At 43.1% G+C, this 123,888-nt stretch overlaps 5 protein-coding genes across 19 annotated transcripts; 3 read left to right on the top strand and 2 right to left on the bottom strand.

Moving 5' to 3' along the window:
* Nucleotides 1–3,415: 3,415 nt before the first annotated feature.
* C6H1orf116 (chromosome 6 C1orf116 homolog) lies at nucleotides 3,416–15,450 on the bottom strand. The gene is made up of 4 exons (XM_072831548.1): nucleotides 15,260–15,450; nucleotides 10,210–10,392; nucleotides 7,627–7,804; nucleotides 3,416–6,067 (listed from the first exon to the last, which is right to left on the bottom strand). Exons 2-4 carry the CDS (start codon nucleotides 10,312–10,314, stop codon nucleotides 4,668–4,670), a joined length of 1,683 nt encoding a protein of 560 aa, XP_072687649.1. The 5' UTR covers nucleotides 10,315–10,392; nucleotides 15,260–15,450; the 3' UTR covers nucleotides 3,416–4,667.
* A 12,989-nt stretch (nucleotides 15,451–28,439) lies between these two features.
* On the bottom strand, nucleotides 28,440–36,700 carry YOD1 (YOD1 deubiquitinase). Of its 2 annotated transcripts, XM_072831262.1 has the most exons (3): nucleotides 36,595–36,700; nucleotides 35,662–35,821; nucleotides 28,440–34,244 (listed from the first exon to the last, which is right to left on the bottom strand). In XM_072831262.1, the coding sequence occupies exons 1-3, from the start codon at nucleotides 36,601–36,603 to the stop codon at nucleotides 33,541–33,543; spliced, it is 873 nt and encodes a 290-aa protein (XP_072687363.1). In that variant the 5' UTR covers nucleotides 36,604–36,700; the 3' UTR covers nucleotides 28,440–33,540. The 2 variants fall into 2 exon arrangements, with proteins under 2 accessions (XP_072687363.1, XP_072687362.1); XM_072831261.1 differs by having other exon boundaries at nucleotides 35,662–36,668.
* Nucleotides 36,069–62,684, top strand: PFKFB2 (6-phosphofructo-2-kinase/fructose-2,6-biphosphatase 2). Of its 13 annotated transcripts, none has more exons than XM_072831256.1 (18): nucleotides 36,069–36,660; nucleotides 36,774–36,937; nucleotides 39,320–39,455; nucleotides 40,055–40,162; nucleotides 45,596–45,721; nucleotides 46,227–46,323; nucleotides 46,757–46,823; nucleotides 46,953–47,027; nucleotides 47,389–47,445; nucleotides 48,331–48,455; nucleotides 50,230–50,437; nucleotides 50,883–51,029; nucleotides 51,670–51,774; nucleotides 52,484–52,613; nucleotides 53,351–53,413; nucleotides 53,878–53,942; nucleotides 54,592–54,771; nucleotides 60,659–62,684. In XM_072831256.1, the coding sequence occupies exons 4-18, from the start codon at nucleotides 40,075–40,077 to the stop codon at nucleotides 60,689–60,691; spliced, it is 1,566 nt and encodes a 521-aa protein (XP_072687357.1). In that variant the 5' UTR covers nucleotides 36,069–36,660; nucleotides 36,774–36,937; nucleotides 39,320–39,455; nucleotides 40,055–40,074; the 3' UTR covers nucleotides 60,692–62,684. The 13 variants fall into 13 exon arrangements, 12 of the variants coding, with proteins under 12 accessions (XP_072687357.1, XP_072687352.1, XP_072687351.1 ...); XM_072831251.1 differs by having other exon boundaries at nucleotides 36,070–36,367; nucleotides 40,055–40,165; XM_072831250.1 differs by having other exon boundaries at nucleotides 36,070–36,523; nucleotides 40,055–40,165.
* Nucleotides 62,685–67,499: 4,815 nt separating this feature from the next.
* C4BPB (complement component 4 binding protein beta) lies at nucleotides 67,500–79,793 on the top strand. The gene is made up of 6 exons (XM_072831247.1): nucleotides 67,500–68,037; nucleotides 68,584–68,754; nucleotides 70,285–70,461; nucleotides 77,826–77,919; nucleotides 78,905–79,031; nucleotides 79,583–79,793. The coding sequence occupies exons 1-6, from the start codon at nucleotides 67,980–67,982 to the stop codon at nucleotides 79,721–79,723; spliced, it is 768 nt and encodes a 255-aa protein (XP_072687348.1). The 5' UTR covers nucleotides 67,500–67,979; the 3' UTR covers nucleotides 79,724–79,793.
* A 2,118-nt stretch (nucleotides 79,794–81,911) lies between these two features.
* On the top strand, nucleotides 81,912–111,693 carry C4BPA (complement component 4 binding protein alpha). Of its 2 annotated transcripts, none has more exons than XM_072831246.1 (12): nucleotides 81,912–82,026; nucleotides 92,694–92,857; nucleotides 93,850–94,035; nucleotides 94,872–94,971; nucleotides 98,349–98,434; nucleotides 98,827–99,021; nucleotides 100,661–100,843; nucleotides 101,514–101,714; nucleotides 106,561–106,746; nucleotides 110,221–110,394; nucleotides 110,584–110,759; nucleotides 111,286–111,693. In XM_072831246.1, exons 2-12 carry the CDS (start codon nucleotides 92,698–92,700, stop codon nucleotides 111,457–111,459), a joined length of 1,821 nt encoding a protein of 606 aa, XP_072687347.1. In that variant the 5' UTR covers nucleotides 81,912–82,026; nucleotides 92,694–92,697; the 3' UTR covers nucleotides 111,460–111,693. The 2 variants fall into 2 exon arrangements, with proteins under 2 accessions (XP_072687347.1, XP_072687346.1); XM_072831245.1 differs by lacking the exon at nucleotides 81,912–82,026 and adding an exon at nucleotides 83,920–84,078.
* Nucleotides 111,694–123,888: the final 12,195 nt, after the last annotated feature.

Raw genomic sequence — 123,888 nt, 5'->3', positions numbered from 1 at the left:
GATCTAGGAGATAGTCCAGTCCAAGCTCCCCATTTTACGAGTGAGACTAAGTGACTCACTAAAGTCCATCTTGCCCAGAGCTTTGCCAGGGTTCCACTCTGCTTCAGATTATTTTGAACCCTGAATACATGGCAAGTGCTGAATAAGGACAAAGATCCATATAGGCAATGAGCAAGAGGGAATGGCAGCCTGGAATTAGAATGTCACGTGTTTTTACCTCACTTATATGTCAAGGGTCATTGATGACAATGATGATGGTGATGGTGGCAATGGTGATGATGGCAAGGTCTCCTGCAACTCACCAGGCCCTCATGACAGAAGGGATGTGGGGAGTCACCCAATACACCTTCTTGCTTCCTGCCAACTAATACCTGATTCATTCCTGAAAGATGCCTACCTTATTTAGAAAATGCCCCAGAAAGCTTGAAACCTTTCCTAGTTTCTATCTCTTCCTGATTTGAACCATCATTCATTCCTGCTATGTGTATTTTTTCTTCATTTTAAAAATGAATAACTATAGAACAGCATTATAGTTCACTGAACCACACAGCAAAAGGAAGTTGAAGAAAGGGGGAAAAAAAAGTAATCTACAATGGTCACAGGCCACAAGACCTTGATGATAAATCAAAAGCTGGGTTTGGAAATAGAGAAGTTGGCTTCACTGAGACATAAACACTACATTCACACTGATCCCTTTCTTTTCCAATTCCAGGAATCCTGGCGTGGGTGAAGTTGAGTCACCTGGAGGGTGTGCCAAAGCCTCGTTGGTACTTTGTACTTTTTCTTGCAATAAGATCTCTCCCATTTCCTCTCAGAACTGAAATTGGGTGAGCTCTTGGCTTCCAACCCTGTCTCCGTTTGGTCCCTTTGAGAAGGAAGAAATAAGGTGCAGAGGACAATACTGTCATTTATTGAATATCTACACCATGTCAAGCACTGAGCTTTACACATGTCACTTGTTTACCTCAATGATATTGAAAGGATGGTATGATCATCCCCACTTCACAGATAAAAACTCCAAAGTCCAGAAAGTTAGAGTCTCAACCCCAGGGTTCCCATATTGGTAAGTGATGGAGGTCAAATTTAGTCCAGATCTTCTTTTTTTTTTTTTCATTTTTAAATTTTATTTTATTTTTAAAAATATTTTTAAATTTTTTTTAATTGGAGTTCAATTTGCCAACATATAGCATAACACCCAGTGCTCATCCCATCAAGTGCCCCCCTCAGTGCCCGTCACCCAGTCATCCCCACCCCCGCCCACCTCCCCTTCCACTGCTCTTTGTTTGTTTCCCAGAGTTAGGGGTCTCTCATGTTTTGTCTCCCTTTCTGATATTTCCCACTCATTTTTTCTCCTTTCCCCTTTATTCCCTTTCACTATTTTCTATATTCCCCAAAAGAATGAGACCATATAATATTTGTCCTTCTCCGACTGACTTATTTCACTCAGCATAATCCCCTCCAGTCCCATCCACGTCGAAGCAAATGGTGGGTATTTGTCATTTCTAATGATTAAGCCCAGATCTACATGCTCTCTAGTCACTCACATGAGGAAAAGAGCATGGGAGCATTAGAGCCCCATTCCTCCTTAGATTCTGAAATGACCATGGTTTTTCCTGCCCATCCCACTGGTCTCCAACTCCTCTAGTCTATGACCTTCTTGTTCTGACAGTATGGCCTTCCTCTTCCTGTACATCCATGTATATCATGGATCAGGGATGGAGAGGGTCACTTGCACACTTACACAAATTGTAAAGTCTTAACTCTTCACCTCCAGCTTTCACTCATAACATCAAGTAGGGCCTGCTCTCCACTCCTTCACCTGCCCTTTCTTCCACGGAATTAACACCTATTTTTCCACACCTGTGCAAAGCCAGGTTGCAGGGCCGCCTCTGCCAGACTATGCCTCTCACTCTGGAGGGAGGCACCTGGAGGTGTCTGGGCCCATCTCCTGACTTCTGTGTAGGAGAGCGCTTGTCCTGGTCACACCAAGTTGGAGTACAGGACTCCCAGGGTAGCACATGAGTAGTGATTCAGAGAAGCAGCTGTCAACACACGTAAGGGAGCAGAGCCCACTGTGCCAGGCTGAGGAGAAGCCAGCTTCAGTGTTTGGCAGATACTTTGTTCCCAGCAGCAGCAAGGCTGTAGCTGAGTTACAAGGCCAAGTGGAAGTAGAGTCGTCACGTGGATTTTTAACATCAAATGACCTTTACAAACTTCCATCCAAAATCTTTCAAAAGGGATAAAACAACAGTGACTCCACTCTTACCTCCACCCAGACAGTTCAGGCTGAGTGAAGAGCAATCCTATACGGATAAAAGAGGAGAGAGAAAACTCTGCGGGTGGGTGTAGCCTCACCTTGGGGATGGCAGGTGTCCCTAGGTGGATGCCCTTGCTCTTCTTCAAAATGAGGACAGCTGGGTTCAGGTTTATTATCCTATTCTTGAATCCCAAAGACCTTCTGAAGAGCAAGACGTGCCCTCTGAAGGACGAGGACATGGGGAAGCCAGAAGGGAGTCGCCAGGGTAATGGGCATGTCACCAGATGAGGATGCAGAGCGGGAAGGCAAACTGTATGTAACTCTGTTTTCTTGGGGAGATATTACCTTTACCTGGGAGTGAGGGTTTAAGAGGCTAATTGCGAAAAAAAAAAAAAAAGAGGCTAATTGTGCTGATTAGCCTTGTACTGATGCTCCCAAGCCTGACAGTCTAGGGGGCACCGAGTTTCCCTGTTAATCAGGGCAATTGAAGAAAATAAAGTGATCAATCCTAGGTTCTCTTGAAATGCACACATGAAGCAGTTCAAACAAACACAGCATGTGTCAAACCAGTCCTCCAGGAGGGCGCCTTCTCTCTTTGGGGGAGTCTGTAATAAGGAATGGCTTGGCCAGTTGTGGGAGTCCCTATCAGCTCTGACAGACCAGGCCCTTACCCAGGGCCAGGAAGGCACCAGGATTTTGGGTGTGTGTGTTTGAGACTGCGTACAGAAACTGTCACACCCACACCCCACATACCATGACTGGGTGGGGCCATTTGTAGTCTGTACCTTAATCTTTTCATCATTTTCAGAATCACTATGCTTTGACAGTGCTGGGTCCCGAAGGACACAGCCCAGAATTGCTCAGCAGACCTAAGGGCCCCTTTCCAACCACAGTCCCCTTTTGTCCGCCCCTCACATCTGGGGCTTCTGGGCTCCAACCACAGCCAAGAAGGATATTTCTTTCCTTAGGGGAAGCAGGGGTCATGTCTAGCTGTGTCTGATTTCCGAACTTGTGCCCACAAGCCTGTACCACCTACTCGTGTTACCCTCCTTTGGCATTTTGTCAAGTTGCACAATGTGGTCGGGGAATTGGAGTTCCTGGTGAGTTATTATATCGCTGCTTTCCAAAGACGTGGTAGGAAAAAAACAACACTCGACATGGTCTTGAACGACATTTAATCTCTGACGTTCCAGGAGACACTCGAGGATCGTGAAGGGCCTGAGAGTCGAGCCATTGACGGTGACTGCTGAGCCTGAGGGTGCGTGTGGATGCACAGAGGCACCGCAGGAGGAGGCATCGTGCGGCGTGGCCTGAGAAGCCAGAGTCCCTGTTCTGCTCCTGAATGGCAGAGTGACCACAGGGGAGTCCCTTCCCCTCCCTAGCAGTATGGGACAGGGTTGTCTCGTCTCTAGGACTCCCCCCACCCAGCTCTGATATTCGGGGAATAACTAGCAGAGAATGTACCGTGTTGCCTTCCCATAGAAATGGGCACGTCTACATGCAGAAGCCACGGGTTCCCTTTCCCCGCGGCCTAGGCAGAGGCGCCCCGAGTTCTTCAGTATTTATAGAGCCTCAGGGCTTAGACTCCCATCTCAGCGTGCGGGGGCCTGGGATCCCTCACGTCACGTGCAGGCTGAGATAGGGAGCAGGAGAGTCAGGGACCGCGGCACAGTTCACTCTTCGAGATCTGTCAGGCCCACGGACAAGGATCCTCCCCACTGGACGGGTGCTGGGTGGTCACCTCTCCTGCCTTCGCAGGCCAACCGGACCTTGCCTGCTTCCAATCAGCTGACAGTTTTCATCACAGGGATGTGTCCCACCCTTGGGCCTGGTGGGGAGAAGGCAGTGGGGCAGCAGATGAGAGACCCACCCCTGCTGGCACCCCCGCCAGAAGACCAGAGCGGAGAGAGGGATCCCCCAAGGTATGAGCCGACCTCCTGCCGTGCGGGCGTTCGGGGAGACCCGCATTTCACATGACCCTGACACACCCATCGTGTCGTGGGGCTTTTTATTCCTCGGGCTTAGCCGCCCATGTCTTCTCAGCTCTGGCTGGGCTGAACTCCATCCCGCGTGAGCAAGTCTCCAAGACGAGCACAACTGTGAGCGACGACTCGCCGTGTCCTATAAATAGCTTCAGTGATACACGCAGCCCGGAATACACACACGCGCACACGCACACGCATACACACGCATGCACACGCAGGCTGTCTCGTGGAAATCATCTTCGGGATGATTCGGGCAGGCACTCGACGACACGGCCGCGCTGAGTATGAACGTCTGCGTATGCTCGGAGTCCCGTCTCCCCCCTTCGCCTCAGCGAGGGGAGCCCCCAGGAGAGAAGCCTGCTCGCCCGAGCTCTGAGCTGGAGGCCGGGGAGACCCGAGCCTCCTCTTCCTCGTGTGGCCGGCGACTACTCCTTCAACAGGCCCAGCTTCTTCAGGGCTTCCCTTCTGTGCTCGTCAGGGACGCCTTTGGGGGAGATCTTGACGCTGACGCAGGGGGGGCGAGGCAGCCTGTCGCGGCCCTGCCCTTGGAAGGACAGGCGCTTGGAGGCGCTGGGCTGCTGCAGCTCGGCCAGCTCGGCCACCCGGACCCCTGCGAAGTCCTTCCCGGTGCCCAAGGACGCCGGGCGGGGCCGTGTGTTTCGCAGGACGTTGGGAGACACCTTGCCCAAGAAGGAGTCTCTGCCCAGGGACGAGCTGGTTTGGGGGCTGGGGTCCTTCTCCGCCGGGAGGCAGCTGCCCAGGCCCACGCCCGAGCGCTCCAGGGTGTTGGACTTGAAGCTCATCTGTCTCAGGCCGGGGATGCTGCTCTCCTGGAGCGTCAGCGCCGGGTCGGGCCTCCGCTGGGTCAGGGGGCCGCCGGCCGCCGGGGCCTTAGGGATGGGGATGGGCCCGGATTTGGTGGCCGGCAGCGGCGGGGAGGCCTGGGCCTGGGTCGGGGTCGGGGTCGGGGTCGGGGCCGGGGTTGGGGCCGAGGTCAGAGCCGAGGTCGGGGCCGGGGTCGGGGTCGGGGCCGGGGCCGAGGTAGGGGCCGAAGTCCAGGCCAGGGTCGGGGCCGAGGTCAGGGTCGGGGCCCGCGTGGAGGCAGGGCCCGGAGCCGCACCAGCAGGTGCAGCGGCCTGGGGGCCGGGCCTGGGCCGGGGGCCGGGGCAGCCGGTGCGGCCACTGAAGTGGGGTCCGGGCTGGTCCTGGTCCTGGGGTAACCCCAGCTTCTCCAGCGCCTCCCGGCGCGCCCTCCTCTGCTCCTGCAGCGAGGTGGCGGCAGGGCCCGAGTCTCCGGGGCCGCCGTCAGGGTGGCGGGACAGCCAGTTCTGGGGCTCACCATGGAGCCCGCTCCGACTGCTCTTCAGGACAATATTGGGGGGCAGCTTCCGGGGCTTGGGGGCCAGGAGTGGGGCCAGCCGGGCACCGGGGTCCGCGCCCGCGGGGCTGGCAGCATCATGGGCTCTCGCAGCCTGGGACCCCAGGGTGGGGGGAGGCGCGGGGCCGCCCTCCTGGGGCTCCTGCCACATGGCCTTTGTCGCCGGGGGGCTGAGGGCCCGTGGCCCCGGGTGGCCGTCACGGGAGGCCCCGCCTGCCTGAGTCTCAGCGCCTGGGCCCGCCGGCCGGTGCTCAGGCTCCCCGGGGCCGCTGGTGGGCCGGCTGCTCCTCCCGAGGTCCTGGCCACTGCCGATGCGGATATTTCTGGGGAGGCTATAGGAGCCAGACCTGGGGCCCAGGCCCTGGGGCTCAGGCAGGCGGGGCGGCCCGGCCGGGGGCCCTCTCCTGGGCTCTGGGCCGCGGGGCGCGCTCCTCTCCGCTGGGTGTCCTGCGAGGGTCGGGAGAACAAGCACAGAAGAGTGGGTGCAGTGAGAACCCCCTGCCCAGGGCAGACACATCCTTCCTGAGCTCCCACCTCGCCTTAGCCGCGGGGTGTGCGCTTTGCGGAGCCTCTGCTCTCTAAGGGGCCCCCTGTTGCCTGGATATCACTTACACGGGCAGATGGACACTAGCCGACTCCCTACAACCAAGGATTAATTTTTCATGGCGGTTGGGGAAGGAGCAGCTGCACAGAACTCCGTCCTGGCCTCGGGCTCCTCCCAGCCCTCTACAGAAACACGGGGCGGGGGTGGGGGGGGCGGGGACTCAGCACAGCCCGCTAGCTATCCTGGGGCGCCCCAGGTCACTGAGTCCCGGGGAAACTGAACGCGAATAGCACCAACAGCTGACATGCTCTTGCTGTGACCAGACTTGCCTTCCTCCGCCTTCACTTTCTTTTCTTTTTTTTTTTTTTTAAGATTTTATTTATTTATTTTTCATGAGAGACACACAGAGAGAGAGAGAGAGGCAGAGACACAGGCAGAGGGAGAAGCAGGCTCCGTGCAGGGAGCCCGATACGGGACTCGATCCCGGATCCCAGGATGACAGCCTGAGCCAAAGGCAGATGCTCAACCACTGAGCCACCCGGGTGTCCCCCCACCTTCACTTTCTATGAGCACCTGAATGGCTCTGTGATGGCCACAGCTGTCCCCACACTGGAGAGTGACTTGGGCTCTTTTTTTCCAGCAAGCGAGGCAGGTGCCTCGGGCCCCCTGGGCCAGGGAATCAGTCTCAGGAAGCAGTGGCGTCCTCGTCCCCACTTACTGGCCTATGTCCACGGAGGGCCTAACACACTGTCGGGACGCCTGGACTGTCTCCTTCTGCCTGTGTCCCTGTCTCTCTCTCTCTCAGTCTGTGTCTCTCATGAATAAATAAATAAATCTTTAAAAAAAAAAAAAGACACACACATTGTCAATCAATGTTTGCTAAATGAATGAATAAATGGTCGTAGTCGCTGTACCAGCAGGCTGTCCTCAGGAGTCAAGTGCCCGCCTCACTCTGGGACATATGATCCCACAGTCACAGCCACACGTGTGTACCATCCTGTCCCCTTCTCCTGAGCCTCAGTACCACGGGCTCTGCACACTCCCTCACAAGAGCCGCGAGGTACCACCCACTGAGGCTAAGGGAGCCCTTCCCTCCTATCTCTTGCAACCTCCTTCTTCTGGATCATCCAGATTAGCTCTCCAGAATCACTCAGTGTCCCCAGAGCAACACCCACCCCTCCCTGCCTCCCTCCCCCACCTCTGTGGTCAAGTCTCTTCAGAATGTCTCTGGGAGAGAGTGGGAGCTGGTCAAACCCTCCCAGGCCTCTGACAATTCACAGGAAGCCAGAGAAGCTGGCCTGTGAGCAGTCCCTCGTCCTCCTCCCCAGGACAAGGCCTCATCCCAGCCGGGAGGGAGCGGGAGAGGAGGCCCTTGCTCCCTCTCAGCCCACGGCCCTGAGAGCAGAGGCTGCCCGGGCCTCCGGGTTTGCTAGAGGCGCTCCCCCAGCCGGGCCTCTCTTACCCTGGGGGGCAGGCTGGGCTGCGGGCGGCGCTCGGGGGGCTCGGGGAGCTGCGTCTTGCTCAGACTCGTCCGTGGACAGCCCGCTGTCAGCCTCAGCGTCCAGTGAGCCGATGGTCTCCTCCAGGAAGAGCAGACACTCTTTCTCTTCAGCGGACAGGAAGTCGTAGCTGCTGTCGCTCTGGAATGAGGCGTGGAGGACCGAGAGGATGAGGGACTGTGAGAGGGAGCTCCCCTGAAACTGGTGGGGCCCAGAACCACCCTGCGTCCTGAAGGAATGCTGAAGAGCTGGAAACCTTTCCAGGAGGCTTCTCCGCAGACTGTGCAAACTGTGCGGGAGTTGCCTCCTGAAACCGCAGGCCCGGACGGGCGCAGGGATGCGGGGCCGAGGGCCCACGGGCACCCATCGTGGGGCAGCCAGGTGGCAGTTGACCTTTCTTGGCTCAGTCCTGGGTGGAAGGCTTGGGGGAACAGATCAGAAGCGGTCCCAGGTTCTAATTCCAATTCCTCTGTGTGAGGAATTGCCAAGCATTTCACGTTGTGTGTCTCCGATTTAGCTCTAAATTACACGGACAACAGAATGATTTGACCTTAAACTTGAACGGTATTGTTTTTAACTTTCAAAGTACTTTTGCATACGCGACTGGTATGTCAAGGACGGTATGAGGGACAAACAAGAAACTGTGGCCAACCACCGGCCGGCAGGCCAATGGGAACTGTGGTATGAGTAGCCACAGATAAATTTACTAAATAATGTACACTTGACTTTGCAATGCATTCCATGCAGGATTTTTTCCTTTGTGTATTTGCTCTCTTGATGGCATTCGGTGCTGGCTAACATTCAAATAAGTGTGCATTTCTTAAGCAAATATTAACTTGAGGAGGGGAGGGTAGAGAAACTGGACGGGTGTGGGAGGAGGAGAGGGCAACATGGTGTGAAATATCAAGTAGATTTTAAAGTAGATAATTGTCATGATGAAAAAACACAGAGGGATGTTTGGGAAAGAGTGTTATGGCCACTTCCAATGGTTACTGCTTGTGTCCTATGAGGCCAGCAAGATCCACAGAAGAGTCCCTCTCTAAAGTTGAAAGTTGAAGGGAAAACCAAAAAGGCAAATGGAAATGTAAGAGATTTGGCCTGAGTCCCTTCTTGGCATGTATCTCCACCCTCTTCCTAATATTTGAGATACTTCAGAGTTACATATTCTCCAGACCCACTCAGATGGCCTGGGAAGATTTTGAGATGGCCCTAAATATATCCTAGGAGATGGTTGTTGGAATAACCCTACCAGCTCCCCTGGCTCCTTAAGGAGCCACCTGTCTGTTGACAAGAGTGAAAATTCCATGTTTAAGGAAGCCTCAGACATACCCTTGGGAACCCTGAAGTCGATTCCAAGGGTTCCCTGAACAAAATCTTCTTTACTGCCCTTTTCTTCCTCAAGTAGCCAAGGATAAGCCAACCCTGACTTTCTCCTTTCTGGATGATGTACTTGGGAAACCTTTAATCCCCGTCACATTCTGTGTCCAGTAGTATGTAACTGCTCATATTGTTCTCAGCCTAATAGAAACAGAAAATTGCGTCTGTGGTCCCACCGTCTCAGGTCAAAAAGAAATTATACCCAGGTTGCGTGCACTTTGGATTGTGTATGTGTGTGTGTGTGTGTGTGTGGCTGGCCTGCTTTCTCTGCTCGATTTTTACATATCGTTGGCATTTGGTAGAGATTCTTATAATTCTTAAATTTCCAAGCACCTCCATAAGATATAAAGCAATAAAGTATAAATTGTCAAGGCTTATTATGTATGTGACCAACACCAAGAACAAAGCAACACTTACATCCAGATATAGGGCAGACCTACTCTTTCACACCAGCCTCACAGCAACTGAGACTTAAATTCGTTCCCAGAAAAATTACAATTGACTTCACGCCACTCACAAACAGTTACACACGGTGACTTTGGAAGATTCTGAATCTCTGCTCGTAGACACAGGCTATTTCTTTTCTCTACAGAGGCATGTGCTAAGTGTTTGTCATTCATTCCCCCCAGAACCCCATGAATTCAGTGTTTGCATTATCCCCACCTTAAAATTGAGGAGACGGAAGCTTACAGAAATTAAGTAATTTGCCCAAGGCCATCGGGCTTGTAGGTAGAGAAATTCAGACCTGCTTGGCTCCAGAACCCAGGCTCCTAATTACTCTGTCCCTTTGACAGAGTTTCCTTTGATCTCTGCGAAAGGAATGTGGCCTGCTGCAGGAGACTTCAGGACTACAGGGCTCCAGGGATCTGCGATCCATGATCCATCCGGTGCCACCAGGCCCCCAGATCGCTGGCCCTCACCCCCACCTCAGTGTTGTCCCCAGTGAATGAAAACTGGGAGCAAGTCTCATCAGTCCTACTGCTCTCGGGGGCCATCCCACCCTCTTCTCTAGAAAACCAGGGTGACTCAGAGGCAGAAATACCAAGGGGTGTGATTCACTCTCTGATGAGGAAGATGAAAGCGGAGGAGCAGTGAGGCCGGGAGGGCAGGGCAGGGCAGGGCAGGGCAGGAGCAGCGAGCAGGCCAGGCTGCGGACAGAGGGTACGTACTGATCCTGAGCCGGTGGCCGTGGCGCTCATGATGCTGTCGCAGCTGCCGACGCGGGTCCCGGGTTCCGAGCCAGGCCCCGCTGGCCACAGCTGGCTCTGGGGCATCGCCCGAAGCAAGTGCAGGGGCGGTGAAAGGGGCTCCCAGGGGGGAAGCGAAGGCAGTGGACAAGGTCCCAAGCCGGCCTGAAAAGAGAAGAATCAAAGCCTGTGTGAGCCGGGCTGAGGCTCTCCGGCAAGGCGGCAGGGACACCAAGCAAGCAGGGGGCTGGCGGCAAGGGGCCGGGAGCTCCAGCACCCTAGGCCTGGCCCGGGGAAGGGCACAGAAGCGGGCTCACCCACATGCGGGGCGGGGGGGGCGGCGAAGTTTAGGCAGGAAGGAAGGAGATTCCATCACTTCCCTAGTGGCTGTCGCTCTCGGAACCGGGGGCCTCCCCTACATGTCCTCAACTGCAAGCCATCAGGAGAGAGGGGCTAGGAGCTTGGGTCCCGGAGGTAGTCAGATCTGGATTCAAATCCCACTTCTGCCATCTACAGTTATGTGACCTGAGGCAAATTACGCCTGGACTCCCTTTTTTCTCATTAAAACAGGTTAACGTAGGATTGAAGGAGAACAGTTAGCACAGCTTAGTTGGTAGTAAACACTCACTTGATGAATAAGAGAAGAGCTGCTACTGTTCTCGTAATAAGAAAAAGGCAAGATCTATCTAGGATCCACGTAAATCGAGGTAAGGCAACGAGAGTTTAGAAAAGGAGGGTTGGGGTTAAATGGGAGAGAAGGAACTCAGGGCCGTCAATAATAGCAGCTGCATAGGGTCGTCATGAGCATTGACTGAAATAGTGCACACAAAACACGTCGTGTGGTAACTGCTGGCTGCCGTCAGAGCCACACCGTCCCCCTCCCACCCCCACCACAACTGCCACCAATCGGCTCCCTGAGCTGGGGGGCAGGCACAGGACCCCAGAGGCTGCCACAAACAGCAGTCTCCCTCCTGTGCACCGCCCCCTATGACGCTGAGCTTATTTCCAGTGAGGTTCCCTAACCCTCGCCAAATGAACAAGAGAAATGTGCTGTGTAACTTCCTCCCGGACTCCAACTCGTAGGGGAAAACGGTTTCAACTTCGCTGTATCAATAGTGATAACAAAGGAAGGCAGTGCCATCTTCCTTCTGAAGATCTCAAGCTCTGGAAAGGCCAGAGGTGACTCTCCCACGTTAAAATTAAATCCCGGAACAGTTACGTTCAAAAGACGGTTGCAAGGTCCAGTTGAGAGTTTGGGGAGAGCTAGGATCAGAATCCAGTTTGTCTGATTCTGAATCCTACTCTTTCCTGTGACACCATGCTGGATTTTTGACTACCTTTTGACTACCCGATACTAGGTAAAATGTCCTAGGAAAAATGTGTTCTACTGGAGATCTTGGGACCTGGGGTTTGGATCCCAGGGAGGTTGTCCTTTTGGCCTCTGCCAATAACTGCTTCCAGGGCCAAGTCAGGTTTGGGCTGGGTGAGTCAGCCTGCCAACCCTGTAGAGCTGATAAGCACAGGCCTCATGGGGCTCCTCTCCTGCTTTCAGGGAGGCCTGCAAGTGGGGCAGGTAGGGAGGAGCAGGACAATGGGGGGAAAAAGAGGAAAAAAATCCCAGTGAGCCAGACACATGGAGTTCATAAGGGTCCATAGAGACAGGACCAGAGGGGACAGAGATGCCAAAGAAGCCCAGCGAGAAATCAACTTCAGGCAAGACGGCTCATAAGGTTTCTTCCTAAGGCTACTTTCCCAATCTCCAGAACCCCAAAGAAACAGGAACATGAGAAGTCATGTGGATGGGGTTCAGTCACCTTAGCTATCCACCCCATTCATGACCATCTAGATTCAGAAGGTACTAACTCATCCTTGACATTCTGCAGGGCTGAGGCCATTACAACCAGAGACCCATTTCTCACAAGCCTAGGCACGCAGAAGGCACTCGAAAAATGCTAGACAAATAGCCCTGTCATCTGTTCTAGTAACTATTGAGTTAAGCTGTTGGAAGATCTCTATTTTTTTTTTTTTTTTGGCTTCTACTCTATTACTATAAACTCTTAAGTATTTTACTGCCCTGAGAACAGGTGGCTCAGTGGCATTGGGGCCACGCTTCAATTAAACTAACATTTCTGAGCCCCTGAGAGGCATGGGGCAAGCAACACTTGTGAGGCAAAGGCACTGTTTCCAAGCAGTCAGTGTAAATCCAAGGGTCTACTTTTTTATCTGTAAAATTATAGATAACTAATGGCAATAATTATGAATACCGTATTAATCATTGGGGCTAATATAATATTCTCTGTGAATGGGTGACCAGATGTTGCCTCTTTCTTTTCAAAGACAATTACTACCCTTGATCTTCCAAGGATGCTTCAGACTGTCTGGTGGCTTGCTAGCCTCTCCTTCCTCCCAGGGCCACCTATCACATGCACATTTTGGAACTAAGGACAGCCTAAAGTAGCCAGGAGAGAGACGCAGCGTGAATAGCACTGCTTCAAAAACACACAGCAAGGTGAAGCCCCCAAAATGCCTTCAGATATGCTAATGAGATCTTCAGAATAGCCTGATAACAGGCAAGATGGGATACTTTCTTCTTTGACAGATGAGAAATCAGGGGCTCTTTCCCCTTCTCCTTCCCAAAGGGAAACGGGATGACATATAACAGCATAGACAGGGCTGCCTGTGGATCCCGGCCCCTCCGGAGATGCAAGAGGGTCATGAACCTAAGGAAAGATCATTGGTCCCCTTGACTAAACACTAAGAGCAATAAGGTCACCCTTCTACTTCACGCCTTAAACCCTCTAAATTACCTGATTCCACGTAATGCTTCCAGGTCAGCTTTTTGCCCCCACAAAAGGTATTTGCAGAGTAAACAAATGACACCAAATGCCACTGAAGACCCTGTCACCCACCAGACACTACATAATCAACGCAGAAGTGAACCTGAACCTGAAACCAAGGCCGAATGAGCCCTGGGGCACTTACTTGTCTCCATGCCACAGTTTCTGATCCAAAGAGTCAGAACCCCAAGAGTCTCTTCTCTTCATCCCACCCTTGCACCCTTGCACCCTCCCTCCCCGCTCCAGCCTGACCTGGATGTTACATTTCCTTCCACCAACTTTACAACCTTGAAACTTGGGGGCTATTTCAGGGCAGCCATTGAGACCTGAGGTATTCCTACCTGATAAGAAGCCAGAGAAACAAGCAAAACACTCAAGGTGAGAGTTTGCTATCTTTTCACCCTTGACCTCTTGGAGGGGTTGGAGGGGAGGAGGAAGTGGGTTGTAGAATACACGCAGCCTATGGTCTGGGCCACCCGTGCAAAAGCACGTTAAATATTAACTACTCCACCGAAACCAGCCAAGTCTTGGAGGAGAGTAAATAAAGAGCATGTGGAGTTCTGGCATGGGGGTGGGGGGCGGGGGCTGCGCAGGCCTCCAGCCCCATTCCTGTTTGGCTTCTGTGTACCTTCCAACCCGGCCCAAGGCCCCCTTGTCGCCGTCCCCCCGTGAACCCACCCCCGTATCTCCAACAGCTCAGCCCCTTTCCCCACCAGTCGAGGAGATTTCCTATTTCCCTCAGACCAAGTGTCTCTCCTCGCTGACTGTCCAGGCCTCGGGCTGGGGAGCATCCCAAGGAAGATGGCAGGGGGACTAACAGTTGCATGGTGACTATATGCTTCTCCACGAGCACAGGGTCAGGTTTCTGAGTGTGTTTAGTCAACGTTATCATCTCCTATTTCACAGGTGGGTTGGAGGCAAGGGCAGGTGGAAACGTCTTCTGCACTGAAGAGCTTTGTTCCATACACAGTTCTCTCATCACCACGAGCTCGCCATCTACGGCGGACTCTGTCCGTGAGTCTGCCGGGCCGGTTCTGTGGTGTGGGCTTAGCTGAAACCAAGAGTTGGCCAGGACTGGCAACCCAACACATTTGCTCAGGGCTTGCGGGTGCCAGGCCCTTGGAGCCGGGCACCGCGCTGTCCCCACTTTGCTCCTTCCTGCAGCAGGAGGACAAGAGGTGAAGTGAGGGGCCAGAATGTGACCCCCTGGACGCCACCCCCAGCCCAAGGTGGCTAATGGAGAACTGACCAGCTACTCTGAACTGACTTGGACATCTAGCTTCCCCGTGCAGGGAAACCTGCCACGCATACTGTCCGCTGGGACACCTGGAGGAAAACAAAGCAAGGCCACCACAGTGGTCTGCTCCTGCTCTCCAGGGACGGCCACACGGCTTTGCCCCGAGCCCGCCGAGAACTCCAACCACTCAGGTATTACTGGGAAAGATGAAGGTGGGTGAGGTCCCACCACAGCGTAGCGAGCGGCTGCTTGCCAGTCTCTGTGACTAGTAGTTGGAACCTTAACTGGGTCGAATCCAAATAAACTCAACTTTGCAACTGGATTATCCATGGGTTTTCCAAAGATGAACTGGTAGTCTGAGTTGGGAGTCTTCCCAGCTTCACATGCCCTTACAAACAACCTAGCACAGCTCATCCTTTACACGCTTGTCCACACACAGCTCCATTATCACGGTACCATTATTGAACACACACACAACACTGCACACTTTATTTAAATAAAGACACACATTGAGTTGATAAACCATGAGACAATTTCCTGTGAGAAATGCAATGGAGAAACTAAGGCCCTCTCCTCCCCTGATCTCCCATTTTGAATCCCTGTACCCCCAACTCTTCCTTTCCAAAATCACAACTTCAATTGCTCAGAGAAGGAAATTTCCAAAACAAGCCAATTTTATTTTTCTGGTTGTCTGCAAAATAACGCTGATCCAACCGAAAGAGGCAGATGGGGGAAAAAAATGCATCCCAGCCCTGGTCTCCACAAAAACATTCCAATCTCAAGAAGCTACCAGGCTACTCTGATCCCAGACTGGACTCAGAGAGTTGAGGAGCAGAGAGGAAAGCCCCCTGGCTGGGGTTGGGGTGTACAGGGCTCCCCACAGCCCTGTGGCTGACTTCCCACGAAGCACCCCCTTCTTGCTGCAGAATAAGCAGTAGTTGGTTAGTGATTAACTCACCTTCACTGGATGAGGGGCTGAAGAGAGGAAAGAAATGTCCTTTTATTTCAATGGGCAGATACGGAGACAGAGACTGCTTCCCCTCCCTTCCACTGTTTTCTTCTTTTGACCTCCTCCAGACTTACCTGGACAGGTAAATGCTTCATCTGCGCTGCCCCACCCTACCCTGCCACTGACTCACAGCCAATCCCAGCCTTCCCTCCCTACTTCTCATTCCAGCTGTTTCTGGCACGGAGGGTGTGGGAAGGGAAATGGGCAGGGCCGGGCTGCTCTCACGTAGCCAATCATCTCTTGCCGCCGCTCCCCCCTTTTTAGAGTGAATAAAGAGCCCTTAAAGGAAAAAAAGAAAGAAAGAAAGAAATAGGAAGGCTGGAAGGAGAAGAGATACTTTTGGGCTCAGACTGGAAGAGGAGAGTTGGCAGGAAGGGAATAGGTAAAAGATATTATTTTAAAATTTTAATATAAAGAAACACAGTATGCTTTCCTTCGTGTCTGCTTGAAACTTGGTTTTCTATCTGGAATTGCCTTCCTTTCCTCAGAGATAAGTATTGCCCTGAATTCTTCAAGTTAAAATCCGCTGTGACCAGTTTTGTCAACAGCTTTTCTAGCTGTTCAGAAGCACTTTCGCCCTCAAGCCTGGTCCTAGCATCTCTTACTACCAGCACCTGCGCTCAGGACAGTTGGAGAAGGGGTCTGAGCCTGCTGGAGCTGAGCCACCCTTGGCCAATGCTCGGCAATGACCTTCTTAGCCTCATTTATTTGTGGGGGGTGTGGAACCATTTTCTCCCCCAAGAGGTCCCTGTCCTGATGAAAAAGTGACTGGGACAGTCTTGAAGGAGGGAACATGCCTGCTGTCATCTGGGTCTCCGGTCTCTTTTAGCTGCTCCAGGAAGGTAGCGATGAATACGAAGACATAAAAACAAAATAAGCTTCCAACCAGTGTAGCAACCTGTCTCCTTCCATAGGCAGACTCTTTGCATCTGTTGTTAAAACAACCTGAAGAGAATTAGGGAGAAAGGTGTAGGTGGAAGAAATCACTGCTTTCAGCAGGGAAGGAAAAAACCTCCCTCCAGGTATGGAGGCTACTTTTATCAGGACTTCTGCCTGGAAGCCGGTTTTTCCTGAATATAGGTTATCCCTGATACCAAAAGGTCAGGAAGTAAAATGAAAATCAAAGTACGTTAATAATCGCCAACATTTATTGAGCCCTTGCTATGTATTGAGTATTATGGGGTGTTAAGCATTTTGATGCATCATTTAAGTTTTATTTCAACTTCAAAGGGCAAGTACTATTAATATCCAAATTTTACAAGGACATGAAGTAACTTGGACAAGATCATGTAGCTAGGAGGTAGCGGAGCATGGTTTCAATTCAGGCAGTATGACATCAGGCTTGCCGTGACCGGTAGGATACCAGTCTCCCTCCATTTTGGAGAAATTCCCAAGCACACAATGTGAAACAGAGAGTTGGTAGGTCTAATTCTAACAGTTAGATTAATCCTTTCCCATCTCATTTCTGTCTTGTAGCTCTTCATATCTCTATTAACAAGATGACACATGGCTTTCATCTCTCCTCTTCCTGTGATCACAGTGGGTAGGAAATGAGAAGTGCAGTGACCCTGGGGTCAAGAAAGAGAAGAAATGGGGCAGGACCAGTGAGGAGGAAGCAGGAAGGAAGATGCCTGGGACAACCACGTATCCTATCAGCAGCATATGGGTAACCAATGCACTGAGCATTTAAGGCTGATGACCTCTCTTTGTGGTGTGTCACTCAAACATGTATGATGTCATAGTAGTAACGAAACAGGAAAGGCACCTCCGTATCAGCAGGTGTTCAGTGCTTACTAGTTACACCCATGGATGGAGTCACTGAAGCTGATCCAGCTTTGTAGGTGTGCGATTTGAACATTTGCTAGAAAATTGAATTTGACTTATGAGCATTAACTTCAAAGATGGTAGTGGGCACAGCCTTGTTTCCGAACAAACACAGTTTCTCAGTTTATAATAACATATAGTTTAGGGGGGCGCCTGGGTGGCTCCGTTGGTTAAGCGTCTGCCTTCTGCTCAGGTCATGATCTCAGAGGTCCTGGGATGGAGCCCTGTGTCAGGCTCCCTGCTCAGCTTGTGCCCTCCGGGTCTATGCTCTCCCCTCCCCCCTGCTTGTGCTCTCTCCTGCTATCTCTCTCTCTCTCTCTCTCTCTCTCTCTCTCTCTCAAATAAATGAGTAAAGTCTTTAAAAAAATAAAATTAGTGTAATAAGAAAGGACTCTTGTCTTTTCACAAGTAGAAGGGACATAAACAAAATGGTTGTTTTGTTCCTCTCTTTCCTTTCAGACATCTCTTATTGAAAGTTATGAAGTATTTCAGATACCCTGGCATAACAAACACCACGGCACCAACATCCAGCTCAAGAAATAGAACATCACAGTTGAAGTTACTTACAAGCTTTGCCTCTCCCTTCTCTCCTACCTACTCAAAACACACATATGCCCCTGCTGAAATGAGCCACCATCTTGAGTTTGGGGTTCTTCATTCTCCATATCTTTACCTGTTTTACCTGGAATCTTTTTTACTTTGCTTTTTGTTTTATTTTTGCTTGGAAGAATGTCAAGTGTCTAAAGGTTCCAAGAACATTGGAAAGGAGGCCTGGACTAGGGGAAAGGGAGGCCTTCCAAAATCAGAAATACTTGAAAGACTAAGTAGTTCTACAGTTGATGTAGGTCATCATTTGAGGAGGAAAATGTCACTGCTTTTTGCATATGAATTCTTGTTTGTTGACCTGACTCTGAAAACTAATTACAGTCCAGTTCACCTGACTCATCTATGTCCTCCCCTCTTCATCCTGTATGCTGTTGTGGTACAGTTATTTGCTCAACCGACAGGCTCGTGTGTGGTTTCCTTCCTCAGTGGAGTCTCCTGTTGACTATGCCCAAGTCATTTCTCCTACACACGGGCGGGCGCACACACACACACACAAAGTTCAAAACCAAAATGTACCACAATCATTGGTTAATCTTTCCTCTTTGGGTCCCTTATTAAGTTGAACTCTGCACAATAGCTGTAGACCTCCCTTCTAAGCATTCATGATACTTATTCATTCACATTATAGTCACATCCTGTCAGTGTCTTTCTTTTCCTTTTCCTCTCCGAAGGAAAAATGAAGTGACTTAGGAACATGCATTATCACCACCCTTAAGAAAATACAGGGTGAAAAAAAATAAAAATAATAAAAATAAAAAATAAAAAAAAAAGAAAATACAGGGTGCCCTCTATGTTTGTAGTATTGAGCGTGTGCTATGTCTGTTTTTCCAACATATTAGGGGAAATAATACTACTTATTATCAAGTAGTAGCAAGAGAAAACAGCGAGGGAAGGGTTCAGATGAGGGTGACTATAGCCTGGCTATGCGCCATAGAATTGACAGGCCATATTAAGACATCAAATAGATCACCATGTTCTCACCAAAATGGTATGAGTGTTAAGCCTACAATAATTAGAGGAGAAGTACAGGGTGTAATTAAGTGGGTTTGGATGAAGAAATTCTGAAATTAATCATTAAGTCTTTCTTGGGAGTAGATTTTTTTTCTTTCTTTTTTGAGATTAGTGTCTCTTTGGCCCACCTACTATGGAAATTTGGAGGATTCAGCAGTTCTTTGCCTTCCAGTGCTAATGAAAGTTTGAGGTCTGAGATCATCTATTAGGATCAGAGAGTTTTGTAAGTAATGCCAAATCTTAACATGTTCAAAATTGAGCTCATGTTGTCCCCCCCCACCCCACCCCAAACATGTCCTCTCTCCCTTTTCCCCATGCCAGCTTATTGCATCACCGTATTCTCACCCAGACTCTGTGCTCCATAGCAATCCTCTCCTATCTCCTGTGAGATCGTTCCAGCTCTTCCTCCTCTCTATTCTGCTTCAGGACTGCACTAGTTACAGGGTCATGCATCACTGAAGATGTGAAGAGACTACAGGAAGGTCCTGTTTCACATCTTCCGTTTTATAGATGGATTTGTAGATAATCTTGTCCATCCTCTCAATATTTTAACGCATTTTCATAGCATTCAGGATTAAATTCAAAGTGCCTGTGTAACATAGAAAGACCTTCGTGAGCAGGCCCTACATGCTTCTCCTCTCACATATTCATCCGTATTGTTTATTACAGTCACATCTAGTATTTCTGAAACTGCCATGCTTTCATGCTTCTCACCTTTGCACAAGCTGTACCCTCTGCTTGGACCCATTCCTATGATGCCCGCCTGGCTATCTTATCCTTCCTTCAAGTTTCAACTCAAGTACCATCTTCTTTTTGGAACATGATGTTAGGTGCTGCTTCACTATGATCTTCTGACACACCGTATACATCTCTGAATTTAACCCACTAGGATGTAACTGTCCTCTTTTTCCCTATAAAATTTGAATTCCTGAAGAACATCAGATATTTCTGAGTAATAACTCTTATATTATAGTAGTTCTATATTAATGCCAGAACTGATGATGAGCTCTGAATCTCCCCTTTCCCTGCATCCTCGCCAACATCTGTCATTTCCTGTCACTTTTAGCCATTCTGACCAGTATGAGGTGGTTTTTCATTATGGTTTTGATTTTCCTGATGCCAAGGGATGTGGAGCATTTTTTCATGTGTCTGTTGGCCACTTGTGTGTTTTCTTTGGAGACATGTCTGTTCATGTCTCCTGCCCATTTTTTGATTATATTATTCATGCTTTGGGTGTTGCGTTTGAGAAGTTCTTTATAGCTCTTGGATACTAGCCCTGTATCTGATAAGATATTTGCAGATATCTTCTCCCATTCTGTCAGTTGGCTTTTGGTTTTGTTGACTCTTTCCTTTGCAAAAGCTTTTTATCTTGATGAAGCCCCAATAGTTCATTTTTGCCTTTGTTTGCCTTGCCTTTGGAAATGTGTCTTGCAAGAAGTTGCTGTGGCCAAGGTTACAGAGGTTGCTGCCTGTGTTCTCCTCTAGGATTTTTTTTTTCCTCTAGGATTTTGATGGATTCCTGTCTCACATTTAGGTCTTTCATTCACTTTGAGTCTATTTTTGTGTATGGTATAAGAAAATGGTCCAGTTTCATTCCTCTGCATGTTGCTGTCCAGTTTTCTCAACACCATTTGTTGAAGAGACTGTCCTTTTTCCATTGGATATTCTTTCCTGCTTTGTCAAAAATTAGTTGACCATAGAGTTGAGGGTCCATTTCTGAGTTCTCTATCCTATTCCATTGATCTATGTGTCTGTTTCGGTGCCAGTGCCATATTGTCTTGCTGATCACAGCTTTGTAATATAGCTTGAAGTCTGGAATTATGATGCCACCAGCTTTAGTTTTCTTTTTCTACATTCCTTTGGCTATTTGGAGTATTTTCTGATATCATACACATTTTAGGATTCTTTGTTCCAGCTCTGTGCAAAATATTGGTGGTATTTTGATAAGGCTGGCACTGAATGTATAGGTTGTTCTAAGTAGCAGAGACTTTTATTTTAAAAAAATATTTTATTTATTTATTCATGAGAGACACACAGAGAGAGGCAGAGACATAGGCTGAGGGAGAAGCAGGGCAGAGGGAGAAGCAGGCTCCCTGTGGGGAGCCCAATGTGGGACTCAATCCTAGGACCCAGTGATCATGACCTGAGCCAAAGGCAGACACTTAATCACTGAGCCACCCAGGTGTGCCATAGCAGAGACATTTTAACAGTATTTTTTTTTCCACTCCATGAGCATGTGACATTTTTTCCATTTCTTTGTGTCTTCTTCAATTTCTTTCATGAGTGTTCTATAGTTTTCAGAGTACAGATCCTTTGTTTCTTTGGCTACGTTTATTCCTCTGTATCTATGGTTTTGGGTGCAAATGGGATTGACTCTTTAATTTCTCTTTCTTCTGTCTCATTGTTAGTGTATGGAAATCCAACTGATTTCTGTGCATTGATTTTATATCCTGCCACTTTATTGAATTCCTGTATGAGTTCCAGCTCAATTTTGGGGTGGAGACTTTTGGGTTTTCCACGTAGAGTATCATGGCATCTGCAAAGAGTGAGAGTTTGACTTCTTTGCTGATTCAGATGCCTTTTGTTTCTTCTTGTTGCTGATTGCTGAGGCTAGGAATTCTTGTACTATGTTTAACAGTGGTGAGAGTGGACATCCATGTTGTGTTCCTGATCTTAGGGGAAAAGCTCTGTTTCGCCCTGTTGAGAATGATATTTGCTGTGGGCTTTTCATATCTGGCTTTTATGATATTGAGGTATGTTCCCTCTATCCCTACACTGTGAAGAATTTTAATCAAGAAAGTATGCTATACTTGTGAAATACTTTTTCTGCACATAGTGAGAGGATCATATGGTTCCCTTCCTTTTATTAATATAGTGTATCACATTGATTGATTTGCAGATATTGAACTGCCCTCGCAGCCCAGGAATATTTCCCACTTGTCATGGTGAATAATCCTTTAATGTACTGTTGGATCCTATTGGCTAGTGTTTTGGTGAGAATTCTTTCATCTATGTTCATCAGGGATTTTGGTCCATTATTCTTTTTGGTGGGGGGATCTTTGTCTGGTTTTGGGATCAAGGTGTAATGCTGGCCTCACAGAAAGAGTTTGGAAGTTTTCCTTCCATTTCTATTTTTTGAAACAGCTTCAGAAGAATAGGTATTAATTCTTTAAATGTTTGGTAGAATTGTCCTGGGAATCCAACCGGCTCTGGACTGTTGTTTGTTGGGAGATTTTTGATGACTGCTTCAACTTCCTTCCTGATTATGGGTCTGTTCAGGTTTTCTGTTTCAGTTTTGGTAGTTTATAGGTTTCTGAAAATGTATTCATTTCTTCCACATTGCCTGATTTGTTGGCATATGGTTATTCATAATATGTTCTTAAAATTGTATTTCTTTGGTGTTGGTTGTGATCTCTCCTCTTTCATTCAAGATTTTATTAATTTAATAAAAGTATTAATTTGATACTTTCTCTTTTCTTTTTGATAATTCTGACAAGGGGTTTATCAATCTTATTCTTTCAAAGAACCAGCTCCTAATTTCGTTGATCTGCCCTAATGTTCTTTTGTTTTCTATTTCATTGATCTTTGCTTTAATCTTTATTAATTCTCTTCTGCTGGATTTAGGCTTTATTTGCTTTTCTTTCTCCAGCTCCTTTAGGTGTAAGGTTAGGTTGTGTTGTTTGAGACCTTTCTTGTTTCTTGAGAAAGGTTTGTATTGCTGTATCCTTCCCTCTTAGGACCACCTTTGCTGCATTCCAAAGGTTTTGAACAGTTGTGTTTTCATTTTCATTTGTTTCTATAAATTTTTAAAATTCTTCTTTAATTTCTTGGTTGACCCATTTTCAAATGTATGAGACTTAAGTGCAGTATCTCTGGAGCTAAAATGTCTAATTTGGTTCTCTACTTTTTCACATAAGTAAATGCTATTGACAGGTGGGTTGTGAAATATACTATGTTTCCTTTTCCTTTTCTTTTATCTTTTTTTGTCCTTCCAGTCTTGCCCACTGTGCAGATCTCCTCTCAATACTTTCAAATATAGTAGTATACCATTAGGTTCATCCTGAACATTTTCCAGAGCATTGTGATTTACTTCTATCTGGATAGGTTGTTCTCTAGCCTGTTGTATGGCTATCATTTTCATATCTGTCTCCATCATCCTCCTGGGAAAAATTCTTCTACCTCTTTCTTTTGCTGGATTACCTGAATCTCGTATCTTCCTCTTTCCTGAGTTATTTCTCTCAGTTTGGTAAAACACATTTTTCAGTAGTTTCCAGGGAAAGCGTGTAAATTCATACATGTTTGAAGTATTGATATTCTAGCCACAGATTTGACAGCCTCCTAGATCTCAATATCTTTGTTTTGCTACTAAGAGATTTCTTAAAATTATCTACAACTCTCTATTGTGTTTTCTTTCCGCTATTGCATTTTTAATTTCCAATAATTATTGTTTGTTCTCTGAATTTTTATTACATTTTCTCCAGTTCCATGGATGTTAAAATCTTCTTTTATTACTTTAGGAACATAGATGTAAACAGAATGTTGGTGTTTTTCTGCCTCTATATCTCTGTTTTTTCCAAGTTACTTTTTTCCCCCATTTATTTTGGCTTTTGTGTTTCTTGTTAAAAAACATCTATTCAGATGTCTGGTAATTCTTGACTATCCACTCAAATTTAAGAATTTGTCAGCAAAAAAAGTTTTCAGCATGGCTGGGGGTGGTTAACTTGGGGACTTTGCTACAGAGTGAACTCCTAGGGCTATTTGGGCTATTTGGTTGGGAAGTCTTTGATGCCAGTATCTTTAATCTTTTTTATGGCCTGTTTGGAGTCCTCAGAGAAGAGTTTTCCACAATCCTTCCTGAAGGGCCTAATTCTGACAGCTGGCATTCTTGGAGCCTAGTAGCAGAGGCAGGTTATTATTCGCAGCATCTAGTGTATAAACATGACTTCATTCCCTTAGTTTTAGTACAGAGACCCTATTTTACCCTGTCCTGAGAGGGGATGTAACAAGCTCTTAGTTGCTCTGAGTGGGAGAGAAGATCTTTTTTTCCCCATCTCTGTTTCCAGGGGTACTAATGCCACCAATTCTTGGATTTTTGAGGGGGGATCTTCATGGAAAAAGTAGAGTTGATGGCTTAGGATCAGCTTTTTCAAATCTGCTAGGTCCGTTGATACTCATCCAACTGCTGGCTAGCTTCCAAAAATTTGTGACTATTGTTTACCCCACCATTTCTTTGTCCTTCAGAGTTTATGCCTTTCAATGAATCTCATAGTCATTGTGAAGATTACATGAGATTATACATGAAAAATGCTCACAGCATTGTTAGCACTCAACAAATGCTATCATAATTATTACCATCACCACTTCAATAGGGGACTGCACCAGCCTCCTCCTAACTGGTCCTCCACTTCCATTCTTGTCCCCTTCAATCCATTGTCCACAGAGCAGTTCAAAGGCCTTGGAGAAACATAAATCTCATGCCCTTCCTTAATATGCTATAATGTCCTCCCATTTATCTTAGGATAACTTTAATTTTTAATTTTATTTATATATTTATTTATTTATTTTTTTGAGAGAGAGAGAGAGAGAAAGCATGAGCTGGGGTGATGAGGGGCAGAGGGAGAGGGAGAGAATCTTAAGCAGGCTCCATGGCCAGCAGGGAGCCCAACACAGGGATTGATCTCACAACTTGAGCCAAAATCAAGAGCTGGACACTTAACTGAGTCACGTAGACAAGCCAGGATAATTTTATTCTTAAGTTATACATTGAATTCATTCATTCATAAGTTCATTCAAATACATAAGAACATTTACTATGTGTCCAGTACTTTGTTAGGTGCTGAGAATACAAGGGTAATAAAGGAGAACTGATCCCTGCCATTGTGGACAAACTATTTTGAGATACACGTATAAAATGAACAAGCAAATAAAATATGGCAGGTATGTATTCAGTTAACTGCTTAATATAGCTTATCGATGATGCAAATCTGGATCCTTGCTCACTTCTAAAATTTCACCTAATGTCCCTCTTTTTCTGATTATCACACTATGGCCAAACTGGCCTAGAAAATGTTTCTTCCTGCAATATCAGGTTTGCAAATACTACACCCCTTACCTGGAATGCTCTTCATACTCTTCAAATGACTATCTCCTATTCATGCTTCAGGTTTCAACTTAGTCACTTTCTCAAAAAAACTCTCCCAGATTCACCGCTTTAAATTAAAATCTCCCCCACCATTATTCTCTTCATAGCACCTTCATTTCTATTTCTTTATAGCATTGTTTGTGTCCCCCAGTCCTCCAACCTATGTATATCCAGCACCTAGGACAGTTCCTGAAATTTAGCATTCAAAAAAAATTTTTTTTAAAGATTTTATTTATTCATGGGAGACACATAGAGAGAGGCAGAGACACAGACAGAGGGAGAAGCAGGCTCCATGCAGGGAGCCTGACGTGGGACTCAATCCCGGGTCTCCAGGATCAGGCCCTGGGCTGAAGGCAGCACTAAACCCCTGAGCTACGCAGGCTGCCCCAAAATATGCTTATTGAATAAATGACTATCCTTGTCAAATCCTACGGTATATGACCGTATACTTTACAATAAACACTCAATCGTGGGTTGTTAAACTGCTTAACAATATTTCAGTTAAAGATAAATTGACTTTAGCCAATTCTGACTAAATCCAAGATCATTTTCTCAGTCTTCATTGTTATAGGTTAAGAGTAAAATAAGGCTGGATCTAATAGGGTCACTTTGACAGAAGATCAACGTAATTCAGAATCTGTTCTGTGGTTTTGTTGGTTTAAAATCTTGGTTTTATCAGTTTACTCCATTAATATTCAAGCTCCAAGAGAAGTAATTCAAGGCAAAACAATTTTTTTTAAAGATTTTATTTATTTATTTATGACAGACACAGAGAAAGAGAGAGAGAGGCAGACACATAGACACTCCCTCCCCATGCAGGGAGCCCGATGCAGGACTCAATCCCAGGACTCCAGGATCATGGCCTGAGCCGAAGGCAGGTGCTAAATCGCTGAGCCACCCAGGGATCCCCAAGGCAACACAATTCCTAAGAGAAAAACTTATCAATTCCAATGCAAAAGGGTTAAGTCACAGTTGAAAGAAGTTTGGAAGTCTAATAGGTAGAATGTCCCATGGGCAATTAGGGGATGAATAATTTCATGAAATACTCATATAAGACTCTAAAAAATTATTCTCATTCCATAAGGGACACAATTTCTACTGATTTCAATATAAATATCTAACAGAATTGAAATGAATTGTGCTAGAAATATTCATGGTTACTTGAGAAAAATGCTTCTTCCTTCCGGACTTTTTAAAATAAACACTGACAAATTCTTACTACCCTCCCCCCATTGATGACAGAAAATTAATATTGTTAAATCATTTACTTCATACCTGATATTTCCAAGTTATTTCTCCTCCTCCTTCTTTTTTTAAATACCAATTTTATGGTAGCTGTTTCTTTTCTTTACTTTTTTTTTTTTAAGATTTATTTATTTATTCGTGATAGACATAGAGAGAGAAAGGCAGAGACACAGGAGGAGGGAGAAGCAGGTTCCATGCCGGGAACCTAACGTGGGACTCGATCCCAGGACTCCAGGATCATGCCCTGGGCCAAAGGCAGGTGCTAAACCGCTGAGCCACCCAGGGATCCCCTGTGGTAGCTGTTTCTTGATTGTCATGTGAAAGGTGTTGCTGAGGACTTTCATATCCTGTAACATTGGACTAGGTAATTCAAATAAACCTTCTTGCTGAAGTAGTGGGGGGCTAAAACTATAGTGAAGAATTTGAAGAAATGCCAGGCTTGGAAAGGATAAGGATAGGTGTGGGGCCCCAACATTTGGGACCACTTTTCCTCTGAAGACATTTCTCTATTCCAGAATGGGTGACTGAGACCCTGAGTGGTGCTTCTGACAGCTTTACATAAGCAGGGAATCAGGGATTGGAGTCTGGAATCCCACCAATGCATAGGATCTAGTGAACCATCTTTGCTGTAGGTTGGGAACTCAAAAGAGCTGGAGGAGTGAGCATGAACTCTTTCAACACTAGCTGGATTGGACTTATTGTTGTGGTGATGTCTACATACTCTGGGCCAATTAAGGGATTATCAGGAATAATTTTGCCCAAATCTTGTACTTAACATCAGCATCCATTGACTTTGAGCCGAGTAAGCTTCCAACTTCAAAATCATAGCTTTTAACCTACTTCAATTATTCAGTTGTAGGGTTTTAGAACATGACCACTTAAGTCACTGTGACACCTGCTCTGATGTCTGAAGATTCACTAATGAAGTCCATCTATTTGAATACAAAGAAATGCCATCAAGTAAGATCAAAAAACTCTTCTTGGTGTACAGAAGGAATTTTAGAGGACAGAAAGGCAGAGAAGCAGCTGAGAGAGGCTGTCACGGAAGCAGAAAAAGGACTTGTTTTGTTTGTTCCTCACAAATTCTTGACTTTTTTTTTTCCCCCTTTAACTCACATATAGGGAAACCTTAAGTTTAGTAAGCTTTAGGGAAGTATGTTCATGATACCCTGGCACTTGATTCCATCAGATAAATACCCTCAAAATCTATAAACACAACAGAGACAAAGGCAGTCCACATTAGAACACATTTTTTTAAATAGGAAAAATAAGATGCCTACTTTTTTCTTGAACCTCTCATTTTTAGTCTTCGAGATAAAATAAGCATAGTATATACTACTGCTCAGTATGTAAGTCCTGCTTTGCAGCCTCTGCTGGATTACTAAGTAAGAGCACAAGTCACTCCCTTCGAAACACTGATGGGACAGGAAAGAGGAAAAATCAAAACAAAGAAAAATGGGTTTTCCTCTAGTGGAGACGTTCTTTTTGTAAGTGATCTATTTATTTCATAACTAGCTCTGGAAACAAAATTTTCAAGATGTCAGGGACCTTATGACTTGTAGCTCTTTTTCTCACAATGCAGGAGGCCATTTCATAATACTTGAATTTCAATGTGAAAGCATCCTTTTCTATTTGCATTAGGTTTTAATAAAAGGTAGATTTTATTTTGCAATACTCACCCCTTATTGGTCTGAGTTCTCTCCTCTAGAGCCTTAGGGAATAAATCTACTTCATCTTTCACATGTTTCCCAGAATGTGAAGATGTTACATCGACCTGAGACCTCTTCTCTCCTCAGTTCCTTCAGCTATCATGACAATTGTGGTCAGACAAGTTGGAGGGAAAAGAGCTATAGTCTTGGCTCTTTAGTTTTTCATTGTCTTACATGTAAAACCTTTATTCAAACCCCCAATGCAATATGACTAAAGCAGTGTACATTAACACTATTGCTTCCTTTTTTCTGGTTTAACTATCAAAATGCAACCGCTTCTGCAGCCTACGTCACATCACCCTGTTGGGATAGAATTAGAGTTAAAATATAAGTGCTATTTCTTCATCGAATCAACTACAGGAAATTTGGAGTCAAGGAAGGAAAATTTCAAATGTCCTGTGGTGTCAAAAAGAAACATTTTCATTTCTTCGGTCAAAGTCATTTAAGATTCCATCTACAGAGTGAGATTTGGCAGATGTTGACACCCTAGTCAAAGCAGTGGCCTATTAGCTTTTGGTGATAAATATGTAACCTGAGTGTGGTGGCTGTTCACTGGCCCTCTGTCCTCACCCCAAAATACGCTCAGACAACAGTATTTTCACTTCATTTATTCCTTCAAAACAAGTCACTTCATACAGCATTTGGTATTTAAAATCACAGACCTCATAAATAAAATCAATTCATCTTAATGACAATGGCAAAATCACATAAGAGTTGTACAAAATGAAGTAAGACATCTCCCAGGTAGCAGCAGTGCATTAACTTTGAAAAAAAAAATGCTGGCAAGTAGACAAAAGAACATTTTTAAAACAAGAAAACACTATCTTAATAAAGAAAAATATGCCAAGAAACAGAACTTCCTTCTGTTCTGCCCTTCCCAACTACTTTTACAAGTCATGTTCTAAGCTCTAAATTTGACAATCTGGGGTTTCCTTCTTGCTTCAGGAATCTCCACCTCTACTACATCAGTACAGGAAATAGAGGACTATTGTCATTCTCTATTCCTTTTGACAAACTTACACATATTTATTTTGCACTTTAAGCTGAATTCAATACTTTAAAGGGAAAAACTACTCTTTGCTATGGAAATTATATTTCCTGTAAACAGCTTGAGTCATGAATGGCACCAAGGTGGACTGGAAACCTGACAAGAATTAGGTGCCCTGGTCCTTTTAAGTAATTCATGGACTACAACTTACTGCATATCCTATACCAGCTCTAAAATCAGGCTCATGTAATCTTCGTAGAAATTCTAAAACTTTCTTAGGTTAACCTGTTACCTACAACTTAGCCAAATCCTATTTTCACATCCATAAGCGCCTTGATGTGGGTATTTTTAAAAGACAAGTATAAAAAGGCATCATAGCAAAATGCTTCTATTTGTGGTTTATACATTAATGACAAGCTTCTCAGTTATGGCCCTGCTACATTCTATGCCAAGAAAAGGGTGAGGAGGGTTAGGAGGACACAAAGGCATTGCTTGAAAAATTTTTTGAAAACTATTATTCATGACTAGGGAATGTATCCATTTGAGGATCTCTTCTGGAGAGATGTATCCATTTGAAGATCTTTCTGTTTATCCCCTTTCCTCTTTAAACTTTTTAAAAGAGTAATCTCCTTTAAATTCATATGGACCAAGACCTAAATCAGCACCCCACAACTCAGTATCAATGTAACAATTTCTTCAAAGCCAAATATTCAAAGCACTGTAAACAAAATGTCAGCTGATTTTCAGAAAAGAAAAAAAAAATAATAAAACCCTTTCCCCAAATCAGGCAAGTTTTTTTGTCTAAGTTGAATTAGATGTGTTGAAATATTATAACTCTTAGTAAGAGAACATTGTTAGCTAATGAACTAGCTTATTCAAAATCAAGTGTTGCACTTTAGACTTAAAAATGATACTTTTAAGGCTAAAAAATCAGCTCCCTTAAAATAAGTTTGCTTAGAAATAAATGAAGAGTTTTAAGAATTTAGTCTTTTCCAAGTTGGTATAGCCAACCTTGTGCTACAAGAACAAATTTGAATACTGCACTGCACAATGAATGATAAAGAACAATCACATTACAGAAACAGATAATTTTTGAATGCTAGGGCACAGAGCATGCTCCTAAGTTACTGAAATCAAGTTCCACTGTAATCAAAACACCAGAATGTTGTACCACTGGATACGCTATACACTGATGGCAATTATTGATTAAGAAGAGCTGATTGTTAGCAGGTCAAGAATTATTTTTTAATGCCTTTAACAAGATCCCTAGAGAGGGCTAACATGTAAACTTTTACTTCATATTTTTTTAAAGTGCTGCAAATAATAACAAATGTGTGTCTCAACACATGAAAGAACATAAATCTTAATATATGAAAGTTTTTGGAAGGCCACCTGATCCATAAAGAAAACAATTATTCTGCTAATTTTACATACTCCTCATTCTAACTTTTTCAAAAAAGACATAGAAAAAACTATGTTTAGCTAGGGCAACTTGCAACATATGTTTTAATGCCTACACAGGATAAGAAGAATATGCTAGATAAGCAAGTTAGGCGTGGGCACTTAGGGGCATTTATAGTGAGATAACACATTAATGCGTTCCTGACTATGACTCTGCTGGGGCTTGAACTTTATGGAATAATCAACTGGCATGATTATATTAGTTTTTGCCAATAGGGTCAAGCTGACCAGCAGCCAAACTTTCAAGGGTACCCCTTGACTATGCTAATTTTCATTAATGCGAAATAATCAAGAAATCAACTAGGAATGATTAACTAAGAATGTACCACACTGATGGCCTTATATGGCTATCACATCACAAAATTCCCAGGGATATTAATTTTAACCTCTGAAAACATTCTACCTAGAAGTGCATCTTCACTGCCATATACCAAATCTCTAAATCCAAAGAAGAGTTAAGGGAAAGAAAAAATAAAAGAGGAGTGGGGGACAGGAAAGTGTAATTTTCCTTCACTCAGCCACTAATGTAAACTATCCTTATTTGAATTAAAAAAATATTCTGGTATGGCACTCAAAAACGGAATAAATAGGGAGAAAGGTTTCATTCTGCTCAAGTGCAAATTTAAGAAAAAGTTTTGGATCCTGCTGCAAGTACTAAATCCATAGGCTTTCAAAATTCTGAAGATTAGAATTTACACACATTAATAAACTAATTTCAAGAGTTTCATAAGTGCAATTAAAAAAAATCTTTAGATTCTGTGAGGTTTATAAGCTTGAGTTTTAGAAAGAGCACAAGTTTAGGTTTTTTAATCCGCAGGAACTAAATCACATTGCCTGCAAATAATGCATCATCTTGGATTTTCCATGATCAGAACATTCAAGTCCTAGTGCTGAATTTCAGCAACTGATTAATTTAGAACTCATTACTGAGAGCCATTTGACTATCAGTGTCCAGTTGGTGAACGGACATCCTAGATAACAGGTAAAATTGAGTATGATCCCCGGAATATCTGACACTTGCTATAAAAGGAGAAGCTTAAATACGCAAACAAAAACACTTAAAATGTAAATGTTTACTTTTATAAAATACCATGTTCTATTTCTATTTGTTAAATTAATCCAATGTAGATAAAATATACTCAATTTTAAAGTGACAGAAATTTATGTTGGAAAACAGATCAATACATGCCTGGTACATTATAAATTACCCAATAAATATTTGTTGCATGAACAAACTTCTCTAAATTCCAGTAAACAAATGTCAAGTTTGGCTCCTGAAGTACCTAAAGACAGAAAGGCAAGCTTTATGAATAATGATGTGTAAAGCTCAATTTGATGTATGTTACCCCGTGGTATACTCTTAACTTCTAGTTTTAAGTGTAATTATTTTCGGGGGAGGGGTGGGGTGGGGTAGAATAAGGGATAGAAAAATCTTTAGACCAAGAAAACAGCCAGGTACAAAGAGATTTTCAAACACACTCATTTGTACATATTATGATTGCCAAACGTTATCGCAAGTTCACAAGTGCTATTTTTAAGGCTCAGTAAAATAGAAAAACACTTTTAAGTTACACCGATCGGTAACTTATATCTCAAGCAGCTATTCACAAAATAGGTACTCAAGAAATGTCACCTAATGATTTCAAGCATACTTTGGGAATTCTTCCTTAAAGGAACTTGTTCACTGAATTGTTCACATGCTCCTTAATTTTATATGGCCACCTCCACCACGTGAAAGTGCTAAAAGTAAATCTCAATTTTAAAACATTTGCCAAGAAGATATGCTGAAAGAGCCAGAAGTGCTTTAAAGTATACCATCGGTTTTGTAAGTGAGATACTTCATCAAAAAATGAGACCGAGATAACAAAACTTCACAACACTAAGCCTCTTCACATTCTGTGAGATAATACATAACAAATTATAATTTAGCATCCCTGATCTTCAGAAGAATTACGAAAAGAGGTAGAAAACTTTTATCTGGAAGATCTCATGGTGGAGCTAATTTTAGAGGATGTGTCTTGCAGGTTAGCCCACCAAGCAAATGACTACACGTCTATTATTAGGAAGAAGCAGAATTCCAAAAGAGCTGTTAAATAAGGCAAGGATTTAAAAACTGTCGTTATTTTGGAAGTGAAATAAATTCATTCAACATTATTATCCCAACTACTTTAAAACTCTCCGAAAGTCAAAGATTGTAGATGAGCAAAGTGCTAATTTGCAGAAACATTAAATTACTCAAAAGCACATCAGTGGCCAGATAAGGCTGGCATGAAAAAAGGATACTGTTTAGGTAAGCCAAAGATCTCACAAAAACCAAGTCAGAGCACAGCATTATCACTTTAGATGAAGACTTGTTTTTTAGGAGTTGGAGAAAAAGCTGAGAAAAGTTAATCCCTCCAGACAACTCTTTATGTAAAAAAGCAAAAACCAAGCACTCAAATTTCAAGAAACTTCAATTAAAAAATAAATACCCTGCTTAATTTAAAATTTTTATCCAACGTGACAAACATCAATAAATGAGTTGTGTTAAAACACGAGGCCGACGGTCTTTTAAAGCTTTAGTAAGCTGCTCAGGCACCTTTTCCCTCATACATTCTGCTTTTATACACTAGAAATCTTAAATTGGGCACTATCAGTTCCTTAGGTAATATTCTTAAGGAACGCACTCATCCCTGTAAAAATTGCTTGCAATGTACTTATAACTGGTTAAGTACACATTTATAAAGTCTACCAAATTGCAATATAAAATTGATTTTGACAATTCTGAGTGTCTTCATTTGAGGAATCAATTCATAATTTAGAAACAATATTAACTCAGGCAGAGTTTTTAAAAGGATTCAATTACGGAGACACTGTGGTTTATGTCCAGTGGCCTCATGTGAGGCCTTCCGCATTACTCAAAATACGAAGTTGTTTTCTTCTAACAGGTTAATGCTGCTGGGTGCCAGTTTACGGTACTAAGATTCAACTCCTCAGGTTACTGTCGGTAGGTAGCAAGGACCACCGCTTCTGTCACCCCAGCAGAGAAAGGGCATGGATGTATCACCACTGTAGACACACACCTGTAAACTTGCACACTAATTTTAATCTTAACAAGGAATTTCAGTGTCTTAGTGGTTTTAAGTTAAAAAGATGGTTCAAGCATTGTGTCCTTTGTTCTTTAAGGGTTACAAATAGCTTATTGGAAAACCCAGAGCCTTCTGGATCTGTGAGGTAGTAGGCGGCAATCCTCATCATGCATAGATCACACTTCTCCAAAGTTGGTATGGCCTGTCTCCTTGGCATGGTCCCTTGCTTCTGCTTGTCCAGTTAATCCCTTCTGACATACCATGCACCTCAGGGTGAAGCGGTTTACATCAGTAAACTGTCTCTTTCTTCTGGCTTCATCTGCTAATTCCAGTGCTTGTACAAGAACAATATCATCATTAGAGGAGAAAATGGTCAGAGGCGGGGTGTCTGGGTCAGGGAAGTTCCGCTGAAGCGGATCATAGTGAATGCCATCATAAATAAGCAGGACCCTTTTGGGGTATCCTGCATCTTCCCCAAAACGGTCAATTCTTACTGTCTGTGTATCCACTACACAGATTTCACATTGATAAAACTTAGACAGAATTGATATCTCAATAGCTCCTCCCCAGGTGTCATCCCTTTTGATCCAGTCACAGTACTCTTGATTCGTCTTTCCCAGTATTGCCTCGCTATAGAAGTCTGGATCGCTTGCTACGATTTGTGCTATGAGGCGTCTCATCTCAGGGGCGCAAGCAGGATTCAACACTCCTCCTTCCACGACATAGTACACACTGGTAAAGAGGCAAGAGTTGTCTGCTGGGACCACAGTTCTGCTAAGCACGGGCAAAGGTTCCCTGACGTAACTGGGAGCACCATGTTTTGTGAATGTAGGCGACTTTTTGGGCCTGGTTTGGTCTTCTTCCACGATCAGCATGTCGCCTGTTGGAAAATAAAACAAATCCAGAACTGCAGAGAAATCGCAGGTGAGACGGGTTGTTCACTAGCCAAGTGTGCAAATTACACGCAGGAGGAGCTGAAGTAGGAAGAGCCTGGGTGACTAGGGACAGAGAGCACGGCTCTGCAAACAAGCAGGCCAGGGACACTTGGGGTCCGCTCCATCTCCATAAAGATGAAAACAGAACAAAGAGAGAAACACTGGGGGCTGCGTTCCAGTTGAGGGAAGGAGCCCCTGGTTTTACGCTTTCGTATCGGCTTTAAAAAGACCTCTCCGACAACACAATTTCCTTACAGCTTCCTCTGCGTCCTAAGAGCACAAGTCTTCCCAAAAAATGTGTTTACCCCAGACTAGACCACTGCGGGGGGGGGGGGGGGTCCTCGTTCTTCTCTGAAAGTTAACATCCCTACCATGGGGGGCGGGGGGGGGGGGCGGTGATTGTTTACAAGGATCCTCCAGACAACAGCTGAGAAGCCTTCAATGACCCATGCTGCTAGTCAGGTTTTAGTGATGGACAGAAACAACTGCTACGGTTTCGGATTTGAAAGGGCCTCCCGTGGACGTGTCAAAAGCATACTCCCAACTGAGCGTACCTGTGCAGCTACATATATACGAACGTGACGGCAAAAACCAACCAGGGCAGCAAAAGTGAAAAGTCTCCTGCAGCCTTGGGTCCTGCTAAGCTTCCTTCAGGGACAGAGGGGGAAAGAGCTACCGGGACAGGAAACAGACCTCATTTTATTTTATTAACTTATTATTATTATTATTTTTCAGACTTTTGTGGACACAGAAGGAAAACAAAAGGAATGAGATGTTTTCCAGGTAGGCTAGAAAGCTGAGGGGGGGGGGGGGCTATGAGGCTCTGGGTTGTCCTATGGGTTGGGCTCACCCTCTCTCCTTCAACCCTATACAGAGTGGAGGAGTTGCCAGCCCCGGCCCCCGTCAGAGTCCTCTGCTCTTCAATTGATCCTTAGCCCCGTCCTCACCCCCCCCCGTCCTTACCCCCCGCTCCTCACCCCCCATCCTTGGCCCTGCTCCTCACCCCCCCATCCTTACCCCCCGCTCCTCACCCCCCATCCTTACCCCCCGCTCCTCACCCCCCATCCTTAGCCCTGCTCCTCACCCCCCTTTCCTCATCCCCCTTTCCTCAGCCCGGTCCTCACCCCCCATCCTCAGCCCCGTCCTCACCCCCCATCCTCAGCTCCGGTCCTCACCCCCCCCCCATCCTCAGCCCCGTCCTCACCCTCACTCCCCCTCCTCACCCCCCCTCCGCGATCCTCGCCCCCCGCCCCCGCCTGGCCCGCAGTCCTCCCGCCTCTGCAGACCAGGATCTCTGTCCCCCCCGCACGCCTCTCTCCGTCCTCCCAGGGCTCTCCCCGGCCCCAGGCTCGCCCCCCTCACCGGACTGGATGGGCAGATCCCCTAGAACGGTGTCCTCGTCGCTGAGATCCAGGCCCTCGGGCGGGTACCCCACGAGGATCCGCTGACAGCCCGGCGCGATCCCGGTGATGGCGGCAATCTGGCCCTGGAGCTCCCGCACTCGGGTCCGGCTGGACAAGCCCTGCAACACATGGGTGCCATCCTTGGCCTTGCAGCGGAGCCGCCACATCGTGTGGGTGCAGCTCCGGGCAGCGGCGCGGCCAGCCCGGGTCCCGGCAGCAGGTGGGCAGACGCCGCCGGGGCAACCAGCCGCCCGGGGGACTCCAAAATGGCCACCCTTGGCCGGGCCAGACATCGCGAGAAACCGCCGGGGGCTGCAGTTCTCGCGAGGGTTGGCTGCGGCTCGGGCCTCAGCCCTTTAAGAAGCGCGAACTCTCTTAAAGTGACAAGTCCCTCGGTGCAGCCGACCGCGCGCGAGCCGGAGGATGAAGACTTCGCTGTATACAGGCCAGGTGGCCTTGCTCCCTGTAGAGCGAGTGAGGTGCCCTCTTGCCTTGGCGGCATATATGCTCCAGGAAAGAGGGCGGAGGGAGGGGATCCTGAGTCGGGCACCTCGGCATGTGACCTTGCACTTGGTGAGGTCGGAAACTATTAAAGTGTGTGGCTTGCAAACGACACCTGGAGAGATCCGAGTCATGGTTCAGGACGCAGACGAATGCCAAGAATGGTCAGTGAGTCAGGGACAATCTGACGCTCGTGAGCGGGCCCGCGGCTGCAGCAAACTTTGACTCATCGAGGCCGAGGGAGCCGGACGGCCGGCCCCGCCACCTGCAGGGCGCTGGGACTTGCACCCGTGCCCCGGCCACCCCAGAGAGCGCCCGAGGTCGGCACCTGCGCCCGGGGCACTTGCTCCCTGGGGTGGTGGCCCTAAGAGCAGGAGCGAAGAGGACCGACCTGTGTCATCCGGACTCCAGGCCGTCCTGGGGTCGCGGCCAGGGAGGGGCCTCCACGGCCGCTCGGGTAACCCGAGTCCTCCCCGCATCGGGAGGCGGCGGGGTGGGGGTGGGGGTGGGGGGGCAGGACCCTTGGCTGTCACGGCCACGCGATAATGCAGGACGCGGTCACCTTTCCAGCGCTGCGCCCCCAGCACCGAGGACCGCGCCCCACGAATAAGCGCTCAGCGAACGCCTGCTGGACGGATGGAGGCGGCCGCGGCGCGCTGCGGAGGAGGCAGCCGCGGAGCCCCCAAGAGGAGATCCTGCCTGAGCTCTTTTTGAAGGATGAGTTTAATCCCCAGGTGAAGGAGGAATAAACACCTCTGAATTCCTTCTTTTTCCAAGAAATCCATAGTCTTTATTTACTTACTTACTTACTTATTCATTCATTCATTCATTCATTTTTGCCTCTCTGAATTTCTTTCTTTTCCAAGAAATCCAGTCTTTATTTACTTACTTACTTATTCATTCATTCATTCATTCATTTTTGCCTCTCTGAATTTCTTTCTTTTCCAAGAAATCCATAGTCTTTATTTATTTATTTATTTATTTATTTATTTATTTATTTATTTACTTATTTATTTATTTTTGCCTCTGAATTTCTTTCTTTTCCAAGAAATCCATAGTATTTATTTATTTTGGCCTCTCTGGATTTCTTTCTCAAGAAATCCATAGTCCTTATTTATTTATTTTTGCCTCCCTGAATTTCTTTCTTTTCCAAGAAATCCATAGTCCTTACTTATTCACTCATTCATTCATTCATTTTTGCCTCTGAATTTCTTTCTTTTCCAAAAATCCCTAGTCTTTTTGTTTTTTTAATTTATTTATTTATGATAGTCACAGAGAGAGAGAGAGGCAGAGACACAGGCAGAGGGAGAAGCAGGCTCCATGCACCGGGAGCCCGATGTGGGATTCGATCCCGGGTCTCCAGGATCGCGCCCTGGGCCAAAGGCAGGCGCCAAACCGCTGCGCCACCCAGGGATCCCCCTAGTCTTTATTTATTTATGTATTATTTATTTTTGCCTCTGAATTTTTCTTTTCCAAGAAATCCATAGTCCTTATTTATTCACTCATTCATTCATTTTTGCCTCTCTGAATTTCTTTCTTTTCCAAGAAATCCATAGTCCATCTTTATTTTTGCCTCTCTGAATTTCTTTCTTTCCCAAGAAATCCATAGTCCTTATTTATTTATTTATTTATTTATTTATTTCTGCCTCCCTGAATTTCTTTCTTTTCCAAGAAATCCATAGTCCTTACCTATTTATGCATGCAGGCACGCACGCACGCAGGGCATCCGGGATCCGAAGCAGCACACCTGCGTACCCTGGGGTTTGGGTTTATCAACAGAATCCAGCATCATCAGAAAAGGCCTGGGGGCAGCTGAAAAGTGCACGCGAAATTCGCAAACTCCCCTCTCTACCCTACAAGCCCCCCCCCCTCCCTGCCTCTAAGTTTTATGAAAGCTTTTTGCCTTTTTGGACACCTTTCGTGACCCCGTGTCTTAACGTTTGTTTCTGCCGAAGCGGTTTCCCATCTGGTGCTCGGAGGCGGCCGGCGCCGGGGGGCCGCGGGGAGGGGGGCAGAGGACCCGCGGCGCCGCGGACCGCCCGGGAGGCTCCTGCGGGGGCAACCAGAGTGGCCTCGGGGTCCGGCCTACGAGGGCACGCACGCGCCCCACGGCGCCGTCGGCTCAAGCACCTTCCCGAGTCTACGTTGCAGTCCACGGGCGTCCCGAGGTCCCCCCGGGGTCCAGGGAGGAAAGCGTTAACCCCGCAAGGCTTCCCGGTTGCTAAAAAGTCCCAGCCCCTCCCGACGTCTGTTCCGTCCACTCTCGCGAGAGGAGGCCACCCCCCCCCCCTTCCCGCGGCCCGTCTCCCGGGGGGCGGGGCGTCGTCCTGGTCGGCCCCGCCCCCAGCCCTGGGAGTTGCCTAGCAACGACGCAACGCACCTCCCCGGTGCGGGGACGCTCGGGAGCTCGCGAGCCCCGGGCTGCGCGGTTTCTCCTTCCACCTTCCGCGGCCGCCGTCCGCGGCTGCGATCGGAGCCCCGCCCCGGGGAGCCTGCGGCCGCCGGATTGGCGGATGAGCCTCTCCAGGTGAGGACCGACGCCAGGGTGGCGGAGCCTGGCCGGGGCACGTGATGTGCCGGCTCCCGTCCGCGGCGTCCCGGGGCCGGGGCCGGGGACGGGGCCGGGGCCGGGGCCGGGGCCACTGCCGGGGGGAGCTGCGGAGGGCTCCGAGGGTGAGCGGCTGCCGCGCCGCAGGGCCCGGGGCGGGGCGGGGCGGGGGAGGGGGCGGCGGCTGGTGCCTTGGCTCGGAGGGTTGGTGCGGTCCGCGGAAGAACCGTGCAAGGTGCTCGGAGCAGTAGGACCTTTGGTCCCCACGCGCTGCCTGTCTGGCTGCGGGGCGTGAGCACGAGGCTCGCCCACCCCAGCTGGGAGTCACGGCTTCGCATTCAGCAGGTGACCTTGGGGAAGTCATTTACCACCTCTTGGCTCCCCAGTGTTCCTTACAGACTGCGAGCCGAGGGGCAGGTGGGGAGACGGTGCAGAGCAAGGGCTGGAGGGTGGGAACCCCGGAGGAGAGATGACGATGACGCGCCGCGGTCGTCACCGGGGCCGGGCACAGCTTTTCCATCAGGGACCGTGTTTGAGCTCCCCCCCCACTTCTCCCGTTTTTTGGCAGGACCGAATCCTGCCCTTGGACTGCAATGACTGACTTCACAATCACGAACTCGACCTATCTCTGCAGCCCATTCGCACACCCTTGACTTCTTGACTCGTGCCGCTCTTCTCCCCAGCTCCGAAAACGAGAATCTGAGGTCAGGAAGGAATGTGGATGAGCCACTTCATTTGATTGAATTCCGTCTTTCAACCTGTACATTTTGGGCGAAAGTAACAATGGTAGCCACCTATGCCTTGCCGAAGTATTATTAGGAGGATTGAAGGAGCCAATTTATGTAAATGTAACTCCCAAGTCAGCATTAAAAGGGCAAGGTTCTAGTGCAACGGAGTTTACAGATGAAGAAACAGGGCTAAGGAGGACTTATCTAGGGGCATCGGAGCTACTAACCCGGAGCAAGAGGGCTGAACTTGATTCTTGGCCCAAGGTTCTTTTTTTTTTTTTTTTTTAACAACCCCTTTTTAAAAAAATGTTTTTAAAGATTGTATTTATTTATGGGAGACATAGAGAGAGGGGTAGAGACACAGGCAGAGGGAGGAGCAGGCTCCATGCAGGGAGCCCGACGTGGGACTCCATCCAGGTCTCCAGGATCACGCCCTGGGCTGAAGGCAGGCTCTAAACTGCTGAGCCACCCAGGGATCCCCTTGGCCCAAGATTCTTTCACTGCTCTGCACCTGTCCTCTTCACTGAGTCTCTTGAGGGATGTCTCCTTCCTTACATTCCTTTTGTCCCTTTCAGACATCTCCGGAAGTGCTGCCATGTCTGGGAATATTGAATCTTCCTCGGAACAGAACAACAACAGCTATGAAACCAAAACCTCCAATCTTCGAATGTCAGAGAAGAAATGTTGTGAGTCTGGGGAAACAGGAGGGGGGCTGCTCCCTCCCGGGATTTTTCTCTTAGGGCTATAGTTGTAATGCTAGATTTTGATACATGGTGGGAGAGAGAATTCTTTGACATGGGAACTTAAAACCCAAGTCTACCAGGGGAATTTCTTGTCTGAAATGAGTAGGCCCAGTGAAATGTCTGTCACTGGGGCCAGACTGCTGGTATATCCCCACATTTTCTTACTGCTTTCTCTAGCTGTCTCGTAGGGGGATCTGCACACTTGATTGATGTTGAAAGTTACCCACACAGAGATTAAGGCAGAGTGGCAGGTGCGGGGATTACTTAGGGCTGATACTGTTAACAGTTTCCCTTTATTTTGGGGCCATGTTTTGTGAGGGTGCTGCACACTGCAGAAATTGCGGGTAAAAGCCAGTAGTAGTTAATTTTGACAGGCCTCAGGAGAGTCAGGTTCTGACATCTGATCTCTCACTGTGACTTGGGCACCCTGTTTTCCCACTGGGCTAGCCTTTGCACTTTGCAAGCTGCCTTTCCTGCAGGTTCATTCCTCTGGGGACAGGTTTCACTGAGACAGTTTCCATGCCAGTTCTATAAACAGAGACAGCAGGTGGGTTTGCATAGAAATGAAACATCGTTTCTTCTCCCTCTGCATCTGAGTTCCTAATCCTCATTTATAGACTGTATGGCCAAAAGGTCCTGGGCAACTGGTCCCTACAGTTTCTGGGGACCCTCCAGGAATGCTAACCCTTGCCCTTGCTTCCAGATGTACCTTTCCTTTGGAACCCTGTCAGTCCGTTCTCACGTCAGCAGTCCTGTATACAGCAAGTGGAAATAGCCGACCAGAATAAGACCTGGAAAATCAATCCTGTCATGATCAAGTCTTTCCCCAGAGTCTCAACCTTGATGTCATGTCCTTGTCAGTCTCGTGATTGATGATGATAATCTGTTTTCATCTATCACTAATGAAGCTTGCTGGGCTTTGTGCTGCGACAGAGGCAGCTTGTTTGGATGTGATACGGGGGTTGGCACATCTGCACGATTAGGGTCTCCTTCCTCTACCAGGGCAGGAAGCCAGGTACTGAGTGCAAGACCCCATGAAAGAAAACTAGGATAGCATGATGTTTGAGTGCAGCCCTTGGAGTTGGACTGCCTGGGTTTGAATCCTTGTTTTACTCCTTTCTAGCTGCATGCCCTTGAGCAAGTTGCTTATCCTCTCTGCGCCTTAGTATGCCTACTTATAAAATAAGTAAGATACTAATAGGGCCTCCCCGAAGAGCAATGTGAGAACTAAATGAGTAAATATAAGTAAGCACTTAGAAGAGTGTTTATAGAGCGAAAGCGTATTATTTTTCACTGGTGACTTTTCGTTGCATATGAATTGAATCGTACTGTAAATGCCGTGCTGGGAGCTAACCATTTAAAAGAGCCCTATGAAGGATTAGATTTTCAGTAAAGAATGTTTTCTCCTCTAGACAATACTGTAACCCAGATTTGGGAGTACTAAAGAGAGCTGCATTTGTGTTATTGGAACACTTGATTCAAAAGGTTATAGAGTGCAGGTGGCAACCTGGACTGCACAGTGTCCAGCGTCAGCTTTATTCTCCACAGAAACCTGCTATGTGCCATTCAAACTCTTCTGCAGTTTTTCTGCCTTGAGGGCTCTTGATAGTCAAGGAGACAGTAATCCCAGGTCTCCCCTTTTGATCCTCTAGACCCTGATTCCTGCTCCGTGCTCTGATTTCTCCTCTCCAAACTCCATCCTCTTCGCCCCCACTAGAAGCATCTGGGTTGTCCTGACTCCACCATCATTCATTTACTCTCTCTCTTCCCCCCTCATGGGTTGGACTGGGAGACTGCTGCAGCCAAATTCAAAGGAGAAAAAGGTGTTTATTTCCTTCTCTCCATCGCCTGCCTGGGTGTTGGAGCAGGCTCCCCTGGTTGTGCTCACACCTAGCAATTGCTTTATTAATAGCTCAGCCGTTATCCCCTTGCTGCCAATTACACCTTGTTGGCTAACTTCACTCAGAGAAGGACTGGAGAAGGACTTCAGGGAGCCAAAACCTCCCAAAGGAGCGTTACTGGAACATCAGCGAGTGGTTGCTGGCAGAGGTTCCTTTAAGGTGCTCAGATAGACTGGTTTCAGGCACCTCAGGAATTAGGCAGGTGGGGGCAGGGGTGAGTGTATACATGCTTTTCTTTGTTTCTTTTATTCTATGGGATTTTGAGTAGGTCCGAAACAGCTTCCCATGTGTACCTTTCCTCATTTACAAAAGCAAGACATGTTTGTGAAAAATTCAAACAAAACAAAGTGAAAAGTAAAAAAATCTCCCACAATTTCTCCTGTCCTTAAGTTTGATTTTTCTGACATCTTCTGGTGTATCCTGTTAATGAAAATAGATTCACACTGCATATATTCTGTTCTGCTGCAATTTTCCTTTTTTTGTTTCTTTAAAAAAACAAACAAAAAAAACCTTACTATATCATGGGGTTTTCCTTGTGTTTGTAAATCCAGATTTACCTCTTTCTGCATAGTATAGCATTTTATGGGTAGGCCAGCTTCCTTCCTTATGGACATTTGAATTGCCCTGTTTCCGGTTTCCCACCATCACAAACAGTGCTGCAGGAGCATCCTTGCACAGAAAGCTGCATGTTTGCACCAGCAACTTTTCCTTTAGATGTAATAGGAGGAAAGACAATTGAAATGTTGATCAATATTGCTAATCTATTCTAAAAAGGTCTATATTGTTAGGTATTCTTAATATTTCAAAGTGCATGGATGGAAATCAGCATTGTCACCTAGAGCTGCAACGTTAACTTTCTCAGTGTTTAGCCACAGAACTTGGTTATTTCATGCCTATCAGTCAAATAGTAGGAGATAATTAGCAGTTTTATGACGTCTCATGAATGGAAAAAATACAAATGCAACACATTTTAATCAGCTTGCGTATTTCAAAAATATTGGGCCTGTTTAGAACAAACAGTGGAAGAAAGCCTTGTTCACCAAAAGGCTGGGAACCACTGACCTACTAGAGCACCCTTCAGGATTAGATTAGAGAGCATAGTCATGCTCACCACATGGCTCCCTTCGCCAGGTGCTGACGAGATCTGGTGGCTGGGGCTGATGGGGCAGTCACGAAACCAGGAGTCCGGTCAGAGCCCTGACCTTGACTTTCTACTGTGGAATTGTGGGCCAAGCTCTTCACTTGCCTGGGTTTGTTTCTGTTTGTAGGAGGGAAGTTCCCAAGCCCTCAGTTCCTCTAAGTATGTTCGGGAGGCAGAGCCAAGTTTGAGAAAGTGAATTAAATCTTGTGTAAAGAAGGTAGGAGAGCGTTTCAGGCTTTCCATTATATGCCAAGAGGTAGGTTATATTGTCTCAAATGAATCAGCTTGAACTATCTACTGTTCAAATTAAGGTGGCAGTGGTTTTGTTTTGTAACAGGCAGGACAGAACGTTCCTAGTTTTGTCAACGTGGCAGTTTGAGATGGGAAGTGAGTTTTAGTTTTGTACTCTGAAAAACGAGAAGCCCGGAGGTGGGAGGTGTGGTGCCTTGGGGAGTCCTTAGGGACCCCGGTTTTCTTTTGCTCTTAGCATTCTCTCTTCAGTTAGGTAAACATGCAGCAGCTGGTCCAATGTTCAGCTTCAGAGCAGCTCCCGAGCATCAGTTCATTTTTAGCCTTAGGGGAGAGCAAGAGGACCTTTGTGGGGAAGTGCCTAATGGGCTGGAAGTTGTGGACAAAGCAGACCCAGAAATGCAGGTAATGAGGCAGATCATGAGGGATTGAGCAGAGTGTGGTGCTGAGCTGGAGAAAGTGAAGATTCATGAGGACTGTACTGCTGACACCCGAGGCAGCTTTCCCCGGGCAGACCTGTCGGGTCAGAGATCAGGGGTTCACATGAGCTGAGGCTGCCGGCTGATGTTTGCCTGCCTTCGTGCTCCCTGTTTGGACACAGATGAAAATCACTTACGTTGCTCTTTACCTGCTCTGGAGGAGTCCCTGCCCACTCCCAGGAAGTTTCCATGTGGGCCACGGGTGAAGGACCAAAGGCCAAGTCCTCTGACCTGGAGTCCGGGCATCCACTCCTCCCTCAGCACTGGGGCCACTCGTTGGTTTCTGGGTACTTGTTGCCCCACATCCCCAGGAAACGCTCTTCCTTCCGAGGTCAACTATAGGTCCTTCTGCCCGCTTCTCCAGTGAGATGAGATCTGTTGAAAATGACTTTCCCATGCAAGTACCTCAGCTTTACTGAATGGTTTCTTAGCTTCACAGGGTCACCTTGTCCCAGAGCAGAGAAGCAGCAGCAACCTGCAGGACACCTTCCGGAAAGCAGTGCTGGGAAGTGGAAAGCGAAGGCCATTCTTTCTCCCTCCCATCCCTGGGCAGGGCCTCCCCTCACAGGAGCCCACAGAGCCTGAGTCCTCCTTACCCAACCTCAGTTTGGGTGCTGGCCCCAGGAAAGTGGGCAGCCGCAATGGAGGCCCCTCTCCTCCCACCCCTCTGTGGCAGGATGGGCAGGGAGGAACCAGCCCCTGTTGAGCAAGCTGCGGAGGAGGCACAAGCTCTGGATTCTAATGCCAGCGCTTCCATGACTCATCCTGTAGCCTTAGGCAAGTCACTTGACCATCTAGGTTGCCCTGCCTGTCGAGTGAGCCCTAGCTCTGTACGTGAGCGTTCCTGAAATAAATCTCGTAAGGAAGGATGGATGAGTGGCTGTTCCTGCTTTTAAATGTCTTGTTTTCACATGGCCAATGAGGCCGACTGGCCATGATGCCCTTATAGGCTAGCTTTACTGTGAAGCTTCCGGAGGTCTACTCATAGACCTCAGGACACAGATAGAACTTGTGTCAAGTAGGGTTTGCCACAGTCTGCACTATGGTTTAGAAATTCTGGCTTAAGCTTGTCTTGAGCACAAAGGCCAGAACGGCTTGAGACCAGGCCCTTTTTACAGTGGGCAAGCTAGTTCTTGCCCATGGCTCTGAAGGGATAGATGGGATCCTCAGGATAGAAACTCTGTTGGACCTATTGTAGGAGTCAGGCTGGCTCATCACTGGAGAATCTCCAGGCACAAGGCGTGCCTCCACAGCCCTATTGTTCTTGTGTTATTAGATATTTTTATGTTAAGGAAGGTGCCGTGGTTCTTAATCTTTCCATCCTTGCCACATTTGCCTCTCTTTCCACCTTAGGTACCTCTGTGGAGACTTTGTCCATGTTGGGAAGACATGTCTTGGTTGGGTACTTGGAAATTTATATGACCTTTTAGTTTTCTTTTAGGAGGTTGATCTGATAGCTCTTCTATTTGCCATCCCAGTCCTCCCCCTGGCTTTACTGAAGTGTATGAAGATTAAATGAGGTTATGGTCTATAAGTTCCTAGCCCAGGGCACAAACCTTCCGCAGCCCCTAAGCCATTCAGTTCTGTTCTCTTTCCATTCTAGCGTGGGCATCTTATATGACCAACTCCCCAACTCTCATCGTTATGATTGGCTTGCCAGCCCGGGGCAAAACCTATGTGTCTAAGAAACTCACACGCTACCTCAACTGGATTGGGGTGCCCACCAAAGGTAGGTGCAGGTCATTTATTCCTTGGGAAGGGAAAGGACTAGTTCTTGGGCCTCCCAGGCCTTTGGGAGACTCACTCTCCTTGGCATCAGGATTACAGGGTGCTCCTGGAAGAAATAGTAGTTGATTCCTGATTTACTAGATTTATTCTCTGTTTATAGACTTGTTTTCTCTTCGCCTGGGTGGACTGCCCTAGTTTTGAAGGCATGCCTTTGACGGTATAGGGCTTTACGTCCTTCTATATCATCTTGTCTAATCCTAGTAGTACTACTGTGAAATAGCCAAAGTGGCTGAGGAAATTGAAACTCAGACAGTTTAAGACTTGTTCAAGGTCTAATAAGCCTGAACTTGATTCTAACTTGACTCTTAAATCTGGTATTGTTCCCAACGTACCATGGTGCTTTTTTTTTTTCATTTCCTTGGCCACTCTGACGTTAGATCAAGAAGTCCCCTTTGGTGGGGCCATTGTATTATTTCACTGCTGAAGGCTGTTGGTGTCATCTGCAGTGTTTAATCTTGGGGTATATCGACGTGAAGCAGTCAAGTCCTATAAGTCCTACGACTTCTTCCGACACGACAATGAGGAGGCCATGAAGATCCGCAAGTGAGTCTTCTTAGGCCTGACCTCCCAGCCAGCTCTTTCTCTGCCATCATAAGACTGGATGTTGCAGGGCTTGGGTTTTCCTTTCACTAAATATTCAGTAAGATCAGTGGGAATTTGAACTGGAAATTATTTGGTGGACAGGTCACGTTGGGCTTAGGTACGTAGAAGAACAGGCTCAGGGAGATGCATGTATGTTTGCAGAGTAAACCTATAGAGGGATACCTTATATGCATGGGGCAGGGGAAGGGGAAAGATCTAGGCTGGTCCAAAAACAGTGGGGAAGTTGAAAAGTCTAGTTAGGGGAAAATTTTGACCACAGGGAAAACCAGGAGGGAAGGCACGTGACTCCCCCAGCAGCCCAGTGGTTCGTGTCTCTGGCTGTGCCTGAACTTACCTGGTACTACCCTTATGATGTCCTCTGTTCTGATGGCAGACAGTGTGCTTTGGTGGCGCTGGAAGATGTGAAGGCGTATCTTACTGAGGAGAACGGGCAGATTGCTGTAAGCCTTCCCTGCTTCTTCCCCATCTCGATCTCCATCCAAGAGATTGCACAGCCTCACGTTAGGTCTGCCTTGGTGGGATTGCAGTTCTCCTAGCCTACTCATCTACTTCGTGGCCTCTCTTCCCAGGTGTTCGATGCCACCAATACCACCAGGGAGAGGAGGGACATGATTTTGAGCTTTGCCAAGGAGAATTCCTTCAAGGTAGGATCTGGCTCCATGCTGGAGGAAAGGGATGAGTGGAGGTGGGGAGTCAGGAGGGACGTGCGGATCTGACTCTGGCGGGTGAGGACTGGATTGGCTATCCGCTTTGCTTCTCTTGGGGAATACCCCCACTCCTTGAGTGTTTTCTTTCAGGTCCTTTCTCAGCCCCTTAGCCTGTATGTCTGAGGCCTGGGGGATGTGGTAAGAGCTACTTCTGAATGAAGAGGCCTTGAAGGCCACATCCATGAAAGAAAATCCTGGGGGCTGTGGTGGCTGCAGTGGGGTAGGCGTGAACATAGGCTGTTAATGCACAGCCTGGGCATTTTTGGCTCATTTATCACCGCCTTCTCTCCCTGGCCAGGTATTCTTTGTGGAATCTGTCTGCGATGATCCTGATGTCATTGCTGCCAACATCCTGGTAGGTGACACCCCTTGCATACCATCTCCTGTCCTTTCTCCCTTGGGTTATGTGTATGTTGGTGGGTGATGGGGGGAGAGTCTGCTGGGTAATGAAAGAAAGAAAGAAAGAGACCCGGTTAACAGTGCAGGGTGATCTTTTTGATCTTCCAGAGCAACATTTTAGACTTCCATGTTCTTCCCTTAGGAGAAGAAACTGAGACTTTGAGGAATAAAGGAAGAATGGGCTGTATTTGAAGCCAAGACTTAGACTGTAGGAGTTTTGGTTCTGTTATCTGGGGATTAGCTGGATGCTGAGACCTGGGGATGTCTTCAGAGTAGATTAGTCTCTTCATTGTCAGGGCCACCATGCAGGAAAGTGCTCTGCCCACTGACTGTCAGTGCTCTATGCCCTGAGTGCCTCATGCCCTGTCCGGTCACGGTATAAACCAGTGCCCATCTGATGGGTTGTACTGTGCTATGTAGACCTGGTATCATGTAGTGCTCTCCTAGCAGTGTGGGAACTTGGACACGTCTAAGAAGAGGCACCTGGTCCAAGTCAGGCGTGCCACTTCATGCACCCTATTCAGAGTGACCGTACGGAGAAATTGAAACCCATTCTGTGTCCCTAGCAGGACCCATAAAGGGATTGGGGCCCAGGAGCAGTTTGAGCTGTGTGACTGTCTCAGTCCTTCAGCCAAGGGCAGGCACATGACTCCCAGTTGTCTTTCCTTTCTTGGTTGCCAGGGTCACAGGACAGGGAGGGGGTGCTCAGTAAACAAGGACTGCCAGCGCGCCAGCAAAAGGGCCCTTCTATGGACTTCCTTCTCTTTATTTAGCATTGGCTGTTTGCAGGAGGGCTGTTAAGGGCACACCTCTGACCAGGCCCTACTCTCCCTGATTCCAGGAGGTAAAGGTGTCGAGCCCGGACTACCCTGAAAGGAACAGGGAGAATGTGATGGAGGACTTCCTAAAGAGAATCGAGTGCTACAAAGTCACCTACCGACCCCTTGACCCAGACAACTATGACAAGTAAGGTTTGAGGCCACGGTTTGAAGGGCCTGAGGCAGGGGTCTCGCTTGAGAAAAGAGCCTTCCTCCCTCTGTCCGCATACTTTCTGCTGACCATCCAGGCCTGTAATGTTTCCATCATTCCAGAGAAACAAGGTATGGATTTGTGGCTTCTGTGTAGGTTGCATCTCATACTCGCACAGTGAAGTGTCTTCTATCGTCAGTTCTTCCTCTCTGTCCTCTAAAACAGGATTTCTCAGTCTCTGCACTGCTGACATTTTGAGCCAGCTTATTCTTTGTTACAGCCCTAGGGGGCCCGGTAGGATGTCCAGCAGCATCCCTGGCCTCTGCTCACTAGCTGTCAGTAACACTCCCAACCCGCGATGACCCAAGATGTTTTCAGGTGTTGCCATGTGTCCCTGAGGAGCAAAATCAGTAGTTCGGATCTAGGGTGTTGTAGAGATGCGTCATCAGCTTTTGATCAATTTTAAAGTTTATTGTGTGTATGTGTATGTATTTATACTCTACATATATGTACTATATATATATACACACACATTACAGTGTAACATACATTAATGTAGAAGTACGCATATTACACTTGGAATAGTAACAGTAAAAATGTATGTTTATGTAAAATGTACCGTACAAATATATATATATATATATAATGTTATGTATAATTGCACATGATACAAATGTAAGTAAAAATGTAACAAACATATATAAATGTTATATATAAAATGTGTGTATGTACAGATAGGTGTGTATGTATATACGCACGCATATGTATATAAAGCATGTAAAGTCCTTAAGAACATGCCTGGCTCATCAGAAATGTCTGATGGGGTGCCAGCCATTATTAATGTGGTAGTGTCTGTTGGCAACACAGTCCTCAGTGTGGGTTAACTTGGTGTGTGTGAGATGTAAGAGCCATAGTAAAATGACAAATCCATGTTGAAGATGGTGAGAAAAGCGTGCATAGTTCTCTGTTCCGGGGTGTCAGTGGTCTGCTCAATATTTTGTGTCTTTTAAGTTCCTTCAAGTCAGTTGCCCAGAATGTTAGTATTGGGAGGTGTTCCTTCCTACAGAGGTTGAAACCATTGTTCTAGAAATGGTGTAATAGTATATTCTTCTACATTGAAGCCCTATGTAGGAAAACATTCTAGAATAGAACAGTGTGTGTAGATTTATAGATAGTATTTCTGATGATAGCGTTTGGGTGATTTTTGTTCGCATCATTCCACCTTTTTTTGAAAGTTTTTTTTGGAATATGCATTTATTATTTTTACAGTGAGAGAAATTCTCTGATGACGCAACCACTGTGGAAGTACCTCTGAGAGAGGCTTGATTAGGTGGATGCAGGGGATGTGTAGAGATCTCTAAGATTCTGCAGAGATCTTGCTTGCCTGTGATGCTGTCCCCGGGCCGGGTCTTGACTGCCTCACATGGGGGTTGTGCTTCTCACTAAAATTTAGGGTTAGCAAAATTGTGAGGTCACCTAGCCTAGCTCTTGAGGGAAAGCCTGGATTCTTCATATCATACTTACCTACACTACATGGCATACCATAGGCACTGAAGAAGTGGTAGGTTGGCCAGAAGTTTGGGACATCTTACCTCCTCGGGTCCGAGGTATAATCTCTTACTGCTTGGTTCCTTACATGGGGATCAACTCTGACAGGAGAGGAGGAAGAGGGGCCTTGAGCCCACAAGTCATTGTGGGAATCCTTCCCTTCCTGCTGTTCTCCTCAAATTATCAATCTCACAGGTTCTCTCTTTCTCCTGCTCTGTCCTAGGGATCTTTCTTTCATCAAGGTGATAAATGTGGGCCAGCGATTTTTAGTGAACAGAGTCCAGGACTACATCCAGAGCAAGATCGTCTACTACCTCATGAATATCCACGTGCAGCCTCGTACCATTTACCTTTGCCGGCATGGAGAGAGCGAATTCAACCTCTTGGGGAAGATTGGGGGTGACTCTGGCCTCTCGGCTCGGGGAAAACAGGTGAGACGTTCAGCAGTAGGCTGGATTTCCCAGGCTTAGAGTTGGAGGAAGGGCATGGTGGAGGTCCTCTCTCTTATCCCCTTCCTTCTTCCTAAATCCCATTGGGGCTTAGACCGTAGTTTCAGATGGTCAAGCAAATGCTGAAGACCTCTTCTCATCCACTCATTCTGGCTGTGTTGTAATATGGTAACTTGGGAACCACTTCTGCTGTTAATTCAACCGTCAGTTATTTATTGGGCACGACTTGTATGCTTAGCACAGTACAGGATGCTCCAGTGGAAGTTCATTTCCTCTTGGGTTTATCATAACTATGTAGCACTTTTTGGATTTTGATCATGGTCCTACATATCATCCTTTACAGGCCGAGTTAGCAATTGTGAGTGCATGTGTGTATGCGCGCACGCACCTGTTTCTCTCCTTTGAAAATTTCTATCTCCAACCTCAGTTTGCCCAGGCTTTAAGGAAGTTTCTGGAGGAACAGGAGATAGCAGACCTCAAAGTGTGGACGAGCCAGCTAAAGAGGACTATCCAGACCGCTGAATCCCTGGGTGTGACCTATGAGCAGTGGAAGATTCTGAACGAGATCGATGCTGTGAGTAGGAACTCTGATGGCTACAAAGCCAGTAAGAGTCTCATATTCCAGCAAGAGCCCTCAGAAGTCATGATATGGGCGGTTTGACCTAGAAGACTAGAACTACCAGGTAGCACCTGTGCCAGTGACGGCCCCAAACCATTCTGTGACCTAGGCCCCCTGGCACCTGGGGAGAATGCAGCTCCATTTGGTTCCCTTGTATTTTTTTCTCTTGGGAAGAAGAAATAGCTGACAATTCACTTCTTTAATTTCTGCTTAGAAAACCCCTTTCCAATTTTTGGCTTCCCCGTCCTTGAACACAAAAGCAAGCATTTCTTTTTCTTTTCTTCCTCTGTACTCTTAACGCCTTCTGCAAGAATTTTCTTGTCCCTTCAGTTTCTTCTCCTCCCCTGCTTCCTGATCCCTTTATCCTGCTGACTTTTCTCGGACCTTTAACTTCTCTGAAGAGTCCGAGCAAGTGGCAGCATAAACTGGAGATGCCACATCCTCTGTGCAGTGGCCCTCCTCCTGCTAGTCCCAGCCGCCCAGGCAAGGACCTGGCACAGTGCCTGGTGCGCAGTAAGATTCCTGCTGGGATTCCTCAGTTTGGGTGGGCCGCGGGGGCTGGCCTCCCTCCTGCAGCCCGTGTGGCTCCCTGCAGGGCGTGTGCGAGGAGATGACCTATGCACAGATTGAGAAGCAGTACCCGGACGAGTTCGCTCTTCGAGATCAAGAGAAATACCTGTATCGGTACCCTGGTGGGGAGGTGAGGTTTCTCCTCATGTGGGGCGACTGCTTTAACTTGGGGGAAGGATCGGGTGGGAGGTGGGGGGTCTAGAAAGGGTAGTCAAGGCATCATGTAGTTTCGTCCTCTGGCCTTTGGGTCACATTTAATTCAGCTTAGACAGTCGAATGTCTCTCCGGGGAAGAGAGTGCCAGGATGTCTTCTGTGTTGATTAGTTGTAGAATCAACATCTTTTTTTTTTTTTTTTTTTACTTTTTTTTTCTTCATTGCACTCCCTAGGTCCCACCCCCACCCAAGCAGGCATAGGCTCGGGTAAATATATGGGGGATGAATGATTTCCCTGTCACCTTTTGTGTTTGAGGCTGTTGGCTGGCCTGAGCGACTTCATAGCTAGAGCCAATGGGAGAGGTTCTGGAAACCCCTAGGAGCCTCTCCTTGCCTCACGCACTGCCTGTTCGTCTGTGGGAAGGAAATATAAGACACAGGCTGAATTCACATTTCCTCTTTTTGACCTGTAGTTTTCTTGACCTGACTCTTACTCTTGAGAGGTCTGAGTATTCTCAAGGGATCCCAGGGCTGGGGGAGTTAGCCGGCGACTCGAAGTCGCTGAATCTCCAGGAGGAAAGCCAGCTGGGGAAGGAGAAGTGGCCTCTTGACTCTGGAGCCAGCTACCGCCTTGGCTGCCAGCCTGAGCCTGGCCTTCTACCAGTCTGCCTCACTTCCCCCACAGTCCTACCAGGACCTGGTGCAGCGGCTGGAGCCCGTCATCATGGAGCTGGAGCGCCAGGGCAACGTCCTCGTCATCTCCCACCAGGCTGTCATGCGCTGCCTGCTGGCCTACTTCTTGGACAAGGGTGCAGGTGACATTTGAGGAAAGGGCCAGGGGACACATTTATGGGGAGGGGCCTGGATTTGGGATGGCAACCGAACCTCCCCCTCTTCTACTCAAATTGGAGTGCATTCTTCCGGCAGCAGTGTGGGGCTCCCAGCAGCCACCGCGCCAACTACTTGCTGAATTTACTCCTTTGGTACAAAAGCCCCCAGTGGAGAGTGGCTGCTGCTGGAGCTCCTTCATCCAGCTTGGCTAAAGGGCCGGCGTCAAGCTGACTCTCTTGGCAGAATCAGAAAAGTGGTTGAATATTCCCGGCTTGTTTGGCTGTAAGGAGGGCCGTGTCTTAGAAGCATCTTCATCCTTTGGATGCAGCACAGGATAGTTTCTGGGTAGAACTGTAAGGAAGTTGCTGGCTTTTCTGCCCCTGCCCCTTCCCTTTCTCCTCTATCTGAGCTGCTGGGAAGCCTGAGGATTGGGCCTTCGGGACACCCAGGGGGCCACAGTCTGTGCTTCCACCAGGTCCTGGCTTCTGCACTTGTTCCTGTTCTGCTGCATGGAAAAATCTAAAATGGACGGATGTTAGCCTCTCAGTAGCTTGGGCAGCTTCTTGGTGGCCATCCTGATCATTGTCTGGGGTTTAGGGGTGGAGTTGTACAACCCGAGGTCAAGGTAAAGACAACCCCGCAAGCTCCTTAGATTTCCCCACCGACTTGACCTTACGACGCGGTACTGAGAGACTTCTCTCCCCTGCCTTTCTGCTTTCAGATGAGCTACCGTACTTGAGGTGCCCTCTCCATACCATCTTCAAACTTACTCCTGTGGCCTACGGTAACCATAAGCTTGGCGGCTGCTGGGCGGGGGTGGGGGAATTGAAGAAAGTCAGGCTGTTTGAATCTTCTCTAGAAGCCTGCCATCACCCCTGTGTACCAGAGGAATTGCATCAGTGCCTTCCATTTTTGAAAGGATGTATGGGGGGGCGCCTGGGTGGCTCAGTCGGTGAGGCGTCTGACTTCGTCTCGGGTCATGATCTCGGGGGACCTGGAATCCCACTGCGAGTCGGGCTCTGCGCCTAGCCAGGACTGCTGCTCCCTCTGCCCCTCCCCCTTTTGTGTGAGAGCTCACGTGTGCATGTGCATGTCCTGTCTCTAATAAATGAATAAAATCTTTTAGAAAAGGGATATATATGTGTGTTTGGGAATATATACATTCTTATGTGGTATGTTTCTCACACTGAAACTAAATATTTTTTGGAGCTTTTTTCCTGAAGGCCTTTCTCTTTCCTGTTTCCCCAGGATGCAAAGTGGAAACAATTAAACTCAATGTGGAGGCTGTGAACACTCACCGCGACAAGCCAGCTGTAAGTATTTTCCCACAGATGATCGTGCAGGCTCCCTGCCACCTTGAGTCTTTGAACCTTTGACATCACAAGACTGGGGTTTTGTTCACGTACAAAAGGAAGACAACATCCAGAATTCATGTCCTATGTAGTCTGCTTACTTCCAAAAGGAAGAGATGTTGGAATTAATGGCTTTTTAAATTAGTACCTCTTTCATGAGTTTTAACTTTGAAAGTTGGCTCCTGGAAATCCAGTTAAGTATGGCAGGTGTTTGGCCGAAGTGAGATACAGATCCCCCCCCCCCCCCCCCCCGCCCCCGGGAGTGCTCCCTTTAGAAAGTAGGATCCAGAGGAGCCTGTAAGGTGGGGTCAGGAGGTATAGGGTTTGTTCCTAGGTGTGTCCTGATAATTCGTGTGATCTTAAATAAGACCCTTCCTTTCATGGACCCTCCTTCCTCCTCTGGAGTATGATACTCAAGGAGCTTCTCCTTCTACAACCCTTAGTGTCCTGGGACTTAGCGATAAGGCCATGGCCCATGTCTTATGAGAGACTCTCTCTGCAGAGGAGCAGGAGTGGAGAAAACTGTTGTGGTTACAAGCATTATTTAACCTTTATGAGTGAGCTTTTGGCTTGGCTTTCATTTGTGTGGTGTCCCTCCATTTCCAATCAGAACAACTTCCCCAAGAACCAAACCCCTGTAAGGATGAGAAGGAACAGCTTTACGCCTCTGTCCAGTTCGAATACAATAAGGCGTCCAAGAAATTACAGTGTTGGGAGCCGGCCCCTCAAGCCCCTCAGCCCTCTCCGTGCCCTGGACACGCAAGAAGGGGCCGACCAGCCGAAGACCCAAGTCAGCATTCCGGTGGTGTAACCGTGTGTCCCCTCCAGGCTTGGCCTCCTGCCCTTGTCACTAAGCACCAAGGAGTCATTTAACTTCCAGCCCCTACCCCCAGTGCTCCACCACGGATCTTAACACAGAACGTGAGCTCACGTGTTTCCAGACCAATCTTAGCTGTTCTCCAGTGTGAAACATGTCCCCGCCCAGGGGCCATTTGACCAGTGGGTATTTCAGGACACGTCCTCATTTGGGGTGGTCTGGAGAAGGAGGAAAAGGGATACGCTCCCCTGGGTGCTTAGCATAGCTGGGTCTGAGGTTAAGCCTGCCCCGTAGACTTGGTTCTTGTCCCTGGTGTCTAAACCCCTAACGTCCTTGTGTTGGTAAAGTGGGGGGTGGGGCGGAGGGGGATGCAGAAGCCCATTTTTCCTTCACCTTTGTCTCTTCGAGGTGTGCTCTACTCACAGTCCTTACTTGCCTGCTTTGTGCCCCCCCTCGCTCACCTCCCCTTTGGATTGTCCGGTGTGGTGCATGGCATTGTCGTCGTGGTGTCTGTGGAGCAGGGGAGGGGTGGCCAGAGAGAAGTCTAGGCTCTGTTGATGCTCTCGGCAGGGGGCCTCAATGGATCCAGACTGGGGGAGCTTTTTTTTTTCCCCCTCTCCTTTCCTCTCAAGCCAGGTCCTGAAAGGGTCAGTCTAGGCTGTAGAACATCCACAGATGCTCTGGAGCCTGCAAGTGGACGTAGGGTGAGAGTACGTGCCTCCTTTCGTGAGAACCAGTCCTGAATCTACGAGGCCCTGGGGGCAGTTGGCTCTGAGTGTGTGCAAAATGTCTTGGTTGGTATTTTTCACTTCAAAAGCCAGGCATAGGTTGTTTTGGCAGCTGTAGAGTGAGGTTTAGGTGAAGGGGACATTCTCTAGCTCTTGCAGGTCTCTTGTAGGGCAGCCATGCCTATTTTTCCAGTGGCTCCCAGCTTTGCCATCCACAGCAACTTTCCTGCCGAGGCCAGTGACCTCTGGGGCTGTGTAGGACAGAGTTAGGTTAAAGAGTCACCAGTGATGCTGGCATTGCTCAAGGCAGACAGCAGGGAAGAGGTCACTAGAGCTTATTTTCCTGGAATTTTCAACACTCCACTTTAGATTAAAAAAATTTTGCATGAGCAATGTTGTTGTTGTTGTTTTCTCCTAAATCTGGGAGAGGCCTGATGATGAACTTAATCTTCTCACGGGTGTATTCTTTCTTCCATCTTAATGTCCTGGAGTCTTTGGGACCCTGAGGGGTCTAGCTCTGAGTTGTCTGGAATTGCCTATTTGCTTCTGTCATTTTATTTTCTCCGCAGGGTTAAACAGGAAATGTTTAGAGCAGGGGATTCTTAGCTCCTTGGTGGCCCTCCAATTGTGCATATAAAACATGAACATATGTGCAGTCTTCTGAGAGGGAAGTCCCGATTTCTCATGAGATTTTTATAAGTGATGGGATGAATCCACACCTTAAAGTTATCAATTTGTCATTCAGAGGAAACCGGCAAGAGCCAGTGAGCTTTAGGCCAAGGGTGTTTTTGTTTGCTAATAGAAGACCTTTTGTCATGGTTCTCATCTAGGAGCATTCATTCGAATCCTCTTTAGAATTTTTTTTTTAAAGATTTATTTATTTATGATAGACATAGAGAGAGGCAGAGACACAGGCAGAGGGAGAAGCAGGCTCCATGCAGGGAGCCTGATGCGGGACTCGATCCCGGGACTCCAGGATCGCGCCCTGGGCCAAAGGCAGGCGCTAAGCTGCTGAGCCATCCAGGGTCCCCCCCCCCCCCCCCTTTAGATGGTAAAGGTTATCATCACAAGCAGCTGACTTGTGACCTGGAGTCCTTTATTCTTACATCCCGAGTAGGACATCACAGTGTTTCCAAAAAGGTTGCATGCCTAGCTTCTGCCCCTCGTTGCATCTAAGCTGCCGTACAGCTTTGCCGTTACATTCCGTGTACGTAGGGTCTTCGTGAGGGCTTCGGGCTGGGTGGGAGGCAGTGATGATGGTAGAGGACAGGGAAGTAGAAGAGAAGGTTCTTGCCCTGAAGAAGGTTATTTTGAAGACAGGTTATATAATTATAACAAATGAACGTTTGTGAAAGAGCAACACCTTGAGTCTGTAAGTGTGGACATCAAAGTGGAGTTTAGATTACTTCTGGCTTTTCTCTTGTCCTGTGAGACTAAAGGGGGTAGGAGGTGAGAATCCTCCCCCCGCAGGTGGGGATGAGATGTGATCTAGGCACAAGGTGGGGCACTTTTACAAGCCCTGGTGGAACCTGAGTGGCCGGCAGCACCCTTAGGCCAAATGGTTATTCATTCAAGTCTTTTTTTTTTTTTTTTCCTGCTGTGCACTAAGAAAATTCAGAGCTAATGAATGACAAGCAGGAGCATTTTGATCCAAAGACTTTGGATCTGAGCTGTGCATACTCTTAGAGGAGGATTCTCCAGCGCACGAGCCTTGTGTTACCCTTTTTGTGAACCCCAGCGTGAGACACAGGTTGCCAGGATGTCCTCTGTGGCCCTCAGCCTGCTCCTCGTTTCTCCACCCTCCCCCGTGCTAGTTTGCTTCCCCCAAAGGGAGAGCCCGAGGTGACACAAGAAATTAAGATACGAGAAATTAGAACTTGACGGTAGTGAGGCTCTCGGCACCCTTCAGGTTTTAGAGCAAGATCCCTCCAGAGAAGTTTGAGCAGCAAGAAGCCAGGAGAATAGAGCGGAACAGAGCTCTTGCTCCACATTTCAGAGACACTCGGCTTCCTGCCCTTTCTCTCCTCTTCTTCCTTTCTTACTGGAACATGTGTTAGTTGTATCTACACGTTACCATAATCACGTCTAGATCACAGATCGTACAAAGAAAGGAGGGGTCCCAGAGCACCTTTTGCTGAGGCTTTCAAGTTTCATTGTGGGAGAAATAAGGGAAGGCTTTAGCCTGTTTAAATTATTTAATCCAGTAAATGGGGAAAGGAAAATCCCTGTATATTTTATTTTCTTGTTTGGAAGCTGAATGATGAATTTCGTGACAGACTTGAAAGAGGAATCTGAAGCAGATTTAGGGAACTAGCTTCTCTTGTTTCTTAACCCTCAAATTAGAATTTAGTTCTTAATCTGTATTGCCTTTGGTTTGGTTTGATTTTGATAAGGAGAGTGTTTTACATTTAGCCCCAAAGTAGAGTAAGAAAATCTTTTAAGAACATTGCATTGTGCTGTTGGGTCTGTCCTATCTTGTTGTCTCAGGGTTGGTTGGTTGGTTGTTCCCCCCCAAGAAGTTAGAGTTAGGAATACAATGTGTCTGTATTCCCAGGCTGAATGGATGAGTGTTTCCTGTGATGTTCTGGGTGCTCCTCTTTGTAACCCACAAACGGATCTACAGTGGCACCAGCATTCTCAAGAAACTTGACATAACTGTGGAAATAAATCCATCTTACGGTTGTTCTCTGAGTAGGAGGTCTAGGTTCTGGAGAAACCCATTGGGGTAGCCAAAGGACAGGGGGAAGAAAGTCTAATGATTGAGGGACCGTGTCTGGGTTATACAGTCTTACGGACATTCCATTGTCTGTGCTGAGTTCAGAAGCCATGTTGTGTTTGTTTTCCAGAAATTTGACCAATTTACCCAGGTTTCCTAGCATACATTTTGACTTGGTCATGTTTTAAAAATTTTAATTTTAAAAAGATCTAACAGTTGAGCCAGGTTGCAGCATTGATAGGATGGATCTCTGACTTCCCAGGAATTTAATGTAGACGCCTGGTGTCTAGAAGACTGTATCTCGCGATAACAATATGCTGGCTGACTGGCTGACGGACTCCAGTAGGTTTCTTGTCATCCAACAGTCTGTTTGCTGATTGTACCCTTTAGTAGCAGATGCGTATTACTAGAATTCTGTGTCTGTCGCATGTGTCCTTCAACAAAAGGACGTAAACACTCCACATGTTTTTTCAGGGGGAAGTTCTGTATACTATGATTTTTAATAGACATTTCATTTAGGGTAGCAGCCAAATTCTCATCATTTTGTAGCAAACGAAGATTGAACATCACTTGTGTATAATGTTTTGTGAACTCAGCGAAGGAGATGCCTGCTCAAAGCCTGAAATTGTTACCTCTGCCTGCATTCATTCCACTCACTCACCCACTTGTAGGCACGACTTGCCTTTCACCAGCGGCTGCTGACCCTGCTGTGTCCTCAGCTTCCCTGTCCCGGGATACAGCAGTGGATAATGCTGTTGTTTTCTGTCTCCCATGCATCTAGCTCTTACTCTAATAAATAAAAATGCAAAGGAAATTTTACATTTAAAAATGGATTTTAAGAGGTGGCAAAAGTATTCTTTCCAATCAGCCTTTCACTGGGGACCTAGGACCAATATCTATCAACTCAATGTTTTTGTATCTGAATTGCTTGTGTACATTTCTTTTTTATTGTGTTGAAATAACAAAATCAACTCGTCTGATATGGTGATGGTTTTACTGTGGCAAAAGCAAAGGACTGATCACCAGCTGTGCCCCTTGGAGGGAATAGGAAATGGTTGAAGGGAACGGACTGAATTGGGAACTCATGTACTAGAGTTATCCTGCGGATTTTCTAGGCACAGCTCTGGTGAAACAGTAATGTGAGTCCTTACCAGCATTCTGATTTAATGTGGTGACATGATATCAAAATATGCACTCAGATCCACAGAAGGTGTTTATAACTATATTTGAAATGTGCTTTTGTGTGTATGTGTGTGTGTGTGTGTGTGTATAGAACGGGTAAATAAAATCGTTGAGTAACTTGAACCTATCAGAAGGCTTCTGGGTTTTTTGTTTTGTATTTTGAGTTGTGTTCTCCATCCACTACCCCACCTCCAAAGCTGTGTGCTGCTGCTCCATGATTGAGCTCAGACTCGTGAAAGCCAGTTGGCAGCATGACTGGATTCCTTGGTGTGGGCATGGCTCTCTTCCACCACCTTCTGGGAAGGATGGGTAGTAGGACATTATGGAAGGCACGTGAACTCCGGTAGAAGCTGTGTGTACGTTTTTGGCACCTCTTTAAGAATTAAGAAAAAATTGCCTTTGCCTACACTGTACTATGACTCCCGTTAGCAACATGTAACTCATTATTGTAAAGAAAAAAAGGTGGAGATCTCTTAGAATTTAGTGGGCTGCCCCTTCTAGAACGTGACCTGCCTGTTTCTAAAAACCTTGCAGTCAACAGAATGAAATGGCATTAAACTTCTGGGACAGGAAATACAGGTGGAAGTGTGTCACCGCCTGGCGCCTCATTCCCTGTTAGCCTCACGAGGAGCAGGAACTCATTAGCCATGCAGACTCTCGGCCCTGTCATCGGAATCCTCATCTTCATAGACTTATTACCAAGTGATTCACATGCAAATTTAACACTTGGGATTCACTGCTCTAGGGGGAAGAGTTCCTCACAAAAAGTTCAGCCCCAGCTTCTGGGAAGAAGCTGATCTCTGCCCTGACGGATTTCGGATTTCGGAAGGGACCGTAGAGAGCCTCCTCAGAAGCCGAGGAGCCTCTGACTGCAGTGCCATTTTGTCACCATGGTCTTTTGGTTGATAGCAGCCTACATGCTCTCCTTTTTACCACAGGGCTTCCCACAGCCTCTGCCTCCTATCTTGGGTATATAGCTTATGGTCTAGGTCTGGAAGGAGTGCCTGATCCAACAAGGTCACAAAGGTTGGTTTCTCAGGGAAAGAAGCCCCTGACTGTGCTGTCGGAGTTTGGTAAAGGGTCAAGGGGAGCACAACAGAGGGTCCATGCATGTGTGTGTGGACGTGGGGTCATGGGCAGTGGGGGGGCCAGTGCAAAGGAGGGGAGGGGAGGGATTCTTGTGTTTTGTCCTTTGTCGGTGTGGTGTAATGGCTCTGTCTCTCTTCCCCTCTAGCTCCCAGGCGGAAACTGGGTTGGCTGTGCTTAGGCACTCACTCCCCTTCAGCGCCCCTCACCCCGCTTTGCCGATGACGTGAAGGCCGAGGCCAGACCTCTCTGAGATCTACTACTGCAGAGCCTGGGGATGCCAGCTCCACGGGGGCTCCATCAGGAAGTTAAGCTGGGATTGGACATTCGGGGCCACCAAAATGAGGCCTGGAAAAACATTACATTTCTTCCCCTCGGGCCTAATGGGAATGTCTGTTACACAGGAAGACTTGACTTCCCTGTGCCTCAAAACATCCAACAGCCTGAGCCGATGAGTTTGTATTATCTCTGCTGGGGTGTGAGCCCAGTTGGCCAGTCTTGTTCTGTTTCTGTATTTCACTTCTCACCTGCGATTGTATCCCTGGCTGCCTATTCTTTTCTGAAATGTGAACGCACCTCTTGAGATGTGTTTCCAAGGGGAGGGCTGCACTGCCGCAAGCCTGTTCTGTGCTGTGAGAGCTGGTCTCTGCATCCCTTCCAGGCTCGCGGGCGCGCACACAACGGATGCATGCTAGCAGTCCCTTTTTTGTCACATTGGAAACGAGACAAACTCACCAGGTGAATAGCGGGTATCTGAGAAATTCAGTCCCTGAATTGTCTCTTCTGCGGTGATGGAAGAGCAGTCTCGGTCAGCCTTCTTGTCATTAGAGAAGTTTTTCCTTGTTCCAGGCCCCATAAGGGTAGGATCATCCTGACTGCAAGGCTCCCCAGAACGAGTACCCATCGTCAAAGTTCCTGTTTCACAAGTAGCTACATCCAGTATTTTCTACTGGATGCTGTGTCCCCTCATAGCTGCAGAGGGCTAGGTCATCCTCTACCAGTTGGGAATGAGGGCTGGAGAGAAAGGTAGGGTGCCGTTGACATTACCTGAAGAATGAAAGAGGGTTCCTTGGGAGTTCTTGCTTCACAACCAGTGCAGGGGGACATGACTTTCTGTGGGGTCTGTCTCTAAGAAAGCAGCTGGTTCTGATGCCTACCTCCTAGCTAATTGTCACTATTGGGTCTGCTGGTCTCTTACGCAGACCTCTTATGTAGGTGTCTTATGCTGGGAGAGCCAAGTCCTTGGTGCATCCATCATTTGGTTTCCTGTGAAGTTAAGCCAGGTAGTTCTCTAGAGCAATGTGATTCTCTGTCAATGTGATTTAAATATGTCACTACTCCAAAGGAGGGTATGGAAGCTCCAAAGGATAAAGATAAGCAAAATCCTTTTTTTTTTTTTTTTTTTTTTTAAGAATAGTAAGTTTTTAGCTTTCTAAATACTTTTTTCCTTTCATGCAGATACCCACTTGCTGGGCAAGAGGGTAAGTAAAGAGAAAGGTAATGAAATGCAGCTTTTAATGGTTCTTTTATACTGTGGATGATACAGGGCTCTGTTACCTAAGATGTGATGAGCTGGGCTGCAGGCAGTTCAGCATCCAGCAACCAGGAGCTTATTTTATACGCACAAAGCTGCCTTCAGAAAGGCTCCTGACTCTGCTCTGTAGCAGGGGCTTTTCATTTGGCCGCTCGTAGCGTGCGGTACTGTGATGATTTTGTTCTTGTGATGCAGGTTTCTTTCTGCATCTGAACGCAATGCCTGTTGATAATCAGATAATGTTTTTATTTAGCTATTTATTCATCCATGTGAGATACTTTTAAATCCCGTAGTAGTGTCTGCATGTATGTTGATCGGAATGTTAGATAATTGGTGTTGTATGTTTTTCGGTAGAAATTTAGGGAGGTTGAGATTTTAAGTCTGATGTCCATAGTATTACCTTAAATTAAATTTCCAGGGTCTAGGTACCTGCCTTCTGAAAAGGATGACAACTACGGTAGGGCACAGTGGATTTCTTTTGAATATTTTTCTTTCTGATTGATTTGTATTATAAGTATCAGCCAAGAGATGCATTTCTCTGGTGAGAAGTTTATCTCCTGGATAAATAAAAATCATGCTAAAATACGTCAGTAATATGTATTGCTTTGTAATAAGAAATAAAAGTTATTTTTAATTTAAAGATGTAATTACTTTTTGAAATCACAAAATAGGATAGCATTTGGTGCATTAAACACACAAAATGTTAATAACATTGTGCAAAATGTCTTTGAAACTAGCTTCTTTAAAGTGATTCTCAAATTTTTAGATCATATATATGTATATTTCAAGCTAGTGTTTGAACTGGTCCTTTATTAAGTTACATTAGCATTTCAAAATGATTAAGAGTGAGATCATTATTGCCATGTAATTACTGACATTCTGGAGCTTTTAAAAATTTATTTAACAAATATTTAATGACCACCTCTTGGTTGCCATGCACTGAGTAAAACCCAGTCCCCGTCCTCTGACCTTGGAAAGCTCTCCAAGCACTTTTGCGAGTGTTATCTGACCCAGCGGTCAAGCCATCGTTCGTAGAAGGATAAGCATGTCTGGGATCATTCTTATTTCACGTAGGTGAATGAATGCCTCCGTTAAGTGACTTACCTCAACACTGATGGATTTTTTTGTCAAATCCCATACTCAGAACAGGGTAAATGGTAAGATGTGTAATAGTGAGGGTCCAACAAACCTATAACTACTATTTTTAAATGTAGCTAGAATTTTAATCAAGGCACTATTTTTAAATGTAGCTAGAATTTTAATCAAGAATTAGGATATGACTCAGGAAGTCTCCAGTGTTGGGTGACAGTCATTATTTACCTTATTTCTGTAGACTTAATTATTTCCTCATGTCATCAGCCTCTCCAGGATCTTACTGGGGACTTTGTAAGGAGGCCAGCCTCACTAGCTTGGCCTGGTAAGTGACAACCCCACAGGCACGTCCCATGGCAGTCCAGCAGTCGCCCATCACCATGCTTTTCAGCCTTGAAGTATCCACGCCATCCAACCTACATTCATTGTCTTGAGCTCATCTGAGAATTTGACAAAATCTAAGGCCTCTCTTCCCCCACCCCAAAAAGATAGATGCATATAAGTTCTGCGTACAGTGGAGCGGGAGTCATGACCTCAGGGTAGCAAAGCAGGAACTAGATGATAATGTACACACACACACACATACACCATGTCCCTTTCTTTGACATTAAAAAAAAAAACTTTTTTTAAGCAGAGGGGAAGAATATGTGGGATTCTGAAATGCTTACTTTCTTAAAATTGGACATTGTAGGCTATTCAGGAATTTGAATGGATTATAACAGGATAGAATCACTAACGGGGGGGGGAGTCTGCGGGGGGGGCAATATTTTCTCCACAACCTCAAGGCACGGAGCACGTATGTTCTTGTCAAGCCAGTGCCACACCGTTCCAGTCACCACAGGCAGAACACCTCACTTGCGGGCTCCCTTCTGAATGCCCAAGGGCACCCAGATTCCCTCCTGGTGGTGTGCTGTGCAGTACCTTCCCTGTGAAAACTGGTCGGTTTCGAGAGACAAACTGCTCTTGGCAGTTGAGTAATTCCACCAGCACGAGAACCCTTGGGAAGAGCCTTCCAGAGCTTATAGGGCCTCGCCTCAACACCGGCAGTGCCTTCCCCAAGTGTTCAGCCCACTTTCAGGGAATAGCTTCTTTATCCCTTTGGATTTTCTTTGTTAGTGATCCTCTTTCCTCATCGTTCACATTCAGTTTTCATTTGCCAGAGTGTCTCCTCTTCTGCCCGTTGCCTTTTCAGAATTTGTGGGTGGAGAGGGAAACAGTCTGTGGGCACAATGTAAGAAAGCCTATTACAATTATTTCCCGAGTTTCAACTCCTGGGTCCTTTTGCTCAAACCGTGGTAGACCTTCCCTTTGCTTGCATTGGTCAGTGATTCAGATCAGCAAGTGAAGGTGCTGGCAAACCCAGAAGAGCAGCAGCTTTTATGTGACAGATTACTCTGGTCTCACTGAGGTGTGGAGAGGAGCAGCCCCGGGCCGGAAAGCTGCTTCCTCAGTCACCAGGACCTTCCGTCCTGCAGTCCTTCTATCCCATCACGTTGACCCATCGTCCTCAAAATGCGCTGGGAGCCTACCCCCTCGCACAGCGTAGCTATCCAAGCACCTGGAAGGGGCCTCAAGGCCACACTAACTTCAGGCCCTGGTGCACGTCGGTCTTGACTCACCATCACAGCTCACACCACACAGTGTTTCACGAACAATTAGAGCTTTTAGACATTTATATGCGTTTTAGTCTCATGTAGTCTGTAGAAAGGCTGCTTTCCTGGCCCAGCTTGTTCCTGGTAAGGCATTCAAGAAACACCAGCTCAATACATTAAAAAAATAGTTGGAGAAGCATTTTCAATCTCTTCTGAATTATCTTGCCCAAGACCAAAGGGAATCTAATTGTAACATCCTAGAGACTTCTTAAAGTCCTCTTTTCCCAATTCTCTTGAAATCTCACACACACACACACTGCAGTCTAACCCCCCCCGCCCCCCCACTCTACTGCCAGCCTAGGCACCGCTGACTTCCCTGCTCACTCCCGCGTCTCCTCCACCAATCGCGGTCTCCTCATTCCTTGGACGAGCAAGCCGACTGGTCAGTACAGCTTCTGTGTTTGGTGTGTTACCTCAGTTCTCCAGAAAACAACCTGGATGAGATCAAATTGCCGTTAATGTCCAAAGGGCTAGAGGGGTTTATGAATCCTCATTTATTTTTTTTTAATTTTTATTTATTTATGATAGTCACAGAGAGAGAGAGAGAGAGAGGCAGAGACACAGGCAGAGGGAGAAGCAGGCTCCATGCACCGGGAGCCCGACGTGGGATTCGATCCCGGGTCTCCAGGATCGCGCCCTGGGCCAAAGGCAGGCGCTAAACCGCTGCGCCACGCAGGGATCCCCATGAATCCTCATTTAGTAATTTTTCTAAAGCTTGGACACTCATAATAAAGCATATAATCCTAAAATCCCTTATAGGCAATCCCCAAATCCACAAAGCTTTGAAAGCAAAGTTTTCTCCCATTTTATTTAACAGGAAAATCTGACCTAACCGTTGTGAGGATATTTATAGTCTCTGTATATCTCACTTAAAGATTTTTACATTTCATAGAAAAATATTACTAAGATAATATTATGAATAATATAGTAAGGCCCTAATTGGAATCTGAAATGAATTGAGGTGAAGAATTATTGGCAGTTACTTCCTGTAAGAATGCTCTATTTTATTAGGAATTGAGGAATTTCTCAGCGATGAAAGAATTCCTAATTTTAAGAGTAAACAAAATTTTCTTTCACTATTTTTTAAATCATTTATTTTACAGACATACACATTTGCATGCAGGGGAACTTATATGCCTCAAGAAGTAGAATATGTGATGTGTTAAGCAAAATTACTCAAAACCTGACAAAAGAGACAAAAAGAAATCACTGGAGAAATTTTTCAGTGGGTTACTGAGTATTGTTTTGTAGACCCTCCCTGGGATTATTGATTTCATGGGGGTGGGGTAATTTTTATTGACTTTCTATTAATTAGTCTTTTAAAGATTTTATTTATTCATGAGACCTACAGAGAGAGGCAGGGACACAGGCAGAGGGAGAAGCAGGCTCCCTGTGGGAAGCCTGATGCGGGACTCGATCTCAGGACCCTGGGATCACATCCCGAGCCAAAGGCGCCCTAATTAGTCGTTTTTACAACTCCAGAAGACTAGAGGTTAATTTGTAGGAAATAGATGGGAATACAAATGATTCTTTCTGAAAGCAACACAAAGTATTCCTAATAATGAGGCCAGTGAATTTTGTCCAGTAGAAATTCAATTAATTTCCATCTCCAATGAGAAAAGCTCATTCCAAATATTACAGTTTGTTACCATGTATGCTATTAACCAGTTTGCCATCGATTAGGAAAGTCACCTCAGAAGGCCTTTGCCTTGAATATGTAAATCTCTGTTCCTCGCATTCTCTGAATTAGTTCTAGCATCTTCAAGGTTTTCTCATGAAGGAGTTGAATAAAATCTTTGACATGAATTCATTTTATGTTTATAGGCACGTCATGTTGTTTACTCTTTCGAGAACTATACTTAAAAAGGTGTCTGCACATAGGAACTCATACAGTTGTTGAGTGAGGATAAGCTATGGAAACCCCATAAAGGGCAGTGCACAGCAAATGCACTGCAAATCCATATCAGTATGGATTTGAGCGGCTCTGGGAGAGTTTCTGTATGACGACTGTGCTCTTTTTATTGGTCCCCTGTTGCTCTTATTTACCTAGCAGGCAATTCTGCTTTACATTATGGAGTGCTGAGGAAGGAAAGGCATGTGGGACACAATCCTTGTCCTAGAGTTAACAGCCTCACGTGGGAAAAAGGCATGAGCAAATCATCATAGGTAATGGTAATGGGCAGAGAAGAAAAAAACACTTAAGACCTTTCTGTGTCCTTAATGCTTTATACTCATTATGATGCTTTATATTAGTTCATTACAACCTAAAATCGTGGAGGAACTTTTACCCCAGTTTCATAACCAGAGCAAGGACAACCAGCTGATCGCTGTAACAGTCATGAATAAGAAGGCAGGAGCACCCAAACAATTTCACATGTTTTCATTCCTGAAACCAAGGTTTTTTCCCTCATCTCCCTCTTAGTTCATTTGGTTGACCCTGGACTCAGGCTCAAGCCTGAGGCCCAAAGCCCTGCAGAATGGGAACCCTGGTGCAGGCCTGGCAAATGAGGACCAGGTGTTGCTGTAGGGCTTTGGAGTTTTTCTCAGGTTGGGACATTATCAGGGTGGGCTCCTTGCTGGGAAGCCTCGGATCTGGAAGATCCAAGACCAGGTAAGGTTAGTTCACTTCCTTGAGCCTTCCAGGCTGCAGTGATCAGTGCTGCTTGTAGACAACCTGGCGTTTGAGAGCCCGGGGGAACGTGGCACTCAGAGCTGTGTTGCTCTCCTGAAAGCACTGGACATCGGCCTGCCCTCCTCCACCTGTAGAGCTGAAGAGAGTTGCAGAAGCTGGACTGGAAACGATAGCAAATATTGACAGAAGCGAGGGTCAGGGTAACACCCTCTGGCCAAGTCGGCTGTGGAGGGATAAGCCTGCAGATCCAAAGGAACTGGTCAACTGGATTTGCACAATGGACCCTGGCAAGTTCTAAAACTGAGTTTTAAAACTGGCAGCTCGTCAAGCCACCAGAATCCCTCCCTGTACTAACTTCCTCATAGCTGTTCTTATTTTCTGTTGTAGGATTTTTTTTTTTTTTTTTAATTCTTTCCAGGGAAGAGAAATCAGGACAACCTCTTAACCTCTTCCCTGGAAAGGAGGTATCGCAGGCAGTGTTAGAAGATCTGCTTTGATCCGAACCAGGTGTTGGCTGGTTTGGGTTAATCCCAGCCTGGCTCAAGCAACCGATCACGAAATGTTTTTTCGGTTCGTGTGCTATCTCGTGGTTGTGTGGCTGATTCCTGCCTCAGATGGTGCGTATGCCTGATTAAGATTGGTTTACAAGCCACTTGCTACCAGTTTGGGGGGGTATGAGGCATTCTGTCTTAGGGTTTTAATGAAACTTAAATTTCTGAAATGCATTTCCTTTGTTGAAAAATCTCATTACTTGGCCTAATGCTCTGTACTCAGTAGGAGCTTAGTAAAATTTAATGATGATTCTGCTCTATGAAGTGGGTGGTTAACTGTTTACTTTCCCTTTCTGTTCTGGGGGCAAAGAGTACCAATTTCAGAATCTTGAGAGATCTGTTGTAACCCCCCAAGACTGCTCCTTAGAAAGGGGACTGTTTCTTTAGGGGGTAGATGACCTATGGCTGAATTTGAGTGAATCCTATTAGCCTTTCGAAAACACAACTTTGGGAATTATCGGGAAGGGAGGCATGTGGATAGACCTGGACGTGGAAGAGGACAAGGAATCAGAAGCCGTACTTCTGCATGAAGACCCTTGGTTGGCAATTTGAGGGGCCTCCTCCCGGCATGGGGTATGTCAGGTGAATCCCTTATCTTTTTTCTTCCAACAGAGAGCTGTTCAGAACTTCCTCCGGTGGAAAATAGCATATTCGTTGCAGAGGAGTCAGAAGGACAAATTCAGGGAATTTATGTCTGTATCAAGGGCTACCACCTGGTCGGAAAGAAAACCTTTTTTTGCAATGCCTCTCTGGAGTGGAACGCCCCCGTTCCCACATGTCAGTGTAAGTTTGAGCTTTCTGTTTCTTCGTACAGCTTTCCGTCCCACTCGATGCTTTCACATCCCACTTCCAGGAGGCCATGTTCAAACTTTATAAGACAAAAATTCTCAATTTCTAGGAATTCATTTTTAAAGCACTCTAGGGTGGAATGTCTTCTCTGAGAAGCTACATGATCAGCTCTTGCTCAGTACTGATGCAATTAACTAATTAATTGATGGAATGAATAGACACTATCAACCCTGCAGGAAGAAAAGAATTTCTTCCATGTATTAAAACAACCTTTGGGGGGCTATCATTTGTTTAGTATCATACGCCTTTAAAATATTTATGTTATAAGAAATTTTAAGCATACAAAAGATGGAAGAGTAAAATCAATTCATATTACTTACCACTTACCTTCAACAATTATCCACCTATAACCAATCTTTTCTACAATCCTATTTTGCATTATTATTTTTTTAAGATTTTATTTATTTATTCATGAGACACACAGAGAGAGAGGAAGAGACACAGGCAGAAGGAGAAGCAGGCTCCATGCAGGGAGCCCAGTGTGGGACTCGTTCCCAGGACCTCGGGATCACGCCCTGAGCCAAAGGCAGAGCCACCCAGGCATCCCCATTATTATTATTATTATTATTTTTAGGTAAATATGTCATAGTCTATTTCATCCATTATATAACTTTTGAACCGAGAAAAATTCATGTTCTCAATATACAAATGTGATAACTGAGATCCAAGTGATTTGCTCAAGTATAGAAAACTCACTTGTGAAGTCTGTAGAGACAGAACCACTGGTCAATATCCTCATTATTATTACTATTTGTAGGACTAGCTGGGTTCATTCTCCCTTACACTTAAAGTACATCAATATGTCTGTCCTTTATTTGTATAACCAAATTCATCTCTCTGTATTCTCTCCTGTTTTTTCACCTGGGAAAAGCAAAACGAAACAAAGTGACTGGATGACAAACATTTGATTGGATGAAGGGGAAGGGAACACTTGCCTCAGACATAGGGTGCAGAATTTTCAGCAGTGCTTGACAGGAGGATGAACACACTATTGGTCATTTCCAGTTATATGCTTAATTAATTTCTTTTAGCAAGTTCAAGTACCAACTGCCAACTGTCACCCTAGTGCATGACTGGAGACCTTTCCAGTCTCTCTTATACCAACCTAGTCTTTCATCGGACATTGACATGGTTTAGTGCCATGTACAAGTGCAGTTTGTAGTCCCTATGAAAAAATGCAGTTTTGGGGTGCCTGGGCAGCTCAGTGGTTGAGCATCTACCTTCAGCTCAGAGCATGATCTGGGGGTTCCAGGATCGAGTCCCACATTGGCTCCCTGCATGGAGCCTGCTTCTCCCTCTGCCTGTGTCTCTGCCTCTCTCTGTGTGTGTCTCATGAATAAATAAATAAAATATTTTTTTTTAAAGTGCAGTTTTAGTTCTGATTTCTATTTTCTCAGTGAGGTCTGAGGAGGTCTAGCCTTTGCAGTGGTGTCCTTTCAGATCCCTTCCTGTTTTCTCCTTTAGTGGGCCACTGTCCTGTCCCTGTGCTGGTGAATGGTAACTCCAGTTTCCTGGGTCCTGTGAATGTGGGTGACAAAATCACTTTTGAGTGCAATGAGCACTATATCCTCAAGGGCAGCAGTTGGAGTCAGTGCCTGGACAACCACACCTGGATGCCTCCCTTGCCTACCTGCAAAAGCAGTAAGTATGAGAGAAACAAGTGCAAATCCAAAGGTACCAATTAGATACCAGTTAGATATCTTTTTTTTTTTTTTTTTTTTTTTTTTGTACCTGGGAAGGCTTGGGAACTAGGAAGCAACCAAGAAACAAGTGGAGCTCACAGAGCCAAGTGCTACCTCAAACAATGTGTTTCAGTGAAAAGAATAGCTTCCAAACAGTAAATTCTTTTTCTACCCCTTTCAAGTAGGATTCAGATCCCACCCACTAAGTCCAAAACAAGGTTAGTTTGAGGCATCTGACTTTTTTTTTTTAATTTCACAATACTGACTTAAAGTTCTTATTTGAGGAATACACAAAAACAGGGGGAAAGGATCATAACTCATCCATTGCAAAGTTATATAAAATAAGAGTTGAAAGTACTTCCTTCTGGGATGCCTGGGTGGCTCAGTGGTTGAATGGTTCAGCGTCTGCCTTTGGCTCAGGTCGTGAACTTAGGGTCTGGGGATCGAGTCCCACATCGGGCTCCCCACAGGGAGCCTGTTTCTCCCTCTGCCTGTGTCTCTGCCTCTCTCTCTGCGTCTCTCAGGAATAAATAAATATAATCTTTAAGAAAAAATATAAAAAGAAAGTACCTCCTTCTAACACGGTAATTCACAGCTTTCAGAGGTACTTAGTTGGATGTGTTTGTTTCATGACTTTTATGTTTGTGCAGACATTTTAATAAAAGCATACTCACACATATCTACACACATATACACCTACAAAAATGGGACTTTATGTAATTTTTTAATTGCTTTTTTGGTGTAACATTATACATGGGAACCATTTTCAGATCAGTATATGTTGCTCTATTCCCTATTTGTTTTTTCTTAAGATTGTATTTATTTATTTATTTATTTTTTTTTTTTTTAAACATTTTTGTTTCTTTTTTTTTTTTTTAATTTTTATTTATTTATGATAGGCACACAGTGAGAGAGAGAGAGGCAGAGACACAGGCAGAGGGAGAAGCAGGCTCCATGCACCGGGAGCCCGACGTGGGATTTGATCCTGGGTCTCCAGGATCGCGCCCTGGGCCAAAGGCAGGCGCTAAACCGCTGCGCCACCCAGGGATCCCAAGATTGTATTTATTTATTAATGAGAGACACAGAAAGGCAGAGACCTAGGCAGAGGGAGAAGCAGGCTCCATGCAGGAAGCCCAAAGTGGGACTCGATCCCAGGAGACTCCAGGATCACACCCTGAACCGAAGGCAGATGTGCAACCTCTGAGCCACCCAAGCATCCCTTTATCTTCTGCTTTTATTTATTTTTTAAATATTAATTTGAGAGAGACAGAGCATGAGCAGAGAGAAAGAGAAGCAGACTTCCTGCTGGGTAAGAAGCTTGATACATCACTGGATCCCAGGACCCTGGGATCATGACCTGAGCCAAAGGCAGATGCTTAACCGACTGAGCCATCCCAGGTACCCCTATATTAAACTTTTAAATAATAATATGGATATGCCATAATTGATGAACATTTATTCTATTTCTGTATTTTTGCTATTACAATGCTGAAATGATTGTTATATATTTGTATACATATACATATATCTTTATATCTAGCTCTTATTTCTGTAGTCTAGATTCCTAGAATGATCAATGGGTCACAGGGTATACTTACTTGCCAAATATATTTAAAAGATCCAGAAATTCTACCAAAAAACTTTATTCTTGAACAAAAATAAATATTGAAAAATCAATAGTATTACTTGCTAATAATAGTTATGAGATGAATACTGAAATGTAAAATAATTTCATTCATGAGACCTATTTGAAAATTTACTGAAGGACATAAAATAAGACTTAAATAAAAGAAAATATATTCCATGATCCTGGATGGATAGATTACACGTTACAATGTAATTCTGACCAGAATTTCAAATTTAAAAATATAAAATAAAAAAATTAAGTTTAAAATCTCATTTGGAAAGGTACCTATCTAACATTACAGATTTATTTATTTAAAGACTTAATTTTTTAGAGCAGCTTTAGGTTTATAATAAAACTGAAGGGAAGATACAGAGATTTCCCATATAATCCCTACCCCCACATATGCACATTATTGATCATTCACCAGAATAGTACTTTTTTTTAATTGTTTACCAAAGATGAGCCAATGTTGACACATCATGATCACCCTAAGTCTATAGTTACCTAAGGACTCACTCTTGGTGGTGTACATTCAGTGGGTTTGGACAGATGCATAATGACACATATTTACCATTATAATATCATGCAGATTTTTTTTGCTGCCCTAAAAATCCTCTGTGCTGTTTATTCATCTCTCTACTCACCCCACCCCTTTCAACCACTGATCTTCTTATTGTTTCCATAGTTTTGCCTTTTACAGATGTCTTATATTTGGAATCATACAGTATGTAGTCTTTTCAGATTGGCTTTTTCTACTTAGTAATATGCATTTAAGATTCCATATGCAGGGGATCCCTGGGTGGCGCAGCGGTTTAGCGCCTGCCTTTGGCCCAGGGTGCGATCCTGGAGACCCGGGATCGAATCCCACATCGGGCTCCCGGTGCATGGAGCCTGCTTCTCCCTCTGCCTATGTCTCTGCCTCTCTCTCTCTGTGTGACTATCATAAATAAATAAATAAATAAATAAATAAATAAATAAATAAATAAATAAAAATTTTAAAAAAGATTCCATATGCATTTAAGATTCCTCCATGTCTTTTCATAGCTTAATAGCTCATTTTCTTTTATTAAATAATATCCTATTTCTGGATGTACCACTGCTTATTGATCCACTCATCTTCTAAAGAACATCTAGGTTGCTTCCAAAGTTTGGCAATTATGAACAAAGCTGCTATAGATATAGCAGGTGCAGGTTTTTGTGGGGACAAAAGTTTTCAACTCCTTTGGATAAGTACCAAGGAGTGCAATTGTTGGATTTTAGTGTATTTAGCTTTGTGAGAAATCACCCAACTGTCTTACAAAGTGGTTATATCATTTTACATCCCCACCAGCAATGTATGAAAGGTCTTGTTGCTCTACATCCTTGTCAGCATTTGGTGTTATCAGTGTCCGAGATCTTGGCCATTCTGATAGATGTTTAGTGGTATCCCATTGTTGCTTTAATTTGCATTTCCTGATGATATGCGCTAATTTTCCATCTGTGTCTCTTCTTTGGTGAGGTGTCTGTAAAGTCGTTGGCCTATTTTTTAATCAGGTTATCTTCTTGTTGAGTTTTAAGAGTTCTTTGTATGCTTTGGATAACAGTCCTTTATTTGATTCGTCTTTTGCAATTATTGTCTCCCAGCCTGTGGCTTATCTTCTCATTCTCTTGATATGTCATCCATAGCACTGAAGTGTTAAGTTTTAATGAATTGCAGCCGATCCATTATTTCATGGATGATGTCTTTACTGCTGTATCTAAAAAGGCACCACTATACTTAAGGTCATATAAGTTTTCTCCTACATTATCTTCTAGATTTTCATATTTTTATATTTTACAGTCAGGCCTATGATCCATTTTGAGTTAATTTTTTATGAAGGATATAAAATTTATATCTCAATTCGCTTTTTTGCATGTGGATGTTCAGTTGTACCAGCACGATTTGTTTAAAAAAAAAAAAAAACTATCTTTATTGTATTGCCTCTGCTCCTTTAAAGATCACCTGACTCTATTTATGTGGGTCTATTTCTGGGTTTTCTATTCCATTTCACTGATTTATTTGTTTATTCTTTTACTAATACCACACTGTCTTGATTATTGTAGCTTTATGTAAGTCTTGAAGTCAGGTAGCTTTAATTCTGCAACTTTGTCCTACATTTTAAATATTGTATTGGCTATTCTGGTTCTTTTGCCTCCTTTATAAAACTATCACATAAACCTTTTGTTAATATTCCTAAAATAATTTGGTGGAATTTTGATTAATATTGCATTGAAGATTTAATATAGATCACATTGGGAAGAGCTGACATCATGACAGTATTGAGTCTTCCTAACCATGAACATGGAATACCTCTGCATCTATTTAGTTCTTCTTTGATTTCATTCATCAGAATTTTATAGTTTTTCTCTAATAGACCTTGTATGTATTTTTAGATTTATACGTAAGTATTTAATTTTTCGTGGTTGCTAATGTAAATGGTATTATACTTTTAATTTTAAGTTCCACTTGCTCATTGTTGATATATAAGAAAATAATTGAGCTCTGTATATTAAACTTGTATCCTGCAACTTTGACATAATAGCTTATAAGTTTCAGGAGATTTTTTGGCCAATTCTTTGGATTTTCTACATAAAGAATCATGTAATCTGTGAAAAAGACAGTTTTATATCTCCTTCCCAATATGTATACCTTCTATTTTCCTTCCTTTTCTTATTGCACTAGCAAGGACTTTCAATATGATTGTTTGAAGGAATAGTGAGAGGAAACATTTTACAAATTTATTTTTTGGAAAATAATGAGTAATATATATATTTGGCTAGATAAAAGGGGAGGAAACCCTTTATCAGATGATAAAATGTAAAACAAAATTACTATAAGTGAAAGAGCATTAAAATGACAAATTATAGATGCTATAATTCATATATCATTAAAACAACTAAGTAATGACACAGAAAAGTAGAACAGTTTATTTTAAATTAGTGGGAAAAGTCTGTATTCAATGATAATGGGATAATTATCTATTTAGAAAAAACAAAATTAGGGATCCCTGGGTGGCTCAGTGGTTTAGCGCCTGCCTTCCGCCCAGGATGTCATTCTGGAGTCCTGGGATCAAGTCCCACATCTGGCACCCCGCATGGAGCCTGCTTCTCCCTCTGCCTGTTTCTCTCTCTCTCTCTCTCTCTCTCTCTCTGTCTCTCATGAATAAAGAATATATTTAAAAAAGAAAAAAAAAAGAAAAAACAAAATTAGAACTCTACTCATGTCATATTAAAAATTAATTCCAAATGGGTTTAAGTGTATAACTGAAAAAGCAAAATTATTGAAGAAAGTATGAAAATTTATTATCTTGGATTGGAGAAGGTTTTCCTAAGAAGTAACAAAACCCCTGAAGTCCTAAAGGAAGAAAATGGACAGATTTAAACGAATTTTTTAAATCAAAACTTTTATCTATTCAAAGACATCATAAAAAGTAAAAGATAATAGGCTTAGAAAAATATTTGCAACATATTTGATGGCTAAGAAGTTAGTGTTTTTAATATACAAAGACACCCCCCCTCCTAAAATCTGTGACAAATAGGCAACCTAATAGCAAAATGGCAGATTTTAAAGATAGATAATTCCAAGATAAGCCCCAAATAGCATTTATATTCCTCAAATTTATGGAAGAACAGTGAATGTAACTAATAATTGCAGAAATGAATATTAGGTACACATGTTTTACTGATCAGGTTGACAAATAATTTAAAAATTTGATTTGATCTAACATCATTCAGGATACGAGGGACTAGCCACTTAGGTCAGAGAAAGAGATAACACTCTGTGGATGTATTTTGGCAGTAGCTATTAAAATAGTAGATAGGCAGTTTAAAAGCACAAACTAGAGCTAACTTCTTTTAAGGAGTTTGTGGTTACTTAAAACGTGCATACGTGCTACATGAAGTTAAACTACAAGCATATAACATTATCATTAGCTGGACATAAGCTTGAAGTATTTATTTCTCAAAGACCTTTTCTGTTTCACTCTCTTTAATTTAATACATTCTATCCTACAGAATAAAATGCAGGATTTCTGTCTTTTTATGTTAGTTCATTGCCCAATTTTAGGGGAAGCTTGTTGGGTCCCTGAGTAAAGCAAATCCTTTTCTGCTTAGACCCAAGATCTGTATCATCTCTTTCAGTTCACAACTATATTCTTCAAAGTCACCAGTAGAGCCCTGTATAAACTGGGATGCCTATGATCAATTCACTGAAATTCTTTTCCTTTCCTCTATACAGCTTTTGAACTCAGTTTCTTATCCTTTAAAAATTATTTATTAACTGTTCAAAGAAAACATCTGTGTTGTGGAAAAAATACAGAAAATAAAAGAAACATTTAATTATCTACAAGCCTACTATCCAGAAATAATAGAATACTTTGATATGTAATTTTCAGGCTTTTTTTTTCTGTTCATATATGTTTATGCATATTGTGTATTTTTTACAGAAATAGTATTCTATGCTATTGTTATAATTACATTTTTATTTGTATGCATTATTATACATAGTATCCTATACTATGTACTATACTAATGCATGCTCTTTTATGCTTTGCTGTTTTTACCCAACTATTTGTTTTGAAGGCATTTGTTTCTATAGATATATACATACCTAATTATTCTTAATTTATCTTTTAATCTTGATCACCATGTTTAGACTCATAATGTCAGAGCTCAAAGGGACTTTAGAGGTAGTACTATTTAAACTGCTCATCGGGGCACCTAGGTGGCTCAGCGGTTGAGCATCTGCCTTTGGCCTAGGTCATGATCGTGGGGTCCTGGGATCCGGTGAGGAGCCTGCTTCTGTCTCTGCCTGTGTCTCTGTGTCTCTCATGAATAAATAAAAAAAATCTTTTTAAAAATAAATAAACTGCTCATCTTACAGGTTAGGAAGGAAGCCAAGAAGGATGAAATGGTGGTTAGTGGAAGAACCAGAACTGAAATTCACAACATCTAATACTTTGTTCAACTCTCTTTATACACTCCCCTTCTTTCCTCCCAGCTGTATTCTCCTTGTTTCTGAAGCTCTCATATTGCACAATTCTGTCCTACAGAGAATGTCAGCTTCCATTTGAACTTGCGCCATTTATCTCCCAACTTAGGGAGTTAACTTTTCCCACCTCTACCTCTGATTTGAATTTTTTCTTTTTTCTTTCTTTCTTTCTTTCTTTCTTTCTTTCTTTCTTTCTTTCTTTCTTTCTTTCTTTCTTTTCTTTTCTTTTCTTTTCTTTTCTTTTCGAAGATTTTATTTATTTATTTACGAGAGACACAGACAGAGAGGCAGAGACACAGGCAGAGGGAGAAGCAGGCTCCCTGCGGGGATCCCGATGGGGACTCGATCCCAGGACTCCAAGATCACACCCTGGGCCGAAGGCAGACGCTCAACTGCTGAGCCACCCAGGGATCCCCTCAATTTTTTTCTTTTCTTGTTCACTGACCATCTCTACAACTTAAACTTCCTTTCCTCAAGCTCATGCCAATGAAGAAGTACTCTTAAACTGTTAATGACTCAGAGGATAAGCAGGGGGAAGGAGTCTTTCCAATGGAAAAACATGATTTTGACCAGAAGGAAATGAATGGAGAATGTGTCCCCAGATCCCACGTGGATGACAGTTACACTTAGGGGGTACTATTAATTGAGTACAACCCATGACTGTCACTCCTGTACTCCTGTTTCTCAGGAAACTGTGGCCCTCCTGAGAATCCAGCTCATGGCTATTTTGAAGGGGGAGATTTCAGCTCAGGATCTACCATTACTTATCACTGTGAAGACGGGTAAGTGTATGCAGCCTTTCAAATGCAAGATCTTGCCCATTGACTGCTAGCATTGTTTTGGCGAATGACCCAGTCCATCTCACCTAATGCCCTGATTTCCTACTGCCTCTGGTATCAGAGCTCATTCTGATTTTGAGAGCTGCTTTAGCCCATTGCCAGCTCTCCTCAATCTCTAGAAGACAGACTGATCCTCTTATTTATCCTAGAGAAGATATTTAAAATGGATATTTTTCTAAATAATCTCAGAACAAACTCAAAGAAATATAGAACATATGGAACTGCAGAAAGAGAATGATTTATTGTTCCATCCTGCCCCACCCCATCTGGTTTCCTGTTGGTAGTTACTTGAATTAAAAAAAAAAATCCTTTAAAGAAAAAGAAAGATTTAGAGAATGATTTATAGAGCTTTAATACATCTTAATTAAAGGCTAATTTTAATTTAGACTACCCGGTCACCCACCTTACAGATCTATTCTTTCCTTGACTTCAAGTCTTTATTCAGGGTCATGTCTCCTCATTAGCATTTCAATTTCATTATATACTTCTAGTGGACTTTGCAGTCAACTTTTATGTTTTTCTGATTAAAAGCTGTAACTCCTTCATAAAATTTATTTGAGGGCTATCTCTAGCTTCCCAATCCCTTTTAGAGTATAGATAGCAGATGCTTTTTTAAGTTACTGAATGATGACAAGCTTTTTCCCTCACGCTCTCCACCCAACAACTGTTGTAAACACACACATTCAGAATCTCACTCCTCCATGTTTTATAGATTGAACTGGCACTTGGGTCCTGTCCACCCCCAAGGAGAACAGTTTTAGTTGGTTACTGTTTTGTAATACTGATAGAACTTAAGCATGCATTAAGGGTCAGGGGTGGATGCTATCACAGTAGGAAATAATGAAATACAACTACACAAAACCAGCCTTACTTGCCCAGTTCAGAAGGTGAGAAGGCTAAATTCATTGCCCTTCTGATTTCTGTTCAGATACCACTTAGTGGGCACACAGGACCAACAGTGCATTGATGGGGAGTGGAACAGTGCACTTCCAGTCTGTAAATTGATCCAAGAAACTCCCAAACCGACTCCACAGACTGAGTGTGAGAAGACAATTGTAAGTAGTAGGCTTTTGTCTGTCTTATTCACAGTTGTATCCCTAGAGCCTAACATCATTTCTGGTACATGCTCAGTAAATACCTGTTCAATATGGGATGTTTTTGAAGGGCTGTTAGAAGGGGGCTCATGAGCTATTAACTCATATGTGGAAGTTCTCATTTGCTACCATCATCACAAACACCTCATGAGGACCTATTGGTAGGAGTTGTCCCATGGACTTTAGAGAACAAGTTTTATAAACTCGTGTCTTAGACTTGTGTGTATTGCTGTGAAAAGTCTCAAATTCTTCTAGGATCCAAAAACCACTGAACAGATAAATTTCCATTGAAATTCCCTCTTTTATTTATATTTATTACTGCGATAATAATAAGTATATAAAAGCCAGCAAATTTAAATGATTCATCATGTTGAAGACTCCGATTTGTCTTTAAGCTAGCCTGGTTCTGAGCCCCCAGTCACGGGCCTGAGCACTACTTACTCATTAGCTTCAGACCATCCAGCTGGATCTCAGTTATTACATTTTAACTTAATTTTTTTTCTTTTCTTCAGTTTGCCTTTCAGAAGGACATAGAATATTGCAAAGCCATAGAAGACTTTATGCAAAGACTAAAGGAAAATGGCTTAACAATGGAGGAGCTAAAACATTCTCTGGAAATAAAGAAAGCTGTGTTGTTGGCCAAAATGTCCTGACATTGTAGCTGAGCAGACTGGGTAATAGAATTGCATCTACGAATAAATTTTCCTCTTGGTTCTAAAACTATTTTCAAATTTTTTTCTCATTGGATTGGAAAGCAACTTCATAGTAACAACGTGTGTGTGTGTGTGTGTGTGTGTGTGTGTGTGTGTCTGTGTTGTTCTCACAATGTGGAAAGATCAAGTATGGTGGTTGTCTGTTTAAGACCAGAATTAGCAGCACATTAATGGGGAGTGAAGGGTCTAATTTCCTGTCTGTAAGGAGAATGGGAAGCTCAGATCACAGCTAAGGGTATGCCTCATATTTTAATGAGACACAAATGATGAGGCAAAAAATAACTTCAAATTAACCAAAACTTATGAAGCAAAAATTAACCTCTCAATTTGGGAAAATAGATTCAGGATAGTTATATCCTTAAAATGATCTGTTGAGACAAAAGTAGAATTAGGACCTAAACTCTCTTCTGAGTCTCCCCTATATTCTGTTTAAGGAACCAAGTTCCTAAATCTTCTGCAGTAATACTGCTTACCACCTTTGGATGAAACCCAGCCCTGCAAGGTAAATTTGAGATGGTGAAATATAAGTGAATATATTTTCTTCTCTTTTTAGAGGGCAGAAGAAGCAAGAATCCTGAGGTAGCGTAGGTTTTCCTATCAGGATGCCATATTGAGATGATATGACAAGCTTCTCCCATCTCTCACTCTGACCTCTACCAAACCACATAGGAAATTTGGATGAAATACAAACAAAATACAGAAGAGAACTTGAAATAATGGAATGTCCCTAGATGAAGTTATGAAGAAGAATAAGAAATAGGAATAAGAAATTCTCAAGTAGGGACACCTGGGTGGCTCAGCAGTTGAGGGTGTCTGCCTTCAGCTCAGGGCATGACCCCCCAAGAGTCCCAGGGTCAAGTCCCCCCCCCCCCCCCCCCCCCCCCCCCGCCCCGGGCCAAATTGGGCTCCCAGCAGGGAGCCTGCTTTTCCCTCTGCCTCTGTGTGTGTGTGTCTCTCATGAGTAAATAAATAAAATCTTAAAAAAAAAAAAAAAAGAAACTCTCGAGTAGCCCACAGTCTACTAAGACACAAGACAGGTATACACATATCATTAATTCAGGGTGGTTCGAATAAAATTAACACTTTTTACAGAACAGTGTGCTAAGGGAACTCAGCCTTGAAGAGGAGGAGGCAGGAAAATTGTTAAGGAGAGTCAGTTATTGGGCCTTTAAAAGTAAGCAGGATTAAGAGACAAAGATTAGTGCAAAGGATATTACAAGTGAGATGCAGTAAGAGCATCATAAAGAGTCATAAGCTTTTGAACCAAGTAAATCTACTCCTCAGATTATTATTTTTAGTTTGAAGCTAGTCATTCTATCATTGTATATATTTTCTGTACTGGGAGACCTTGTGAACATTTGAAATGTCCAATCTTAGGAAAATTTTTAGTATATTATGGTACATCAAATGTAATGCAACCTTTTACAAGTTACTTATGAACAGAAAATCTTAAAAATATAATTCTACGTAAAAGTAGAATACAGAATAATAAGAACTTATGATTGCATTTCTATAAAACCTTTCTTCTTGTAAAGACCAGACAATAACAGGCACAGATGAAAACCATTGTCTTAGGATGATGAAACTCCAGGTGTTTATTCTCTTAAAAATCTTTAATGTTTTAAGTTGAGTTTTTAATAATAATTAAAAAAAAAAAAAACGTGCAGAGGCAAGGGAGATGGAGCATGTTTAGGGAATGGGACATGGCCTAGGTTGGCCTGGATAAAGCATGAAGTGATGAGAAAGAAGTCTGGACAGACACATTAAGGCCAGTTTCTGGAGGCTTTTAAAGGGCATGTTAGAGAATTTAAACTTTATTTGGTACGCAGTGAGAAGAGATCGAAGACATCCAAGAAAGGAAGTGATAAGCACCGAACACAGACTTGGCTCACAACAGTATGTAGTACCTGTAGAAGTAGGAAAAGAATAGAGAGAAAGGAACCATTTTAAGGGCTACTGCAGTAGTCCATGCAGGAGACAATGATAACCTGAGCAGCAGAAACAGAGAGAGAATATGTGAGGGACATTGGAAAATCAAATAAAAACAACTTATCAACTCATCAAACATTGGAGGATGAGGGAGAGGAAGGGTTTAAAGGTGAATTTGAAATTCCATTCCCGGAAGTCCAAATTACTGTTGGGGTCAGAAGGTGAAGCATCTTTCTGGGCAGGAAATGAGAAGTTCCCCTTTGGATGTGCGGCATGTAAGGTGCTTCTAAGGTGTCCGATGGGCAACAAACACAGTAAGTCTGCATTAAGGAGAGTGATCAGAGATACAGAGGTGGTCATGGGGTAGTTCTCTTATAAGGAATAAAGCCATGACGGCAGGTACGATAAAGGTAATGAAGAGAAATATTTTTGAAAAGAAGAACCTGGGACATATCTATATGTAGGGATGAGAAAGAACAAGAAGAGGTAAGAACAAATAAGCATTTTGTAAAAGAGGTGAATCAGAAAAGTTCATGAAAATGGAAGTCAAAGGAGAAGAGTTTCAGAAAGGAGATTATCAGCAGGGCTGATGAGAAATCAGGAGATAAGAAATTAAGAGCATGCCTGAAAGAGGTGTGTCCCTAAGCAAGGGAAGAAGCCAGAATGGGAGGCCACAACAGGAGGGGCGGAAGGAGGGGGATTAAGGAGAAAGTAAGCAGGAAACTCAGGAGACCTAAGAACTTAATTATCTCATGACCGAGCAAAAATGAAATTTGAGGTTTTGGCAAGATTTAAGGAATATTTCAGGATGAAAGATGCATTGAAAATAAGAAAAGAACAGAGATCTCTTCTGAAGCAAGAGTGACTAAGAGGCGGCACCTGAGTGGCTCAGTCGGTTAAGGGTCTGCCTTTGGCTCAAGTCTTGATCCTGGGTTCCTGGGATCCAGTCCTGTATCCGGCTCCCTGCTCAGCGGGGAGTCTGCTTCTCCTTCTCCCTCTGCCCCTCCTCCTCCTGCTCTCTCTCTCCCTCTCCTTCTCATTCTCTTTCTCAAATAAAATCTTGAAAAAAAAAAAAAAAACTAGGAGAGAAATGTGAGGTGAATAGAAGCTACTGTAGAATGATTGTTTAGTGGACTAGGAGGCAAGATCACCAGCTGAGAGGAAAACAGTTCGGTGACCTGGAGAGAAAAACTTGGAACAGTCACTGTGGAAAGGAAAGCAAAGCACTGTAGATTTGGGAAATGGTATTTCGAAAACTCAACTTTAAAGGTGGTATTTCCTTCAATTTAGCTCTCAAGATTTGGCATAATCTGGAATCCTCTACACTCATTCTCGGCAAATCAGCAAATCAGTCTCACCTTGTGACTTGGCCCATGTTCTCTTTACCTTCTCATTTTTATCTAATAATTTTGCTACTTTTCATTCAAAGCCCAGCTCAAATCTCGTATCTCTGTCAAAGCTTGTGAGATGCTTCGATTCTGCTCTTTTCTGAGACCCTTAAGAGACTTCTGATATTTATGACAGAAAAAGTGAAGTTTTCAGGAAAAATTCCCCTTTAATAGCCATCTCCCGAGCACACAAACCTCGACTTTGAGGAATAATACCTTAATTAGATAAATGTCAGAGTTTGAGGTTCTTCCTAGATCTGAATGATCACAAACAGCGCTCCGTGACAGATCAACTTCTGGAAATAATTTGGTGTCCGACAATGTAGTAGTCAATGAACATGTATTGCACATTGCAGAAATTGGGTAAATTTGTTAAACTCCCCCACCATTGTGCTTTCTTGGGGTGGAATGAAGACCAACAAGGGCAAAGTCATCAGTCACTGAGCCCCAGGAAGGCCTGCTGGACCTAGCATCGTGGAAAGTGGATCAAAGTGGACCTAGTCGCAACCCTACAGTACCCAAGTTTTCTAGGCTAGCTGCATTGCAACATATATGTCTGCCTTGTATTTATGAAAAGAAAAAAGAATCTTGGCATCAAATTCATATTGCCTTTCCACTTAGGGGAAATGCTTGGCAGAGAAGAAAACAAATGATTGCAACATGTTATCAAGAATAAGGGTTAGTGCCCAGAAAAGGAGATTAGGTAAATACCAGTGCTTTATTTCTGTTGTTAATCATTCACTGGGCCAGTAGAAAGTCTCTGCCCATCCATTACAATTTAGCCATCCCTGATCAGCCAATCACATGCCTGGAATTCAGGGACTTTGTGGTGGTGCAATTACCAGCTAGCTTCAGGGGACTCTGGTAAACTGATCTGGGGAGGAACTAAAATTATTAGAGATCCAGACCGTTTTTCCCTGGAGAAACGACCCAAGGCCCCACAATAGAGTCTTCTACTTCTTCTTCAGCTACCTGCAGGTCAGTGGGTTACTTGGGGTACCTTGAGGAAAAGGCCGGTGTGTTTGGCCTTTTAAGGAGGACAAGATTAGAAAGATAAGACAAACACTTGGAGGGTATTTTCAGCTGAAATCTTTTCAGGAGTACTGCATTAGTGGATTATATGACTTGAAAAGTACATATAAATGTACTTTTAAATTATTTAAAATTTTTAAAATTTTTTTAAATTAAATTTAAATTTATTTTAAATTTTTTTAAATTATAAATGGGGAATAATAATGCATACTAATAAACTAAAGCAGAAAGGAAGTGAAAGGTGACTCTCGCTATTGTATCTAAAAGTCAAGAGTGTTGGTTCATTGATTCTTTACCATCACTCCACACAGGAGTTGAGGCAGGAGGTAAAGCAGACTTTCCAAAGGGTTTCACAGAAGACCTGGTTTGTATAGGCTACAGCCTAAAAATTGATGCAATGCCCTTTGAGATTTAATTAACCCCCCTCACATCCTCTCCACCATCAACAGCAAAGATCTTTTGATTTGGTAATAAGAAGGATGTTGCTCAGCCTCCAGTTAGCTTTCTGAAGCTAGAAACCTTAGTTGTTCTCACCTCCTTTCTCTTCCTCACTTCTCTGAATTCAGCAATGTTGATTACTCTTCTTTCTTGAAGTTTCCTTCTCCCTTGGTGGGGCAAGACACAGTACTATTCTTGTTCTTATTTTTGACTCCTCAACCACTCTTAGCTGATTCCTGTTCTGTCTCTCTAAATACAGTATTACAAAGAGAATGAAAAATAGAATATCTAGAATGAGCAGAAGCATCACAGAAGGTTAGGCTTAAGTGTAGTGATACACTTGAATATAATATGAGCACACAAGGAAGAAGCTGATAGATAAAGAGATTCCAGGAAGGAAGTGAAAGTGTGTAAGCAATTTCTTTCTGGGATCTGGAAGTGATGTGATTGAGTGTGCAGCTATAAGAAAGGAGCTGAGACTGGAGAAAAATATTACCCTTTCCAAAGGTAGGCAAGCTTTTTTCCTTTTTTTTTTTTTTTTTTTAAAGATCTTATTTATTTGAGAGAGAACATGAGCAGGAGGGAGAGGGAGAAGCAAACTCCCCTGTTGAGCAGGGAGCCCAACCTCAGGGCTCAATCCCAGGACCCTGGGATCATGACCTGAGCTGAAGCTGCTACTGCTATGCATAACTGACTGAGCCACCCAGGCACCCCAGGACGTATGTAAGCTTTAGAGTTTAGACAAAATAAATACATGGACTTAAAAAAGTAATCTTTAATGGAAGGAGAAAGTTGGGAGCTGAGGATTTTTCCAGTGCCTCTCAAATTGTGCTGCACTGTGCAAGCCATCAGAGACCTGCCATGTTGGCTATAACTCTTGAGTTGGTTTCACTTCTATAGGAATTTAAAAGGTGAAGATGTCATCAAAATATTAGGGCATTTGCCTGGGAAGTCTAAGCTTTTCAGTGGGTAGCTAATAGCATTCCAGACTTTGTATGGAATGGAAAGATGATATAAGTTTACTGTCATCGTTTGAGAGTTGAGAAACTAAGACCCACGGAGCTGACATGGCTTCTTCAAGATCATAGGATTAGACTGTAGTGTGACTGGGGCTCCAATTCGGGTCTCCTTAACTCTCAAGTCCTAGTCGCCCCATCCTCTGTGGTTTGCTGAATCCTGTGCAGGTTCTACTGACGGACCACAGGCATCATGATGGTGAACTGCGGATGCCACCCCTGGCCCACTGAGCCACCGTACAACCTGAGAACTAGTGAGGGAAGTGGGATCACTGTATTATTTATCTCTCCAAAATTTATGAAACACTTCATAGACATTATTCCACTTGGTCTTCAGTAAGGCAGTTAGTTAGTTATTCTTACTCTGAAGATAAAACTATATTGAGTTTTATTTATTTCACATTTATTGGATAGCTATTATAGTTACAGTATCAGGTCAGCAAATTAAGAAGTTGAATTAACATCTTCATGTCTTCATGGGACCCGCAATCTATTTTAGGAAGTAAGTGAATAGTGAATAGAAACAATACAATGTGGTATTACGATTAAGGTATCAGGGAAATACTAGGGGAGCATAGAAGTGACTCATATTTCTCGATGGGTTTGGACAATTCTTCATTAAGGAGGTGACATTTGATCTGGACAGTGAATCAAGAGCATCCGTGCACAAGAGATGTTATATGCAAATGCTTGTAAGAGTTAAAAAAAAATCCAGGATGGGGCAATTGGGTGGCTCAATCCATTAAGCATATGTCTTCAGCTCAGGTCATGATCCCAGGGTCCTGAGATCCAGCCCCAGTGTTAAGCTCCCTGCTCCATGACAAGTCTGCTTCTCCCTCTCCCTCTGCCTGCTGCTTTGCCTACTTGTGCTCTCTCGCATGCATTCTTTCTCAAAAATAAATAAATAAATAAATAAATAAATTAATTAATTAATTAATTAATTAATTAATTAAAAAAATCTTTAAAGAGATCCAGAATGTGTTTGAGAAAGATAGAAACCTTCACGAAGTTAAGGCACAGTGTTTCAAGTGAGTAGAAGCAGAGGAAGGTTGGGAGAGGTATGGAAACCTAGTGAATTTGGGACCATTGGAGTTTTTAAGTAAATTGCTTTTTTGGAATCAGCCTACAAGCTGGTTTACAAATGTTTAGGGGCTTTAGTGGTGGTCTAGGGTGGGTGAAGGAAATTATAAGTACATAAATCCAGACTATGGAAGGGGGGTGGGTGTAGGAAAGAGTGCAGATTCTAGTGCTGCTATGGCCAACGTAATGGGACTTGGAGACTGAACATGGGGGGCAGTGGTGGGCAAGAGAGAGGAGGCCAGGATGGCTCAGGTTTCTAGTCCAGGGGGGCTGGATGGAGATGATTACCTTAGCCCAGACAGAAAACACAGAGGTCAAGTGTGTTGGAGAGAAGATAGTGGGTTTCCTTTGGGATACATTGGATTCAAGGTACATGGGAGATACTAATGATGCAGTTAGAAAACTGATGTAAACCTTGGGAATTATACCTTAAACGTAAAAAAAAATAAAAAAAGGATTTTGCTTAAATAAGAAATTCAACAATCGGTTGCCAGGGGTTGGGGGTAGGGAATAGGGAGAGCTTGGTAAAAGGATACAAATTTTCATCTGTAAGATAAAGAGGTTCTGAGGATCTAATGTAAAACATGATGACTATATTTGATAACACTGTACTGTATAATTAAAATTTGCTAAGAGAGTAGAACTTAAATGTTATCACACAAAAAAAGATAAATATTGAGGTGATAGACATGTTCATTGACAAAATGGGTGGCTGAAAGGGAGGCAGTCCTTTCACTAGGTGTACCTGTGTCAAATCACCATGATATACACTTTAAATATCTCACAGTTTAGGCACTTATACCTCAATAAAGCTGATATTTTAAAAAAAGAAATCTAACAAGATGCCTGAGTAGCTCAGCTAGTTAAGCATCAGACTCTTGATTTAAGCTCAGCTCCTCATCTCATGGTCTTGGGCTTGAGCCCCGAGTCTAGTCTGCTTGAGATTCTCTTTCTCCCTCTCCATCTACCCCTCCTCCTACTCAAACAGCTCACTCACTAAATGAGTAAATAACTAAACAAATAAAATCTTTTAAAGAAAGAGAGAGAGAGAAGTCCAACAAAGAGACAAGTTTGAATTTACTTTCAGAATTACAAATGAAAATTGTAATCATCTATTTCTGGATTTGCAAAGAACACTGACAGGTATTTTGTCACATTCAAAAACAGAAATGTAATTTAAATATTATCCCAGACAAAAAAGAAATTTGTGAAGATAACCAGTTAGAATGATAGACTTTTCCGGAGTCTATAATTGAAAAGTTTTGTTCAAGTGGCAGAGCAATGATCTCTAAAGTCCCGAAATAATATTTGCAAGGTCATCGTTTTGATGAGGATGTCGTCTTTTGTGCAGGTACAGAGGAAGACAAAATAGTTTCTCCTTACTTTGCTGGGATTTCTTTCACTGATTTTTCAGAAATGTTCACTATTTCAAAGCTAAACACTGGAATTCCAGTTGCTAGTGACAAGATCAATGGAGGTGGGCCCAAAGACTCAAAATTTATGTATGGGACTGAATAGGGTCAAGTAAGATTTTTATTAACAACTGAGTTTATGAAGCCTGTAAGTTTTTGCACTTATAGAAGACAGCTGGGCCCAGAGGTCTGTGAGTGATTCATGGGTGATGGTCAATGTCGTGGGACTACGTGAGTTCCTCTCAGGAAGACAGTGAAAACTGGGGGAAGAAGAAGCCCCAGGACAGGCCCCTTTGGGCTCCAGAGTCTCTGCTTTGCAGGTGGCCCTGCATGTCACCATCGCCAAAGGCCACGGTGAAGACTGAACTGATGGCTTCTGGCCCAAGTCCAGTGGGCTTTCCTCTGCACTGGAGTTTAATTGAAGTACCTGGTGATGCAGCCAAATGTCATTGTAATTTTCATCACTAATTTTTTAAATTTTATTTTTATTTATGAGAGAGAGAGAGAGAGAGAGACCAGGCACGGGGAGCAGCAGAGGGAGACAGGCAAGCAGACTGCACTGAGCACAGAGCCCGACTCTGGGCTCAATCTCAAGACCCTAAGATCATAACCTGAGCCAAAATCAAGAGTCAGAGGCTGACTGAGCCACCCAGGTGCCCCATACATACATCATTTTGATGATGATGTTTTGACTTCAGGTGGGGTTGGCACATGGTCCCAATCCCTTCACTTTCTTCTCTGACATTTCTTTTGAATGTTTTCTGTGTGCCATCTGTGCACCGAGCCAAGATGGCTCTCAGCAGTTCTGAGAAATGTGTATATTCCTCATTCCTATTTTATAAAGGAGGAAATTGAAGCTTAGTGGAGTGGAGTATCCTGCCCAGGGATACCGGTTCCCATCTGCTGGAGCCAGGATTCAATCCACATAGCCTGGATCTGACTCCAGAGTCCGTGCTTCATGGTCTGGCCACATACTTTCCTCTTGTGTCTCCAGCACTGTGTCTGTGGCCTCAGTGTGAGGCCAAGTGACATGAATTCCTCAGCACAATGCAGGGTCTGTATGGATGGCTGCCTTTTCTCCTCTTTTATAACCTGTGGAGGGAGGAGAACTAGTCTTTGTCCATTCCTTCCCTCCTCACTGTCCTCTGGTGAATGACTGAGGATTTGATGGCTTCAGTTTAAGGATGGGGAAGAGCTTAGAGTAAAATCACTGGGGTCTTTTTTCATGAAGATACAGGTGTGCCTTGCTTATTAAAGTCAGTTAAAATCTGACCTTGACAAAACAAATGCTGTTAAGAGTAACTATGGACGTGGAACAGTATTATTGTTCTTCAAAGCATTTTATCACTAGGTGCTTTTGAATGTAACTTCAACAGACATGGATTGAGCGCCTTAACTGTGGGAGGCAGGGTGCTAGGTACTAGGTGGGGCAGAGGCAAGTAGGAACCCACCTCTGACTTCAAGGACCTTATGGCCTAGAGTTGAAGACAGACTTCAGATGTCAGTGATAGGCCACAGCTGAACAAAAATGATAAACACCGAGTTGTAATTAGAATATGAAGGCTGGCCAGGAGGAAAGGAGGAATCACTGGAGAAAAGACGGGCAGAACGAGTAGGAATTGGAGAGGGAAGAAGGACAAGAGGGCAGGTGATATGGGCAGGGGTGCGTTACAGGAAAATGTTTGGGACTATGAGAGCTCCAGGTTGTCCAGCACAGCCAAACCCTGGGGGCTCATACCACACAACTGAAAAACTCCTTGCCAGAAGCCAGTTGAGTGAATGCCAACTCCTGAAGGATCAGTTCACTGAGATCAATTTGCTAAGTTCATCAGATGATCAACTTACTGAACATCATTTTAAATACTCATTTTGAGTCTACTCAATGATTATAAATATATTCTCTTCGAACACAGCTAATGAATATGTTCTTTGTAGCAGCATTTTAAGTATTTCTTTTCAATTCTTAAAAGTAAGGATGTAGTCTTATGGCTATATTTTTATAAATATACTCAGGAGTATATTATACTGAGTATATGAGTATATATACTCATTTTCCTGAGTATATACAATGTATATGCTTCTATTGTGAACATAAGAACTGCAACAATTCATATGGGCAATTTGCACTTTATACTATCAGCCTCTTGAGTTTTTACAGTCAAATTCTATGATGTCAATATATTGGTATTTTTATTTTATTTTAGTTTTCTTCATTTTTTAAAAAATTAAAAACAGTTTCCAGCTTATTTTGAAATTTTAAAAAAATACATGGTATATTTTTGGTATATTTTTATATTGGTATATTTTTATTATTCTCTATTTTTTAGTGGTATATTTTTAAATCTCTCCAAGTTCACTGAAATTCAGCAACCATACCAACTCTCTGAACTCATAAAAAAAGGAAAGAAACTCATTTCTATAGGTTTTACAATTCATAACAGTTTTCATTGGATGGGAGAAATTTATATTTTGCAAATTTCATGGATGATTTAATGGACTGGGTTTCACTACCTGGAACTACCCTTATCCCCATCTGTCTTCCATCTCATCTGGATTGTTAAGGCAAGAGGAAGAGAGTCCAGAGGTTGGGAGAGGAGGAAGGGGGCAAACAAAAAAGAAAGGAGGTGTGTCAGGGCCCCAAATGCTGATCCTGACTCCTAACACCTCTTTAGACCACATCAAGGTATTCAGTACAGATTCTGTAAACATATTTTAGTAAGCAAATGCATTTGGCAAGTGGATCATCAGGTTGAACTTCTTTTTTGGTGGAATTGTCCTAGTGGCCACGTCCAGAGCTCAGGGGTCAGGGTGTCTGTCAAGGTAGACTGACAGTCTTTGGAAGAATAGCTTTAGCAGAACTGAATTTTAGAAAGATAAGACCAAATGAGTCATTACTCAATGAAGAAGTTAGGCCCACCCCTATGGTATGAAGAGTCATTAGAAACTTGTCTCTTCCTGTAAAATGTGGGACAGAAGCATCTTTGAGGGAAATTTTGAAGGCCCTCAAAAGATTCACGCATCGTATGAATTGTGAACACATGGGGCATAGAGAATCGCCTGGTTATAACAGGTATCAGAATAAACAATGAAATTCAGTATTTCTTTGGGAGTTAACTTTGAATATTCCTTTAAGGACAAGGACTCTTTCTAATGTAAATTTAAGATAGATTGTTTTTCCCAAAGGGAACAGGAGTGGCAGTGAAAAGGGGTCTTCGTGATTTTGCTTTAAAGAAGTCTTTATGTGGATGGAACTGGAGGGTATTATGCTGAGTGAAATAAGTCAATCAGAGAAGGACAAACATTATATGGTCTCATTCATTTGGGGAATATAAAAAATAGTGAAAGGGAATAAAGGGGAAAAGAGAAAAAATGAGTGGGAAATATCAGAAAGGGAGACAGAACATGAGAAACTCGTAACTCTGGGAAACGAACTACGGGGGTGGAAGGGGAGGTGGGCGGGGGGTGGGGGTGACTGGGTGACGGGCACTGAGGGGGGCACTTGATGGGATGAGCACTGGGTGTTATTCTATATGTTGGCAAATTGAACACCAATAAAAAATAAATTTATATATAAAAAAGATTCTATAAAATAAAAAATTAAAAAATTAAAAAAATAAAGAAGTCTTTAAATTTTCTGATCAAATATGAAAGTACAATTTGTCATAAATATTTTTCTTTCTCTTTATACAGCTGCATGTATAACACACATACATATATACGTATCTCTCCATAAACCATTCTCTTAAAACTGCAAATTGCATGAATGTCTATTGCCTCTGTCGACAGTTGTCATGAGGAACTCTCAGTACTCTAAAGATTTGACTCCTTTTCTCCATCTCATCATTTTCTTGCCTTTGTTATTATTTTGTCTCCAATTTGTTCCCTCTTCTCCACCTCCTCTGCCATTTTCTGGGTTTGGACCATCTCTGCGGCTCACCTGGACAATTGCAATAGTCTTCTTCCTCAACCGTCCAGTTTCTTCTCTTTGTTTACTGTGGTCTATCAGGTACACATCTGCCACAATGATTGATTGATTGATTGATTGATTGATTGATTGATTTCACAATGATCTTTTTAAAGTGCAATCATGAGTCCTTTCTTAGCTTAAAAGCAAACAAAGGGATGCCTGGGTGGCTCAGTGGTTGAGCATCTGCTTTTGGCTCAGGTCCTGATTCCAGGATCCTGGGATCAAGTCCCCCTTGGGCTCCCCACAGGGAGCCTGCTTCTCCATCTGCCTGTGTCTCTGCCCCTCTCTCTGTGTATCTCTCATGAATAAACAAAATCTTAAAAACACAAAGGGAAAACAAAATCCAAAATGAAAAACAGTGGTTCTTTATTCCCTAAAGGGTAGCATCTTTACATTCCTAAACCTGCCTCTTGTGTCCCATTCAGACACATCTATAATCTGTCCCTTCTTAGCAACCACCTCCCCATCTCTCCTCTGAGCCAAGGCTGACACCCCCTGCCTTGTGTTGGAACATTTATGTGCATGTGCTTCCTTCTACTCCAGGCCATGATTTCCTTGAAGATGTGGACCGTACCCATAGTATTTATCCTCATGCTTTATGACAACTAGGAATCAATGACTGCTGATTAAACTGAGTTCTTTTGGCAGAAAAATGTGGGGGAATCATCAGGTCAAGCACCTCAGAGCTCCAAATGGGATCCTTCACAGAAATGAGAAAATGGCAGCTCGGCCCTTGTCTAGGTTATGGAAAGTCTCTGATCCAACTCTGTTCCAAATGACCTTGGTCGCTGCTCTATTGGCTACTGTTCTTGGTGAGTAATAATAGAGAGATAAGTTCAGATCAGCAACAAACTTTCAAGATCATCCACCCATTTGCTTTTAAGATGAACAGATGATTAAGCTTTTGGTAAAAAGCCACCTTCAGCAACAAGAGGTTTATTTCACCAGGAGTTTGGAATTTGGCATTTAAGCGGATTTGGAATTATTTGGGATGTAGAGAGAATTTGTTTTATCCACAAAAGGGATAGTTTTCTAGACTAGAATGCCCCCTAGCATTTCTAGAATGCCCCCTAGCATTTCTCCTCCAGGAGTTTCCAAAACAATTTGTCTCCCAACCATGACTTAAAACAAGTGTGTGGGATCTATCAGCCCAACTGAACAATTTTCACTGCCTCTAGGTCTATCCAGAATAGAGAGGAGAAATAAGTAAAGACTTCTCCTAGGTCTCCTGTAAGGTAATTTAATCCCCTATTTAATTTTTGCAAGGAAAGCTGAATTAAAATCTTTATGTTTCCAGGACTCCATGTATCTTCCTTTGCATCATTCAACATCCAACATATACAAAAAGATGCAGATTAAAAATGTGGTTTTTATCCATCTCCCAGCCACCTAGTTTCCCTTTCCCAAGACAACCAATCTTACATAATGTTATTATTGATTAAATAATGTTTCTACTGAGGAAAATTGTAGGAACTACTGGCTTTGTCCAGCTATCTCTGGGTCAGCAGATAGAAGGAATCTGATGGGTAGATAAAATCACGTCTGCCATCCTTTGGATAAATTATCTCATTTACAGTAGAAAGGGAATGAAACATTTCTGCCTTTCATCATTATCATTTGTCAGCAAATGGACATTAGTGATCACTCACTGGATTCGTCGAACAATGGGGACAATAGGAGTTGTTATTTTTCTTAATTAGAGGAGAAAAGCATGGCCCTTGATCTGAAAATCATACTACTGAAACATTAAGATGTGTGTTTCAAGCCATAACTGATGGCTCTCTTTGTCCTTTTTACTCTCCAGGAGATTGTGGCCCTCCACCAAATTTACTCTTTGCTTTTCCAATGACAACTGTGGTAAATCAGACACACTTCAACCCTGGAGCTACCGTAAAATACACCTGCCGTCCCGGCTACGGTAGGGTTAGTTATAAAAGTTCGACTCTTACCTGTCTGGATGACACATGGAACTACTCTGAATTCTGTACCAGTAAGTATGAACATTTATTTTTCTTACCTATACTTTTCCTTTCTTTGCAAAGTTGTCTCAGGAATTAAGAGAATGACCAGATGAGAATCTTTGATCACTAAGAAACCATCGTTGTTAAGTCACTGATCTCAAAGTACATACATGTGCTGCTTTTTGGAAAAGCATAAACTAAAAACCAAATAAAGCAGAAATTATGAATTACCTAGTTGCAGTGAAAAAGAAGCTTATCCTTTACAGTGTAACTCACTAAACACTTCCTTCTGAGATGAACTACAAATTGAATTTTAATATTTTGAGACCCAGATTCATTCTCTCCAAAGTTACAAAAAGTTATGTAGCTAGAGAGAGGCAGTGTGGTTTCCAAAGAAACTTCACCCAAAATATCTGCTATGTTTGAGAGAAGATTCTGTGATTCACTTACAGCTGAGAATAAATTCTGTAATATCCTCCCAACAGTGAGGGTATTTACACTTTGTGTTGTCCCTTTTGTGACCAAGGACATGCATGCCTCAATATGAAGTACGTACCACAGATCCGGAATGGAGCGTAGCTCCCTGAACAGTGACCTACTGTCCTGGACCACAGACTCCATTACCACAGAGTTTTAACTGTTTTTCACTGTTGGTGAAATGTACCAGAAAAACATGAGATCAAATTTTGTAATCATTTATCCTCCAAAGTAAAAATTCAGTGAGTCGGGATCAGACATAAATTTGGATCTCAACCTCCAGATCTTTCTGGAAGCCTCTGTCGAAGATAATCACTCGGTCTTCTTTTCTAATGCCTTATCTGTGAGTACTCGGAATCACTAATTATCATTTTAATTTTTCTGTCAGAGAGACGATGCAAAAACCCAGGAGAATTACAAAATGGGCAAGTGATAGCTAAGCCAGATCACTTGTTTGGATCACACTTGGAATTCGTTTGTTCAGAAGGGTGAGTGTGAAGCCGTCTAGATACAATGCTTTTAAATTAATTTTTCATAAATAGCTCATATTTTTCAAAAGTAAAAATGATGTAAAACCATATACACTGAGAATTCTCACTTCTACCCTCTTGCCATCCACCCCATTCTTTCATGTCCTTATACAGGGATCCACTTTTATTGGTTTCTTATGTATCTTTCTGGTGTTTGCTTTTACAAATTCAAGCTAAAAATTAGTACGTTTTTATTTTACACCTCTCCAATGACAAGTGTAGTTTTGATTCTTGCTTTATTTTTGACTCATCAATATGCATAGGACATCGTATCGCATTTGTGCATAGAAATACCTCACTGATTCGCCTTTACAGCTTCACAGAATGTTATCCTGTGATGTGTCGCGGATTAACAATCTGATGGATCCACAGATGTTTCCAATGTTTTGCTATTCTGATCGGTGCTCTGATGCATCATTTTGTACATATATAATTTTGCACAGATGTAGTTATATCAGTAGGGTAAATTTCTAGAGTGTGTTTTCTGGGTCAATGAGTACACATATTTGAAAATTTGAAAGATTTTTGCCAAATTGCTCTCCTTAGAGGTTACAATGTTTTACAGAGTATGTAAACATCTGTGTCTTCATAAACTTTCCAACTGTGTTGTCAATCTTTTGAAAATGTGAAATTTTCAAAAATTTTCCAATTTAAGAGGTAAAAATGAAATCTTATGGTATACTGTCAAGGTATAGTTCTCTTATTATGAGTGAGGTTGAGCATATTTTTTTGTGTGTTCAAGAGATATTTGTATTAGTTTTTGAACTATTTGGCATATCCTTTGCCTATTTTTTCAATTAATTTCATGAAATTTTTATTAATTTCTAGGATAGATACATACATACATGAACATATATATATGCATATTAGGGTTTAGGACTTGTTTCTGGTAGGAGTTGAGTATATTATTTTTCTTTTGACTTGGCTATTGATACATTTTTTCTTTTCAGGGAAAAATTGTTTTATGCTTCGAATTTATAAAATTCTCTTTTTAAAATGGCTTCTGGATTTTATCTCTTTATTTATTTATTTATTTATTTTTAATATTTTGTTTATTTATTCATGAGAGACACACACACAGAGAGGTAAAGACACAGGCAGAGGGAGAAGCAGGCTCCATGCAGGGAGCCCAATGTGGGACTCCATCCTAGGATTCCAGGATCATGCCTTGAACCAAAGGCAGACGCTCAACTGCTGAGCCACCCAGGCATCCCTTAGGTCTTCATGTAAAAGCCCTTCTCCAGCACAGGATTTTAAACTATTTGCCTAGAATTCTTCTGCTATTTTTATGTTTTCATATTTTTTTAATGTTTAAAGCTTTGATCCATTTGGAGTCAATATATAATTTACAGTGTAAGGTAAATATCCTAGGCTATATTTTTCCATATGACTTTCACATTATCTCGAAAGTCCATCTTCAGTTCACTGATTTGAGGAAGCTTTTTAATATTATACTAAATTCTCAAATGTATCTTGTATGTATCTGCATATGTTCTATTCAATGCCATTATTTTGTCTACATACTCATATACACATTTCAGGCTTTATAATATGTTTTAATACCCAATTTGAGTACTCCACCTTATTGCTTTTTAAAAAATTTCCTGACAGTACTTGTTTATTTTTCTATATATTAAAGAAGTTAGGCATATTTTAAAATCAGTGCTGGATTAGTGTTTAACTTAATTTTTGAAGAATAGATTTTTTGTTTGTTTGTTTGTTTGTTTGTTTGTTTGTTTTTACGTTGAATCTCCCTGGACAAGAATAGGCTAGTATAAGGAAGGGAAAACTTTTCCTCTATGGTCTTAGGGTCTCTGACTGGGCTTGAGAATTAAATTGACATAAAGCAGATTAGCAGAAGAAAAGCACACAAATTTTATTTTTGATGTACATGGGAACCTTCATGAAAACTAAGACCCAAAAAGTGGTTAGGCCACAGTCTTTATATAGTAGATTGAACCAAAAGTAGCAATTGTGGAAAAGGAACAAAAATCCATGGGAGGGCTACAGGAAGATAAGAGTTATTTTGACGAGGTCTATTTGTACAGATTTCTCTTGGCTTCACCTCCCCATCTCTGGTGATAAGATTATTCTTTTCCTCCTGTATAGGGAGAGCATCTTTCACATGAGAGTTTTATCTCCTGAATTCAGGAAGAAAAGGGGAAGTCCGGGTGCCCTTCCTTTGTGTATTTTATGTGGTTTTCACTCAAAATGATCTTTAGTAATTTTAGTTTTTTTGACACAGGCCATTGAGTTCAATACTTTGTTGCTATGTACTGCTATTTTCAAATGTAGATTAAGTATTATTTTATTTCTCTAAGGCTTACTTGAAATACATTTTAAAATACCTGTTTTGTTCTGTTTTGTGTTCCTTCTTCAGGTTCTCCAACTAAGTATATGCTGATTGTCCTTTGCTTGTCATCTGCGTTTAACATTTTCCTCTAATGTTGTTTCCTTTTGTTTGGTTTTCTCACATGAATCCTTATTTATCTCTTACTGTGTATGGCTCCCCAGATGGAAAGTGAGACGATTCAGAAGGGAAGTGCTGTTGGAATGCTGAAGTGTTCCTACTGGAATAACCGGAAACCATACCTTTCCCTTGGTTTCCTGGGTAGTTTAGAAAACTTAGATTTTTAAGAAATTTCAAGATAAAAAAATGCTTGATTCTCACTGTCTTGTATCTTATTAAAAGGTTCATTTTTCTTTAAGTTATTACTAAATAAATCCCAGGGGCTCTAGTTTGCTGAAGATAGTATTCAATCATAGTGTACATTTATTCCTTGATGATTATCATTTTAAAACATACGGACAAAGCTCTTTCTGTTACCATGATACACAGAGGGCAGTAAGACAAACTGAAGAAGGCTTAGAATTTGCCAAGAGCCATAAAAATGGGGATCGTGAATGGGGGAGTTAAGGGTATATTGGAGAAGGTGAGATCTGGAAGTCAGAGGGAGGCTGCATGTCAGAGGGCCTGAGGGTTTGGGGCTGGTAACCTGGCTGGTACTGTCATTTAGACAAAATTGTGGAACACATTCAAATGAGTCTTTTACCCGACATTGTGCTGGTTGAGCTCTGGATGAACTCCATGCATAATATATAGCTGCTCCCCAATAACAGATTCCAGAATATAAGAGGGAATGAACACACACACACAGCTCATTGCAATGATGAAGTTTTAGTTGTATGGAAGGCTCAATGGCAAATGTTCTCTGGAAAACATTCTTTCTTCCTTTTTACTATTGAATAACCTGTTCATTTGTTCAGACCCTTTTATTCAACTTAATTTAGGATAAGAAAAATTTCATTAAAATCTTCAATACTATCTCATTCAGATATATTTTAATTGGCCCAGCTACTAGTTATTGTGAGATCCAAGATAAAGGAGTTGATTGGAGTGATCCTCTCCCACTATGTATAAGTAAGTAAAGACTTTTTCTGACTTAACTGTAAACCTAAGCCATGTTAGAAAATAAAACTCTAGTGCATCTTTGTTGCTTCTTGTACCCTCTGTTAGAATTTTTTAGGGGATTCCCAGGTGGCTCAGTATGCTCAGTGGTTTAGCACCTGCCTTTGGCCCAGGGCGTGATCCTGGAGTCTTGGGATTGAGTCCCCATCAGCCTTCCTGCATGGAGCCTGCTTCTCCCTCTGCCTCCATCTCTCTCTCTGTCTCTCTCTCTCTGTCTCTTTCTCTCTCTCTCTCTTATGAATAAATAAATAAAAATTTTAAAACAAAAAGAATTTTCATCATGAATGCTAGATGCCACGATAGATACTAGGTGCCCTGATTATTTCTTCTTCACTCACCCTCAGTTGCTAAATGTGAGCCACCTCCCAACATTGACAATGGGAAGCACAGTGGTGGAGATGAAGATTTCTACACATATGGCTCGTCTGTCACCTACAGATGTGACCCCAACTTCTCAATGTTAGGCAAAGCCTCCATTTCTTGCATGGTGGAAAATAAAACAATAGGTGTCTGGAGCCCAGGTCCTCCTATTTGTAAAAGTAAGTCAGAGTGATGAATTTTGGTTTGAACTGTTTGTTTAAAAGAAAAAGGTAGGTAAATTTGTTGGGAGAAAGGGAATGATTCCAAGATGAATTATTGCTGCAACACAGTCATTTATTTGCTCAACCAATATTTGTGTATGATGTACTGGTGTGCAGTAACAAACAGCACCAATATCTCATGGCTTTGCAAAGTACAAGTTGATTTTCATTCATATGGAGTCTGCTGCTCATCCAGGGCCAGCTGTAGTCTACAAGTTAATTTAGTGAGAAGCTTAGCAATCCAGGTTACTTTGATCTTGTGGTTTTTCCACATCAAAACGTGCTTTCAAAATCTGTTCAGTAGGTGAAGAGAGAAAAGTAAATTATGCCCTGGCTCCCTAAAAGAGCTTTGGTCTGAAGTGAACACCTATCACTTTACAGCCTTTTGTTCCAAACTAATAATGTGTAGACCCTACCTTGAGGAAACTGAGGAATATTGCCTTTTGTCTCTTCAGGGAGAGTAAGTGGGAATATTGGTTAGTGGTTATAATGTCCATCTCAAGTGCTTATAGAACAAGGCCAATGGTAATTAAATTAGAAACTCTATTGTGTATTGTTAGTTGGCTAATATGAGGCATCTTCCTTTGCTCCTAAGTGCCTATGGGATATCCCTTACAATTCTGATTCACCATAGAACACGATCAAATCAGGGGATGAAAAAACATGATACTGCAAACGATTCAAAATGCCAGGAATCCAGACAGCAAGAGGTGGAAATGGCAGAGACTGAAATAGCAGGTTACGAAGGGCCTCATGTGTCACTCTGAGGAGTTCGGAGCAAAGGTGAACATTGAAAGGCTTTAACCAGGGAAGTAAATGTGTTGCGTTTCAGAAAGACAACTCTGACTACAGAATGGACAACGATTCAAAGTGGGACAAAATTCAACACATAGACACTAGTTGCAACCATCTAGCCAAGTAGCGGAGGTAGCTTCAATCCTAGCCATGACGAATCAGGGTGGCAGGACTGATATGGTAGCTGGTGGGCAGTTGGTTCTTTGTGAGAGCACCGATTGCTGATGCCTGGCTGCCTCCTCCTCATGACCACCATATCATTACCATGGGCCACTGTCCCATACCAAAATCATGCAGAAAAGTAGGCCACCGTAAGCGGAGGATTTGAGGACTTTGAGGGATGTGTTTCTTCTAGGTTATATAGGGCAAGTTTTCCTTGAGTAAGCTGGAGTTATTCACAATCGTATCATAACAGAACCAATATGAGGGGGCCTCATTTTACCGCGGCTTTTAAAAGCTGCAATTATGTTTGCTTTAAAATTTTTTCCTTGTGGATACCTGGATGGCTCAGCAGTTGAGCGTCAGCCTTTGGCTCAGGTTGTGATCCTGGGATCCTGGGATCGAGTTCCCATCGGGGTCCCCACAAGGAGCCTCCTTTTCCCTCTGCCTGTGTCTCAGGCTCTCTGTGTCTTTCATGAATAAATAAAGAAAATCTTAAAAAAAAAAGTTTTCCTTGTATCTACCTGACATATACTGTTTGAGGCTTTTGTGTTATAGTTGAAACTGGATTAGCAATAGCAAGTACCATTCTTATTGCCCTTTCTCTTTGACAACCCACTTCTCTTTTCTTGTGATTCTTTAGAAATCATCTGTTCTAGGCCAGAGGTTAGAAATGGAAAAATAATCTCTGGACTTAGACCCACCTATAATTACCAAAACAACATGGTATTTGAGTGCAATGAAGGTTATATTCTCAAGGGAAGCAAGTTAATCTATTGTGGAGAAGATGGTGAATGGAATCCTCCTCCTCCCACTTGTGAGCTCAGTAAGTATGGACCATGAAGGAATTTCAATGTTTGGCATCTAAATGACCCAGAAATGTTGGTGGGGGCATACTTGCGTGCCTAAATTCACATGAACCACAGTAGAAATTTAAATTTAGAACAGTAATTGGGTCTATTTTTTCTAGTTGTTGGAAAAAAGAAAGGTTACGGTACACTGGGCAAGGACTTACATAATATCACAAAAGGCTCCCGTATACAGTTGTACAGATTGTGAACACTCCAACCCTAAAGGGAGACATCAGCATTGTAGACATTGTGGATTAGTGTATTTATTTCAATAATTTTCTTGCAGTTAGTAGGAAACTGTTTTGTTCTATCAAAATCATTACATTATGATAAGTGACTTGAAAGATAAATAGCAAAGTGACTGTGGGGGAGATGCCTTTTTCTAACTTCCACAAAAATATTATATGGACTAGCTATGATTCTGACACTCTGCAACTATAAACCATGTGGATCATTAAAAACTATGTTAATAGTGATAATGATAACTTGGTGCTAGTTTGTTTTTTGATGTGGCTGCTGCATCAGCCATGGCAAGAGGGTTGCTGCACAATGAACACATAGCATCCTTTGATAGGACGGGCTTGGTGATGATCACTGTTGCATTCTCAGTAACGTCTTTTCCCTTTGTTTTTCCTTTACGAACAGATAGTTGTCCTGAGTTACCAAACATCCCAAATGCCTACTGGGAAAGACAAAACTCGTTCTTGTCAAAAAAACAGCAAATGTTTAGTATTGGAACGACATTGAGCTACAGGTGCCATTTTGGCTATGAACCTGCTTCAGATGGTCCTACAACTCTGACCTGTCAGAAAAATTTGACTTGGACCCCACACATAGAATGTAAGGGTGAGTCTCTGTTTCTTCAATCTTTTTGTATATCAAGTGCCCAGCATAGACTTTTTTTTCTTAAAATGAATGCAATTTTATCTTTTGAGATAAATTCAGCATTATTATAATTCAACAGAAGAGCGAAGTATTATTGTCAGAAAGGATCATGAAAGTCTTGGAGGGGCTGAGAAACGATAACCTTTTTCCTTATCCCATTTCAAAATCAAATGAGACATGGATACACAGAAGGAACACAGAAGCGAACCATTATGCAGACTGAGTATTAGCTTCATCACTGGTGAAAGTAGCATGGAGAATACTGCTCAAGAATGACCAGAGCCAGACCTCCATCATCACCCTTTACTCCCCAGTGTAGACTTTGGGGTGCTTAATAGAAAGAAAGTGTGTGAAACAGCCTTGAATTCAATCAGCTGCAAAGTGACTTGTGTCTCATGTCTTTGAGCTATGGGACTGCGGGCTGCAGGAGCTGGGTCTTGTGACCTGCCTCTAGAAGACAGACCCTGACCCCTGACCCCTGATCGCTGACCCAGTACTCCTGCCTCAGAAGGATAAAAAGGAGACTTTCTTCAATCTCAAGATGTCTTTTCTCTTTTTGAGAGAATGTGTGAGGGGCTGAAAGACAGGCAGATGCAATTTTATGGGCTTCAGTGGAATTGATGACAGAGGGAGAAAATGTTTCCTTCCACACATCAGAATCTTGCCATTTTAGAGGTGAAGACACAGAGGCCCAGGATATAGAGAACTTTAGTCTGCAGATTGGAACTTGAAAAGTGTATAAAATGAACAAGTAATGAAAAACAGTAGTTTAGATCAACCCAATGGAAGACCATTCATTTCACAGTAGGACTCAAGGTTTAATTGCAGTTATTTAGACTCATTTGGGGGCAATAAACCAAAAAGTTTTATTGAAAAGTTTTAACAAAATTGCTGAATTAAAATATATTTAACAATGATTGAAAAGTTGAAAAGTTTTAACAAAATTACTGAATTAAAATATATTTAACAATGATTGAAAAGTTGAAAAGTTTTAACAAAATTACTGAATTAAAATATATTTAACAATGATTGCCACCACTTAAATAACAAAGTATTAATAAGTGCAAGCCTTTGAGGATTCTCCTTAATGAATACAAAATAGCGACTTGTAATTATACCCTAATTTTTCTATATAAATGAATATTTATTTATACATGTTTAAAAACCTACTTCTTTTTTTCTCCATTGTTTTCTTTTCTTCTTTCTTATTACGGAGGTGTAGTTGACATACAATGTTATATTACTTTCAAGTGTACAACAGAATTCAACAATTCTGTGCATTACTTAGCGCTCATCACAAGAAGTAAAGTCACTATCTGCCACCATTTGTTATTACAATATTACCGACTATATTCTCTATATTCTTCTGTACCTTTCATCTCCATGACTTGTTTACTTTATAACTAAAAGTTTGTACCTCTTAATTGCCATCACCTTTTTTTTTTTTTTTTTTTTTGCCATCACCTTTTTCACCCATCCTCCAGTCTCCTTTCTGGCAATCACCAGTTGTTCTCTGCATTTAAAAGCCTGTCTATTTGTTTTGTTTGTTTGTTTGTTTTTTAGATTTTACATATAAGTGAAATCATATGGTATTTGTCATTCTCTGATTTGTCGGTTCTTTGTCATGGGCCTTCTAGGCCCATCCATGTGTCACAAATGGCAAGATTTTATTTTATTTTTTTCCTGAGTAATATTCAATTATCTACATCTTCTTGATCTGTTATCAATGGACATTTGGGTTGCCGCATATCTTGGTTGCACCGATTTACATTCCAACTGGGAGTGCACAAGGATTCCCCTTCCACTGCATCCTCACCAAATACATGCTATTTCTTATCTTTTTGATACTAGCCATTCTGACAGATGTGAGGTGATATCTCATGGTGGTTTTGATTTGCATTTCTCTGATGGTGAGTGATGCTGAGCGTCTTTTCATGTGTCTGTTGGCTATCTGTATGTCTTCTTTAGAAAAATGTCTATTCAGGTTCTCTGCCCATTCTTTAGTCAGATTACTTGATTTTTCAGTGTTGAGTTTGATAAGTTCTTTGCATGTTTTGGATATTTACCCCTTATAGAATATATTGTCTACAGATATCTTCCCCCATTCAGTAGGTTGCCTTTTTGTTTTGTTAATGGTTTTCTACACTGTGCAAAAGTGTTTCACTTTGGTGTAATCCCAATAGTTTATTTTTGGTTTTGCTTCCCTTGCCTGAGGAGACAGATCCATAAAGATGTTGCTGATGCTAGTGTCCAAGAGATTAATGCCTATGTTTTCTTTTAGGAGTTTTATGGTTTCAGGTCTCACATTTAGGTTTTTAGTCCATTCTGGGTTTACTTTTGTGTATGGTGTAAGGGAGTGGTCCAATTTCATTCTTTTGCACGTATCTGTCTAGTTTTCCCAATACCATTTATTGAAAAGACTGTGTTTTCCCACTGTATATTCTTGCCCCCTTTGCTATAGATTACCTGCCTCTATAAGCATGCCTTTACTCCCCAGTGTAGTTCCAATTTTGGAACTCTCTATTCTGTTCTATTGATCTGTGTGTCTATTTTTGTGCTAGTACCATACTGTTTTCATTACTATAGTTTTGTGGTGTGTCTTAAAATCTGAGATTGTGATACTTCCAGATTTGTTCTTTCTAAGGATTGCTTTGGCTGTTAGAAGTCTTTATGGTTCCATATAAATTTTGGGATTACTTGTTCTAGTTCTGTGAAAAAATGCTATTGGTATCTTTATAGGGATTACATTAAATGTATAGATTGTTTTAGGTAGTATGGACATTTTAATTATAGTAATTCTTCCAAACTATCAGCGTGGTATATCACTCCTTCTTTGTGTGTCATCTTCCATTTCTTTCATCAATATCTTATAGTTTTCAGAGTAAAGGTCTTTCACTTCCTTGGTTAAATTTATTCCTGAGTATTTTATTCTTCTTGGTACAATTATAAATGGAATTTTCTTAATTTTTCTTTCTGCTACTTTGTTGTTAGTATATAGAAACACAATATATTTTTATATATTAATTTTATATCCTGCAACAGTTCCGAATTTATTAGTTCTAATAGTTTTTTTGGTGAAGTCTTTAGGGTTTTCTATATACAGTATCATGTCATCTGCTAATAGTGACAGCTGTACTTCTTCTTACCAGTTTGAATCCCTTTTATTTCTTTCTCTTGTATGATTGCTACAGCCAGGACTTGCAGTATTGTGTTGAATAAAAGTGGCAAGAGTGGGCATCTTTGTCTTGTTTCTGATCTTGGAGGAAAAGTTTTCTGATCTGGGAGGAAAAGTTTTTCACCACTGAGTATGATGTTAGCTATGAGTTTTTCATATGTGGCCTTTGTTATGCTGAGGTATGTTTTCTCTACACCCACTTTGTTGAGACATTTTGTTATGAATGGATGTTGTATTTTGTCAAGTACTTTTTCTGCATCTTTCGAAATGATCATATGTTTTTAAGAATTTTTTCCTCTTGTTAATTTGATATATCACATTCATTGATTTGCCAATATTGAACCATACTTCCATCCCTGGTATACATCCCCCTTGATCATGCTGAATGGTCCCTTTAAAGTATTGTTACATTTAATTTGCTAAAATTTTGTTGGGGATTTTTGCATCTTTGTTCATCAGGAGTATTGCCTGCAGTTTTCTTTTTTGTGGTGTCTTTGTCCGGTTTTAGTATCAAGGTAATACTGACCTTGTAGAATTAATTTAGAAGTTTTCCTTCCTCTTCTATTTTTGGAACAGTTTGAGAAAAATAACTATTAACTTTTCTTTGAATGTTTGATAGAATTCACTTGTGAATGGTGAAGTCATTTGGCCCTGGAACTTTGTTTGTTGGGAATTTAAAAACCTACTTTAAAATTATATTTATTTTAGAAACTATAGTTTTATTGATTTAATTATTTAATAAAGGATATTTTTTAACCACTTAAAAAGCAGAAGTGAAATGGTTATTTGTCCTAGGTATCAGAAAATCTGATTCAGTGTGGATTTGGATTCATGACTTAAATATTTAAAAGTATCTTCTACAGTATTACATATACACTAATGTTATAATTTAGAAAACATGAATATTGGGTATTTTTATTGTAATTCACAAATAAATGAGTGGTAATAATATTTGCATATGCAAAAAAGACCCCTATTATATATAGTGCTAGTCAAGCTCCTTATGTGAATAGGGCATTTTAATCTGCTCTGATACTTTCTCTTACATCAAGCAATATCAAGTTCTACCTGAAAGTATTTTTACTAATGAATAAAAAATATCTTCATAGCAGCTCTTATTGCATTAAAAATGAAATTTGAGTAGCTATTTCTCTTATATTCAGCATCAAAAAAGTAAAATCCTGGTCATTTGCAATAATTTATTTTTGTGCATTAGCTGTCAGGTGGATATAAGCTTTCAAGGACATTTTTCCTCCCGTGACTGAGGAAGTGTAAGGTATTAAGAGAGGTTAATAGTGATGTAACCCTAATGAAGCCATAAGCAATGGATGATGTTATTTGTTATTGCTTTTGAATATTTCTGAAAATTTACATTTTCATGCAAGTTTCATTCAATGTCTCATTTTGGAGGCTCCCAGTGAAATTATTTAGCTGGAGGGAAGTGACTGGGTTGGAATACCTTAGCAATCAGGGACAGTGAAAGCAGACCCAAAGTGTCTCAGGTCTCCTTTTCTGTTTCCCAAATCTCTCTTCAGTGGTGAAATCTTCAAAAGGCAGAAATGAGCTTATTATCCATAGGATCTTCGTTGCAGTGATTTTACTAACCATTAGCCTCACTTTTTATTTTTTTAGAGATATGTTGCCCAGTACCAAAGCTGGAGAATGGTGAAATCATTAGATCAAGAACTAGTTCTAGGAATAACTGTACTTATTTCCTTGGAGACACAATTTTATACAAGTGTTATAAGAAATACCAACGTGAATCTAGATGCCAAGGAGATGGCACATGGAATCCCAAAACACCAACATGTGATGAAAGTAAGAGCTTATGGAATTTTATGTTATTTTTTTCTTTTCTTTTCTTCTTTTTAAATTTAAATTCAAGTTGGTTAACATAGAATGTATTGTTAGTTCTGGGGTAGAGTTTAGTGATTCATCAGTTGCATATTGCACCCAGCACTCATTCCATCAAGTGCCCCCTCTTTAGTGTCCATCACCCAGTTATCCCATCCCCCCATTCCTGCTCCCCTCCAGTAACCCTCAGTTTGTTCCATGTTTCTTCATATCAAAGTGATGGAGATTGTTAAGGGAAGGCTTCAAATTAGGTAAAAAGAATTTGTATACCTTGCATGATTTTTGGAGTGGATAAATTTGTTAAAAAGCATTGCCCACCCCCCCCAACCCCCCCACCCCCGGTCCAAATTTCTTTCCCCTCCCCCTCTCATTATTTATTCCCATTCTCTTGACCTTGCTGCTTTTCTTTTCTTTCCTGGATCAGGAAAAATAGGCCACATCAAATAGATCAGCTGAACTTTTCCATGATTGCCTTCTGTTTCTTGGTATTTATTGTCTTCTCTTCTTTCTGTCCATATGCCTAAATCTATGGCTGAAGACCCACTCACATTTCTTCGAACCCATTTTTCTAAACTTGCTTCCTGTCTTCCTCAAACTTCCTTCCTTCTGCTACCTCTAAGTCCTCCTTCAGACGATCCCCCAGTGTGAGATACCTATCCCTCACCAAGAGTACGTCAGTGCTAAACACAGTTCTACCTCTCCCATTGTTTTTCCATGGCTCTATCTCTTGATGACCAAGAACAATTACCCCTGCTGAATAGCAATGCTTTTTCTTCTTGCCTTGTGTGTAGGTAGGAGCCCAAAGGAGATCTAAAGTGGTTCAAGATACTGTGTTCTGAAAGATATGGCAAAGTCATATTGTAAAGTCTCATCACCATTAAATATTGCCCCTCAACCCGCACTTCAGCTGTGCCTTTATCAGGCCATTCCAATGTCCAACAGGTCTACAGGTTCTGGGTGATGTAGTGTGTAATGTGAGTAGTACATTCCATGGCCATAGTCTCAGTACCACACCTCTTTTGCTGTGAGTAGGTCTTCTAGTCCCACATAGTATAATTCTATGCCAATTATTTAAGCACTCTAACCTTCAGATAGCAGTGCTGACTGAAGTCCCACAAGCAGAAAAGGCAAACCCGTACCTAGAATACTTGTCTATTTCTGTCAAAATAAATATTTGTCCCTTTCAGGCAGAAGGGGTCCAATACAGTCAACTAGCTACCAAGTGGCTTTGTTGTTATCTCAAGGGCTGGTATCATATTAGGGGTATGTGGCTCAGCATTGTGGCTGGTTAGAAGATTCAGGGACAGCCGTGGTAAATGGGAGTCCATGTTGTTGTGCCCATGCTTGTTCTTCATCCATACCACTGCTTTGCTCCTCTTCTTCTTGTGACATCACTGGTCAAGTACAGAATGTACTGCCTCTATAGTCTAGAAAGTTCTACATGATGTTATACAAGCTTTTTTATGGTGCAATGTGCACATCCCATTAGTTTGGATGGGATAGCCTAGCAAGCCCTGAGTCCTGGACCTCTAAAGACTGTATTGATATGGCAACCCTTGAATCCTTATCTTCTATATTCTGGAGCATCATTATGGGAGTTGGAAAAACCCAGTCTTCCCCTTCACTTCCCATGTTTTTCTTGTGTGTCTCTTTTACTACTCACACAGAATACTCAACATTTCTGGTGATCAAATGGTTGAGGGTTTTTTTTTTTTTTAAGATTTTACTTATTTATTCATGAGAGGCACAGAGAGAGAGGCAGAGACACAGGCAGAGGGAGAAGCAGGCTCCCTGTGAGGATCCTGATGCAGGACTCAATCCTAGGACCCCAGGATCACAACCTGAGCCAAATAGACGCTCAACCACAGAGGTCCCCAGGTGCCCTGAGGGTTTTTTTTTTTTTTTTTCTTGCAACAAAGAATTCTCTACAACACCATGTGGGTGTGCTATAATTTAACTCAATTCCAGCACTATCTACCTGGAGATAGTGTCAGATCCCACGGGTTGAAGGCTCAGTCTCACGAAACTGCCTCCCACTATAGATGCCAATTATGGGTAGTATGTCCCCAGGTTATTACCAAAGTCTGTTCAACTTGGCTAAAATTGGAGGTTCCTATGACTCCCTTCTTGAATTCCATTAATTTGCTAGAGTGGCTCACAGAACTCAGGGAAATATTTACCATTTTATTAAAGGATATAGTGAAGGATATAAATGAAGAGATGCATAGGGTGAATTTTAAGAGGGTCCCAAGCACAAGAGCCTCTGTCCCTGTGGATTTGGGGTGTATCCCCCACCAGTACATGGATGTGCTCACCCACCTGGCAGCTCTCTGAACAATAGGGAGATTTTAGGAAGGTTTGCTCACTATAGGCCTGATCAATTATTAATACTATTTCCAAGTTCTCCCCTCTTTGGAGAGGAGAGAAGGCCTGAAAAATTCTAAGCCTCTAAGCTTTTCATCATGACTTGATCTTTCTGGTGACTAGCACTAATCCAGGAGCCACTAAGCGTTGCTCAAAAGAACAAAAGATGTTCTTAGTGTTCTCAGCACCTAGGAATTTATAAGAGTTTATTTTAGGAAGTTTGCACCAGGAACCTGGACAAATTTTACAGAATTAACGTGATGCCCTTGATATACTGGATCAATGTAGATGTACAGATAACTGTAGTATTTTCAGACTCTATCATGACAAGGGCAAGTGAGTTATCATATCCCAGAGCTAAAACTATAAATGTGTGATTTGATCCTTCTGTGTGTATGCAAATTGTTTCTGGCCCTCTTTTCTGATAGGGATGAAAAGAAGGCATCTGCTAGACCAGTGGCCCCCATCTACCTATAGATACAAAAAAATCTACTCTAACAAAGATACCATATCTGAAATGAGAACTAAAATGTTGTTGAGTTTTCAATAGTCTACTGTAATTCTCAGAATCTTAATTTTCTTGTAGACTGATTGGGGAATTAAGTGGCAATATGATGGGAAGGCAGCTTTAGTTCTTTAAGAGTGGCACCAATTGCTCCATTTCATCTGCCACCTTGGTATATGATGTATTTTTTAAATATACTGTCTTTGCTTCAAGGGGGTTGGATAAGGACAGTATCAGTGGTTTCTACTTGACTTCTTAGATATGACAGATCTTACCCCATAGGTCAAGAACTCAATGTGGGGGTTGAACAAAGTAGTAATTTTTTCCATTCTCATTATATTTTTGAAGATGTTAGAGATGACCACCAAGTGGCCTAATGGTGGAGCCATGATGGTTCCTCAGCCTGAGGCTTACAGGAGGGTAGCACAGGTCTTGGTTTTGGCTGAATGATCTTATGGATAGAGAATATGACAGGACAGAATGAAGCCTTCTAAAACACACAGATTCTGGGATGTCATTTTTATATTCTACAAGCTCATGCTCTCTCACTTTTATCTCTCACCATCAAGGTTGTGATTATCCTCCTTTTCTTCCCCATGGATATCATGAACGAGTAAATGGATTTAGTGTATTCAAAAAAGAAGAAGTGATATATAAATGTCACCAAGGATACACTTTGGTTGGGGAGCCTAGACTCTCTTGTAGTTACTCACGCTGGTCACCTGCAGTCCCTCAATGTAAAGGTAACTCCAGCTCCCTTTTCAGTCAGGTGGTGGAAGTATCACAAAAGCACAGAAACATTTGATTTGATTTGATTTGGTTTATTTGAAATCATTACTATGTTCAGATAGTCAATTCTTATAATCCTAGCCTGTTGTCGTGTCTTTTTTTCTTAGATTCACATATTGCTTAAAACCATGTTTCCATTGTAGCTCTGTGTCTGAAACCAGAAATAGCCCACGCAACGCTGTCCATGGATAAGGATCAGTATATTCAATCCGAAAATGTCACCATCCAGTGTGACTCTAAGTATAAGTTGGTTGGTCCCCAAAGTATCACTTGCTTAGAGAGCAGAACCTGGTACCCCGAGATGCCCAAGTGTGAATGGGTAAGTGGCACGATTCAAAAAAATATCCTGTGCTATCCAACCCTAAAAATGAGGCCTCCCCGCAAGCACTGTTCCAGCCAGCAATGGTGAGATCTGACTTGTCGGGAGTCATCTGAATCCTTCAAAGGAACTCCCTTTTTTCTTGAAGCCCTGTGGTCAGGTGGGAGTGATGAGTATTCCTTTTTCACTGGAAAATAAGGAAAAGCTGAGCCCCTCTGGTCTCAGATGCCTGGGAGTACTGAGTCCTAACTTGACTCTTTCTAGACTATTTAATAGATTGTGTTCCATTTCTGGATGGTCTCAGACACAGCCTCTATCCTCACAGAAGCCCCCTGCGAAGCTGTCTCAGAACAGGTCCCTATCCCTCTGGAGAGAATGGTGATGGGACCTGCTCACCAGGCAGTCCTGGGCTTGGTCTTGACCCTGGGCCTGTAGTCCTGTCATTGTCAGAAGATACCCCCAACCCTGCTCCTTCTTGATCTGGAGAGAAGCCACTCAATCCCACTCACACCTACGTCTCTTTTAGGTGGTCCCTGAAGGCTGTGAACATATCCTCAAAGGCAGAAAGATGATGCAGTGTCTCCCCAACCCAGAGGATGTGAAAATGGCCCTGGAGATATATAAATTGTCTTTGGATATTGAACTACTGGAACTACAGAGAGACAGGGCAAAGGAATCGACTGCACAGTCACCAGTCTGATTTCCCTCAAAAGAGGGAGAAAAATGTGCTGCCTTCTATACAATACAGACCACTTCGGGTTTCCAACTCTCCGGTCCCCTTTGCACCACCATTCAAGGCAATAAATGTCTAGAAAGAATCACTTGTTCACATCTATGCTTTGTGACTGTAAACTTATTAATTATCTTGTAGTTCATGCCTTTGCTTCTGGACACAAAGTGCACATGCTTTTCCAAGTAAAATTTATGGGTCAGAGATGATTTTGTCTTTGTGGTCATTAGGACTCTGTCCTTAATGAGGTCCCCACACAGAGCCATTACATAAAGCTAAAACATTTCCTTTCCTGTAAGGGCCTTGGACACGGATGTGGGCTCCCAGCAAAGCATTTCCCCGATTGCCTCCTGCACACTTCCACAGGTGCATATCCTGAGATTTGAGATTAAATGTCAACACCCTCCCTAATCCTGTTCCATTCTCCCCATTTGAAGGGAGTCATGCCCTTTACCAAACCCCATGCACTCACCCTCTGCCTCACTGATACTACCTCTCAACTTCTGCCTCACAGGGGAGGGATTCATGTTTGTGTCTGGGCCTCCTTACTCCACTTTGAGAGAACAAACTCTGAAAGCCTGATGGATGAGGCCCACATGGTGGCCTCTGTGTGTTCCCAGCTCCTCCATCTTATCTGGTCCCCATTCTCCTTAATAGAAAAGTCAAACGGCCTGAGCAAGTATCCCACTCATGAGGAGCAACCCCCATCTGTATAGCTGGATACCTATATATCTTGGGGGTATCCTGGAGACTCTTGTTTCTTCTACTCACCACCTCCTCCAGGGTTTACCTCCTCTGAAATCTCTCATTCATGTCCCCATTCCTTCGGTTGTCTCTTCTCTGTACACACACCTCTAGGGAGGAATGTTGGCCTCTTTTTGTTTTAATTTCACCAACTATACTCTGCAGAGAGTATACAAGTGAAGGAAGGAGCTTTTTGGGGGGTGATTATTTGGTTAGTTAACAGAGCTCAACAATGCCGACCGTGCTCTGAGAGCACGTGGGACACGGTTCTGAGTAGTCTTTCCAAGGCTGAGGACCTGAGGCATTTGGCTACCAATTCCCTCCTCTCGTTGGTGAAGACTTGCTCCAACAGCTTGGATAGCCAACACTGTGGGCCCCCGGAACAGGCTCCTGTGGACAGGGATCGCCATCTGGTGCAGAGACCCTGGTATCCCAGGGCCCAATGGCACTGCCTGCTGTAGCCTCCAGGGCAGGGACATGGACAGAGCTCTGCTGGCCTCTACCACAGTTGCCTCTTCTCTCTGGCTCTCCTCTGACATCTCTCCTGGCCTGTCTCTCTCTCTACTCAGACTTCTCCCATGATCAGACCTTTGCATTATGTGCTATTAGTTGGCTCCAAACAGAATTCTCTTCACTTTCTTAGAGAGTCATTCAACTTTCCATCTCCCATTGGACCCTGGGCTTACAGTGTATCTTTTGTTACCTGCTGCCTCATAAATCAAACATTTCCTAAGCCTGCCTGAAAAATACCTTGAGTAAAATTTACAAATAAGTTAAAAATCCATTATGACAAAGAGTGAGTTTTCCTTGCTGGTTTGGGGCAAGAGGATGTCCCAGGAGCCCCTGGGGTGCCTCAGCCATTTTCTCAAGAGGAGGAAATCTGCTACTTGTTGTTTAAATTCATATGCATTTTAAATATCATTTTCCACTTTATTTCCTGAAAACCAGGGTTGTAGGTGAGGCTAAGGATGCACAGAAGAGCCTTCTCAGAGAATTTATAAAAGAGGAATTTGTTCTGTCTGATGCTCAGTGATGCTTGGAGGAAGAGGAAGGGAAGGAGACTGAATAATTTTATACCAAATATTAAAAATAAATTTTAGAACATACAGAAAAATCATTGCCTTTTCTTTGCCATGGGGGGGGGGCAGCTGTATCACATTAAAAAACAAAAACACAAGCAAAACTGGATTGCCAGTGTAGTCTCATGTTAGCAGGAGCTATTTTATTGTAAGCCAAGGAAACTCAACCAGATGCCCATTTTATTTTTATTTTATTTTATTTTATTTTTTATTTTACATATCACTCTTTATTTTGACAGCATCACTAGAAGTTCCCACTAACAAAGTAGTTGCCCATATTGTATATGTCAGGCATGGATTTAAGCTCCTTACACATTTTTTTCTTAGTTAATCCTGGTGATGATCCCAAAAGGTTAGAATTATTAGTCCCCTGAATCCAATGAGGGAGCCGAGGCTCAGGAGGTTAGTGAGATGCACCACAAAAGGTGGATGGGAAGGACATGAGTACGATAATCTGTTTCTCCCCCCTCTCTCACCCCCCCCCGGGTGGGGGCACTCACAGTTGATGACCTTGTTTCTGGCTTTAGAACTGCCTGCACATGGACAAACAGTCCTGAATCTTTGCATTCACCCTCCTCGGCCTTACTGAGCAGCCGCTGCAGAGTGGGGGCTCTTTGCTCTGTCCTCCAGCCTGCATCTGATTGGGTGCATGGAGAATCTGCCCCCTATCCTGGCCATCCTCTTGGACCCTCATCTCCACAGCCTCATGTACTTCTTCCTCAGTGACATGTCTCTTCTTGGTATCTTTTGTATCTTTTTTTACCACTTCCACCATCCCTAAGATGCTGGAGAGCCACGTGTGTGGCCACGCCACCGACAGATGTCCATTTTATGTATCCAGCTTCCTGCAGTGGTGCTTTCTATGCACTTCCAAGGTCTGCATAGCCTGGAAAAAAAGAGGATGTTAACCAGTTCCTTAGGGTTAGATATGAGTAACTATCTGTTTCATTTACTTGCTCTCACTAATTTTCACTTATCTTCTCCCACGAGCCAGCGTGACTAAACCCTCCCCACCTCCTTCTTGTTGCCACCTAGCATCTCCCAGAAGTCTTCAATCATTAAAAAGTAATTTTTAAAGCCACCGATTTTCTCTGTTAGGTGATTTTCGAACTCGTTTTATGTCTTAAACAAAGTATTTCACTGTTCATTTACATTAGAATAAACTTTTTTGAGAATAGAATGGAAACCTTGTATTTTGTGTTGTGTCATACTTCATTCTGCTTGTAAAAACTCATTCTTGAGTTCATTGAGTGTTAGATAATTAGAAAATTGATATTTTAAATGCGTTATATATTCAGGATACTTGAATGGATGGATACTTGGATGGATGGATACTTGGATGGATAGCTATATATGTGCTCAAAATGTTTGTATGAATATTTCAGAAATTGAGTGGAGCACTGAGACAGAGAAGGGAAGGGAGCCAATAAGAGGTGCATTGTCAAGCCACTCACCTCTGGATGAACTGAATCCATGGGGAAACTATGAAGGGATGTCACTATCTGAGAGCTATCCTGCTCAAAGGGCAAGGGAGCTAGGGCATTGATACAGTGATTTCTATGGATATTAAGATCTGCTACTGGGAAGTTTTAATTACCTGTATTTTTGACCTGCTGTTATGTTGTCAGAATAGCCTTCAATAGTTCTTGAAAAAGCCTGGACAAGCAAAGCAGATACTAACTTCTAGAAGTTGTCCAGAGTGTGCCAAAGCAGTAGAGCCCTAGTGATATCAACAGGAACTTGACAGTGTCTGCCACACACTTCAGTATGAGCAGGTGCTCTCACATCTGTAATACTCACCTTCCTGCTCTGTTTTTGCTCTTGGATTCACATTTCCTTCTTTCTTGGCTTATTTCCTCTCTTTACTAGAGGACTTCCTCAATGAGCTGCCTAGGAAATGGTCCCTAGAGAGTAAAATACTGAACTTTTGCATATTTGAAACTGTCTTTATTTGAATAGTCGGTTGATAAGTTCATTGAGTGTAGAAAACTGGTTAAAAATAGTTTTCTTTTAGGACTTTTCAAGAGTATCTACTTTGTATAGTATTTTCCAATATTGCAACTGAAAAGTCAGAAGCCATTTTTATTATAGAGTGTACAGGATTTTTTTTTTCTCTTTCTCTCTTTTCCTCCATAAGGAAACTCATTCTTTATTTCTGAGAAATTTTCTTTGTACAGTTTTTTCAGTAATTTTCTCTTCTCTAATTTTTCTCTTTCTTTATGGATATCCTACTGGTCACATGTTGGATCTCTTTGTCAAGCTTATAATTTTTATAATTATAATTTTTATAATTTTTTCTTCCTGTTTCCTATACCTTCATCTCTGTTTTGCCCCCCCCCCCCATGTTCTTTGGGAATATTTCCTTGTCTTTGTATTTTAATTGTTTTATCAATTTTACAAATGTTCACAAGCTATGAATACATGGACTACTCATAGATATTATAGAATATTGCTAATAGTGTCCTTGGAAGTTCCAGTCTTAGCAAACTTCTGTTATTGATGATTCTATATTATATGTTCATTCTTATGTCCACATAAGACGATTTAAGTTCTATGTATATGAGGAGACTAGACAGTAAGCTAAGCTTTTCTTTCGGGGAGCTATGGCAGAGACTGCTAATTGTTTCCTGGTATCCATTTTCTGGATTTACCTTCTTTAAGTAATAGAACTACTCCCACTCCTTTAAATGTCAGCAGTACACATGATCCCTTGGAATAATTTCCTAGTCATTTTCTTAAAAAGGAAGCTGCTTACTTTACGTCTTTCACTCTGAAATGCCTAAAGGGTGCTGGTGAGTAAGCTTGTACCATGCTGATGAGGATAACGCCCCAGGGGATGTTAGAGTGACAGGGAAGCAGGGGCCTCATCCCGAGATGACCTCCTTGAACAGAGTGGCTGACCACCCTGAATATGTCTCTGCCTCTAGATTGTTGCATAAGAGAGATATAAACCTCTGCTTTTCTTTTTAGCAACTTAACTTAGACCCTAACACATTCAGAGGATTCCCCAAATATCAGTGTTTATTGGTGTCTTCTCTGTTGCTGTTTAGTTTCTTACAAAAAAGATCTCCAGTTTCCTGCCTGCTTCTTTATTAACTAGAATTTTTTGCATGTAAAATGGCATTACTGCATCTCTGCTTCTTCCTAAACCTCTTGGCCTGTTTTTTTTGTTTTTTAAATATTTTATTTATTTATTCATGACAGACACATAGAGAAAGGCAGAGACACAGGCAGAGGGAGAAATAGGCTCCCTGCAGGGAATCCAAAGGCGGACTCTATCCTGGGACTCTGGGATCATGACTTGACCCCTAAGCCATAGGCAGAGGCTCTATCACTGAGCAACCCAGGTGTTCCACCTTGGCCTGTTTCTAATGCAACATTACTTTGACCCTGTCAGCATTGATAGGCTTTACTATCCTTCTTGAAGTGATTTCTCCCATGCGTAGAAAATATCTTGGGGAGAAAGAAGGTGGTAAATCAGAGACTTTCAGATGAAAATTTATATATGAAAAAAAGAATATATGAATGGAGACTATGGATTGAGCCGCTATTTTCTTTACTCCTTTTTTATTTTTAATATTTATTTATTTTAGAGAGAGAAGGGAGAGTGTGCAAGCAGGGCGGGGTGGGGGGCAGAAGAAGAGGGAGAAAGAATCTTAAGCAGACTCCCCACTGAGTGTGGGCCCAGCACTAGGCTCCATCTCAGGGCACTGAGATCCACTGAGATTGACTCACTGAAATCAATAAACAGATGCTTAATGACTGATTCATCTAGGTGCCCTGAGCTGCTGTTTTCTAATGAGGGATGCAAATGGTCAGAAAAGGAACAGTGTTTTCCAAAAATTTATCCGATTCAAAAATGGTCTTGTGAATAGCTCCTAATTCTCTATTCTCATCGTTTGAGCAGATCATCAACTGTCTGATACTGATATTTTTAGGCTTAAAAATAACATTGTCAAAAAAATAACATCATTCACTATAAATATTTATAATTAACAAATAACGCATATTTATATAACTGAAAATTTTTCTTGCTAAAGAGTTTTCTTAAGTAGTTTTTCTTTCCTCTGTGTTTAAAACTCAGTAACCAGTAGAAACATAATAATTTCAAAAAGAGTTAGAATATATCGGTTTATAGTAGATATGCATAATTTAAATTGCTAAAATAAAAATGAAAAATCAAAATTATGAAAGAGATAGAAGTTAATTTTTTTAAGAAAGATTTTATTTATTTATTCATGAGAGACACACACAGAGAGAGACAGAGACAGAGAGAGACAGAGACAGAGAGAGACAGAGACAGAGGCAGAGGAAGAAGCAGACTCCATGCAGTGAGCCTGATAAGGGACTCAATCCCCCTTGAATTACCTTTCTAAATTTATACTCACCTCCTTCCCCTGACCCATACCTACCACTGGTAACTACTAATATCTTTTCCATTTCTATCATTTTGTCACTTTGACAAAGTCTTACAAAATGGAATTCTATGTTGTGTGATCTTTTGGAAATGGCCTTTGTCATGTAGCATATTGCTCTTAAGATGGTAGTACTTTTTAAATTTTAATTTCCAATTTTTCATTGCTAGTATATAGAAATACAATTGACTTTTATATATTGATCATGTATGTTGTGACCTTATGAGATTCTTTCATAAGTACTCACAGATTCTCTATAAATTCTTTGGCATTTACCAAATAAACAATCATGTTGTCTGAAAATACAGTTTTGTTTCTGTCTTTCCAAACTGATTGCTTTTTATTTGTTTTTCTTGTCTTATTGCATTAGCTGAGACCTCCAATATATTGCTGAATAGAAATGATGAGACTAAATATCCCTGCTTTGATTCCTAGTCGTAAGGGAAAATCATTCAGTGTTTCAGTATTAAATATTATTTGTAAATTTTTTTACATGGATTTTCTTGCTTTGATAGCTCTCTTTTCAAAGGTCAGAGAACTAATGTGAGTGTCCTACAAACTACTGCAAACTATATACACTTAAGAGCCACAGAAATGACTGCCCTGTGGGCCCATAAACCCAATGGATCATTGTGAGATAAACATGAACTAGGGATCCTTTCATTGCCTGGCTCCTGTAGCTCCTATTTTAACTGGGGTCATGGAGATACTTTTTGTTCCCAGGCATTACAGACAGCTCAGATCCAACAAGTTCTCTAAAATATCCTAGTACACAATTACTAGAGTAAATCATTGAAGTTTCCTTTGGGAAAGGATTGGAGAAATACTACTATATGTACTTCCTATGGTGTTACATGGTCCTTCCCCATAGGGATCTGTCCTTACTTTAAGCCTGAGGATGGGGGGAGAAAATTGCCAAGTTAAAAAAAAAAAATACTTGGGCAAGAGATCATGACTTTTATTGGAATGGCTTATCTCAGTCTTTAGATCATTCATTCTTGGCCTTTTTTGATCATGCGATACCTATGTTGGCAGACCTTTACCCTATGGAACACCATATTCTATTAACCTTCTTCAGAGATTCCTACAGGTCAGGATGTCCTCTCTCCTGGCTGTCTCCCAACCCTGGTGCCTTACATGCCTTATTCTGAAGTAGGCACTCATTCTGGGGGTCAGTACTTGCACAGCCCTGAGAATGAGTGCCTTCTTTGATTTTGCATCCTAGGCACAGTCTTGTATCACTTAGTCCTGCCCTCCAGTATTTTTCACCTAGTCTGCTTCTGTAGCTTAAGTGCTATTACTTAGTCCTGCTATTCTTGGGTTCTATAATCCCCACTGCTATTAGGCAGCCACATTTGATAATAGCATCTCTTACCAAAAATGCAGCCTACAGATAGGTAGCCAGAATATAGTTGCTCTGTAATATTGGTCCCTGCCATTGGTGCATTCTTTATTGTCCTGGTAAATGGTACATCCTAGGGTTCTCATAAAGAAAATAGCTGTCACGTCTTCTGGTTTTAGAAAATAAATCATTATTTTTTTATTTTTTATTTACTTATTTATTTTTTTTGTCTGAGAGAGAGAGAGAGAGAGAGCACAAGCAGGAGGAGGAAGAGCAGACTTCCCACTGAGTAGGGAGCCCATCTCAGGGCTTGATCCCAGAGCCTGGGATTATGACTTGAGCCAAAGGCAGACACTTAACTGAATGAGCCACTGGTGCCCCTAACATAGATTGTTCCTATGTCTATGAGTCTTTAATCATTTTCTACTTAGTTTGCCTCAGCAGTTCTGGCATCTTTATATCATTTTTGACCATTATTTTCCCTAAGCTTCCAACAGCATCCCAGAAGCACACAACAACTGACTCCCAGGGCACTTGCACTGCTATCTTGTGTTGTGGAACAGTGTCTCCATCCTGACAAACTCTCCCTTATAGAGCTTTATGATCCCCTCGTAGGCATACCCTCCCAAGTCCTAACACATGCTACTTTGGTCTCACCGATCCTGTATATGATTCCTCTCCTCTCTTAGCAGACTCAGCGTGTCCCCAGTCAGTTCATACCAAGATTTGATTTCAGTTATTGGTCTGATGTCTGGAGGTGAGATGGTGGCAGATCTTGAGGAGAGTAGTTTGATCTCATAAGATATCCGATGTATTTGATTCCTTTGCATGGTCTTCAAGCAGCAGGAGCACTCTCTTACAACAAGGGAAAGTGGGCCGATCATATAAGCTCTGGAAATCTGGAGTTCAAGGCTCTGTGGTCATCTACCCAGATATCCTAATGCCAAGTCTAGAGACACCACTCCTTCCATGAGGGTCTTGACTTTTAGTAGAGACTTGCCAAGGCTAAGAATTTATTTTTTACTGAAGTTTTACTATTGTTTTAAGATTATATCTTGTCCCTAGCTCGTAGCATAATTAGTCTCTAAGCAAGCTAAGATAAGAATTTATTTAAATACTAGCTGGGAGGGAGGTGAACTTCTGGATTTCACACTTGGATTTGAATTGTGATTGATTGCCTTGAACTTTCATTTTAAGCTAAGGGGTGCTGAGCTTGCATCGACAGTACTCAGCCACTCAATTTCACAACTCTTTTTCACAATCCTATTTCCACTGCACTTCTCAAATGTCGGAGATATTTCACTAGCCAATGCATCTTTTCCCATCTATATTTCATGACAGTTTACCAGGTGAAAATGTTCATAGTTGCAATGCCACAGTAAGACAGGGCTATGGATACTTTACCTCTCACTAGTGATGGAGTCTTGATTGTCATTTGGCTGGTGGGTGATCCCATTCTAGAATCTCATTCTTAGAGTTTGGTTTTTAGATCCATTTGTGGCATCAACTGTCTTCAGTGAGTTTCTCTAGAAGGGATTCACATGCATATGAATTTTTGATGTGTGCTTTTCAGGGGAGAAAAGGAACAAGAGGGTAGCTGAGCAAAAATGTACTCACAGGTTAAGTGTAGACTTCACCTGATCCACTGTGGGCTCTAAGGCATCAATTTTACCACAGAGTCATCCAGACTTGAGGCAAGTGTTTTTGTATCCTAAGCTCAGTCAGGCATTGGTTTCTCCTGGGGGAGTGGGGTGTAACTTCCTATATCAGGAACGAGGTGGCTTCTGTCCTCACAGTTCATGTTTTGGAGGTCACAAGTCTAAGCCATTAATTGCAGTGCCAGCAGTGTCTGGAGGATGGACATACCATTGGGTAAAAGCCAATAGTGTTGATTTACTCCCAAATGGCTAGTTCTGTGCCCTGACAGGAAATCATTATTGGCCAAAAAGTACAAATTATTTTGGTTTAGAGACAAAACTTGGATTTTAGTATAAATCTTGGGTTCAGAATTTGACTTAGCCACTAATTATCTGAGGAGTTTGGGGGAGATGGTTTACTTAATTTATCTGAACCTGTTTCCTCATCTATGCAACAAGGAAGGCAAGAGCCATGTCACATGTTTTTGAGGATTCATTATAATAATTTATGTAAAGTAATGGTACTCTACATGCTTAAATATTAAAAGTAAGTTAATGCAACATGTTGACTGATTATTTAAATTACTTCTTTTTATTGTGGTTCCTTGTTCTAAAGGAAGCAACCATTTAGTGGATTTACTTGCTTTCTTTTTTCTTTAAGAAGTTGAAATTTAATTGTGCTTCCCTCAATATTCCAAAGAATTTTGTTCAGCTATATTTGGTAATTCTTATTTCTGAGGAATAAGCATTTTGGCTATTGCTGGTATGTAGTGGTCATTCCAGTTCAGCTGAGTGATGAAGCTCATGTTAGGACAATTTTCAGAGTTTACTCTTATGTTCAGACAACCATCTCTGTCTCTTCCCAGAACAGATATCCACAGTTGGTGGGCAAGAAGTAGAATCCCAGTTGGTAGCTTCATCTGTCCCACTTCAGACTAAATTTAGGAAATGATCTAGATGACTAGCCAGGCAATCCCAGAGTTAAGGGAAACTTAGACTTGGGGTTAACAATCCAAGATGAGTAACAAATGTGCCTTCCATTCAGCTGTCTTTCATGCTTGGAAGCAAAATACTGGGTTCTCATCATTCAGATGAGTCATAATAAATCTTTCTTTCTCCTTAATTAATCATCCTCAACCATTTAACATTCAGTGCATGCTTTTTGTGTTGCAAACACCGACTAGGATAACTTCCACACTAGAACAGTTTCACAGAGAGAATCATTTCGTGTTTTATGTACCTTATAAAACCCAGGAATTAGGAAAAAGCAGTGCCTACTGAAGTACTGTAATTGTAATTGTAACTGTGTGGACTGGATCCTTGAGTATTTTCACACTGAGAGACTCATACTACTCTGTTCTGACTAGACTATGTGTGATCTAGAAAGAAATTTAATTTTCAAAATTAAAAAAAAATCCATTCTTCTATGGGAAAGTTATACCTACTTCTATTCACAGAAACCATTTCCCAAACAGGCACCACTTCTCAGACATTCTATTGTGTCTCATGCTATGACTTCTAATTCCTGTAGAAGCCACCACATACACTGTGCCTTGTGAGCCACAGTGCCTTGTGCCTTTTTTACTCTTGTTTACCCAGAGAGGAATCATGGGTATATCCAGAAAGGAACTCAACAGGTGCTCCATCTGAACAGCAAGGGAGTCTGAGGATTATAACAGTAACTATAGACAGATCCCAGAGGACCTCCCATTTCTCTCTCCAAGAAGGGGACCTTATCCGTTTACCCCTGTCAGAGCTGTGCTTAGCACCTGGTCACTCCCCCGTCTCTCCCCTTTAGTGACACACAGTTGGGCTTTGCCAAGGCTGGTTAGTTTGGCTTGGGCACCATTTCAATTGTTACTTAGAATTCTTTTCTTCATACTGGTTCAAGTGTCCGAGGACTGTGCCACGGCCCCCAAGTTGCAGAACACCTTCCCAGCTCTGTACCTCTTTGGGGTCTTGACCCTACTGATGTGCCCTTCTGGCCTGTGTGGTGGGTACAGTAGTTATGGGGAAAGGAGAGTAATTTCTCTATGATATGGAGGATGAGTACCCAATTAAGAATTAACTGAATATAGGCAAATAGTACTTCATAATGTTTTTGAGAGCATCTAATGACCTGTGTATTAATAAAAATGAAGAATTTTTAAATATAAAGGAAATTGTTTTAATTCAGCTGTTGTTATGTCCAGAATAAAAAAAAAAGTGTTGTTGATATGCAAAAATCCTTATGAGGCTTTAGGCAAGGAATAATCTTGAATTTTCAGATCAATTTCTTATATTTCAGTGCTCCAAAATCCTTCAAACCAATCTTCTTTCCAGATAGGTTAATTATGCCATCCCCAAACTTGGTTACTGATTGATTAGAAATAATTTCCATCTGAAAAGCAAACCTATTTTCTGTTGTCAGATGGAGTGAGAGAGGATAATGCAAAGTAGAATAAGTCAGAGAAAAACAAATGCCATAGGATTCACCCATATGTGGAATTTAAGAAATGAAACGAAGGAAGGAAGGAAGGAAGGAAGGGAGGAAGGAAGGAAGGAAGAAAGAAAGAAAGAAAGAAAGAAAGAAAGAAAGAAAGAAAGAAAGAAACCAAGAAAGAGACTCTTCACGCTAGAGAACAAACTGATGGTGACTAGAGGGGAGGTGGGTGGGGGACGGGTGACATAGGTGATGGGGATTAAGGAGGGCACTTGTCCTCATGAGCACCAGGGTGTCCTATGGAAGTGTTGAGTCACTGTATTGTACACCTAAAACTAATCTTGTATGTTAAGTACACTGGGATTAAAAAGTAATGATAAATAAAAATTTTAAAATACATTTTCTGTTATTCAATGTTGAGTAAATTTTCTGAGGTATTATTACAGGGCACGTTGTGAACTGTAAACCGCTACATAAATGATAAGACATTGTTATGGAAATGTAGGGAAACCTTTGCCAGACTGAGAAGCGAAAGTGTTTGAGAGAACTCATCAGAACAAGATGTTTCTTTTGCCTTCGTGGATGTATCTTGCAAGAAGTTACTGTGGCCGAGTTCAAAAAGGGTGTTGCCTGTGTTCTCCTCTAGGATTTTGATGGAATCTTGTCTCACATTTAGATCTTTCATCCATTCTGAGTTTATCTTTGTGTATGGTGCAAGAGAGTGGTCTAGTTTCATTCTTCTGCATGTGGATGTCCAATT

Source organism: Canis lupus, chromosome 6 (genome assembly GCF_048164855.1).
Source record: "Canis lupus baileyi chromosome 6, mCanLup2.hap1, whole genome shotgun sequence".
In the NCBI taxonomy this organism is placed as follows: Eukaryota; Metazoa; Chordata; class Mammalia; order Carnivora; family Canidae; genus Canis; species Canis lupus.
Note: the sequence above shows the minus strand (reverse complement) of the source record. Positions and strands in the feature narration are given on the sequence as shown.

Coding starts and splice junctions, on each gene's coding strand:
- C6H1orf116 (XM_072831548.1), bottom strand. CDS start 10,314: ATGCCCCAGAGCCAGCTGTGGCCAGCGGGGCCTGGCTCGGAACCCGGG. Junction 7,805..10,209: donor CGGCCACCGGCTCAGGATCA/GTACGTACCCTC, acceptor GCCTCATTCCAG/AGCGACAGCAGCTACGACTT. Junction 6,068..7,626: donor AGCCCAGCCTGCCCCCCAGG/GTAAGAGAGGCC, acceptor CGACCCTCGCAG/GACACCCAGCGGAGAGGAGC.
- YOD1 (XM_072831261.1), bottom strand. CDS start 35,995: ATGTCTGGCCCGGCCAAGGGTGGCCATTTTGGAGTCCCCCGGGCGGCT. Junction 34,245..35,661: donor GGATCTGCCCATCCAGTCCG/GTGAGGGGGGCG, acceptor ATTTTCCAACAG/GCGACATGCTGATCGTGGAA.
- PFKFB2 (XM_072831251.1), top strand. CDS start 40,075: ATGTCTGGGAATATTGAATCTTCCTCGGAACAGAACAACAACAGCTAT. Junction 47,446..48,330: donor TCATTGCTGCCAACATCCTG/GTAGGTGACACC, acceptor CCCTGATTCCAG/GAGGTAAAGGTGTCGAGCCC. Junction 51,775..52,483: donor ATCGGTACCCTGGTGGGGAG/GTGAGGTTTCTC, acceptor CTTCCCCCACAG/TCCTACCAGGACCTGGTGCA.
- C4BPB (XM_072831247.1), top strand. CDS start 67,980: ATGTTTTTTCGGTTCGTGTGCTATCTCGTGGTTGTGTGGCTGATTCCT. Junction 68,038..68,583: donor GCTGATTCCTGCCTCAGATG/GTGCGTATGCCT, acceptor TTCTTCCAACAG/AGAGCTGTTCAGAACTTCCT. Junction 68,755..70,284: donor CCCCGTTCCCACATGTCAGT/GTAAGTTTGAGC, acceptor TTTCTCCTTTAG/TGGGCCACTGTCCTGTCCCT.
- C4BPA (XM_072831246.1), top strand. CDS start 92,698: ATGTGGGGGAATCATCAGGTCAAGCACCTCAGAGCTCCAAATGGGATC. Junction 92,858..93,849: donor TCTATTGGCTACTGTTCTTG/GTGAGTAATAAT, acceptor TTTACTCTCCAG/GAGATTGTGGCCCTCCACCA. Junction 94,972..98,348: donor GAATTCGTTTGTTCAGAAGG/GTGAGTGTGAAG, acceptor TATCTCATTCAG/ATATATTTTAATTGGCCCAG.